Source organism: Lichenostomus cassidix, chromosome 20, assembly GCF_008360975.1.
Source record: "Lichenostomus cassidix isolate B80296 chromosome 20, HeHo_3.0, whole genome shotgun sequence".
Classification (NCBI taxonomy): Eukaryota; Metazoa; Chordata; class Aves; order Passeriformes; family Meliphagidae; genus Lichenostomus; species Lichenostomus cassidix.
Genome location: NC_139500.1, coordinates 11,655,153 through 11,795,508, shown reverse-complemented (window position 1 = coordinate 11,795,508; position 140,356 = coordinate 11,655,153). Strand labels below are relative to the sequence as shown.

The following is a 140,356-nucleotide window of genomic DNA, read 5'->3' as shown; positions in this document are numbered from 1 at the left end:
AAAAGAATAATGAGTTCATTAGATACCAATTGATTGATAAAGAGGGATTTATTGAAAGGTCTAATGTGTGTAGCCAAAATTAGTTTGCCGTGTAATTAACTAAAAATGACTTAAGCAATGCATTCTTAATTATTATCTTAGTACAGCCAACTTGTAAGAAATTTCAAGCATTTAATTGGCATTTGATAGAATAGCTATAGCAAGCTAATTAGGTACCAAATTATGGAATGCGCTAATTGATAGTTAATAAGTATGTCAATTGGTATCTAACTAACCAATATGTTATAGCTATCTTGGAATGTGTCAATTAAGTGCCTAAAGATCTCTTTCAAGTAGATTATAAATGTAATCTATTAAGGATGTAATTTGCAACATTTTTTGATTATGGATTGTAACTTATTTGCTTCCTGAATATGTTATTGCTATTCACAGGCTCATTCACACAATGTAATGTGCAGCATTTTGCCTACATGAGCAAGTTTGACAACTGATGTTTTCCTACGCTCTACTCCCCTCTTACTCTGGTGTAAAGAGATTTCCACTCCCTCCACAGGACCCGGAAGGGGACATTTGAGATACACACCAGCACAGCAGCCATGGGCAGACTTGTGAGAGCTTATCTTGGTTTAGTTGCAATTGCAGTCTACCCACAGTGTTTTGGTTATTTTGAGGGGTGGCACAGTCCAAGCTCTTTGATGTGTGGTCTGTTCAAAGAATCCCAGAGTGGGTTGGGTTGGAAGAGAGAGACCTTCAAGCTCATCCCATTCCACCCCCTGCCATGGCAGGGACACCTTCCGCTGTCCCAGGTTCCTCCAAGCCCTGTCCAGCCTGGCCTTGGACACTGCCAGGGGTCCAGGGGCAGCCACAGCTTCTCTGGGCACCCTGTGCCAGGGCCTGCCCACCCTCACAGGGAAAGATTTCATCTTAACATACGATCTTAATCTACTCTTTTTCAGTTCAAGAAAGGTCCTCACCAGAAAAACTCAGAGGGATTCTCTTACAGTCAAAGCCATTGCATAGATAAGAGCTTTTCTCTCCCAAGTTTGTTCATTCAAATATCATTAAAATTGCTGCTCTGAGGACAGGAACAAGAGGGGCTAGGGCATGAGAAGTAGCCTAATTTAAATGGTGAGATGTCCTCAGTGCCCTTTGAGGGGCTGGCATCACATTTTGGGACGTCAGGCTGGCTCGCTTAGCTCCTAACAGGATTTACCTGTTCCTTCAGTGCTCCAGCCAGCCTGAATCCCCAGGGAATTTCACTGAAGAGTTAATTTAAAGCACGGTGATGCCCGTGCTTATTTTCTTTTGATCCCTTTGATACCAGTTGCCATTTACGCCGTGCCTTCCCGAGGTTTGTTCCCCGAAGCAATGCGCGTTTCTTTGTATAGTGTAAGTGTAAGGTTGGTGTTGTGAGAGGTGCAGCACACAACATTAGTGCCGCAGCGATCTGAGCACTTTATCTCCAGGAGTAAAGTACCCAGCTGCTCTTGAATTCAACTGAAAAAAAAAATATGCTGCCACTCGTAAGAGCAATACATTTTCAGTTACTAATAACAACTGTTGTCATGGAAACAGCCGGTCCAGCATGAATGTAAGGATTTGCTTTCAGGTCAGTGCTGTATTAGTCAGCAGCCTTTCAAAACCACATCTCCCCAGCACACGAGTCTCCTGTCCAATTTACTCTCTGCAGCACTTTTTCTCCATTGTGAATTACTCCAAATTAATTACATTTTATGACAATTGTGTGCGGCTCCTTTTCAACTCTGCTCGCTGTATAATTACTTGGAAATGGTTTATGGAGGCCGAGAGAAAATTTCATAACTGTATCCAGGTTTGGGAGTTCTGGGGTGGTTTTTTTCAAAGGAACAGTAAGGGTAGAATAGGCTGAATTGTCATTATGATCATTAATGATAATTGAGCATTGGACACTTGGGGTGTATGTGGGTTCCTGATTATTTTTGAGGTCTGTGGATTAGTTGGAAGGGGCAGTGCAGGGGGGTGCAGGCAGCTGGGGAAAGGTGTGAGGGTGTCCAGGTTTCCCCTGCTCTGAGGCTCATTCTGAGCTCCTGGGGTGGATGAAGGTAAAAGGAATTTGCTCCATCCCAGCCCTGTGGCTCATTTCTGCAATTTCCGTCGATCCCATGGAGAACCAGCTGGAAGAAGCTAATGTCCTTCAGCTCCCAGCTGACCACATCACAGCCCCCAAAGGCTCCTTTGGCTCCTTCCCCACCAAATGAGACTGTCTGTGGGGCCAAACCTGGGCTTTTCACCTTGAGGCTGGAATTTGGCTCCCTGGAGGCACTTTGGGGCAAATTCTCCTGGCTTTCAGAAGTGTCCAACACCCAAAGCTCCCACTGGTGCCAGCAGGAGGAAGAAGGGTTTCACCCCTTTTTTCCAGCCTGATTTACCCCTTCATTAAATCTTTGCCTCTCCCACCAGGGAGAAGCAGCCCCATTCCAAGTGTGGGCACACCAAGCCTGGGAGACCCTGCTCCTCACGTACATCTTAAAGCTCCATCCCACACACACATAGCCCTGCTGTTTCCTGAGAGGAAGAAAAAAAATGTGCATTTCATTTCCACCGTTCTGGGACAAAACTTGTTGGAAAAATATCCCCAGACAAAGGGGTTGGTGCTGCTCCCAAACATCACCGCTGACTGTGGTCCAGATTTCTCCTGCAGTGAAGAGCAGGGTTTGATCCTTCTTCTTTCCCAATCCTGCTCCATCCATCCAGCTTCTTTCCTTGCAGAATTGCTGCTATTCCTATCCTTGTGCGTTTCTCTTCTTGCTGGTACTTTTATTTTTTTCAACATTTTTTCTATCACAACTCTTTTAAATATCATAACCTAAAAATCAAATGAAACCTTTGTATCCTTTATTCCAGGGATGGAATTGGAATTTCAAGTCCTTGCCTTGCTGTGGGGATAACTACAAAAAATAAGTGAGGGATGGTTCAGGAAGGTTTTCTGACAAAAGAGGCAGAATACCCTTTTGGGAGGAAGGGGGATTTCAGGGGAGATGCAGATTTCAGCATCTTGTGTTGCTTTGGGACATTTTGGGTGTTTGCCCTGGTGGGGTTTTTCATGATGGGGACACATCCCTTCCTTGGAGCCTCGCTGGAGAGCAGGGAAGGAATAAAGATGAAAGTCATCAAGAGCCTCAGTCAGAGCATTCCTGGCGTGGAGTCAAACTTCTCCAAAGCACAGCTGGAGTGGAGGGCAGGATTTTGAGTCAAAAGCTGCAGGGGAGGAGGAGGATGGGCTCTGACTTTGAGGGTCAAGATGCTGCCAAGAGTGTCTTGACAAGAAGGAGGGCTGAAGGGAGCTGGTCACAGAGTAGAGTTGTACACCTGTATTTCCACCTCATGGTGAGCCCCAAGCCTGCCTCCTTCCCACCCAACCCAGCCAGGCTGAACAGTGGGGACAGTTTGTTTAACCTTGAATGTTACATGCAAAACCAATCCTGATAATGGGAACGGAACAGGAAGGAGCCTGGCAGAGATTGCTGAAGAAATGTTTGATTTCTCCTTTCGCCCAAAGTCCTGCTCACCCAGCTGGAACACTCATTGTTTGCCTGTTAACCTGACCCTGACTGATTTATTTGTGGATGCTTTGAGGGGCTGAGGGTCTCTAGAAGTGCTGCTCCTGCATTCCAGGGCATGGGCAGTGCGTTGTCCCAAAATCAGGCTGAGCCCTTGGTGGCTTAGAGCAGCCGAGTCAGGTTTGGTTTGGTGCTGTTCAAATAGCTGAACCACAGAAAGTCATTCTGGTTTAAGGGGTTCTCTGTGCCCTCAGCAATTATCCCTCCACTCAGAATGAATCACCCATCCCAAGGAAATGTGGGTGCCTGGAGTTGCCCAGAGAAAACATTAGGGACATTTCAAGGTGGCAGACAAAGCTTTTGCCCACCATGCCAAACATACGTGAAGCAATCTGATATAAAGTGTTGGAAACTGAAGGTTCTAAAAGACCTCTCATAGAATTATGCAAGGTCCATTTCAGGATGCCCAAAATCTTTCCACAGACTAGTCAAAAGAAGGAGGAAAAGTTGGCCTAGAAAATTCAACCACCATGCCTCCCCCTCAGTCAGGAGAGCTGTATCGTGTAAGCTAAGCTTATTAAGAACCTAAAAATACAATAAGAGCATGACAATAATAATATTACAAATAAATAAATAAAACTAACACGAATAATAAATATAACAAATATAACATAAATATATAACATATTATATAAATAATTAATATAACAAAAAATAAAACAAATATAATAAGAGCATGATAGCCATCCCAAAAGGGTTGGGATGCCCAAATGCCCTGGTGGGCTCAGCCAGACCTGCCCTTATCACCTCTCAGCTGTGCCCTGCAACATCTGTGCCTTTCCTGCTGAGGTATCCCTTGTGTTGGGGAAGATACAGATTTTATTCATAGCCCACTACTTCCTGCCTTTTTATTATTCTGTTCTGCCCTCTGCAAAGTGTGTCCTGCTCAGGGTGCAGATGAATCTTTGCTCTTACCAATGTATGGTGCACTGAAAAACAAGATGACAACAAATTGAGAGCTGGAAGAGGTCTGGCTCTTATATAACATACAGAGTGTGCTGATATAAATGAGTCTTCAAAATGATAATGTCCTTCTCCCCCAGGCCTGCTCTGCCGTGAAGTTGGATTTCTGGAGCAAGAGTTCCATTTGCAGCTCATTGTGTATGCTGGAGTTTTTCCCTTTTCCCTATTTTTGAATTTGTTTGCAGACTGTAATGGGCCCCTTTCTGGTTCTTCCTCATATCCTCTGAATTGTTTTACAGGAGTGAAATGGAGGTTTTTGATATATTGAATATATTTAATATTTTAACGCTGAGAATTTGCAGGACAGAGCAGAGACTGCCTCTTGCGATAAGAGACATTATTATTGTTGTGAAGAATCCCTTTAAGATTCCATCTTAATCATTCTGCTATTGAAATGGAAGAATAAAGTAATAAATGGTTTGAATAGACTTGATTAAAAAGAATAATTATATTCCTTGTGTGGGTTAAATATATAAAGTCTTTGTGGTTTTGCATTCTTCCAGCATTTGCCTGGCAGAATGAGCTTTTCTTTTCAATAAGGAGAAGGGAAGGAGAGAAGCCTCTTGGGAAGGAGGTTTGGCTCCTCAGTGCCCCTCACCTGAAGCCAGGCACTGCCCATATTTTCCTGCCCTGCTTTGAGGCCAGATTTCCACCAGAAGTCTTCTCTGACCTCTGGGAGATGCTCCATGTCCTTTGGGATCTTCTGACAACATTCCAGAGACAAATACACAGCAGCCAAAAATCCCCATGCCACTGAATCCATACTTCCTGCTCTTCAGGAATTCAACTTCACCCCCCAAAAAAACAAAAAAAATAAATTAAAAAAAAAAATTAAAAAAAAAAAAAAAAAAAAAAAAATCTCCTTTTAACCCTTGCAGTGCTGGTTCTCACAGTTCTCTCCTCTCCTTTGCTGCTTGAAAACTTTTCTCAGGGAAGAAGACTTCTTCCAACCTACATTTTCCTTTCCCCTCACGTCAGAGAGTGGCTGCCTGCCTCCCCCTTCCCCTGCAGATGTGATCATAGATGCTATACTACTAAGGCTTCATTATTTTTACAAAAATCTACTCCAGTACAGTAAGAAGTGTTATAAATAATTAAAGAAACACTAGAGTTGTCAAAATAAATGAACAAAGTACACTTTGAGATGCATGCTCTCGGCTTATTTGGGGTTTGTTCAGTTGGCAGCTGAATTTCAGAATTCAGTCCCTGGAAATACCCAGCAGAAATGCAACCAGTGAGGTTCAGCCATCCACCAACAAGGAACCTTTGTCTTCCCCTCAGAGTCATCTAGGAACAGGGCTGGACATCAAAAATCATGTATAAAACACCAAGCTCCAGTCCCCTCTTGGCCTTTCCAGGGAAAGCCAGGACCCAAAACGCATCCAACCATGCACCCAGAAGTTAGCAAGACCACTTGTATGGCCTGCTTTGTGCAATGCTAATGTTCCAAGTGAATGCCTCATTGCTCTGCACAATAAACCTTCTTCTCTTCATTCAATGCTCTTTTCCAGAAGGTCTTCTTTGTCTCCATGACGACAAATAAATTGCTTCTTGTTCACTGAAATCTGCTAAAAAGCTCGTTATTAAGCTAATGTGCCCAGGGTGACAACACAGAAGAGGAAGACAGTCCTGCTCCAGCAAAGGATGCTTTTCTTCTTGGTCCCCCATGTGGACACCACTTCTCTGGGCTCTCAGATGGTGTTGCTCTCATTTGCTGTCAGAGATGCTTCAAAAAACCGAAGACATTTGAGAGAGAGGAGAAAAAACTCTTGAGTGTGAGCCAAAGACTTTGATAACTCTGCCTGCCCTTTCCATCTGCCTCTCTGCCTGCTGTTGTCCTCTTTCCAAGCACATTGAAACTTCCATCCCGAGGTTCTCGCTCATCTCCTGTGCTATGGGCTGGAGAATGGGCCTGAGAGCTGCTCTGTGATTCCACAGGGCACAGGAAAACCTCAGGAAAACCGCCCAGGAGCTGCTGGTGGCTTCTCACGGGTTGCCACCACCATTTAGCATTTCAGTGCCCGCCTGCTCCTTTCCCAACCACAGCGTTTTTTGCCTCTTTCTTGCTCTCCCCACAATCCAAAGTGCTAAAAGGTCCCGTGAGAGTAAACGGTGAGAGCTTTCATGTGGTTGCTGTCACTAGGGAAACCACTTCCTTGTGATTCAAATGTTCTCTGAGTCTCTCTTCGTTTCCCTCTGCATTCAGAAAGGTAATATTGTGCTGGTGCATTTGAGGGGGATGGGGCAGGGAGCAGGCAGAGGCAGCAGGAGAATGTATGAACATGCAAACAATTGCAGGGTTTTGGGAAAAAGAACCCCAGGATTGTGCCAGGGTAGGGTAGAGCTCATCGTTAGAAAAAGATAAGTATTCAGAACAGGCAAAAAAACCCCAAACTGATCCAATGTGACAGTCCCACCAAAATAAAAAGGAAAAAAAAATTTAAATTAAAGATCTTTTCTCCCCTTCCTTTGCTTTCCTTTTCCCTTTGACCTGATCACATTAAGACAGGTAGACTAATTACCACCTCTTCTCCTCTCCTCTCCTCTCCTCTCCTCTCCTCTCCTCTCCTCTCCTCTCCTCTCCTCTCCTCTCCTCTCCCTGGACATGTTTTGGGTTTGTTTTGGGGTGCTGTTCCTGTCCCCTACAGAGTGGGATTGTTGGGGTGCTCTGTTCAGGGTCTGTTGTTGGACCCAATGATCCTTGTGAGGCCCTTCCAGCTCAGGATATTCCATGATTCTGGGATTCCTGTTTCCCCAGTCAGGGTTTTCCACCTATCCTTTTCATTAAGAGAAAAATTTTCATGGAGATTACTTTTGATCTAAACCCAGTTTCCCATTTAAATTATTTTTTGCCTAATGGTGGAGGAAAACAGTGATTTAGGGGAGGTAGAAAAGTGAAACATTTGAAAACAGAGAGGCTGCAGTCAGCCCTTAACTCAGTCAAACTTTCATTCTCCAAACCTGAGGGAAGCCACCAGGTCTTTGGAAGGATTTCCATGCAGAGCTGGGATGGGAATGTGTGGCTAGCACAGGTCTTTCCCATGAGAACTTCTACTGTGTTTTGTAAACAAAGATAAAGTTTGGATGTTTATAGAACAGTGTCTCGAGATTTGGACAGTTCAGGCCTAGCCAATCAGGCCTAGGGGGAGGTTTCTGACTGACCAATCTGGGTGACCTCTGAAAAGTCTATATACGTTGAATTCAAAATAATAAAGGTCCTTTTTTCTATGCCACACTGAGAATTCTGGTTTCTTCTCTGCTAGCGGCTCAACAGCGACAGGAATGTCCATCCTGGAGCTTCATGCCACCCGTGTGTCTGCTCTGTCCCTCACCTCCCCTTGCACCACCTTGCTACAATCACATCTGGGCTGCCTCAATTTGCTGCCCCACAAATTGAGTTAACATTCCCATCCCTGTTATAGCCGTGGAAGGTGGGTGCTTAAATCAAATGAAGATGAATATATTTGCTGACATATAATTGTTTTCTTTAGTAATTGCACTCAGGTCTCTTTATATCTGATCGTTAATGCTGGGCGAGCATTGTTTGTGAAATGTCTCATTGTTTCTGATGAATCCTATGAAAAGTGACATTCCTGATTATTTTGCCACGCAGGAGATTACACCAGGCTCTCCTGCTAAGCAGTATTGATAGACCCTGTGCTGTCTTTTACTGTTTAGTTGCTCCTAATAAATCAGAACTTGGTTTCTTCTCCATGTGCTGAATCTTTCATTGCATGCAAATACGAGAAAAGAGCTCTGGATGTGGCAGCTTCCCAGGGGGGTTAGGAGGAGGAGGAGGGGAGATGTTGGTGCTGCTCCAGCATGGGGCTTGAGGAGGAGGAGGTCCTGAACACCTTGCTGGTGCTGGGAGCAAGGTGTGGATGGTGGCCATAGCATTCCCTTGTTTTCTCATGGAAAACTTTTTTTTCTCAAGTTTTTCTGCTGTGGTAGGAGGTGAAAGGCTTGCAGAGGCATGGCCTGATCCCAAAAAGGAGATCCCAACACCTGCCAAGGCTGGAATGACAGCAGCCTGACCTGTGAGGCTGCGAGGAGGAGGTGACAGAGAAGTAGCTGTGATGTTTTCCAGATTTGAGAGTAGCTGTGCTCTGAGATCCCAGTTTCCCGTGACAAACCCACAGCCAAAGGGAACACAGAGGCAGGGAAGTTTGAGGGGGTAGGAGAGCATGGTGTGCCACATCCCAGGGGACAGGGACACGATTTCTCCAGCCCTGGTGGTGTGGAGCCTCCCATGTGTGCCATTCTTGGTGCTGAGCTACCAGCGGCCGCACCCAGGGCCAGGATCCCATGGGCAGGTGGGAAATATCCCAGACGCCAAAAATCTCAGCCCCAGCCCAAAGCCAAGCTGGGAGAAGGAAGGTCATCAGTGCCAGGAATCTCAAAGCTCAGGCAGGAACATTCCCAGTGCTCCCAGAAACACTCAGGCTGGGGGAAGCCCGCTGGGGATGGCCTGAGGTTCCAGATCCCTTGGGGGATGTCCATAAACCCCAATAATCCCTTTGGGGATGCCCAAAACCCCCAATAATCCCTTTGGGGATGCCCATAGACCTCAGGGCCTGCAGGAAGAGGGAAGTGATCAAAGAGGGAAAGCAGGAGGAAGCACACACACGCCTCTCCATCCCCCCCAGCCTAATTGAGCTAATTAATTTAGTGAAGACACAGCGCTCTGTAATTTGCCTAATTCAGTGAGAAGAGAGGCAGCAGCAGCAGCAGCAAATGCTGCTCCAGAGGATCCTCTCCTGGTCCTGCCAGGGGCTCAGCACCCTGGGACAGCTGTGGAGCTTCCCAGCTCCCACCAGTCACACCAGTGCTGGCTGCAGGCTCAGCACCAGCAGCATCCACAGCTAAAAATCCCATAAACATTCCTCATGGCTGCAATTCCCACCCAGAATGGAGCAGCTCCAACCTGAGCCCCTGATTGTCAGGAGCAGTTAAACCTCCTCTGCTCCTGCTTGTTTATTCTCCCAGCATTAGGGTCCCTTTCCTGGTCTGATGAGAAACCTCCTGGAATGTGGGTTTTTTCACAGATTTCCCTCTTCCACAGGCTGCTTTCCTGCCTTTCCTGCTTTTTTCCCTCTGTCTCTTAATGAAGATGTTGTGTGCTCATGGCTGAAGTGGTTCTGGATACGGATGAAGATGTGGAAAATGCCATAATAGGAGACTGAAGTGAGCAGGCAACTGCAGGTTGATTAGGAACCATTAAAACCCCTCCTGCCACCAACCCAGTGCAGCAGAACAGGAGGGACTTCTACGCTGAAATGGAATGCAAAATAAAAATTGCATCGAGCTGAGGTCATTTCTTGCATGGTGTATCTTGGGAAAAGAGGGGTTTCTCTTCTTTCCCCGAGATATTCAGAAATTCAAAATAAAAGCTTTCCATTGAGGTGAGCAGCCAGGCAGAGCAGCACAGGCAGGAGCCAGGAGCTCTGTTAATTTTGCCTTGATATTTTTTTTTCCCTATCTGGTAATCTTTAGGAAGAAGAAAAAAAAATCTTGACATTTTTGTTTCCTTATTTGCTCGTCTTCTCAATACGTCAGGAAAGAGACAAGATTATAACACAATCTCTGCTCACAGCAGACATATATTTGCCATCCAAACAGGTTTTCCCCTTTTAATGTAAGCTATTAGCCCAAGTTATTACTCTAAATGTAGCAAACCCCATCTATTTTAATCAGCTTGTTTATGAGCATCCTTCCATTCCGAAATTGCACGGGAGCTCTCCTGTTAAATACCCCTTTCTTTTTCAGGTAAGATAATTTCTGGGACAAAATGTCAGGGAGCTCAACACATCCCTTCAATTACTGCTGTACAGATTTTCTCTGAGCTACTGGACAATAAGTAGCTTTCAGGGAAGCATTAAGTAGATTTGCCCTCAAGGGTTTGCATTTCAGTGGAGTGACAGTTATTTTTGTAAATACAAAATTAAAAAAATAATAAAAAAAGGGGGAAGAAAAGAAGGGAAAAACATACATACGCCTTCCCCCAGCTCCAAGAAAATAGACAGACATGGGCTAGACAACTGCTTATTATCTGAGAACCTTGAATCAGATAGGAAAACCAGAGTTTCTAATGTCTTCAAATGTCACAGCATTATGATTTATACCAGAACACAGTGTACCATGCTTCATTACAGAGAAAAAAATAAAGAAAAATTGAATTACCCAACTAATGTCTTCCCCCTTTTTTTTTTCAGACTACTCCGAGGATATAAAATCCATCATTAGTTGTTTTTAAGCTTGTCTCTAATGATGAAAAAAATAATGGGGCATGAAACTCAGACTTAACAAAACAAAAATACAAAACACAGCATTTTACAGACTTTACGTAAACATAATGTGACAATGCACTTCCTTTCATTCTCTGCTATGACAGTTAATTCCAGACCAGGAAAACTGTCAAAAATGTTTAGTTCTGCTTGGGTTGAGTTAATTACAGGCCCTGGGGCTGTGTTGACTTTCTCCTGCTAATGGCACTGTGCTACAGGTAAAAATCCATTTGCAAGAATGTTTTCAGAGCTACAGATCTAATTTACTGAATATCAAATATTTATGCCATTGCAATTAAAGTGACAACGTTCCACCCCTCTTCAGCATACAAGCTCGGGCTTTTTAATAGAATTTATTATACAGTAAACACTTGGTAAAAAGTTTTGCTGGAGCTTATAATGTGAAAGCTTTGAATATTTTATTGATTTTATTTCTTTCGCACTCCATCCCTATCAATGCTGGAACATTATGAACTTCTGCAGCACATAAAAGACCATTTTTTACTGTCAGAGGCAGAGAAGCTCCCAGAGAAAGGCTGGTGAGGGATGGAGCTGTGTTGTCACACGAGGAGGAAGAGGAGGGACAGCGGCAGGGAGGGACAAAATGCCAGGACAGATCTGCCAAGGCAGGAGCTGGAGCACAAAGGAAATGAATTTTCCTAGTTAGAGTGGATTAATCCTGGTTTATATCCACAACCAGATCCATCAGCACTACAGCCCACAGTGCCACAGCCACTGGCAGAGGGACCTGAGTGTCCAGAGGGAGCAGGGCAGGGTTTTGTGAGCTCCTTGGAAGCCTGGGAGGGTAATGAGGCTTTCCTGAGGAAGGTGAGGCTGGAGGGTATCCAGGAGAAGGGAAGGGTTTGCTTTTCCTTTGCTGGTTTGGCTTTTGAGAGCAGAGAGTTCTGCACTTTGTGCAATTCCCTGTCCCCATCCCCATCCTCACTAGGGCAATATTTGCCCATTCTGTGGCTCTGTTCATTACAAACCTTGCAGTTAACTATTATTTTGTTATATCTGAAGGATCTGACAAACCTGCTCAGGCTTATTTGCTTCTGCTGAAGGTGTTTTTATTTGCAGGGAGAAAAATCAACAACCAAAAAATACTGGTTCTGAGCACGTGTTTGAAAAAGCCACGTTTGGTTAGGATCCTAAACACTTTTTGCAAAGAAAAAAGCTGTGCGAAAGGGAAGGAAACAGGGTGAGAGACCAGCAAAACTGCCTGTTCTGCCTTAGGAGCAGCTGATGGAAGCAGCATCCAGGCTTGCTCTGGTGGGTGGCCCTCAGCTGCTGGCTTAGGGAACATAAAATCATGGAACTATGGAATCATAGAATGATTTGGGTTGGAAAGGGAAGTAAAGATCACCTAGTCCTACCCTCTGCCATGGGCAGGGACACCTTCCACCAGACTAGGTTGCTCCAAGCTCCATCCAGCCTGGCTCTGAACACTTCCAGGAGGTATCAGCCTGTCCTGTCCATCCTCTCAGTGATCTGCTGTCCCTGAATTTGTGCCACCCAGTCCTGCCCCTGCTGCCACCACCTCTTTGGGACAGCCAGCTCCAACTGCTGCTGGGAAAAGCAATGTTTGACTGTTTTTAGCCAATCCCTCACCAGCTTTAGTCAACTCCCCCTGAGCTGCCCTGCAGTTTCTTGCTCTCTGCACAGCTCTGGTGTCCTTTCCCCTCATTTTTAGGCAGTTCCCCTGTTGCAGACAAGCACACCTGTGACAGGGAGATTCTCCTTGCTGCCCTCACTGCCAACCTGACCAAGCACAGGGGATGTCCCACCAGCACCTTCAGCATTGAGACTAAACCACCATTGCCCCTCACAGGCCACAAGGCTGATCCCTCTGGGACACAGATTTTGTCACATCCAGAAGCACAGTCTCTGTAGAACAATCACTGCCCTGGCCTGTGTGTGGGCAGCTGACATTTCCCTCTCTACCTGGCCTAAATTTGCAGCTTTGCTCATCCCACTTAACATCTCCCCACCCTGCTCTCAGGGCAGAGCCATCCTGCAGCATAGTTTTGTTATTAGACCTCAGTTTTTCCGCCCACAGGGATTCCCTCGGGCTCCTCTTTCCACCTGGGGTTTTAATGATGCTCTTCTTTCTATTGTCACATGTCCTGCCACCCTCCCACCATCCTGCTGTGTCGTTCCCACTCTGCCAGTAAAGCAGCACTTCACGGATTATCCTCCCTCAGCAGGGCTCCTGGATGCCCACAGAGCTGGGATCAGTGGTGGTGCCAAGCAGGTGGCCTCACTCACCTCCCTCATTCCTGCTCATTGTTGTGTCCATGTCCAACTGGTCCTTTTGGAGTTGCACTCCACCCACCAAGCTGAACAGCTCACCTGAACCACACACTCTTCCTCCAGACACTCTTTAAAGTCCCTTCCAACCCAAACGATTTTGTTATACCAGGAAAAATTGCATTTCTCAATGCCACCACTCAGGTCTCCTTGTCTTAGAGGATTCCCTGCTGTGGGATCATTTTTGATGTAAGAAGACCCCAGAGGGGAGATCTCAGCGACCTGAAATCCTCTCCTGACATCAATTTTCTTCTTCTCCAGGTCTTGCATGTTTCCCCACCAGAGCCAGGCATGCTGTGTGCCATCCTTGAAGATCTCAGGCAGGAGCTGCTGCTCCCCTGGGCCACCCCATGAAGCTTCTCTCATGGCAGGAGAAAACAAGGGCAAGAGAGAGGGAGGTCAGCGGGTGTATTGCCCTCGGGAGTCCCTGCTCCTGGGGAACACCTACCTGCCTCCTGGGCTTGGATCAACTTCAAGTCTCTTGAAAGGAAGGGTTAAAATCACTCTTAGGCAGCTGTGCCCTCAGTAAACCAGTCAGGTGAGAAATACCCATCAGCAGAAGAGCAGCCTGCAGCCCCCTGCTCTGCAGCCCCTGGAGCTCAAGCTCTGCTGTGGTTCCACTGCTGCCTTTGTCCTGCCCTGGCTCCAGACGAGCTCTGCCCCTCAGCCCATGCCCAGGACCACCTTCAGGAGCAGAAACAGGACAAGAAAGTCAAGTGGGTGGGAAAACTCTCCCGAGCTGAGTGGAGAAAGAAGAAAGAAGGAAGGTGATACAGCAGTGTGGCATGGCTACAGCCAAGGGTGAGATGTCCTGTCTGCCAAATCCTGCAGCAGGAGCAGGATGATCCCTGCTGAGCTAACAGCTCCCTCCTGGAGCAGGGCAGTCAGTGAGGAAGCTCAGTGCCATCCTAATGCCAAGGCTGGCTCAGAGATGTTCACCCTGAAAAGTCAGAATTTAAGCCAGGTTTTCTAACTATGAGAGAAGGAGAGGAGAACAGTTAGGATGTATTAGGAATACCTGTATTAGGAAAAGGTTGCTCCCCTAGAGGGTGCTGGCACTGCCCAGGCTCCCCAGGCAATGGGCACAGCCTGAGGCTGCCAGAGTTCTAGGGGTGTTTGGACAGCACTGCCAGGGATGCACAGGGTGGGATTGTTGGGGTGTCTGTGCAGGGACAGGAGCTGGACTGGATGATCCTGTTGGTCCTTCCAGCTCAGGACACCCTCTGATTCCATCACTCTGTGCTCTCCAGCATGGAGGGACATTCAGACCTGCTTCCAGCTGTCCTGGCATGGAGGGGGCAGAGCACATGGGACCCACAGACACCTGCAGGGGGACAGCAAGGGGACAGCAGTGCCACAGACATCTGTACAGCCCAACCAAGTCCTTACAGAGTCACTGCCACCACACCAGCTCCACTCATACCCACAGCACCAGTGCCTGCTGGCCATGGGCAAGGTGGGCAAGGTCCCCCTGGGTGAAGACACTCAGTGAGTGCCCAGCTCTGTCCTGCCAGCCCAGGGCTCTGCAGTGCCACCACGGCTGTCTCTGTGCTCTGCCAGCCCTTGCAGCCACTTGACCTTCAGCCTCCTGCCTCTCTGCATGCCCAGCACAGGCACTAATCACTTCAAACCCTAACCACTGTCATGTCTTATTGCTTAACCACCAGCTCTGCCAGCTGCACATTTACATCCTCAGCATTGACTCAGCTAATGTTGCTGTCATTTAAGCACCAGTGAGCTGCCAGAAATAATCCTGGGCACAGCAGCTTTCGAGGGTTGGGGTTTGGCTTGCAGGGAGCAGTCCCTGGGTGTCCCAAGCAGGGCTGGAGGCAGCTTTCAGTGATGGATATTTGCAGGATGCAGGTGAGCAGCACATCCTCACACTGTCAGGGAGCTGCTCCATAGCCCCTGCAGCCCTCCTGGGGAAGGCTGCAAGTAAACCCAAAAAGATGTGGAATGAGTTCTTCTTGGAGGGGCTGTCAGGGGTCAGGGTGGATGTGAGTGTGGTAGGATTGGGATGGAATGTGAGCAGGGCTGGCATGAGCAGAGGCAGCAATCCTGATGGACAATTCCCAAATGTGGAAACTGTCTGTGATCTGAAGGTAACTGGCTGTTCAAGGCTGCTGTGGTAGCTGCTCCTAACTCAGGCTGCTCTGACACAGTGTGCACAGGAGTTTGTGCTCTGCATCCCACCTATCTCCCACCACTGTCTCCAGCTGGCAGCACAGCCTCTGGGGTGAAGCAGAGGAGAGAATGCCAGGCTTTGCAGGACCATCCCATCCTGGAAAATAGCCTCTGCATGGAGTCCAGCTCCCTTTGATTGCATCCCTAGCTGTGGAGGTCACATCTGCAGTGAAACTCTGCAGAGCTCAGAGCTATACCCAAACCTGCCCTGGAGCTCAGACTTCCTCTTTCCAAGCTTTCTCATCTTTGGCCATCTCAGGACGTCCTGGGGGTCAAACCCACACATCTGTGGTGTGGTTTAAGGGCACACACTATCTCCATGATGGTATGGTGAAGACACTTTATTGCAAAAATCCAGCGTTCTTAAACTGTTAGTTTGTGATGAGTTTACATACTTGTGAGGCACAACAAATGTGCTTAACCAGCGACCACAGACTACAATAGGAAAAGGCATGAGGTGTAACTAATTACCAGCCCCACAGTGTGAGCACTGATTGGTTCTAATAATTGTTTTACAATTCTGTAACTTGGTTTTCACCTCTAGTTTAGCTGAGTTATTCCCAGAATGCTTTTCCAGTTAGCCAAAGTAACAGAAGTGGGCAAGGATTTTACAAGGCTAACAAGGCCCTCACTTTGCAAAGCCTTTCTGCTCCGCAGCACACATCCATGGGACAAAGGAAGATTTCAGAAAGCACATTTAGAGGTGCCATGGCCACATGGACATTCCTGGGAGCACAGAGCAGACCTGCTCTGACAATCTGCCCTTGGTGGCATCACTGCCTGCTCCCTGTGCTGCAGGGCTGAGCCTGGAGAGTCCTCCTGAGCTGCTGCCAAGGGAGGAGCTCATGTTCTGCCTTTGTCGCTGACTTGTTCCCATGAAAGTTTAATGCACCTCCTCTCCCTGGCTGGAAGTGAGATGCCTCCTGTGTGCCTGCATGGCAAAAAAGCCAGGCTGGGAGGATGAACCCAGCCTTGCCTTCTGCAGCCCCTGGATCCCTGATCTCTGATCTCTCTGCACAGTGGAGATCAGAGCAAAGATCTTTGGCTAAATCCTCCCCACAGGTGAGGCGTGTGTGAAGCAGGGAGGTCCAGCACTGGTGCTGAAATAATCAGGGCCAGGGCTCAGGGGAGCTTGTCTGAGGTCTTACTGTGCTTGAGGAAGCAGGAGGACATAATGAAATCTTTCATTTGTCAGTAAATGTCACTGTATGAAGTGTAATTAATGGATTTACCAGGGCTGGATGTAGCCCAAACTGAAATATAAGCGCTCAGGGAGCAGAGTCCACTACACTGCTTAATTATAAGGTCACTGCCAGAGCAGTGGGAGCTCTGCTCACACTCCAGCTTGGGGGAAATCTTGCCAGCTTGGACATTTTCTCCAGCAAAAGGATGGCTTTTCATGGCAAGGGAGCAGAGTGTGAGTGGTGCTGGCAGGCCCTGAGCAGAGAGGTGGTGCAGGGCTGTAGGCAGAGCTGGGTGGGCTGGAGCTGCAGGGCTGTGGAATGGGAAGCATGTCCAGGATGTGGAACCACCCCAGTCTGGCACTGGGGAGCCCAGCATGCTCCCAGCTCTGGGCACAAGTGGGGATGTTTGCACTTGGCAGCACATTTTGCCCCAGTTGGAGAGGTTCTCCACAGTGCCTCCATGGATGTGCTGGTCTCAGGGATGCTCTGCCCTGCAGCTGGTGGAGGATGGAGGGGAATCATGGATAAGGATCTCTGAGCTGGCTCCTCAGACTTGGGATAGATGGCACCTCGTTGCCTCCATGCCTGCAGCACCCTGCCGTGCTCAGCAGGAGCCACATTCCCAGTGTATCCCCTGTCCCCTTCACTGAATTTTCCCAGGTGGAAAGTGGGAGTGTTCTCCTCCCCAGCACAAAAGTGTTTTCCTTCCCAGCAGAAGGAGCCTGGCTGCATGGCACTGCTCTCATGGACACTCCTGGCTCCCAAAAATCTCTCTTTGACCAAGTACACTTCCACTTCTGTCCCCAAGTGATTAAGCTCAACCCCTTGTAGCTGAAGGAGCTCCGTCTGTGAAAATGAATCTTGTGCACAGAGCCAGGCAGAGCTTCTCTTCCCAAGATCATCCTCTAGGATAAATGTCCTTGCATTCAGGATGTCCAGCAGAAGGTCTCACCCTGGGTTTTCAGGTGCCACCTTGCCACCAGAGCTGTTTAAAAGGCAGTGCTGGGGCACAGGGAGCTCTTCTGGGACAGGGATCCTCTTTGGGAAGCTTCATGTCTCCAGCTGGAGAACTTCTTCAGCCAGGACATATCTAACTCCCATTCAGCTCCAGCAGGAATGGATCCCCAGTTGTTCTGCCATGAAAATAATAAAAAATGGCCCCAAAAAAGCCTAGCAATGGGCAAGAGACAGACACAGGCACGAGTATCCTGCAACCTGTCCCACTCCTGGTGAGGATGTGAATTCTCTGCAGCATATTTCAAAAACCCCAAGCCCATTATGAGGAACAATCAGCAGCAGATTTTAATAGATGCATTTTGCACTCAGCTGTCACCATCTGTGTTTCCCCATTAGAAATGCAGAATGAATGAGCTCCACAATTACAGCTGGGAGGGTCTGGGAGGCCCAGCACAGCTCTGAGTGCTGCTGTCCCTCCCCTCCTCCTCCCGGGGAAATCCTGTCCCTGGATTTCTGCTGGGGCAGAGCCTGCTCCCACCCCATGGAGCAGCTGGGTGTTCCCAGGCTGGGGAACATCCTGCATCCTGCCTGTCCTGGGCAGAGATGTGCAGGCTGTGGGCACCCTGGCTGGGGGCAGAGGGGACCCCAGCTCCAGGTTGTCCCCCCAAAATGGTGTATGATGGCATGAGACACATCCAGAGGGGGTGCTGAGGTGCTGCCTGAGTGCCCCAGACCTCATGTGAAGCCACAGAGCAGGGATTGAGGCTGCCTGGGGAAGCTGTGCCTTTCCTTCTCTCCAGGAGGGTCTGGGGGGCACTGGGACACACCATGGGCTCAGTGCTCCTGGGTGTCACCTCCTGTGGATGTCACCTCCTGTGGGCACCCAGACCTGACCAGGGAGGATGGGATGTGTGGAGCTGCTTGGTCTCTCTGCCTGGGGTGGGAAACCCTGACTGGGGAGAGGGGAATCCCAGAATATGGAATATCCTGAGCTGGAAGGGCCTCACAAGGATCATTGGGTCCAACAACAGACCCTGAACAGAGCACCCCAACAATCCCACCCTGTGGGGGACAGGAACAGCACCCCAAAACAAACCCAAAACATGTCCAGGGAGAGGAGAGGAGAGGAGAGGAGAGGAGAGGAGAGGAGAGGAGAGGAGAGGAGAGGAGAGGAGAGGAGAGGAGAGAGGAGCAGCAGCTGTGCCTTGGAGGTGTCAGACACAAAGTTTTTCCATCCCCATGGGATTCTGTGGAGGGGCTGGGTGAGGAGAGGACCCGAGCTGGAGGAACCTGGCAGGACATGGGAACCCACGAGCTGGCAGGATAATTACTTTTTTAATCAAGTCTTTTCAAAACATCTAATTTTATTACTTTATTCTTCCATTTCAATAGCAGAACGATTAAGATGGAATCTTAAAGGAATTCTTCACAACACTAATAATGTCTCTTATCGCAAGAGGCAGTCTCTGTCTGCTCTGTCCTGCAAATTCACAGCATTTGAATATTAAATATATTCAATATATCAAAAAACTCCATTTCAGTCCAGAAAAATAATAAAGAACAGGAAAAAAAAAACCACATGTAACAGAACTTTTCCCCTCTTTCTGCCAAAAAAAAAGATTAAAATTAAATAGCTCCCAATTCTTTTCCCCTCCAAACTGCCTTCTCCAGGAGGGAGGCAGGAGAGACCTCCTGCTGCTGCCAGGCCAGACACTGCCTCAGCTGGGAAATGAACCTTTGATCCTACAGAACCCACCCAGGATGTGCTGCTTGCTTTGGAGGAGGAGTGGGCTGGGCTGGTGACTCTCAGTGGGGTGGCTTAGGAAAGAACCTCCATCAGATTCCGAGGCTGATGCAGGAAGCAGGATGCCAGCCTTGGTTCCCAGTAGTTTTGGGATGAAGGAAGGAAGATGCCAACCCTGGTTCCCAGCACAGTTTTAGGATTAAGGGAAGAGGATGCCAATGCTGGCTCCCAGTAGTTTTGGGATGCAGGGATGAGGATGCCAGTCCTGCTCCCCAGCACAGTTTTGGGACAAAGGAAGGAAGATGCCATCCCTGGTCCCAGCACAATTTTGGGATGCAGGCAGGAGGATGCCAGCCCTGGTCTCACCACAGTTTTGGGGTGCAGGGAAGAAGAGGCCAACACTGGTTCCCACCAGAGTTTTGGGATGCAGGGATGAGGATGCCAGCCCTGGTCTCCAGTACTCCTTTGGGACCCCAGGTGGGCTGCTGTTGCCATGTCAGTGCTTGATTTTGCCACAAGAAGAGCCAGTGTTATCTAAATTTGGGGTTCATCAGAGTGCTCCTGAGTAATGCAGGCTGTGTTTGCATCCTTGTTTTTCTCCACAAGAGTAAATGGTGAAAGAAAAGTGGACAGGGGAGGGGAGTGACAGTGTCAGGAATGTGTTTGCAGTGTGATTTTGCGTTGTTTGTGACAGGCCAGACCTAAACTTACCTGTCAGAGCTCAGGCTGAAAAAGGAAAAACCCCAAATCCTTGTTTTGAGAAAGTGCCCACGGAAATAAGATAAAATGTTGGAAATAAACACAGATGACCCTGAGCTACTGTCTCATTCCAAAAGCATGCATGTAATTTCCTAACTTGTTTTGCTTTGCTTTGCTTTCTAAAGGAAAGAGGTAAAAACAAATTCTACTGTGTCAAACATCCTTTGGATGATTTGCCTTCCTGCCCTGATTCTGTCTGGAGCTGCTATGTAACAATCCCAGGTTTTCCTGGGACAGAGCCCACATCTCCATCAGCTGGAGCCTGCGGTGAGAGGAGATGGGAAACAGCATCAGAGTGATCAGCAGTCCTTGATTTTTTATTGTCCATGTAATAAATACAATTTCCACACAATAGCCATAAATAGATAATCTTCTTTTGTTATAATTATTTCCTCACTTTTTCTCTCCATGTCTACCCCAGGTTCCTTGGGAAGTGCTTCAGAGGTGTGTCTCCTGATGTCTGATGGACATTTTCATCCCAAACCTCGGTGAAATATGATGGGAAAGAGCTGATCTGGGGGATCAGCAGTGATTTGGACACTTGTCCCTGTGATTTCACACCCCAGGTCACTCCTGGCCTGGGAATGTCCCTGCAGTCCCTGTCAGCCCCAGCAGGCACTGCCCATTGCAGGGCTGGCAAATAAACCCCACCCAGGGCCTTCTCCAGAGCACAGGAGCATCCAGCTGTTTCTAAATAATCTGGATTGAGGATCTAAGGCTCTGGAAGGGTGAAGGATGCAGCAGGTGTTGGAATGCAGGAGCAATCCTCATGACAACCAAGTTTATTCCTGTGGTGTCCCACAGACAGGTTAACCTTGAAGAATTTGCATGGCTTTGCCATGCCTCAGTTTCCCCATGGGCAGAATGGCATTTTCAGCCCTCCCTGGGGCACCCCTTCCCTGGATTGCCTGCAAATCCAGCTGTAGGGAGCCTGGGGGAGCACATCTGTTTGCCATCAGCCTCCAGAACCCTTCCCCACACACACCATGAACTCTGGGCTCATGATGCTCTGGTAAGAACCACTCCTCTCCCAGCAGGGAACACAACAAGCTGCCTACAGTAACATTTGGTTTTCCAGGTGAGCCCTGGGTTTGGATCAGTTACCTAACGACAATTCTCTAATGGTTTCCCCTCTGCATCAATACTCCTTCAGATAAGTAATTTTAAATTGATGTCTATCTCTAATAGACTTTCCTCACTCTCCCCTCACACGAGCTGCCTGAGCTGCTGGTTAGAGATTAAAATCTACTCCAGCCTGCCCAGCAGCAGTTCATCAATGACAGTTGTTTCATTAGTTGATGCAAACCCACTTAAAATAAATTCTAATTAAACCAGAAACTGAAATCATACATTTTTGGAACGCTCCTATGCTGGTGGCACGCTCTGCTCTGCTCTGCTCTGCTCTGCTCTGCCCTTGCAGACCTGTTGTTACTCAGTCCCTCGCCTTGTCACTGCTGATGTATCAGACAACAACAAATAAATAGTGTTTTCATTAAAGTCTTTGCCAATCCGCCAGCAGATTGAATTATTTGTCCCTCCAGGTGCACGTGAATGAGAGGGAAAAGATGGAAAAGGGAAGAGAGCAGTGTGATCCCATCTCAGCTGAGCTGGAGCCAGGGCTCATTCTCTCTTCTCCTGGTTGGGATGCCCGAAAAAGGGATTTCAAGGAATGGGGGCCTCTGGGAGCTGCCAGGAGGGTGTTTGGTGCTCCACTCCTGTGCTTGCTCCTTCCCCAGGGAGAGGCTGAGACCTCTCAAGTCCTTGTTGCCTGGGGCTAAGGAAGTCTTTGCAAATAAAAATCTCAGTTTCTATTACAAAATTGCAACCTTGGGGCAATACAGCAAGTAGAAACACAAAGAGTCAAACCTCCAGGAGGAAAATAAGGTTTTGTTGCTCAGCAGGGCAGGTGTCCCCAGCTCCAGGAGATGCTGCAGGGATTGCACTGGGAACCACTTCCATGCACCCAAGTATCTGCCATCGTCAGGAATTCCCTGGGACAGCTGTCCGGGGAAGTGTTGGAGTCACCACCCTGTAAGTGTTCAAAAATCAAGTAGATATGGGATTTAGTGACATGGGTTAGTGGTGGGCTTGGCAGTGCTGGGTCAGTGGTTGGACTAGATGATGTTGGAGGTCTTTTCCAACTTTAATTATCCTGTGATTCTGCATTCCCTCCTGTTGGTTGATCATTTGCACCACCCCAGGGAAAGGCAGCACTGCAGCCTGCAGTCCCTGGTGTGGGAGATCTCCAGAGGGGTCACAATGTCCTTGCTGCCTGTCCTGGATCCTTCCTGCCCTCCCTGTGCCCACATCCCCTTTAGGATGCCCCAGGTGCCCCTGGAGCAGCTACAGCAGTGCCTTGGTGACCACAGGGTGTCACACAGAGTCGAGCAGTCAGGTCTCAGGTTAAGAAATCAGCGCTGACAGAGCGGCGGCAGCAGTGCCTGGTGGCAGGGATGGCAGTGGGAGTCTCCACTCCTGTCTTCTTCCTCCCCACCATCCCCACTCCTGTCTCCTTCCTCCCCACCATCACCATCTCCCCTGCCCCTTCTCTCCCAGGCCAGCCCCAAGCTCCTCACTCCATCCCTGCTCCCTGCAGTGCTGCACCAGCGAGCTGGGACAGCATCTTGCCACCAATATATATGTATTTTTAGGCCCAGTTCCCACAGCACGTGATTTCAGAAATGCAAATGGGCCTGCCTGCAGATTTTCAGGCAGGTGCCAGTGAAGGAGAGGGAGAGAGACAGAGAGGGATGCTCTGATTTTATCAAAATCAGTTTTCCTGCCCAGGGGAGGATGGAAAGCAGCTACTCAGTCTCAGGAAGACGATTCTATTTAAACCACAGGATCATGTTGTAGCTACTTCTTATTTACCAGACTGGAAAGTTACATTAAGAAGTTATCACTTATCTTGCAGGGGAACAGATTAAGGGTGAAGGACCATTCCCTGGTTTGCATAGAGCTGCACTTCCCAGGTTACTAAAAAGACAATTGATGTAGCAGTTCAGGAAGAAATATGATTTTCATTACGATACGCTGGCATCAGGGATTGTATTCTAATGGTCCCCTGTCACCAGTGAAGAGCAAAATGGCCTGTGACCACTGTAATGGAAAAAAGCTTTCTGTGGTATTTTGCATAGCTTTGTGTTTGAGGTTGGGTTTTTATTTTTTTTTTTTTGGTTATAACATCCTGGTGGCAGCATTAAAGGGAACAGCACCTGCTTTTTCTAAATAAAGAATTCGGGGCCTCACCGTGAGAAATTTTCTCCCCATTCGCAGCAGAATGTTTATATGTGAAGTGAACTTTTAGGTTCTCCATGAGGTAAAAGAGCAGGCTGCATTTTCAGAGTCCTAGACTCTCCTCACACCTCTTTGGGCAGCTGAAATAGGATGATTGTATGGAGTTACCTGACGGCACAGCTCTTTTTTGGGGTCCATTCAAGGTTTTTTGATGCCAATGGGCTTGAGGCTGTAGGAAAGCATCGAAGAACAAAAAATGCTGTTGGGATTTAACCTGCAGAACATGTCTGATTCACAGGGATTGCATCCAAGCTATGTGAGCACCACAATCAGCCCCAGATCCTCCACTGCCCCTTTCCTCCTCCTTTCCCACAAAGTTCAGTCACTTAATGAGAGAAAAAGTGTGAGAGGACACCTCCCCAAAAGCAGAGCTGTGTTTTATCACAAAGTGGGATCTTCCATCCCAATCTTCTCACCTCACTGGCTGGGAAGCAGAACCAGCCAGGCAAGAGGCAGGAACACACAGATGGCTCACACCACCCATGTGAACCAATAGCAAGATTGGAACATCGGCTATTTCACACCAATTATTCAGGAATAATTCCCAGAGGAGGAAGGGGAAAAAAACCCAAGCCACATTTGTGAATTATAGAAATTCTTAATAATTGATAAATTAAAGGATTTCACTCTGAGCTTCAGCACAACACGGAAGACGTGGAGGATGTAGCAGCAAGTGATGTGCTGTGATTTTTCTCTCCTGTTTAATTACTTGAGTGCTGTAAAAACCAAACCAAGTTTCAAAGGTAACTCAAATTCCCCCATCACTGAACAGCACAGAGCCCTTCCCATCCTGTGAACTTCCAGACAGCTGGGCTGAGCAGCTTTCCTTTAAACCCACCTAAGTTAAAGACAAACAATTTAGGTCCATTGATCTGTAGCTGCGGAGCCTCCTGTTTAAACTCGGGGAGATGGAAGGAGCATAAAGAGAGTGCATAGGATTTTCTTTGCATTGCTTAGATTAAAGGACATCAGGATGAGTGGTTTGTGTGATGATCAAAAGATTCAACACACTCTGCACCTGTCACAGGTAGGAGCTCAATTCCTTATGGATAAAAACAGAGTGGAGCTGGCAGAGCATGAGAGACTTCCAGGAAGGGATGTGCAGGGAGGATATTTAAAGCAGGCTGCATGAATATAGGATTAAATGTTAGTAGTGGATGATAAAATGTTACTTTTGCTTAATTAGGCTGTTTCTAGCAGAGAGTTCCTGTTGATCAGAACACTCCCTACCAGATAAAGAGGGTGACAGGGAATTGTCTTCACAGAAATATGAGAAAGTTTCTAAATAGGGATTTGGGAAAAAATAAAACCAGTAAATGGCTGCATAGATTAACATTTGCAGCGAGGCCCCATTGCCTGGCTGGCATGGAGAAAATGGGAAACTCATCTAAATTTGTTGTTTTACTCTTTCTCAACTTGCCCATGGGAATGTGGAGTCCCTCCACTTTCACCAGTCCTATATTCAGACTGGAGATCTGGAGACTGCTGGGACATGAACAGTGCTCAGTTGGGCCCTCCCCAGGTGCATTTCCATGGTCAGACACTGTCATTCCATGAGAGCTGAACTCAGCTGGAGAGATTCCTTTAGACCTTTTTTACAGTTTTTACCAATTCAAGCCACACATGACCCATATCCACCTCCAGAGCCCAGGCAGCTGAGTTTTCCCACTGTTATATCCCCAAAAAGCCTCCAGCTGAAGAATGATCCACCCAGGGAAGAGAAGACCCTGAGCAAAGGATGCTGCTGCTGGAAGGGAAAATTAGTCTAGGTGATGCAGCACTGGATCCACCAGTCTTGCCACAGGGCTTTAGTTGCTATCTGCCAGGATTCAGCACAGCTGGAGCCTGAAATCTTCACATCCTGGGGAAAAAAGCCATGAGAAGTCAACCTCTCTGAAAAGGATTCCTGTGTTAAGTCATCTCCTAATGCTGAATTTCCATTTCTCCCTGCTCATGGCAAGTTAAAAATAAATAAATTAAGTACAACCATTAGGCAATTAAACAGTGCCTGGATCAGGATGGAAACCGGCAGGATGCCAAGGAACAGGCAGTTGGGTGATGCTGATTTGGTGATACATTGCATTTTATGCTAATTCCTTCTCATTACAAGTGCCACATCAGTGTCACTGGGCTGCCATATCCCTTGTCCCCCTGTGCATCAAAAAGCATGAGCAGAGAGGAAAAAAAAGGTTGGAAATGTACAGGTGCAGTGCTTTGCTCTCAGACCGTCCCTTTTCTACCCAAGGACATTAAAGTCACTTGCAATGTTTTTTTGTTTCTCCAAGAATGAACTCCTTAACTTTCAAATCATTTATTGGACTTGAACCATATCTTAAAGGACAGGGAGTTTCAAGGAGGAAGGTGCAGAAAGAGGCTGCAGGGGACACAGGCAGGAGCAATCAGTGAGCCTTTGTACCCCTGCTCTGCTCATTTCTGCTTCTATGGAGCCAGCCCTGTCCAGCCTGGCCTTGGACACTGCCAGGGATCCAGGGGCAGCCACAGCTTCTCTGGGCACCCTGTGCCAGGGTCTGCCCACCCTCACAGGGAAGAATTTATTGTCCATATCGAGTTCAATTTCCCCTCTTTCAGTTTGAAATGTTCTGATTTCAGTAAGTGCTTCACTGCAGAAACAAATTCCAAGCAGAAATTCTGCCTCTGGTTGGTCACTGATGCACGACTCTGACTTTTAGAGGATTTGACAATGTGACCAAACATCCCTCCATCCCAATACCCAGTGTCTAATGCCAGGTTGGACAGGGCTTGGAGCAGCCTGGGATAGTGGAAGGTGTCCCTGCCATGGCAGGGGGTGGAATGAGATGATTTTTAGGGTCCCTTCTCCCCCAAACCATTCTGTGACTCTGACACAGAAACAGCCCCTGCTCTGCCCACCAAGGGTGACACTGAGCTGGCAGCTGGGCAGGTGCCACAGGTACCTCTCACTCATCCCTGGGAGATAAAGCCATCCCTGTGCTGAGCTTGGAAAGGGTTATTCTTCACAGAGGAAAAAGAATATTTAAGACTGCAAAACTTCTTTTGACAGGGCTGTCTTTTAATTACCCTGTGGAATGATAAAATCCCAGCACTGAAAATGTGTCTTTACAAATCTCTAGCTGGAGTAATTAGTCCCGTGCCTGGCTCTCCTGAGAGATTATTGCTGCCTTCTTTTCAGATTACTTACCCAAATAGAAGTGGAATCATTGCTATGTTTGACAGTGAGATATAAAATATCAGATAAAGCTGTTAAAATACTGTTTCACACGCTGTGTTTCTGCAGAGTAAGGAAGCATCTGCTCTCTTGGTATCAGCAGCAGAGCTGAGCAGAAAATTCACAGCTGAGGGCTGAGAAGATGAATCTCACTTCTTTTCTTTTTTTTTTCCCGGTCATTCCTAGAAAGATCCAAGTAATCAAGAATGTAGTTGTTATTCAAATACTGAATAATGTTTGCACCTGTTTGTACCTTGAATGTTTGCACATTCAAGGCTTGAATGTGTTTGTGGGGTTTGGGTCTGAAGAGCCCCTGTGCTGATCTGAGGGATTCATCTGTGCCAAAGACACAGGGGTAGTATTGAACCCTGTAAAAAATCCAAGTCTTGTGACACCATGCAGAGATTTCAGGTGGACACCTCTGCAAATTCTCAATGCAGAGGTACTTTCAGGGGATGCAAACACAGGTAACACTCCTTCTGTTATATCTTTAAGGGATGAACTCAGAAGTTTCTCGGCAGATACGGCACAGATCTGCAGTGAAATTTCCCTCAAAGAAATTACAGTTGCTATTTATTACTTTCTAGGGAAAGGAAAATATCTTTCTTTGGGAATTAAAGTGCTTCCTACATTACATCAGGCTGCTAAGCTCACAGTGCTCAAAAATGCATTAGTGACAATCCTCATCTTTGGCTGAGCTGTTGTGCAGACCACACCCTGGTTATTTCCTTCTTTTCTTGCCCCCAGGACAGATTTCTGCCCATGGAAGGGTGTTTCCCAGGCCTGGAGGAGGTGATGTTCTGCCTGCAGGGGCAGGCTGTGCGCTGGCCAGGCAGCAGCTCTGTCACAGAAGGAGCATCCCAGCCTTGCCTCTGTTTCCTGCCATCTCAAATCAATGTTTTTGTGTCATTCTCACTCCTCCCAAGGCAGCTTTGGTGTCTCACTGACTTCTGATGCAGCTCAGCAGCACAATGGATACATTCTCTGGGTCACCAGAAAGGCAAGGAGAGCTCAGGCAGTTCAGCAGGATGAGGAACCACCAACTATCCTGTGCCCAGGGGAATTAAAACCATCCTAATGCCTTCCAAGAATGAACTTCATGGGTCAAAACTCTGCTCTGAAGGTCTCTGGTCCAGCCCACTGCAAGTCCAGCTGCTGCAAGTTCTTCAGGACCTTCCTCTCTGGAGTCCCCAGTATCTCCAGACCCCCTCGTTTCTCTGAGCCTCAGTTTCAATGTTTCACCACCATGAGGTGACAAAATTACTTTTATAATTAAGTAGAACTTCTCTGGCATCTCTCACGCTCCCACTGGAGCCTTTGGGAAGAGCCTGACCCCATTTTTTGTGCCCCTTCTCACCAGACAGCAATGACACCTCACCTCGCCTCGCCCTCTCTCTGGGCTGAGCAGACCCAGCTCTGCCCCTCAGCCTCACTCCATCTGTCCTGTGCTCCAGCCCTGGACACCTTGGCATCCCACACTGGACCCACTCCTGTCCAAGGACAGCTCCTGGGGAGCCCCAAACCAGGCACAATGTGAAATCCTGCTGTTTTCCCACCCTGGGAGTCAGGCTAGGGCTGCCTGGGTGAAAAGCAAGAATGCTGACCTCCAACACCTGCCTGACTCTGGACCTGCTCCTGGGCTCAGAGACTGACAACAGCCCCAGCATCACCCCATCCTTTCCTGGTGAGGGGGAACACACCCATGGGAAGAAGGAATGGTTTGAATTCCTGGATCCAGGCGGGCTCTGCTGGGATGCTCCTGCAGCTCCACTCGGAGCTCGCGTTGGGACAGGCACAGCCCACACCAACCAGAACCAGAGTTCTGCTGCATCAGGGATCACAGTCCCCAGTGTCTGCCCACCCCTCTGCCCTGGCAGCCGTGTCCCCATGCTGCTGCAGAGCCCCAGGCAAGGTCACCCCCAGAGCCATGCTGCATTATTGCTGATAATTGGCGGCAGGCGCTAATTCCGGCCGGTGCGAAGGCGAGAGCACAAGCTGCTTCCCTTTATTTCCTTTGATTACACTTTTTTGTTTTTGCATGATTCCCTGCAGTAAGTAGCTCCTAATTAACAGTGGATGAATAACATTTCTGCCACTCTGCGCAGTAAGTTTTCTCACAACAAATGAAAACATAATTGCCATTACACAGCGCCCTTATCGGAGCGAACACGTTGGGCTGAGGGAGATGTACTGATAGGCACAACTTGCACAGCTACTGAGGGAGGAGAACAAAACCTCGGTGGCTGAGGGGCTGGAGCTGCTGGGTGTGCTGAGCTGGCTGCCTGCAGCATCTCCTGGCAGTCCTTCCATGGGCTCACTGCCAGCACTTCAGAACAGCTCATGGGCTCTGCAGCAGAGCAAGCAGAGTATCCTAGAATGGGTTTGGGTTGGAAGGATCTTAAAGATCAACTCATTCCACTCCCTGCCAAGGCAGGGACACCTTCCACTATCCCAGGCTGCTCCAAGCCCTGTCCAAGCTGGCCTTGAACACTTCCAGGGACCCAGGGGCAGCCACAGCTTCTCTGGGCACCCTGTGCCAGGGCCTGCCCACCCTCACAGGGAAGGATTCCTTCTGAATATCCCATTCATCCCTGCCCCCTGGAAGTTTTAAGTGCTGCTCTGCCCAAATCTCAAGTCTTTCCATTTGTAAAGTGATAGCTTGCCCCCAGAGGGAACAACCTGGAGCCTCTCTCTGTGTTGTGCTGCCCTGTTTCACTCATGTTTTTACGTCTCAGCAATGCCAGTGTAGCATTGCAGACAAAATGTTTAGGAAGGACATAATTGCCAGTTGCTTCAACAGTTACCTCCCAGCATCTCACCTGGAACTTCTTTGAACATGAATTCTCATTACAGAATAGGAGAAATAATTACTTTCTGAGGACAGGCTGTGTCCTGGCTGTGATTCCCAAGCAAACAGGAGCCCAGAGTTCAGGCAAGGCAGAAAATGCTGAACTACACTGCTGTGTTTCAGGAAAGAGCTTCCTCACCCATGTGCTGGGTGTAATTAGCACTCATTAGAGCTGCTTATGATACAGACACTCCCAGAGGCCCTGCCAGGATTTCTGCAGGGCACTGAGCAAATCCATGGAGAGAAACTCCCTGCTCCCCAGCCTCAATATCTGAAAAGCAAATCTCCCAAGGGCAAGGAATTCAATTAGTTCTGAGGTGCAGACTGATCACCTCGCCCAAGTGATGCACAGTGGAGTTTCCTCACCTGTGGAGGGCAAGACTTGGTGTCACAGGGGCTCCTCTGCTCCAGTTCTCCTCCACAGAGAATTATGGAATCATTGAGGCTGGAAAAGACCTCCAAGATCATCAAGTCCAACCCATGATTGATCCCCACCTTGTCAACCAGACCAGAGCACTGAGTGTTTCTTGAATATCCAACAGATTGGTCACTTGACTGGGTATTTTCCTTCATCCAGGCTGAAATATCTTCCTTTTCACAAGGAATATACATCCAAAATACATCCAAAACTGGGCCCTGGTGTCTCTCCCTCAGAGCAGTGATGCTGGAGGTCCCACATTAATGGGGCAGCCATGTCCCACCACCCTCCAGGTGAGCCCCCATCACCACACTGCAGCCAGGGCTCTCTGATCCCAGACACCTGGACACTCAGAAAAATAACCATTTAACCTTTTGGAAGCTTTGTTGGAATCCTGTTGCCATCTCTCCTTCTCCCTCCAACAACCCCAGCTGCAGGCTCATCGACTCACAGGTTTTAAAAAAGCTGGGTTGGAAACAAACAGAAAGTTACAAAAACAAACCTCTTTCTCAGCACCTACTCCAGGGTGGTTGTACCTACTCAGGGATGTCCTGTGTAACTACACCATCCCTGTAGTTACAACCACTCTGCATTTGGATAGAGCCTGCCAGACCCTCCCAAAGCCTATTTCATTTTTATTTGTCAACCACAAGTGATGAGCTGGAATCTAAACACAACACGAGTGAAAACCACTCCTCCCAAAGGGATTTACAGCTTTTAAAAGATTCAAAGCAGGCTTTCCAAAGGTTCCCAGGGCTTGGAGCTGGATTGTTTGCTCCTCACACAAACTTGCAGCATTAACACACTGTTTGTAGAGCAGCCCCAGGCCGTGGAGCAGCAGCAAAGGATGTTGGTGATACTCTGTCAAATGATGTAGGGATACACACCCTGTCCCCTGCAATTTGCACGTGGATGTCATCAAAAGGCTGTCACCACACATCAGTGATGTAACAGGATATGTCACCAAAAAGTACTTTTTCTAATTAAAAAAATAGCCCTCTGTGTTTTTTGAATACTACAAGAGTACCTAAAAAGGCAGGAGTGAACAAGAAGACATCCAAGATCTTTTGAAAATGAAGAATTCTCTGGATAAATACATCTCTTAATGAAATACAAGCAATTAAACTAAAAGCCCTATCGAATACTGCTTGTCACTCCACACATCGACCTTTAATTGAATTTTTTTTTCCATCCCCTGATAAACAAATTCATTCACAACGGATCAGGTTTCACTAACCCAGAAACCAGATGATAGTCAATCAACTAATTGACACAACAAAGACTTTTATATGAAAAAAAAAATTGTCTAATTAAAGCTGAAATGAAATTTAACGATACACAGACGTCTTACAGTAATGAACAGTCTTCTTGTATTAATTACTTGGGGTTTAACCCTTTCCCTTCTGGTCACTGAAATAATGAGGATGATGGGAGCAGAGGCAGTGCTGGAGCTGCAGTGCTCATCCAAGAGTTTGCAGAATTCCAGATGGAGCAGGGGGTGCCTGGATGACCCAAATTCTCCTTGGCTGCTCTGGGTTAAATCAGTGCCATTGTCACCTCTTCTTCCCTACCTGCTGAAGTGTTTAAAGGAGCTGCACCCCTACCTGCCCCGTGGTGCTCAAACCTGTGAGAGTCCCAGACAGACAACAGACTGTCCCAGGATGGATGGGTGGGTGAATGGATGGATGGATGGATGGATGGATGGATGGAGGATGGATGGATCCATGGATGGATGATGGATGGATGCTCAGACTCTGTCTTCTCTCACTGCAAGGCATCAGAAGCCCTTGGGAACTTCATTCTGGCCCACCACCACAAAATTATGTACACAGAGAGACCTCAACATCAGTTCTGCCTTCAGTGAGAGCTCTGCTGAGCATTTTGGCAGGACAACAGGACATCCCCTCACTCAGAATCTACCAAGTCATTGAAAACACTTGGGATTTTATCTCATGCTTAAGACGTTTTCTGAATAAAGTTGAGCTTGAGTATGTGATTAAAGTTCAGCAGGTGACTGAATGTTTTATTGAATCAGGGCTTTGGTCCATCACAAACCTGAGCCAGCTCAGGAGAGAAACTGAAAACCTTTCCGTGTCTAAAGTAAAAAATGCAGAAGCTGAACATGTAAAGGGAAGCACAGCAGATGCTTCATCCCTAAAGCTCCTCAAACCTTAAATATATTTGTAAAACTATGGGATCATAGATTGTCCTGAGCCAGAAGGGATCATCCAGCCCAGCTCCTAGCCCTGCACAGACACCCCAACAATCCCACCCCGTGCATCCCTGGCAGTGCTGTCCAAACACTCCTGGAGCTCTGGCAGCCTCAGGCTGTGCCCATTGCCTGGGGAGCCTGGGCAGTGCCCAGCACCCTCTGGGGGAAGAGCCTTTCACTGATCTCCAGCCTGACCTGCCCTGACACAGCTCCATCTGTTCCCTGGCTCCTGTCCCTGTCACAGGAGCAGAGATCAGAGCTGTCCCTCGAGAGGAGCTGCAGCTCCAGTGAGGTCTGCCCTCAGTCTCCTCTTCTCCAGCTGAACAAACCAAGTGGAGAGGTCAGGGAGAGACTCCTGGAGCTGCTGCAGGGACTGAGCTGGGGCAGTGGCCTCTGTCCCTCAGCAGGAGGAGGCTTCACCCACACATCCTCAGTGGCTGCATCCTGGCTGCTCCCACTCTGCGCAGAATCCATCCTGATCAAAGCAGGAGAGAAAAACACTCTGGAAATAATGAGCAGCCATTTGTGAAAAAGCCAGGCAGAAGGAGGAGAGTACAGCTCAGCAGAAGGAATAAGAGTTAAGTTTAAAAACTGTCTAATTGCTCACGCAGGCTGAACCCACGAGAGGTGTCAAGTGGCTTTTCCCTTGCAGCTCCTCCTGCACGCGGCGCTCCGGCCCTTGCGGCTGCTCTTGGCTCTCTCATCAAGAAGTAGCTATTATTTTCACAATCATTTTCTAGTGCACTTTATACCATTAACAGAGCAAGCTGTTGTGAATGGTCATTTTGCTTCCAAGGCAAGTTTGGACACAAACAGCACCGAGCTCTTTCAGCAGCTGAAAACACCCTGGGCTTCGCTCCCTGCCCAGGGTTTGGAGCCTGTCAAGTGCCCAGGGCAATCCTGAGCCACACTTGGCCGTGCCACTGCTCTGGGAACTCGATGCTAAACAAAAGCTAAGAGGGCACAAGAGGGAAGAGGAAAGGGGAATTAGCAGCTCTGACAGACTCCTTCAGGTAATTATGGTTTTTCTATCTAAAAATTACAGCTGCTCTGGAAATGCCATGTTGCTGTGCTGGTGTGTTTGGCATAAGTGTGAGTGGAGAGCAGTTCGTTCTGCAGGGGAAAGCTTTGTTTTACAACAGGTTTGTCAAAGGTAAAATTGCTGCAGAATTGGTTGTGACCAGGAAGAAATCAACTTCTGGTTATTGCTGAATCCAGATAGAAGATAGAAGAGCACACAGGCAGCTGGAACAGCTGGATGAAATCCTTCCTCATCCTCCCAGAGCAGAGGTTCCCCATATCCACCAACCAAGGAGCTCAAAGCCAAGGAGGTAACTGGGAAAAGCCTGAGGCTGCTGGAGAGGAGAAAGAGACAATCCACAAGAACATCCCCAGGAAGTCTTTTTTCACAGAGTCCTCAGTGATGGAAACAGCTTATCCTGATCCCTGAGTGCTCCCAGCCCTGTTCTCAACACCTCAGCACACCAAAACTCCCTCCCCAGCAGAGGTTCCTGAGCCCAACCATCACCCCCTAAAGGCAGAGAGGCTGTGGTGGCACTGGGACACAACAGGAGGGCTGTGACAGAACCCCATGCCAGCAAGCAGCAGACATGACAACTGTCTGAGCACAATGGGGCCAAAGAACCCTCCAGAAATGTGCCAGGGGTGCCTGCAGCACCTGCAGAAACCCCTTCCAGACCCTCAGGCGTGGCTCGTGGCTCCTGTGGAAGAAAGAACACTGGGGAGAGAAGCTGCAGGGCTCGTCTGCAATGCAGCTGAATTTTCCTTGATATATTTAGACATATTTCTTGACATTCCCAGAGATGGCAGCCTGACAAATGCAAGTACTCTAAGGGTTAAGCGCTTTTAAATGTCTTGGGAGTTATTTGTAAAGCTATTACTTCTGAGTTTGTTAATAAATCAGGATTTAATACACCTGAGTTACATTATCTCCCTGTTCTAATGTATAAATCCTGTCACTAAACCTTCAGGCCCAAGTGCTGTGTGCTTTTAGTCTTAGCTTTAGCTACCTGGTTTCTAAAACGTTGGATTGTTTCACAAGTCAAGAGATGGATTTTTAAATCCTTCACATCTCGCAGCAAGTATACAAATCTGTGTCTGGAGTTACAAATCCGATCAGAAGGTTTGTAAATCCTACAAAAGATTTATTTGAGAAAGTTTTCATTTACAAATTCTTGCTTTGCCTCTGGGATGTGTAAGTGACTTATTTGCCAGGGAGGATTCGGCAGACCTGGTTAGATTGAGAAATCCTTCCCTTCGCTCGTCACACACAACTCTGGATAAATCCCCATCCAGCCAGGCTGCATCTGTCTCCCAAATGAAGTTTGGAGTTAGCAGGGAGCTCCAGAAAAGTCAGTGGAGAGGGATGGATGGTCTGGAGGGGTGTCAGCCTCCTGGTTCAGGCACAGCCTTGGGATTCCTGGGCTCTGGAGATGCCTCCTCTTCCCACTGATTGCACAGGGAGAGGAGCACACAGCTCAGAGGAAAGGCTTCATTGGGAGAGGTTTTGGCTGATGGACCTGAGGATCACCAACATCCTCAGCAATCTGGCTGGAGGAGGTTGGTGAGGGGTAGGAGCACTGAAGCTACTACTGAAGTTTTTCCTTCTGGAGGTGGATCTGGGGGTCAGAGCAGCCATGGGATCACCTGGCATTGCCCAGCAGAGGGTGACACCCACCAGTGATGGCTCTGACTGCTCCAGATTCCTGAGCAGGATCCCATCCCAGGCCCTCCCCACACCCAGCTGGGTCTGGGCAAAGCCAGAGCAAGGCTGGGCACTCACCCCACCTCACACTCAGGTCTTTCTTCAGGAGCACAGGCTTCCAGCATGGTTTGTTTCTTCTTTCTTCTTTCACCTCCATTGGTGCTTCCATAACCAGTGTGGAGCAGGGTGGCTAAAGAAATCAGGAAGATCAGTTTAGGTTACTTCAAATATTAGATGTTTTTTAATCTCATATTTTTTCCTTCACTGCTTCACTTTCTGGTTTCAGGCCCTTCCACTCACCTTAGAAAATGTTACTGAGACACGGAGCTCGGAGGGTATGGAGGCAAATACAAAATGAGAGGGAAAAAATGAGAGGGTTTTATCAAAAGTAGATCACATAAAACTAATTTAATATCATTTTAATAGGAAAATAGAAAGGAGCAGAGGAGCTAATCTGTCTAGGTTTAAACAAAATATTGCATACAGAGCCTGATGGGAAATCAATCTTTCAATAGAGATTCTTCCCAGAATCCCTATGGAAGGAGTTAGAGGAGTTACAAAGGGGATGTGGGTCCAGCTGGAAGGGAAGGCTGTGCAGAATGAGGTTATCAGCCAGGAGAGCAGAGCCCAAAGGAGCTGCTCAGGGACCAGCCTGGGGGTCTTCATGCAAAAATCAGGCATGTGTTTATGAAATGGGGGAGATTATAAAGTTAGGAGTTATTGGCAGTGCTGAAGGAGTCTGGATTGCCCAACTGGACATGTTGAGATGGATCCCAAAACAAAACAGGGTCTGGCCACAGCAACTTCTGCCTCACTTGCTCATCCTGGGCTACACCCATGAGTAGATTTGGGTTCAGAAATGCCATTTTACCAGGAAATGAAAGACCAGGGGGGTTTTGTCTGTACAATGGGAAGTGGTCTGGTGTCCAGATGATGTGGCTGTGATGGGAGAAGACACCAGCAATGCCAAGGGCAGCCAGTGCTCCTCTGTCCCTCTGTCCCACAGGGCTTTGGGCTGATCTGGGAGGTGGCTGGGGCTGCACAGACCAGGCTGAGCCTGTGGGGCTGCAGAGAGATCAGAGAATCAGAGAATCATGGAATGGTTTGGGTTGGAAAGACCTTAAAGCTCATCCCATTCCACACCTCTCACTATCCCAGGTTGCTCCAAGCCCTTGAGCCTGGCCTTGGACACTGCCAGGGATCCAGGGGCAGCCACAGCTTCTCTGGGCACTCTGTGCCAGGGCTTCCCCACCCTCCCAGGGAACAATTTTTTCCTAATCTCTAATCTAAATGTGCTCTCTGCCAGTTTGAAGCCATTGCCCCTTGTCCTGTCACTCAAGGCTCTCGTGAATACTTCCTCCATCTTTCCTGCAGGCTCCTTTAGGTGCTTGAGGTGGTTGGGAGCAGATGGTCACACGACCATCCAGTGCCCTCCAGTGCCCTCCAGGTCCCAGAGACACAGCTCTGAGCCACAGGAGAATGGATCCAGCATCCCAGGCATCCTGAGGTGCAGATTCCCTGCTCCTGGCTCCCCATGCCCCAGGCTGGGGGTGTTTTTGAGCACAGCAGCAAATAAACACCACCATCCCCTCCTCTGGTCCACAGCAATAAGGTTGGGCTAAGATGATATGGCACTTCCTAATTATTAGATCACCTGCATCAAATAAAAGACATATTAAACCTTCCAGGAACAGATGCAGCTTTAAACTGTGGCTTTAAATTAAAATTAAAAAGATCTCCAAAGCTGGTTCAGCGCTGCTTCTCGGCGCGCCTGAAAATCAGAAATGGCTTTGCCATCTCATACTGCTTCTGTTTGTCCATTCTTCCTGTCTCTGTTTTCATGTTTTCATTTTTCTATGGCTATGTGGAACACATTTCTCAGTTAAGTACTTGCTTTTGAGAGTTGTTGCCATAACAACCGTTTCATTCCACGATATGCACACTATCTCTGAAATACAGAATTTCTCCTTAAAGGAGCATGTGCCACACACATCAAAGAGGAATATGGACTCATTATTTTTACATTATTTTGTGGGCAAATAGATGTTTTCCAATACAGGTTTTTTTTTTCTTTTCTAACTGGATTTTCTTGTTCAGTGAAACTATGGGGTTTTTAAGCATTCCTATCTCATAGTATAATTTTTTGCCTGAAAACCAGAATATTAGGAGACAAGAATCTTTATTGTAGTTTCTTTTCTCCAAAGGTCTGAGAGAACTATGCTGCAGTTAATGCATTTAAAACCCATCTTATTAGACAGAAAAATTATGTAAATAAAATCCATTAAAAATGCATAGTTCTTGAAGTAAAACCTCAATTTCCCTGCGCAAATTTATGGTGGAAGGAAGGAAGGAAAGGGCCAAGAATAGGTTGCTTCATTTTTTAAATATCTTGTTTTTGGTGGTCTCTGCAAGGGGCATTATGTGTGCAACTGAACAGCAACTCTTTCCCAAAAAATGCCCTCCCAAACTTCTCTATTTCTGAGAGGTCAGAGAAGCAGAGTTTGGAATGAGATGATTTTTAAGATCCTTTCCATCCTAAATCATTCTGTGCTTCCCTGTGCAGCTCAGACACGAGTCCTTAGCGTGTGGTTTGCTCACCACAGGGGCGGGAAGCCATGAGCACCAGAGTGAATTTGGATTTATACATTAATTTCTGGGATCCGTCAAGCTTTGGGTTGCAAACTCAGGGAGATCACAGCCATAGGCTGGGCAGAGCTCAGAGCATCCTGCTCTGGTGGGAGGTGTCCCTGCCATGTCAGGGGGTGCAATCAGAGGGGCTTTAAGGTCCTTTTGAAACCATTTTGTCATTCTGGTATGGAGGGTGCTGCTCCTCACAGTCCCATAGCCCTGTGACCTCTGTTCCTTCACCCACCCTGGGGGACTTGGCACTGCAGTGCCATCGTGCTCCTCCTGCATCAGGGCCAGAGCTGTCGCAGCCCCCCTGTCCTTGCTCAGGAGCCACCCCAGCCCCTCTGTCCTTGCTCAGGAGCCACCCCAGCCCCTCTGTCCCTGCTCAGGGGCCATCCCAGCCCTCCTGACCCCACTCAGGAGCCATCCTAGCCCCTCTGTCCCCACTGCAGAGCCACCCCAGCCCTCCTGTCCCTGCTCAGGAGCCATCCCAGCCCCCCTGTCACTGCTCAGGAGCCATCCCAGCCCCTCTGTCCCTGCTCAGGAGCCACCCCAGCCCCTCTGTCCCTGCTCAGGAGCCATCCCAGCCCTCCTGACCCCACTCAGGAGCCATCCTAGCCCCTCTGTCCCCACTGCGGAGCCACCCCAGCCCCACCTCTGTCCCCACTCAGGAGCCACCCCAGCCCCCCTGTCCCCACTCAGGAGCCATTACAGCCCATTTCTGTCTCGCCACGGTGACCCCATGTCCCACGGCATCACTGTCACCGCCAGCAGTGACACCCCTGGCCCAGATCACACCAGATCACACCCACGGCACGGTTCCAGCCCAGGGCCACGTCAGGGCCAGCCGCTGTCACAGCCCCGTGCTGTGACAGAGCCATCAGCCCGCATTACCATCAGCAGGGGCAGAGCTTGAGGACCCAGCAGCACGGAGCAGCAATATTCCCCAGGATCCCAAAGCCATTTAGCTCGCTCTTGCACCAAAATCTGTGCCCAGCCTCAGAGCAGCCAGAAGAGGCAGGCTGGGAGCAGGAATCTAGGTCTGCAGTTCACACCAGTGAATATTTTAACTCACATTTAGAGGCTGAGAAGCCCAGGAGTGGAAGGATGTGGTACCTAAAAATGCTGCCAGGACAGGAGTTCCTCAGCAGCTCGGAGAGGTGCCTTGCTCAGCAAATGGTGGGTGCTGGGGAAGAGAGGGCAGTCAGAAAACATCTTTATTTCTGACTTTGGCTAGTCCTCCTTCCTGCTCAGGCAGGAAAAGATCCATGAATTGGTGCCCCATGCCCTGGGATGAAGTTGGACCAATCCCTCACTTGTGGCCTCTCCTTCCAAAACCAGCTCTGGATGGCGATGCTGGATTTTATACAAATCACTTAGTGAGAAAGAGACCGTGGGGGAAACAAGAACTCCAGGTCAGTTCTGAGAGCTGGGGGAGGGCAAAATTTAAGCTCCAGGGCCACAAAAATGCAGAGTAGCTGCAGCAGGAGCGCTTCCCATGCAAATATTTCACATGGGGTGTGTATCAGGGCAGGGGCTCTGCATCCCACACGTGACTGGGACAGATCCACCTTGTCAGCTCTGTCGTGAAGCATCCCGAGGGGTTTGCATGGTCCCAGAACAGGAGAGAGGAAGGGGGTTTGTCCTTCAGGAGTCAGAGAGCCCACTTGGTCCCCAGGATGTGCAGAAGGTCACACAGACAGAAATATCTGAGTCCATCAGGTAACCAGCAGTAGAAGTGTTGAGGGAGCAGGGGATGGAGGCAGAGAAAGTTCAGTCATTTATCAGAAAACTTGTTCTTTTTAAGGGCCACATCACAGCTCTCCCTGACCTGCAGCTTCTGCCAGAATCCTCCACATTTCTGGCTCGCGTGGCCCAGACTCTCTGTGGATTGGAGACCTCTGTAAGACCCACTGGCGATCTCTGCAGCGGACACAGGACGAGAGTGAGGGATGTGCTCTGTGAAACTAAACTTTCCTCACCCTGGTGGGGTGCAGGGCCTGACAGAACAGCAGTCCTGAGGCAGATCCCTCCCTGTGGCACCTTGTCCCTGACAGACCCGGGACTACCCTCCTCCATGACCACAGGTCCCTGGCAGTCACCAGCCCTTTGGGGACACAACCACCTCCTCCAGAGCCTGAGACAGAGCCACCTCCTCCAGCAGCTCCCCGAGAGCTGTTTGAACCCTCTGCCAGCAGGAACATTCCATTGGTTTATTAATGAAGGGTGCTCACAAACGCATGCTGGTGAGCTCCATGAAATAGCCTTTAGCTTGCGCTGATTACTCATGTTTTACATCAGCCTGATGTTTTCCAGATGCGTTTCAATCAATACAATGGCCTTTTTAGCACACCTTACCGCTCGCCTTTGGCTAACCAACCATCACATTTCTTCTCAAGTGCCCATTTGCATCAAACTAACCCCAAAGATGCATCAGCTCTCCCGTGAGTGCCACCTGAGCTGACGCAAATGTTCCCATTTAGGTTTCAAAATGCCTTGCACGCTCAAGCTTCCTTGCTGAGTGCTGCAGACAAGATGTTGGATGTGTTGTGTCATTCATGTCAGAGTTATTCTCCACATAACTTTCCTCACAACTGCAGCATGAATATTCAACTCACTCTTTTTTCCCCCAGATTCAACACTTGCCTACACTAAATCTGGGGTCAAGGCAGCTCAAAGAGGTAAATGCCAGCAGTCAGCTGAGAGCAGGGGAAATATTGTGGCTGAGCACGTGTGCAGTTGTGCACTGATGTGGTTTCATCCCTTCTGGTACCCACAGTGGCTGTTTCCAGGTCAGCTCAAATTTGGCCCCCAGAGCTGCTTTCATCTCCTTTGCTCAGCACAAGATAACCTCTGCTCATGGATGGCATCCAAGGTTTTCACTGGGAAGCAATGGTTATGGTATCTGAGTGACCTTTAGAAAAACAGTAGCAATGGAGAGCTTTTTGGGGTTTTTGTTGTTTTTTTTTTTTCTTTGTATTCACTTCTTTGAATATCCAGCAATCCTTAAGGTTTGCCTTTACAGTAATATGTGGCAAATGGCTCAGCTCCTAAAGCAGCATAATTGTCCTTTTGATCACCATTCCAGTGAGTCCAGCCAAAGCCAACCACCCTTGCCACCAACTCTCTTTTAATGCTCCAGCTGCACTTCTACTGTTTGGATCATCCTGGCCAAACCTGCAATTCCACATTTCCCTGGAAGGGCACGGAGCATTTTGCCTGTTTTAGAGGCCCATTCTTTGTTGGTAGTAAAACACACACCGTTAAATAACACAGCTGTTGTCTTCGTTTGTTCAGGAGCAAAGCAAAAGCAAATGCAGGGAAGGCAGGGGGAAGGGATCTCCTTGTGGTGACGTTGCTTCCACACACACACCACGGACAAGCTCTCCAAGTCCAGGGTTTCCTTATTTAGATGCTGACTTTGGTGAATTCCTCTGGGCGTACCCCAGCCGCTGCTTGGAGCTTGACGGCGTTTATTTAGACACTGACTGTGACAGAGTGACGATAGGCCAAGGACAGTGGCATTCCTCCCTCTCCCTCCCACCTCCCACACTTCCTTCCCCACCAGTCACACAGGCCATCCAAGCCCAGGGTGATTTTGCCACCTGGTGGGACACCTGGACCCTCCACATCCAGGTGCCTTTGAGCCTGGCTGAGCAGAATTATGAGAAACACCAGGAATGGATGGGAGGGTGCTTTGCCAGCAGGATCTCCAACAAGCCCAGGCAGATGTGTTTTCAGGTGCTTTCAGGTGCCCCCAGACCTTACAAAGAGGAGCAGGTTGAAAATGTGCAGTCTTGGGAACCAGTTAGGCACCAGCAAGTACCAAAGCACCACGGGCACCTACCAGCGAGTCCTTTCATCCCTAATTGTGGATCCCTAATTTCATCCCTAAATGTTGGACAGTGATGACTGCAGTTATCTCCCCTTCACAATGTTCTCTGGGACAGCAGGGGTTGTGTGATCCAGATCCAGCCACGCTCTGGTGATACTCCGCTGTGGAGGTATTTGCCTTTTTTCCCGGAGTGCTTTGCTCTTCCTCATGTTCAATGTTCGCCCTGGACTTGAAAACATGTTTCACACCAAGCAGCCCAGAAAACTCCTGGGTCCTGCCAGCCATCAGCTTTTCCAGGAATCAGCACTCCCATTGCTTAAATTCTCTGTAAAAACCCAGAGCCGCCCTATCTTTGAGGTCTAGACAAACACACACACACAACTCCTGTGGATCCCTGGAGTGCCAGAAAGCCAGGGACAGACTGGATATCTAAACACAGAAATGTTATATCCCAGCAACTACATGGGATACCTGAGAATTCCTCATGGATGCAGTGGAACCTATGGGAGACCCTCTTGACCTTCTGAAGCACCTTAGATTTCTGTCTTAAGGCACTTTATCCACACCCTCCTGTTTTCTCTTTAGCTTCCAGTGAGAATGTTTGAAAGGATGGTCCAGGATCTGCTCCTCCCACATGTGGTGGATGCTGTCTGTGAGAACCGTGGGGTAGAACTGTGGTGAAAAACTGGTCTAAGCTATGAGCAATTTGAAAGAATATCATGGAAAACTTTGGCAACAGAAATATTCCTGCAAGTAACCCGGAGGACAAGGTGAGGGTGTGTTAGGGGACTACTGGCTGACCCGTGAGGGATTCTGCTCCTCACCACGAGCCCAAGGGGATCTTTACTTCTGGCATGGCTGTTCCCCAGGTCTAGTATAACACTGGGCTAATGAGAAATTTCATGGCCTCGTGCACTGTAAAAGTTGAGAACTGCAACGAGAAAGGGAGAGGGGAAGGTGGTGGGAAAAGGCCACTATGAGCATCAGTGTGTGGAACCAGAGAGGAGATGGATTGCTGCATTGACCAGTTGTTATCAGCTCATCTAACATCTCTGAATCAAAACCAACTTCCTGGAGGAAGCAAAAGCAGATCTAGCTCACCATCTTGTCTCCAGTCTGTTGCTCCTCCCTGAGAAGGAGGAGACCCTCACCTTTGCATGGACAATAGAGAGGATGTGTTAATTTTACCTTTATTCTTTGAAGACAGTGAAAAGCAATCCAAGTCCAAATCCTAGGTAAGCTCTCAGCTTGGGGAAAATTCCCTCATTCTGCTGCCCCAGATAGGAGCAGAGCTGTAGCCTGTCAGTGCTGCCTTCCCTGTACCTCCTCTGGTTCCTGCAGTCAAGGGGTTGTTCCTGACTGGCCTCTGCTCCTGGACTTGCTCTGCTCTGCAGGGCTCCAGCTTCATTTCTATGGTCAGTTCTGGACGATGCTCTGTGACAGAAATAGCTGTGCATCAGCAGCTCCTCCCTGCTGCCCTCAGCTCTGTTCTCCTTGCCAGGCAGCCCAGGAGAGGGTCTGGGGGGCTCCAGAGGAGAGAAGAGAGGGTCAGAGACACTGCCTGAGCTGCAGAGCTCAGAATACAACGCATCTGTTCCTTCTAGAGGCAACATGTCAAGCTAAATTGAAGATACTAAATGTAATTGCAGTTTGCTTTAGCAAAACACACTCTCAGCCGTCTGCGAGAGACATTTAAGCACTGAGTGCTCCTGATCCAAATATTAGCACAACTGTGGGATTACAGCTTCCTCCCACCCCTGATGTGAGCTTTTGCTCTGGCTTCAGTGGGTACTCCAGGCTGGGAGCTGGATCAGGAACTTGGAGTTCCCAGGGACGGTTAACCCCTTCTGGAGACATCAGGTAAGCAGGACAGCAGCAGTGTCCCTCCAAGGGGAACAGGGTGGCCAGGAAGGCCACTCCAAGCCAGGAGCACTTGCCATCAGTCTGTTCACCACAGATACCATTGGTTTCAGCAGGAAGCACCTGGTCAGAAAGCCAGGAGCTCCTACAAATCCAACCACAGGCTTTGTCATAATGAGATGAAATGGGAATGAAAGGTGGGCAGCAGGAAGCATAATTTCCCAGAGTGAGATCTATCAGATTCTGGAACAATCCCGCCAGGGAAATGGTGGCAGATCCAACCCCTTAGAAATTTGACCTAAATAAAGCACGAGACAATGGAGATGAATATATTTACAGTGTCTTTTGCAGTGTGATGCAGAAAGGGAGTCTGCAGGAGGACAGTGAAGGAAACCTGTGGCCCAGAGTTGCACCAGAGGTCAAGAGGGAAGAGGGTGGGGATAGCTGATGGATGGCAGTGTTGGGATCCACCTCTGTCTCCTGAGGGCCAAGGCAGCTCAGTGGGACACAGCAGCTGTGGACAGTGACAGTGCTGAGCTGCTGGCCTGGAGGATATGGACCCACCAGGGAGACCTGTGGGCTCTGGAAAACTTAAAAATATGGCAGAGATCCACACCTGCATGATGGTGTGAGATCCATACCTGCATGATGGTGTGAAGTGGGATGAGGAGAGAGAAAGAGATGAGACTTTAGTATGAGTGAGGGAGCTGCTGAAGGAAAGGGGGAGATGGTGGGAAGAGCAGGATGAGGACCCTGAACATGACCCAGCCATGGGGATCTACAGACAGGCAATGAAGGCACCAGCAATGAGCCCAAAGGAGCTGCAAACTGCTTGGATTCTGCCCAGCACTGCCATCCTGGGAAAAGCAGGGTCCAGGACTCATTCCCTTCCAATTAAACTCTCTCCTTGCTCTGTTCTGGGGCTCTGTGCCCAGGAGAGGCAGAGCCAAGGGACCAGACATGGCTGATGCTGCTTCTTCATATTTTCCTCTTCTCTTCCCATTTTTCTTGGAGAGGGAGAGTGAAAAGCCGTCAAGATGAGAATTGCTGAACTTTCAAACTCTTAGGGGGCTTAGTGCAAGCTGTTTCACCTGCTGAACATGTAGCCTGAATCTATGTTTCCAACTATAGTGAAGAATTTACTTTGGCATTGGCTTTTTGTTGAAAATAAAACTGAACTGAGGGCAGGATGTTGTCCTTAACTAGTTTGAGATGACTAATTATTAAACTCATTTTCTAAAGGTTACCGTATACAGAAAAGCAATTATACAGAGATTAAAACAAGTTCAGAAACCTGATTCATTCTGAAACTATGGTAAACCCAAATCTTGTACTATTTCTGATTTTTAATGACCTCAGGAACATTTTATTTAACTTAGATGTCAAACGCAATTCTGAAATGAGAGATTAAATATATTTCGTGCTTTTCTTTCCCTTTTTTTTTTTTTTTTCCCTACATAGCACAGTGCACAAATTTCCAGTGCTAATTCTGTTAGTGGATTTCAGCAGGCTGGCAGGAAAGCTGTGCATGGAGAGAGGAGCCTGGTTAACCCCTGGGTGGCTGCACTCCTTTGAGACATCCAGCAGGGTGTCCAGCAGCCCCAGAATGCTCACCCAACATCAGACCCCTCTAAACCACAGTGCTTGGGATTTGGGGCTGAGAGCAAAGTGGGTCTGATAATGTTTCTCCTCAGGGCTGCTCCCCACTTGTTCTGGCCCTGACACTGTGACCCAGAGTCCTTCACTAGGAGGTTTTCATTCATGTAGATTTTCTGCAAAAAGCATTAGGTTTTTTTCTGGTTTTTGGCAGTTTCTCTAATCCCAGTCCCTCAGGGGATCCTGCCTGAGGGGTGCTGGCACTGAAATCCTACCAAATCCCACCAAATCTACCAAATCCTTGGTCTTCTCTGCTCTAGGGTGTGGGGCAAAGGAAAATGCTCATTTTCAAGTAAGCAGAACTCCCCTGATCTGAGGGCAGAAGGAAGGTCAACATGAGATATGATGTACACTTGTGCCATTTTTGCTTTTCTGGTGTCTGCCTCTGACCACTGAGATGGACCCTCCATCCCAATCATTGGGGTCATTCCTGGGACCTTAAGCTGGCTCAGGTCATGTTGAAGTAAATCTCAGATCATCCAGGTTGTGAATGGGAGTGCAAGTGCCCAAGAGGCAGAGAGAGCAGATTTTGGAAGCATTCTGGGAAAAATATCACCTTGCTTTTGTTTCTTGTCTTTATTTGTGCTCCATAAGGGAAAAAAAATAAAATAAAAAAGACTTAGGAGTGAGCATTTGGGTTTGGGCTTCTAACAGAACATAGTTCTGGACATCCCTGTTTAGCCCAGACTGGCCAAAGGCAGAAATTGCTACCCAGAGGAGCAACACTCTGGTCTCCTTTTCTGTCTCCTAAAGATAAAGGCAGCCAAGCAATAAAGAAAGTTTAAAAAAACATCAACTGTAGATGAAGAGTTCCCAAAATACAGCAGCACTATCGAGGAGCTCACACAGCCAAACACTCTCCCCTCACTGTCCTTCAGCCCCACTCACACCATGCTATCCTCCTTGGCTCATCCTCCCTCTGTCCTCACTCCCATCACTAAACAGGCACCCCAGAGGGATGTGGAGCTGCCACATTTGGGCTCAGTGGACCCATTTCTGGGCAGAGTGGAAAAGCTTCATGTTTCACTCTGACATGCACTAACCAAAGGCTCTGCTGTCATCACATCCAAACGATCTCATATGGAGAAAGGCATCTCAATTTGCTGCTGCTGCTGCCCACATGGAGGTGAAAACTCGTGTGAAACAACATGAAACACTCCATCTTCTGTTAAACCAAGTGTTGCAATGGCTCTCATTTTTCCTCAGGAGCTGATTTCACTTTTCAGGGCCATCCAAGCCTCACTGTTGGCAGCTCAGCCAGAGACATGTGTTTTTGCCCAGCTCCAACCCAGAGCTCTGTGGCTGCACCTGCCTGGTGTCCAGGTGGCAGTGGCACAGGGTGGGAAGCTGTAGGAGCTGCTCTGCCACCACGGTGTCCCAGTGGTCCCCAAGGACAGGGCTGGCTCCCAGTGGATGTGCCTGCCTGGCTGTGCAGGGCTGGAGAAGAGGATCTCAGCAGCTCCCGTGCTCAAGCCGTGACAGCACAGCAGGATTTTCCAAGCTTTTCCGGGATTACACAGCGCTCAGAGCTGGAAGAGCTTACCCATCCCTCCGGGGGCAACCACCTGCCCAGGCCTGGCCACCATGCCCTGTGCAACAGGACTTCAAGGCACACGAAACACTGGCCGGCTGATTAATTAGTGCACTGGCACCTTAATTCAAGGTGCACACTGGCCTCTAGTGGGCACAGGCAAATCCTGTGTGACGGCAGCTCTGGAGCTCTCACAGCAATGGGGGGCAGCACAAACGGTATCAGTTAGGTAAAAAACCAAAAAAAAAATTAAAAAATTTAGAAAAAAACCATATACACACTCATATATGTCTGTATTTTCATGCATCTATATCTACAAACATATACATCTCTTTCTTTCATTTATTTCTAAACACACAAATATCTATGTCTATTTGCTCATGTATTTATATATTCACACATACATATGACCTATTATTCTATATATGTCATAGTTAACCCCAGAGCTTCCTTGCCCTTGATTTCTCTCTCATCTCTTAAACTCCATGAGTTTCTATGTTGTCCCTTTCTGGCAGAACCAAACCAGCTCCCTGTGAAGCGAAATTGAGCCATGGAATTAAAATCCAGCAGAGCTCTGGGGCTTGGTGGTGCTTTGGGGAATCCACAGCCCCTACACACTGACTGATGGCTCCTACTGGGTGCAAATGGGCTGGAGTGTGGAAAGAAGACTGACAAAACTGGGGAAAAAATTGGCTTGAGACCTTGAGATGAAATACAGCTTCTCTGCGAAAATTCAGGAGGGAGAAAAGTAGTTCTGGGCACAGAGGGCAGGTGGGCCCATTTGGTCCATCGTGGTCCATCAGAGGTGTCTGACTGTGACCTGGCAGATCCCAAAAGTAAGAGGTCTGCCAAGCCTGAGGAGCAAGGACTCCCTGGACTAAGACTCCAAGTGAAAATCAAAGCCTGGGGTTGTTTCTCCTGAATGAAGGAGACCTTCCAACCAGCCCCAGTTACCTGCACTGGGAAGTGCCTGGCTGGGATGGGTGTTCTGGCTGCTGAGCTCTGAGAGTGTCAGGGCAAAACCATCAGACCTATCACCCTGGAGAGAGTGAGGAAATGGCCACAGACAGCCCCAAAATCCTGCTTACATCTCCAGGCTGCTCTGGGCATAAATGCATTTATGCCATGGGACCCATAGGCAGTTTTACACAGGGCAGCTCCCACAGGGAGGGAATGAGGCACTCATGAACTATGGAATCACAGCAGCTTTAGCAGCTAATCAAACAGCCATCTTACCTGCCAGGCAGTGGGGTAAGGGATAGTTACTGGTGCAGGGTGACAGAAAAAAGAGGAAAGGAGAGTGGAGAGAAAGAAGAGAAGAGAAGAGAAGAGAAGAGAAGAGAAGAGAAGAGAAGAGAAGAGAAGAGAAGAGAAGAGAAGAGAAGAGAAGAGAAGAAGAGGGAGAAGAGAGAAGAGAGAAGAGAGAAGAGAGAAGATTATAAATGATGCTTAGAGATATATTTACATGAACTTTTCTCACACTTATGGATCCTTTGGGTTTCAGCAGGGACTCAATGCCCCCAGTGCTGGGCAGAAGGAGATGGATGATGGCCTCAGGCTTGTATCCTACTGGTGAGGAGGAGAGGACAGGAAGACAAGGCCAGGGGTTAACATTCAACATATGTCATTAAAATCAACATTTAACGTACAATCTTAACTTAGAACAGCAAAAAACCCCAACTAAACAGATAGAAAAAGAAAAAAATTTCCCACACCAAATCTACAAGTACAGAACAAAAGAGCAAACTACACACAATCCAACCCCTAGAACTTTCACTACAATTACAGCACTAATACTTCACTGTCATTCTACACTAAAAACATAGCTTAATACTTGTTTTGCCAAAGTATTAAGGGCAGATCCATTGGGAAATGTACCTGCTTGCCCAGAGAAGCTGGGGATGCCCCATTCCTGGGAATATTCAGGTCAGGTTGGACAGGGCTCTGAGCAACCTGCTCCATTTGAAGATGTTCCTCCCCACTGCAGGATGAGCTTTCATGGTCCCTTCCAAGCCAGACCAGCCTGGGATTCTGTGAAATACAAAAGGCTCTGAAAAACACAGAGGAATTGCAGCCTCACTTGAGAAACAGCTTCAGGATCTCCGGGGCAGAGCAGGGGCTGGAGCAAACTTAGACATGGAGAAGAGAGATTTTCTCTGGACTTTTTGTCCTGCAGGCTGAGAAGCCAAAGTAGAGGGGCAGAGAGGAAAGATCACAATGGACAACCTGATCTCAGCATTATTTCCCTCTCTAACACAAGAAGCAGACCTGAGGTCTCTATCAAGTTGTTGTCATAAATATTTCTGCCTAACAGCCAATATAAAAATGAACATGGGTCCTTGATCCAGGCCCAGCAAGGACAGTGTTTTTTCCCCCCACCTAAGTGAAATCGGGCAAAAAATAAAATCAGAAAATGTTTTGACTCCCTTTGAAACATTTTGACTTCCACTGAAGAAACTCCCTTGTTTGCCTGGACATTGTTTACCACTGAAAATGGCTTTTGTGCCTTTGTAGTTTGAGTCCTCCCAGGCAGGTGTCATCTCAAAACAGAAGTGGGAAGGTTTTGTTTTGGAGATCTTGAACTGATTTTTTTCCTTCTTTTTTCTTTTTTGTCAACTACCAAGTGAAACATTTTGTTCAAAAAATGCCTAAACAAAATATTTTGACACTTTCAAAATGTTCTCCTGTTCCCTTTAGCCAAAACACGTTGCTATATTCAAAGCAAATTCACAGATCCCTTCAGCCTTTCCAAAATGCTCTGAGTTTGCTGAACTGCACGTTAATGGAGAGATAATCCTGCAGCCACAGAGGCTGAGCAAGGGGCAGGGAGCATGGGGGGAATTGAGATGCGCTTTGAGGAAGTCAGAGATGGAAAAATGAAGGAGGCAGCAGCAGCAGCAGCTTGTGAGGTGCCAGGAGGAGGTGGGAGAGGCTGGGAGAGGACAAGCAGCTCACAGCAGGGATGGAGAAGAGTCAGGGAGCTGAGCAGCTCCATGGATGTGGGCAATGGAGTTCATGAGGTGAATTATGGGCAGAGAAACCTGCCCAAAACAGGGCCAGACACAGCTTTTGTGCCCACCACCTGTGCTACTGCTGCTGGGTGGAAGAGGAAGATCCATCCCTGCTCCCTCCCAGGCTGTGCACTCAGAAGTGCCCCTGGGCTGAGAGTACTGCTTTCCTGACACACCAAAACTGCTGGGGGAGAGCTCTGCTGGCAGCCTTCCCCTGGAGAAATGGGAGGAAAACAAAATGGACACATCGGAGAGGCTCCAGTGATGCTGTTTACTGGCAGCCCTGCCCTGCTGCCACCCAGAAACTGTGTCAGCACCAGTGGGAAGAACCCAGGCTTGATGGGAAGCTGCTCCCACCTCTCCATCCTGGATGGGGCTCTGGAATGCCATGGGTGCCATGTGGGCACCGTGCACTCAGTGTCCTCCTCCTCTCCAGGCTGGCCAGGACTGGGGTGTCATTCTGGCTGGAAGGATTTTCCTGCAGAAGTCCTCTCCACCTCGCAGGGCTGGCAGAGGTGCACTGGGAGCTGTGGGGCAGCTCAGCTGCTGTGGGGCTCAGCTCTCCCTGCCAGCCAGGAGAGGAGGCAAAGCCAGTCTGGATTCGGGAGAGAGGCAGCTGCAGAGAATTTACCCTTCTGGGTGCCATCCAAGCCAGTTTCCATGGCAAAGGGAGATGTACAGAACACGCTATCGGTGTGATCAGCGATGGGCTGGCGCCTCATTGTGCCCATATTTCCTGTTATTTCACCAGAGTTACACACGGATTCGGGGTGAATCACGGGGTTCATGACCTTCACAGATGCTCTGGTGTTGGGGACACTGTGGGTGGCTGCTATAATTAGTGACTAATTTTGTGAATTCAGCAGCACAGGCCTCCTGTCACCCTGGCAAACCAGGTGCTGAGCAGGTCTCAGGGGCAGGTTGGCCACCATTCCCCACATGTGTCCCTGGTTTGCAGCACAGCTGGAAAGATAAGGATGGGAAGGTGCTGTAGGACCCAAGTCCAGACCCACAACAGCCATTCCAAGCTCTATCTCCCCATCCTGTGGAGCTGTGCTGCCCCAACACACAGCACACAGTGATGATCATCAGCAGCATTTCCCCCAAAAAGAGCCCCTGATGGAGAAACTCCTGTCTGCAGCAGCAGGAAGAGAGGATTCTGAGAGGAAGGCAAAAAACCAGGAGTTTGAGGGAGACTACAGAGGGGTGGGGTTTGTTTGATGTTTTCAGCATCACCAGTGGAAGATGATTTGGGAGCTCAGGATTTGGGCCTGACCTCATCCCAGAGTGGCTAATGAAGGTGACCCAAACTGAGAGCAGCAAAGCAGAGATTTGGAGAATTCTGGTGAAATGTCTCAGCATGAAGACAATTACTATGTCTTGGAGCATGGGGGAAAATCCAGGTCGGCCAAGCCTAGAGGAGGGCTCTGCTCTTACCCTTCCTGTGGTGCTGGTCAGGAGCCAAGACATGACCAGGTGGGACAGCCTCAGAAGCTTTAAAGGGACCCATATTAAAAAAAAAACAGAGCAGGCCTCCACCCTTACCCTCCACCACCTCTCTGGAGCTGCCTGGCACCACTGGTGCCCTCCAGGCTGCCCAGCAGGGTGTGGGGTCTTCTGGGCAGGACTCAGCATCTCCCTATCTTGCCCATGCCACTACAAGGCCAGTTTTCCCAGCAGAAGTTTTGGCCCAACAGTTTATCCTCCCATCAGCAGCACAAAGCTGCACAAATGGAGGATTTCAAGGGGAAATTATTTAGATAAGAGATTATCAGGTATACCTGGATGTCAGCTGAGCTTATGGGCTTAATGCAGAATGATGAATCACCCATCCAAACACATATTATTTTCCCTGGAGGCATTGTCCTGTGAAATTTATTTCCCACTGAAGGGCCTTGTAAATCATTTGTAGCAAATAAACCACAGTATTGCCAACTCCACATGTTCTAAAATCTGGACTCATGTCTGCAGACTGGCCTAAAAGCCACGAGATCTTTCCCTTCCAGCACTTTCAGCAGGTAAACCTTTCTCTGCTTCCTGACCTTTTTTTGTTCACTCACCCATTTTCCAGACTTCCCTCCCCACTCCTGGCTTCACTTCCCCTGTTCTCATGGTGCTGGAGGACACAATTTGCCCAAAAGCACTTGCAAAATCAGACATTGAATCACTCCTGCCACCGGTGCCTGGTGAAAATCTGCTTGTGGGATTTGGAATTTAGGGATTTTCCCTGATGAGGAACCATGCACAGAAGCACCTGCTCTATGGCAGCTCTCTGCCACTGGCTTTTTCCAACCTGCAGTGGATTTGTTGGGGGTTATCCAGGACAGGCTATGCTACATCTTTGGCTTTAGACATTTCCTGAGGCTCTGTGGGGTGATTTTGGCAATGATTCCATTCTCCACTCTAGGGAATGGATGCAGAGAGACTCCTGTGCCAGGCATGGCTGAAGGACAGCAGAAAGTTTCCTTGCTGGGGCTCTTGTCCATCCTCTGTCTGGGGACACTCCTGACTCCCTGTTCCTTTCCCACTGCTCCCTCTTACCCCAGCTTGGTGCTCTCCTCTCTTTCTGCCTCTTGGAGCTTCATTTGGAGTTGGACATTCATCAAGTTGGGCTTGATGATCCTTGTGGTTCCCTTCCAACTCAGGATATTCTGATTCCATGATTTCTGGGCAGCCTTTCTTGGTGTCCTTTTCAGCCAGCCTTTACATCAGAGGCATCTTCACTCCCAGCTGGGAGACAACCACAAACCTGATGCTCAGAGATGGACAGAGCCTCCCCCAGTGCCCTCCAGTGCAGCAGATCCCTTGGCCACCTCCATGGCCAGCCCATGCTTTTGGGGTATCAACACCCACCTCTCCCTGAAACAAGGCTGGTGGAGGAGACCCTCTTCAGCATCTCTCTCTGGAACAATAGTTGTGACAGGAGATGTAGTGGGAAATAGTTGTGACAGGAACTATGTAGTGGGAAATGGCTCACAGCAGGACCAGGGCTCCTTGCAACCAGCCTTAGGGCCTGAGGAGTGTTCTGAAATACTGAAGATCATGGGTGCTGCAACAGCAAATTTTCACCTTTCAGTGGACATTGTGAGGGGAATAATTTGTGCCAAGCAGAGTCTGCAGCAGTTGCTGCCCCATATCTGATCATCTCCCGTGATAGGAGCTCGGCCCTATCTGATCCAGCAGTTATTGAAAACTCAGCTGAGTGTGACTGGGATCATTTGTCAGGGTTTTCATGTTGCTCTTTAACCGTGGTGAAAATTAAAGAGCCAACTGTGGAGCGGGAGAAAGCGCTGTACTTTCACTATGACACTTTCTGGTAATGAGATATTTATTAATGTTCATTTCTTCTGAAAGGAAACAAACCAAACCCAATCCCTTATCTCTCACTCAGTGTTTAAGTTATGAGTAACACGGGAAGATTTTAGGCCATGAGACAGCAAATACACCCTGCTTGGGAGCCTGTGGGTGTAGGAGATGCAGTGATAAAGCCAAGATAGATCAAATCACTCCCATTTACCTAGAGCTTTCTGCAACTCTTGAAATGATGGAGGGATTGAAAGATGCTTTGTCTTTTTTATGAGAAAAGCAGCTGTGATTTAGCAGTTTAATCACTTTTGTCACAAAGAAATGCAAAACAAAGCTCATCACCTGGATAGGTTTTTTTCAAAGCTCAGTGTTTTGTTTCCTACCAGTGAGGAATTATTTTAAATGCTAATGGTGGGCTGAGATAGACATGTAGGAAGCAAAGTCATTGCTTATGCAGCAGCCAGGCACAGATCAGCTTTCTGGAACTGCTGTCCCACTAAGGGCTTGGCAATAGTGTTCATGGCCAAAATCTGCTGATTTTGGGTGCTCAGCAGGTTGTCACAGGCGGCTGAGGGTGATTTGGGATTAGTCACATAACAAGAGCTGCCTGAGCACCTCGCAGGGTTTGGCACAGAGGTTTTTGCCCTCTGGTGACTTCTGCACGACCTTGTTGAACCTGCAGCACTGCAGGGCTGGCTGCTGCAGCTCTCCTGCACTCACAGCTGGCACACACCACCTGAGTTCCTCCAGGCTCAGCTCCCTCCCACACTCCGGACTTGCAGACTCCTCGCTGCTCCGCTGACGGGCCCTGAGGTGCGAGGAGATGAGTTTCTTAAGAAGAAGTAATTATTTCCTCTGTCATTATGATCGTGCCCATGTGATTTATTAGCAGGGATGGAAACTTTGCACAGCTCTGCCGAGGAAGCTGTGGGTCTCACCAAACCCTGCTCCCACCCCAGGCACAACTCCCTTCGCCATGTGATTTCCCAGCTGCCCAGCCCCAGCTCCTCACAAGAATTACAGAATGGTTTGGGTTGGAAGGAACTTACCAGACCATCTTGTTCCAACCAACCTTCCACTAGACCAGGTTGCTCCCATACAACTTAGCCTTGGACACTTTCCAGCAATGGGAAGTGCTTTGGGATCTTTGTCTTATATCTTCCTACTCCTTTTTCCTCATTGCTCTCCCAGCACTTGGAAAAGAGCCACGGAGCACCCAGGAGAATCTACCTCCCAGCCTTGGCTGGTGCAGATCAGAGATGTAAAACAATCCCTGACACCCACATGGGGTGATTGCTAGAGGAGGTTTCTCTAAAAGTTTGTGGTACAGTCAGATTTGGGGTACATTATCCCCATTGCAAAATGGCCATCTCTTCCCAGGCTCCAATCCCTTGCTAAGCCTTCCCAAAGAATGGGCCACAAGTTCACGATGATTTTGTAATGTATCTTATTTTTTACACCTTAAAAACAGTGGTCAAAGGATCCAAAGCTCACATGCTGCTGCCAACCTGGACAAGAGAGGATATACAAGATCTGGAAGCTGTGTTTCCTTGGGAGCCTTTTTTAAAAACCATTTTAATTTCATGTTTGCTGGCTTTGATGTATGACTGCATTTTCCAGCATCAGGCTGTGGCAGCAGGAAAAGGTCTTGTTGTGCTGGAGAACACAAGAGGTGATGGCTTCAAACTGACAGGGGGAAGGATTGACTTGGATATTGGGAAGAAATTCTCCCCTGTGAGGGTGGTGAGGCCCTGGCACAGGGTGTCCAGAGAAGCTGTGGCTGCCCCTGGGTCCCTGGCAGTGTCCAAGGCCAGGTTGGACAGGGCTTGGAGCAACCTGGGATAGTGGAAGGTGTCCCTGCCATGGCAGGGGTGGAACTGGGTGAGCTTTAAGGCCTGTTCCAATCCAAACCACTCTGTGATTCTAAGACTCAAGACAAAGACTGGAAGGGAAAAAGTCTTCCTGGGGCTGTGGAGAAACCCTTCTGAGTGAGCAGTGGGGGTTTCCCACCTGGACACTGGCTGGGTAGGTCAACAGCCTCCAAATCACTCAGGCAGAGGCACTGCATGGTCCTTCTTATGGAGAAAGGTCTTTCCACAGGACCTGCACCAGTGTTCCAACCAGGAGACACATGGGAACAGTGTTTTCATGTCCTACATTGGCTGCACATCCATCCCTGCCCCTGAGGTGGGGAAAACACAGGCAGGAGCCAGTAAATGAACATTTACCCTCCCTAGATATTCAGTGAGAGGAAAGACTGGGAGATTCTTACTAAAGTGTGGGCTGGATAGGAGTGAGTCTGCCTGGAGAAGGACCATGTATCACACAAGGAGCATCAACTCCCAAGAGGGCCTGGAAGGAGGCAGGAGACAGCACGGGTGAGAAGGCAAGAGCCAGCCTGGCTGGGAAGGACAAGTCCTGTTTCTCATGGGAAACATCAGAAAGGCACATTTCCGCTGCAGCCCGGAGCAGGAAGGTGTTAGTTCCCACAGTGAGCCCTGCAGAGTGGGGTGAGTGCTCCTCACCTGCCTCTCCCTGGGGCTCAGGGCTCATCTCTCCCCACCTCTGATCTCAGTGGCAGTGCTGACATTTCCCAGCACCCCAGCAGTGATAGCAGTTGTGAGATGAGCTGGCCATTCACCTCCAGCACCCACTGCACCTCTGCTGCCAGCACGGCTGGAGGCCACGGCTGCTCCCAGGGCAAACTGGGTGGTTCAGTGACACCAGCAGACCCTAAAAAGCCACAGCTCCAGCCCCTGGGAGGTGATCAATCCCATGGGACGTGGCAAACCTCGGGCTGGGCTGCTGGACCACATCCACCCCACAGACCCACAGCAGGCAGTGCAGGGAGCACAGGCACTCATACCAGTGATGCTCTGGTGCCACCCCAACCACAACCAAATGTGGCAACAATCTCAAGACATGTGGCAGTGCCTGGAGAGGCACTGATGTACCGTGAAGTTCTATTGCTTTGGCCAAGCACCAGTGGCTCCCAGAAGTTTTGTTTTGTTTCCTAAACCCAGTGACAGCACTCGAGGGAAAGGCATGAAGCTGTGTTTAGGGTGGATGTGAGGAAAAGGCTGTTCCCCCAGAAGGTGCTGGCACTGCCCAGGCTCCCCAGGCAATGGGCACAGCCTGAGGCTGCCAGAGCTCCAGGGGTGTTTGGACAGCACTGCCAGGGATGCACAGGGTGGGATTGTTGAGGTGTCTGTGCAGGGACAGGAGCTGGGCTGGATGATCCTGTGGGTCCCTTCCTGCTCAGGATATTCCATGATTCTGTGATTCTATCTGCCCAGGCCACCCTCTTCTGTTAAAGATCCCATCTGTCAGTAAGAAAAACGTTATGTTTCTAACCCAACTGTAGCAAGGGGAAGTTTGAAAAGATCTCAGACTCTTTAAGTCTTGAAACAAAGAGGAAAACAGGCAGAGATGAGTTTTGAAACTTTATAATGCTGCAGCCCATACCCTGATCACTGTTTGCTGGGCCCTCAAACCCAACACATTTATCATCTGCTGCACGGACTACTGAGGAGCCTTGCAGAGGACAATTTGAGCTTCCCTTGACTGCAGGTTGAAAGATCCCTCCCTAATCTGCAAAAGAAATCTCTCAGCGTTTTTCATTGGATTTTTTTTTCTATTTTCAGAGAGCGGGGGGAAGTTCCACAATTTCTAAAAGGTCATATTTTCCCCTTTCAGCTATAAAAGCAGCTCTTTCACCTGTATACGTGTGCAAAAATTTAGAAAGTATATGTTGGTACAAGCTACTAACCACAAAGACTTGATAGATTAAAACCTAGATAAGTGTCATCATCTGAATTTTAACTCTATTTCACTTGATTCACTACATTTTTTGAGTGAATGATACATGAAGATGTTCTCCAAAACAACTTTAAAGCACTTTACTGAAGCACGGTTCAGTAAAGTCCTAACCCATTTCTATTGTTAACTTTCATTGAGTTTTGTTACACCACTAAAAAAAAGCAAACCAAGACAGGAAATGAGCCCAAACAACCAGATCTCAAAATGAGCAAAATTCAACTTATACTTGTTGGCAAAAATCCTATCAAATTTGGTCCCAAAACTGCAGTGCATTGTTGTGGTAGGGTGGTACCTTGTTATTGTTATTTGCCTGTTGGTGCTCATCCAATTTATGAGAAATCACAACTGAAAACTTGAGATGCCCAAGCCACAGCCCTGAGCTGTTTGACACGGAAAAGCAGATGTGACATGGGCTGAAATGGGGACTTGTGAGGCAACAGTCGATCAGTTATAAATGAAATACAAATTATAAATGCATTTTATCCCCAAAACACTGTAGGAAAGGTCCAAGAGAAGGTCCTGTGGCTCCTCTACCCACTGTGAGCTGCACACAATGGTGCCACAACTGGTGGCTGGGTGTCCCTTTGTATCACTGCTGGTTTCTCCTTGTCACACTAGTAAAAAAAACAGGATTGGGTTCAGGAGGTGGCTTTGTCCTGTGCTCAGTCATCCCAGAGTGGACATCAACCTTCAGAGGTCAGGAGCTCTCCTGCCACACTGAGGTTATCAGGAACCTGTTTCTGTTTTAGCAGAGCTGGGAGGTCATTGCTGGCAGTTTTGCACTGCCAGCCTGTCATTTTCCCATTTGGGAGTCTGTCCTTTTGGAATCCACTGCCACCCTGTCACCTCACTGCCTCAGAAGAGCTCCACAGCTGGAGTGGTGATGAATGCTTCAATACATGCATTTTTTCTGGGATGAAAACAGAGCCAGCACTCACCTTCAAGGCTCTCTAGAAGGCTCTGAATAACATTAACAGAGGAGAAATAATTGTCATCTTCAAATAAGAGAGGAAGGAGCCCTCCAGCCCACTGACATGTGAGGATTCCAGACAGCAGCAGCAGAACTGCCATGAAAACTGTCATCTTGTGAAATGGATACTATTGGACAACTAACAGCAATTGTCAATGAAGACACACAGATTTCCCTTAAAATTATTTCCATGTTGGCAGCTTTGTCAGCTGCAGCACTGTGATCGTTCTTCTGCCTGCAGCCAGCAGCAGAATGGGCTTTTCCCTGGGAGGAGAGGAGAGCAGAGCATCACAGAATCCCAGAATCCCAGGATGGGTCAGGATGGAAGGGATCACAGTGTGTCACTGGTGCCACTCCCTGCTCCAGCAGGGCCATTCCAGAGCACAAGGCACAGCAGTGTGTCCAGATGGGTCTGGAATATCCCCAGGGAGGAGACTCCAGCCCTCTCTGGTCTCTGTTCAGGGCTGGGCACTGCCCAGGGAAGAAGTTGTGCCTCCTGTGCAGAGGGAACTCCCTGGGCTCAGTCCCTGCCGTTCCTCTGGTGCCATTGCTGCCCCTGGAGCAGAGCCTGGCCCTGTCTGAGCTGCCTGCAGCCAGGGACAGTCAGGGCTGAGGGCTCCTCTCAGCTGGGCTCCTCTGCAGGCTGAGGAGCCCCAGCTCCCTAAGCCTTTGCTGGGCACCGAGATGCTCCAGGCCTTGCTGAGCTGCACAGCCTGCACTGGCTCCTGTGCTGATGGGCTGAGGATCCAGAGCTGCACTCCAGATGTGCCTCCCAGGGCTGGACACAGGGGCAGGAAGGCCCCAGAAGGACCCAGGGAGTGCTGACCACAGAGAGACATAGGCAGCAGCAGAGAGATGTGACATGTCTCCTGTGCTGGACATGGATGGACATCTGTGAAGCAGTCACAGCAGTGGGGTTGTGTCTCACAGCCCTGTCGAGAGGGACAGGAGCTCTGGGCACACAGAGCAGGGACTCAGGGAAGCAAAACTGCCTTCGAAACAGTTCGGGTTGACCGCGGGTGGAGCAGGTGGTTAGCCACCAAATCCTGCTCTGAAGAGCCACTGCCAGTGAAAACATGCTTGATTTTTATCAATAATCCCAAACCAACAACTGAAAACTGAAAGTTTTGCTTTTAAAGTGAAGTTGTCACTGTTTCGGTTCTTGACAAACCGCCAAAAATTTGCCAGAGAGGTTTCAACACAAAAACCTTGGCCAGCACCTCGTTTCTGGCTGGAATCTCTGTCCAGGCTGCCCCAGAAGTGGCCACTGTGGGCTTGGTTCTCCCCACTGAAAGCTGTCCTTGTCCACAGCTTTAGCCAGGAAGCAAAAGGGAACACCCAAATGTCCCTGCAGTCCTGCTGGGAGCTGCACAGCTGAGGGCTTAGAGGAGTCCTTCAGGTGACAGCCTGTGCCCAGGTGCCACAGGGTGCTGGGATGTGACACACCAAGCTGGGAGAGCAGACAGCCTCAGCCCTCCCTCACTGCAGACCTCTGAGCAAGTTTTGGGCATTGGCTTTCTTTTCTCCAGTGAGACCTGTTCCCTGAGCCTGTGGCTCTGCCAGGATCTCAGCTTGTTCACCAGCACTGCAATTCCTGAGCTTCTGGGCTGCACAGGAAAGCCAAGAGATGCAACGTGAGCAGCACCAGGAGCACTGAGGACACCCATGCTGTCCGTGTCTCTCTCCTTGGGCAGGGACAGTGGAATGGGATGGCTTGATGGGTGAATCCCTGGATGGAGGATGGAGGCTGAAGCTTGGCAAGAAGCTGATCTGCTCCAAGAGTCCTGCTGCAGCCATGAGGAGTCAGGGGAGACCCCAGTCTGCTGCACTCTCCAGCTGGGGTCAAGGTGGACGTTCTTCTGCAAGCCTTATAATCATGTGGATATCACAGCCCCTGGAGAGAAGGATGTGGAGAGGAGAGGAAGGAGGTCCCCTCTGTCTCCTTCACACTGCAGGAGGGGAAAAACAGCTCTGTGGGAATGAGTGTCAGGCAGGACAGGGTCAGGAGCCACCTCCTCACCTGCACAGTGACGCTTTTAAGGAAGTCAGCTGGCTGCTGGAATCTTTCTCATCCAACATGGATGAGACACTGAAAATGTCATGAAGTAGATCCCCAGGAAAGGAGGCCAGGACCTCACCAGGAGGAGGTTATTCAGTGTGGGAGTGCAGAAGGAGGGATGGAAAGTTTTGAAGGCACTGAGTGTCAACAGCATGGACAAAACCACAGGTGTTTATTCCAGAAAATCCAGCTGGGAATTCTCTCACAGCCAGCTGATGAAGGACAGAGAGGTCACAGAGCCCGAGCTGCATTTGGGCTGTATTTCACCACCCAGATCATCACACCTCTTGCAGGGAGGAGTGAGGTGTGGCCAGCACATTTATCTCACCCAAATCCTGCCAGGACCAGGCACAGGTGCTCCTCAGGTGCCTCTGGCTCCTGTGCAGAGCTCCTGGAGCAGACATCTCCATGGGAAATATCACTGAAACCTCATGGGCTGGGTTTTCCCTCTGCTCTGCCTTCCCACTCCAAACCATTCCCTTCCCAGGCAACTGTAGGTCACTTCCACTAATGACCATTTTCAGAGATAATTGTATTGTTTTCATGGAAATTTCCACATCACAAAATTGGCAATTGTCAAATATCAATGTAATTTTCACAATGTCTTTCAGGGTTTTCCAGATTATTATCCCAAGCAGGTTGAAACACACTATCAAGGAGGAGTGTACTCTTCACCCCTGTCACAAAATCAGTCTGGGGACAGAGGCAGCCGTCAGGGTTGTCACCCAAATGCCTTCATATGTGACATACACTGTGTAGCTGCAATAATCATGGAATCCTAGGATGGTTTGGGCTGGAAGTGACCAGAAAGTTCATCTTGTTCCAAACGTCTGCCATGGGCAGGGACACCTTCCACTAGTCCAGGCTGCTCCAACCTGGCCTTGGACACTTCCAAGGATGAGGCAGCCACAGCTTCTCTGGGCAGCCTGTTCCAGTGCTCCAAGTGGTTTTAGGATATTTTAAAAGGCAAAACCAAGGTGAATGCTGGAGAAATGACTCCTCCAGATGTGCTCTGGTGCATCTCTGTGCTGTTCACACCTCACCACAGAACAAAGTCAGCTTCTGCCACTCAGGCTCTTGTGTAACCCCAGCCGGAGCCCAGACTGCCCCAGAGTGGCTGCTGGTGGTGCTCCACTTCCTCCCCTGGCCCTCCTCAAAACCTAAGGACAAAATTCCCTTTTCCCAAATTCCAAGGAAAACTCCCAGCAGCTCCAAACTGCCTCCCCCAGTCCTGCAGCCCAGTGTGGAGTCAGACACTCCTGAACACAGTCCTTGTTCACAGTAGAGAAACAAACTCACCCATCCTGACCCTTACCTAAAGCAGGACATCCTTGTTCACTGACAAGCTGCAGTGAATTTGTTTTACATGATCATAAACTAGGCAATAAAATTCCTCTACCACCTGTGTTTCCAGAGAGCCATGGGAAGTTTTTCCCATTGCTTTTCTCCAGCTGTAAATTCAGCCTTTCTTACCAAACTCAGCCCTTCTGACCCCATTCAGAGTGCTCATGTGAATGGTAAGGGATTCTCCCAATTCACAAAAATTTTGAACTTCAAAGTCCAAATCCTGGCTGAGCTGGAGGCACTAATCAAATGTCCCACCTCTTTCCCACTATGAGTAAGGCTGAACAACCCTTCTTGACCATTTTTTTTCCTTTGCAAGCCCACCAAGAAACCCAAATGATACAGAAGAACCCTCTGCAGACACCCCTGACTCATTGTGCAAGAGAGACCCTCACCTCTCCCCTGAGCACCTCCTCCTTCGCTGTGGGGACATGCTGGATTTATGTCACAGAGAAATGCTGGGAAAATCCTATCTTTGATAAAGAAAATGAAGCCTTATCCACCCAAGTGGGACAGTTTTGGACTTCGTCAAAGTCAGGTAATGTGGGTGCCACAAGAGTCCACACAAAAAACCAAGACACATTGATGCTAACTCAGTTTTGTTTTTGCTTTTTCACTTGTCACGTTCCCAACAGCAAGCCAGACTTGTATAAAACATTCAAAATCTACACAGAGCCACAGTTCTTTGTGAATATGCTGCAAAAACTTCCACATGGCCCAGTTTGGAAGAGACCTGGAGCAGCAGGAGCATGGCTTAAAATCAAATCACCTAAAGAAAGGTCAGAAACCAGGCAGCCCATCAGTTTTCTGTGTTTTCTGTCCGACTATATTTTTCCCTTTTATTATGTTAGTCAGGTGCCAAACAAATAAAATCAATTCCGAACTTATAAAAAGCAATTGGAAATGTCTAGTCTTTTATAGAGAAATCTCGACTGAAGCAGCCCACAGCACTTGGAGAAAAATCAATCATCATTTCCATCCTGCTACGTGTGCTACTAAAATTAAGAATTGATGTTCAGCTGCAAAGGAAAATTATTTCAAGAGAACCACCTTAGCAACAGTTTTCAGTCTTCATAAACCTCCTGTTTACGGTTCTTCTCATAGCAGATGAACTCCTACATATTAATTATAAATATTAACGAGGCATCCTGATTTACATACAGTTTCCATCTTAATGGGCATCAAAATTGCAAGCAGGGCAACAGCACCACTTATGGTAATACAAGTAGTAAATATGTCTTCAGCCTAAAGAGGTCATAAACCACAGTGTTAAACACCCCTGTAATTGCAGCCTCTCCCATATCCAAACCAAAGTTCAGATGGTTTTGCCAGTAGCCTTTTCACAAAGACAGAAAGCCTGACAAGCTGGAGTGGGGCATCTGAAGAAGCACTTAACCCTGATGCAGCCTAAATGTTTTAGCAACGTGCTCTGTCCATTTGGAAGCACCACTCCCTGCACTTTCTCAGATCTCCTGCAGCCCAGCCCATGTAACCTGTGTGACATAATATGCACACCACGTTAATATCCTCCAGTACATGCCACAGTAAAAGCCATCCCTTCCTCCAGATAATCTCCATCCCACCAGCTCTGTTTATTCAAGAGCATACAGGTGATTTCCATGCCACCAGCTGGAAGCTGCTGCTTCTCCAAGACTCAGGGAGAGTCTCTTCCCTCCAGCAAGGAGCTGCTCCCACCTGGCTTCCCATGGACTTTTCTCAGTGCCTCTGTGATGGGGCTTGTGGTGGCCACAAGAGCCACCTTGCTCCAGTGGGGTTTGTAAGCAACCTGTGGCACTCAGGAGATGCTGGGGAGGAGAGAACCCCATCTGTCCCCCACATCCACCCACAGGGTGCTTGGCTACCCTAAGCAGGGGTAAGGAGGGTGATGAGCACTGCACCAACCCCAGTCTAAGTTTTTCCCAATCAGTTTTGATCCAGCTGGCTCTCCCAGCCACTGGTTTCTTGCCTGCCAATCTCTGCATTCAGTCCCCTCTGTTCATCCCTTCTTGTGGTCTTTGATTAGTGCAATTAGCACCTGTGCTGCTGCCTCCCTGTGGCCTCAGTGGCAGAGCATTCCCACCTTCCCAGCCCTCCCTCTGATGCCAGAGGGGGAACACTGCACGGCTCTGCCTCTGTCTTGTCCTGCTTTTCTTGCATGTGTCCAAAAAAATGTCAGCTTTTAGAATTGAATGACTGACTTTGATAGGAAAATTACTGTTCCAGTATACAGTAAATGGCAGTGCTCTAGAACACTGTTAAATTAAGGTCTGGAAAATGAACTTTAATAAAAAGCATTCCAGTAATGTAGTGTGACAGCTTCTAGTGAAATCAGCTCCAACAGTTTGCTTCTCCCAGGAACACAATGAGATACTCCAGCAGCCTTGAGCCATGGGATCAGCAAGCAGACAGTTTTATGATGAATGGCCCCAGAAACCCAAATTACAGCTGCAGCAAATGAACAGTATGTTGAAATTACTGAGAGGCTTTTTGTCTGGGCCACCATGCTGGTACCTGAGTGTGCACTGACACCTAGTGGGATGGCCCCAAGCTGGGAGCTGAGGGGTAAACTGGGGTTATTTTAATAAAAAACTTTAACAGGCAGCCCTCCCTGATGCTAAACCTCATTGTCCATGGTGGGGTGGTTGGAGCTCTATGACCTTTGGGGTCTTTCCCAATGCAAATCATTCTATGAGTCTATAGCTGCTATGAGATGATGAAGTGTTGGGTTATTTGTGCCCCTTCCTCTCCTGCAAGCAAAGTTTTGATTTCTAAATGCTGCACCTTTGCCACCCAAAGGCTTAATTCATCACTTCTCATTTCTGCTCTCCCTGCCTGGCTCAACCCCCTCCTCACCCATGGGCACAGGTGGGAAGAACAGGAGGGATTTAGTGTGGATTAATCCAAGTCTAAAGATGCAGGTGTAGGGAGAGCTCAGCCCATTGCTCTGATGTTAAAATTCACCATGCTGGTTAAACTGCAGGGTGCTAAATCAGTGTAATCATGCTGAGAGCACAGGCTCAGAAACCTTTCCTGGTGTGAGCCACAGCACTGATCACTGAACCTTATAGACAGAATATTTTTATTCCTCCTTTTATTCCACCCCCTGCCATGGGCAGGGACACTTTCCACTATCCCAGGTTGCTCCAAGCCCTGTCCAACCTGGCCTTGGACACTGCCAGGGATCCAGGGGCAGCCACAGCTTCTCTGGGAATTTGTGGATAGCCCCAGGGGACTCAGTCCTCTAGCAAGGAATCAGGTTGCTGTAAGCCAGCCCTGCTCTGACACAGGAAAATACACCAGATTTGAAGCCCAGTTCCAGTGCAGGAGGGTGGCACCACCCGAGGACTCCATCCACGGATTCTGTTTCCAAAACAGGTCCTGCTGCATCACTCAAACCTCATCCAAAGCTGGGCTTAAATTAGAGGGAGAAACGGCATGAGGGCTTGTCAGTAGGAATGCTAACAGGTCAGCAATCTCCCAGCTGGTTCACCAATATTCTGTCCCATTTCCAGCCCCAGTTCCCGACAGGAACCACACAGGAGCAATGCCAGGCACCATCTCCTTGTGCCGCTGGGGACAAGCACCTTCCCGGGTACTGGCCCTTCCGCTGGCAAGACTCCTTAGCTTTATTTTGGGGCCTGAAAGCTCCACCACTGCCCTGCCCGCTCCTCCGGCGCCCTCCCACCCGTCCGGGAGGCTCTTTCCTGCCCCAGAGACGGCGAGTTACAGCCTCTGGAGAAGTTCCGCAGGAAGCACTCGCTTCTCTGCGGGCAGTCCCGGCGATAACTCCCACAGGCAGAGCCCCACAGCCCCGCCGCGGAGACAGCAACACTCCACACGCACCAGAGCATCCCCGCTCCCTGCGCGCACCGCACCGCCCCGGATCCGGCAGCGCCGCGCCCAGCGCTTCCGCCAGCGCGTGCGCCCAGCGCTCGCCGCGCCCATTGGCTGGCGGGCGCGGCGGGGCGGGGCCGAGTGGTGGAAGCCTCTCCCATTGGCTGGCGGGCGCGGCGGGGCGGGGCCAGAGGTCCCGGTGGGCGCTCGGGGCAGTGGGACTGGGGGGAGCGGGGAGCGCGTCCCGGTGAGGGGAGCGGCTGAGGGAACCCGGCCATGCGGGGCCCCGGCGCGGCCATGCTGCGCTTCCTCGGCCCGCTGCTGTGCCTCTGGGCGCTGCTGCTCCCGGCGGGCACCGGCGGGGCCGGCCGCGGGCTGGACGTGGCTTCCTACCGGTGAGTACGGAGCGGGCGGTGCGGGGCCCGTCCGGGCCGGGGCTGAGCGCGCCGTGTTGTGCCGCAGGGAGCGGGTGCGCGCCATGTTCTACCACGCCTACGAGCACTACCTGGAGAGCGCCTTCCCCTACGACGAGCTGCGGCCGCTGACGTGCGACGGGCAGGACACCTGGGGCAGGTAAGAGCTGTCTCCGGTATGGGCATGGGCATGGAGACGGAGGCCCCCTCCGCCCGGTGTCACCTCGCTTCTCTCCCCCGCAGCTTCTCGCTGACCCTGATCGACGCCCTGGACACCCTGCTGGTGAGTAGGAGCTAACCCTTGGTGCGCAGAGCCTTGCTCAAGGGCCCCGTGAGCCACCTGCACACCTGCATTTGCCGTGCTGCTGCCAGCAGTCAGTTATCCATTGACTCGGCAGCTTTGCATTTCCCTTTGCATCACCCCGGCAGGCTGGCGACAGAGCTGCCCTCGCCTGACACCCTCTGGAATAAAGGCTTAAAGTGGGTGAAGAAAGCATTTTCAAACAAGATGAAACTGTCACTCACTTTTTTAGTACTGTCTGTGGTTAATGATTTCACAAAATAGTAAAACCAAACTCAAATCACCCCCAAATATGGAGCTGCTCTTTGTATTCCCATGACTCTAAACCTGATTATCTGTTTCCTTGCAGATCCTGGGAAATGTTTCTGAGTTCCAGCGAGTTGTCAACGTGCTGCAGGAAGGCGTGGACTTCGATATTGATGTCAATGCATCCGTCTTTGAAACAAACATTCGAGGTGAGGTGGGTTTTCTGTGTTGTTTGTTTTGGGTTTCTTTCCTGCATGGGTTTCAGAACTGTACAACTGTGAGGTGCTGGTCCGAGGGAATTTGGGATGTAGAGGAACAGGACATGCAAACAGAGGAAAATCCCAAACAAACGTCACTTCCTTTCAATTTTTGCACATCCTTTTTTGCTTCCTGCCTCAACACAAGCAGAAGAAGACGTGGCACTTTCAGTATGCTGGTGTGAGGCTTTCAGCTTTGAAATAAATATATATCCCACTGCAATGGTAGAGATTGTATCCTGTTTTCTTTTGCATACTGTTTTGAAATAGAGATTATTAATTTCTAGGATTATTCCTTTTCTTTTCTTGAAAATCACAAAGGCTTTTGGAGTCTTGTGCGTGGTTGAATGCCTGATTGCTTCACTGCCATCCAACTCAAAGACACTGTCAGGGCACAAAACTGTTAATTATGCTTTTGGTTTTTATCCTATCAAATATTGCTGAGCCAATTTTTGCAGGAGTGTAATTTTTCTGTTGCTGTTATGTGACCATAGACAAGCCTGTGAAATATCTAATATATTAAATATATTTATGTTAGCTAAGTAAGTGATAGCTAACAGCTAGATATAGGTAGTAACTCACAGCCTGTTAGTTACAAGGAAAGTCTCAACTCCTCCTAGACAAAAGAAATATATCATAGAATCTGAGAGTAGTTTGGGTGGGAAAGGACCATTCCACCCTCTGCCATGGGCAGGGACACCTTCCACTATCCCAGGTTGCTCCAAGCCCTGTCCAGCCTGGCCTTGGACACTGCCAGGGATCCAGGAGCAGCCACAGCTTCTCTGGGCACCCTGTGCCAGGGCCTCCCCACCCTTCCAGGGAAGAATTTCTTCCCAATATCCAATTTAACCCTGCCCTCTGACAGTTTAAAGCCATCACCCCTTGTCCTGTCACTCCACACATTTCTGCTGCTCTTTTCAAGCAAGCAGAAAGAAGCAAATCTCTCTTCTTTTGTGACATTTGAATTAGGCTGGTGAGGATGAGCCATCTCACTTTTCTTTGCCCTAAACTGCCTTTGATGAGCAGGAGTATAACTGGTGTGGGATTTCATTGCCCCCCACATGGTTTAATGGATTCTGATGTGTCCCTGCAGTGGTGGGAGGGCTTCTCTCTGCTCACCTGCTCTCCAGGAAGGCTGGGGTTGAAGTTGAAGCAGGCTGGCCGTGCTCGGGGCCTCTCCTGAGGATGGCTGAGGAAGCAGCTCGGAAGCTGCTGCCAGGTGAGCCCCTGTCTGCTTTGTGTCACTGTGCTGGGGGTCTTGAGGTGACTGCTGGCTGTGATGGGAGATGCACTGCTTGATATCCCAGCTCATAAACCAACCCTGTGTTCCCTGAGCTCCAGGCATGTTTAGTTTGCAGAGAAAATGTGGTTGTATGTGTGCATGCCAAGTGCTGTGTGGGCTTAACAGATCAGTGTGTTTGTTGCTTGTTGAGGGGAAACAGATTTAATATAAATAATAAAAAAAAGCTGTGAGACAGCAGCTTGTAAAGACAAGAAGATGTTGCCTTATCTGCTCTTTGTGGGCTGTGTGCCCTCATGGCATGGCACTGTTCCCTTGTGTGCACCAGAGGAGTGATCACAGCCTCAGTGGTTGCATTTTGCTGTCCAATGTGTTTAGTAACTGCCCTGCCTGTGCTGTAAAAGAAACTGGGGATGCAGCCTGCTGCTCTGGCAAGGTGGAACAGATCCCCAGGACCTTCCCAGGACTGTGTGCACCTTGGGATGCCCTCTCTGTCCCTCCCAGGATCACACTCTACTTCTCATTTTGTTCTTTGCAGTGACTGCAAATACTCCAGACCCACTTCCTGCCTGTGTGCAATGGGATGTGAGGCACGTGTTTGCTTGAGAGTCTGATAAACATAACACTGAGCACTTCTGTGACCCAAAAATTCTGTGTTTCAGCTTTCCAGACCCCAACTGGGATGCCCTATGGCACAGTGAATCTGCTGCATGGAGTAAACCCTGGGGAGACCCCAGTCACCTGTACTGCTGGAATTGGCACATTTATAGTGGAGTTTGCCACTCTAAGCCACCTTACTGGTGACCCAGTGTTTGAGGATGTTGCCAGGAAGGCTTTGAAGGCACTGTGGAAAAATCGCTCGGATATTGGGCTGGTGAGTGAGGAATGGACTTGGAAAGTGCTGGGCTGCTTTTTGTCTAGTTCCATGGATGCAACTCTAGGCATAAAAAAGCATCAACAGAGAGGAGACAGAATTAGATAAATAACCCCAGTGCTCATAACTGGGCTGAAGCCTCGTGTTTGACATTGTTCCTGAACACCTGCAGCATCCACATTCTCTGCTTTACTGCAGCAGCCCAACATTATCCCATTGTTCTGGGCCACACCAGATGTGGCTGGGAGACAAATGCCTCCTGCTGGGTGCTGCAGCTTTTGTTACAGCAGCTGTAGCAGATTAAATGAAAGGTCTGTCTGATGCCTGGTGGGACAAAGGCCTAGGGAAGAGAATAAGAGCATGGCAAGTGCACCGAGATATTGCCAGCCTGTACAGCTCTGGGGTTTCAGGAATATCCAGAGCTGGGAGAGTTATCTCTGTGTTCACTGTCTCTTGCTCTTTTCTGCTGTTGATTTTTTAACCTCTGTGAACTCTTGGTGTTGTGTATGTGAAGTGAAACAGATTTGTTCATACCCTGTGTTTATTGCAACAAATTATTCACAGGCTGTATGAATAAATGTTTCCCTTTGTTTGCTTTGGGACTGGTTTATTTTTGGTTTATCCCTTGCAATCCCTAATCTTCATTCAAGAAACAAACTGAATTCCTGGGTTTTTTTAATGTTTACTTAGAAAGACATGATTGTGTATTTTATTCTCCATCAGCTGGTTTTGATCACAGGCTGAAGAGTGCCAGCATCTATTTAAATATTAGCATGGCAGCTCTTGTGCCTTTGACATTCTTGGCCTCCATCTCCATATCTGCACCTCTCCATCCTTCTGTACTCTTTTGTAAGATCAGAATTAGGACCAGACAATTCATGTTGCAATTGTACATTTTTGCAGTAGCATAATAGTGTGTGATTTTGGCCAGAGAAGCATTGATAGTGGAAGCACAAAATTTTTACATATGTATGTTACATCATAAGCATCAAAGTTGTGTTTTCTACAGTGTGTATTTCTCTGATGCTGATAAATGTGTCCTGTAGTGAAGAAAATACTGTTTGGAATGGGCATTGTGAATCTGTGAAACTGATGGTCTGAAGAAAGGGCCAGGATTTCTTGTGTCACTTTAATTCCCTCTCTTCTTCTCCTTCACTCCTTCCAGGTGGGGAACCACATTGATGTGGTAACTGCCAAGTGGGTGGCCCAGGATGCTGGGATTGGGGCAGGAGTGGACTCCTACTTTGAATACCTGGTTAAAGGAGCCATCCTCCTGCAGGACAAGGAGCTGATGTCCATGTTTCTAGGTGAGTGGTTTGTGTTCTCCATGAAAGGGCCAGCAATGCCTCCTTGGCTGCACCTGTAAAAAGCTCTGTGGCAGGAGGAGACAAAGGATCTAATGGGGCACATCCAAGACTGTTCCTTTGCTGTAAGACTTTTGAACAATTAGTGATAACAGAGTTACCAAAGGGAGTGCCCTGAGAAGTCATTTAATATGGCTCAAGTGAAAAACGAGCTTCTCTCATTCTTAAAAATAAGTTGGTTTTTTTTTGTTGGCTTATCTACCCATCTGTTTCTTTACAGAATATAACAAAGCCATCAAAAATTACACCAAGTTTGATGACTGGTACCTGTGGGTTCAGATGTACAAAGGAACAGTGTCCATGCCTGTGTTCCAGTCCCTGGAGGCCTACTGGCCAGGCCTGCAGGTAAGAGCTGTCATACCAGCAGCATCTGGTGGTTCTGTTCATCTGTCAGGGGTTGGTTTTCAATAAAAAAGTTACAGATATAACCCTCATCTGTGCAGGTTTAAAAGTTTGGGTTGATCTCTGTTGAAATCTACAGTAGCCAGAGCCTATAGAAGATGATGTTGAAGAAAATGTTGATTTTATCTAAAGTCTATAAAAAAGTCTTCCATGATGGGAGGGCAGTTTTGTTGTAGCAGACTCCACAGACAATGGTCTCATAATCCAGATGGGAATATAAGGAAAAAGACTGGCTTTCTCACCAGTCTTTATGTTTGGACTGAGACTTTATTTTCCTCGCTAAGAGACTGGATGCTCTGATGGACTAAACATTTGAGTGAAGAAACACAACCTTCTTTTGAAAAAATCAAAGACTTCATATTATTTCAGCTGTGGGAATGTGATCCAACAGAAAAGCACCATTTTCAGTCTTACCTGTTCTTAAGGCATCATGCCCCAATATAAGTAACACCATTCAGACGTGCTGAAATGCCCATTTCTGTCACTGGGTATTTCTTTGCCTTTAGAAGTGTTATTGCATTAATTCCTGTGCTGTTTTTTCTTCACTCACACACTTCTTTGCTAATTGTTTCCTGTCTCTCAGAGCCTCATTGGGGATGTAGATAATGCCATGAGGACCTTCCTCAACTATTACACAGTCTGGAAGCAGTTTGGGGGCCTGCCTGAGTTCTACAACATTCCCCAGGGATACACAGTGGACAAAAGAGAAGGATATCCACTCAGGCCTGGTAAACAGAACTGAAATTAAAAGGGTCATGGGCTCCTGCTTTAGCTCTGGTAGGGAGATCAAATTAGAGCAACATCTGCCCTCCACAGTTTCCTCCCCAGTTTTGCTCTGACTCAGTTCCTGCATGGATTTTGGCAGGGATTTTCCAGAGTCAAAGCTGCATATTTCATTTTCCTCCACTTACAAAGACAGGAAGGAAACAAGAAGCAAACCATAGTGTTGCTATAGAAAGATGGCCTGTTAATGAATTTTTTTCACAGTATGGGATTTGACAAGTTTAAGTGTTAGCTTGTCTGGCATGGGGTGTTTCAGTCACGTGAAATGTTAAAGGGACTGCTTGTGTCCTTTAAATTTAGGAAGTGAAAGTGAGTATGGCTAGACTACTCCAGTTCTGCTGAGTTCCAGAAATAAACTCATTCTAGTAAAGCTCAACATCTCAGAGGGTTTCTCTTTATCTGTGATACTGCTATGAAATTATCTCTCATTTTTTCTGATTTTTTTACAACCCTGACCAAGAAAAAATCTGATTATAGGGTCCATAAAACTTTGTAAATGAGAATAATTAATTTCCTTCTGGTCTCAGTGCTCAGGTGACATCCACACTGGACAAATCAACCAAAAATACTCATCAGCATTAACTATCAAAGATACTACAGTATAAAGACCTGTTTCTTTAGTAAGTAAACACAGCATAGTACTTATGCTGTCTCTATAGAGTATTTCCACAGTGTTCTTTAAAAACTGTATTTTGAGGGTTGAATTTCTCGCAACTTTGACAACTGAATATTAATCTTTTTGTCTCTTGCTCCCCTCCCACTGGCTGAATGTGGGAGGCAGCATTAGTCACTCTTACCTGAGCTGCTGCAGGCTGGTTAGAGGGAATTTCTTTGTATCACATCCTTAGGAAAAACAAAACTGTGCTTGGAGCCCCAGGAAATACAAGGCAAGCCAGGCTGTTCACCTGATCCTCCTGAAGTATTTTTAAATGAATTCAAGGAATATCTGATCTTCCCTGTGTGTATGGTGTGGTAATCTTTGTGCTGGCACATCTGGGTGTTTTGCAGAGCTGATTGAGAGTGCGATGTATCTGTACCGTGCCACGAGAGACCCCACACTCCTGGAGCTGGGCAGAGATGCAGTGGAATCCATCGAGAAAATCAGCAAGGTGGACTGTGGATTTGCAACTGTAAGTGCTAAATCATCTGCCATGTCAGCTGCCAAAAATCAGCTCTCAGAAGGTGTTCTCCTGAGTGATGTTTTGCTATTGAGTCAGGTGACTTTTTTCCAACAAGCCCCTTGTATTTCTCTGTAAAGCTGCTCTAAACCTGCTCTGGTAACTGCTGGTCGTGTTTCTGGTCATAGCTTCCCTCACAGTGGGCCAAATTCTGCCATGGGCTATTGCACCAGAGCCCAAAACATGGGAAAGCACCAGCAGATTCTCCTGCATCTCTAGTAGGTGTTGCAGCTGAGCAGGAAGGCTCCTCCTGCCTGTGTGGTTCTGTTTTCCCACTATGCCTTGAAAATCTGATCAAACACACAAGAGGTGCAGTGAGTGATTACTGTAAAATCATTTAATAGAGGATTCCAAATGTACTATTAAGCTCTATTTTATAAAAAAACTCTTTATAAATATGGGAATAAGTAGGTAAAAGCCTTATGATTTTTTTCTGTAGTGGGGGAAATGATGGGAAGCTCTTCTCCTTGCTCAGACTGAACTGATGACAGGTTTAGCTATTAGGAAGAAATTCTTCCCTGTGAGGGTGGGCAGGCCCTGGCACAGGGTGCCCAGAGAAGCTGTGGCTGCCCCTGGATCCCTAGAAGTGTCCAAGGCCAGGCTGGACAGGGCTTGGAGCAGCCTGGGATAGTGGAATGTGCCCCTGCAGGGGGTGGGATGAGATGGGTTTTAAGATCCCTTCCAACCCAAACCATTCTGGGATAAGATACAGGGTGAGTTGACGTCCATACTGTGCTGTTTAACTGAAATGAATTCCAAGTTGGTTTTATTTTCCCCCCTAAATTCATAATTTACTAAATGATACAACAGTAGCCCAGTGTCTTTCTTCTCTTGTAGATCAAAGACTTGAGGGACCACAGGCTGGATAATCGCATGGAATCTTTCTTTTTGGCTGAAACAGTCAAATACTTGTACCTGCTGTTTGACCCAGACAACTTCATCCACAATGATGGCTCAGACTTTGATGTGGTGGTCACACCTTATGGGGAATGTGTCTTGAATGCTGGAGGGTACATCTTCAACACTGAGGCTCATCCCATTGACCCTGCTGCCCTGCACTGCTGTAGGAAACGCAAGGAAGAGCAGTGGGAGGTGGAAGACTTGATGAGGGAATTCTACTCAAGGAAGAAACCCAAGAAATTCACATTAAAAAGAGCTCCTGATCATGGCGAAGGGGAAGATGCAAAAGACCCCGAAGATGCTTCTTCAGAGAAAGCTGGAGAGAAGAGAAACTCTAAGAAAAGCTCACACTCCCTCCTGAGCTGCCCCAGTCAATCCTTTAACTCCAAGCTTGCAGTACTGGGACAGGTCTTCCTAGATAACACCTGATCCTGTTTGCATCATCCGTTTAAATTATTGAACTTGTTTCAGATTCTGGGAATGTATTTTTCTAATTTCATAATGGAAACTGTGGTACCTCACAATGTGAATTGTATTACGAAGTGGAACAACTTCCCATTAAATTCTGTTCCTTCATAAGCCATGACTCACACATGAGCTGTTAATGCTGCTGATCTCAAACCACTTGGTTGCCTGAGTATCAAACAGGTGTCCAGAAAAAAAAAGGTCTACGTGTTAAATGTTCCCTTTTTATTGCATTTTGTGAGTTTTACAGGCTTACAGAGAGTTCCCCAACTTACTTTGTTCCGTAAAAATGAGCCTCAGTGGTTCCCTGTCATAAGGGGACAAGCAGGGATTACTGTAGCTTCACTATAACTCTCTGTGTACTCCATCTTTCATCTTTGGCCTCTTTATAAATACGTGTTTTGCCTGAAAGATTGCTGGCCAGTCGAGAAAACCTGTTTATTTTGAGGCAAAGGCTCAGATTTGTAGCTCTGGCAGGTGTGTTGGGCATGAAGGATGGCAAGGGGGGAGCAGAGCACTTAGAACATGGAAAAATGCTCAGTCCCACTATTTCACATCAGTGTGGGTCAGTACCTCCTGTCCGAAAACCACTTCAGTAAACGTCCAGGTAATGTCTGGACAAAAAACTGAGCTGGAGGGTGGACTAGGAAATGTTCCATTCACTCTGCAGTGTAGCTTGTTTGCTTTTTAAAGAATCTAACATGCTTGTCTTTTGAAATTTCCCCATTTCCTTCTTTTTAACTTCTCTTTGAGCCCCACTTATTTCATGGCACTTCAATCAGTGCAGCCACCCCTGGGGTGCTCCAGCTGAGCTGAACACCAGCCATGCACAAGGCTTGGGTGGAAGGGGACTCTATCCAGGCTGAAATTGCACCTCTGCCTTAGTGCAGGAGGCAGCTGAACAGATGTTATGAACCTCTCGGAGTTCAGCTGACTTGCCAAATCCAAACCATTAAATACAGTATTAGTGTCTTTGCAACTGGTGTGTGCAGTGACCAGAAAGGGAGGACCAAGGTATTTTCTTTTTAAAGGAAAGACAAAATGATGGGGGCCTGCTGGAAAGTGAGGAGTCTGGAGCAAGCTGCACACAGTACCTCTAAGTGGGCTTAGAGGTACAGGATGAATTAATCCCTGTGGACAGGGAAATATTTAAATACAGCTAGACCAGTGCCCAGTCTGTGCTGATCTGTGGGTGCCTTGAAAAAGTAATTTTTTTGTTGTTTTGGCCTGTACTAATGCTATAAAGTTAAATAAAATCTGCAATTTACCCTTCAGGGTGGAAATCCTGTTGCAGTTGTGAATGAACTATGGTAAGAGACATTCACAGTGTTGGACAGGTGTATTGGAAGGATGGCAACCTACAGAGGTTCTAGTTCTGTCCTTTCCCATGGCAGGGGGGATTGCTGCTGACCAGGAATTCTGCACTGACACAGCTCTTGCAGCCGTACTGAGAGAGGAGCACCCTAAAACACATTGCTGGATGATGGAGCTCTTGTCAGTGGCTTCTTCTTGTCCCCATAGGTTATCTTTTAATTTTCCATCTGTTGATCTCACATGCTATTCATTGTTTAATCTGCAGAAAACAAACCCCAGGCCTTCCCCAACAGCTTTGCTCAGTGCTGGGTCAGGTCCTGAATCTCTCTCAGCACTGAGAGAGCATTTCCTTTACCTGTGAGGTAAAGGAAAATAAAGGACATAACGGGGCAGGGGGCAGATCTCTCACTCAGTAGATCCATCCTGAGCAGGACATTTTGGTATCCTCATCCAAGAGCCTCCAGCAGCAGAACCAAGGGGCCAAAGCCCTGGGAGATGAGATTGTTCCTCAGCTGGGAGAACTCATGGCTACTGTGAGTAATTAGATGGATCTTGATTATAGATTCACAAATTCTTCTGAGAATGATCCACAAAGATGATCGAGTCCAAGTCAGCGGCCCAGAGAGGGACTGAATCCACAACTTTGGTGTTAAGAGCTATTCTCAGATCAGTGCAGCGGGGTGGGTGACAGAATAACAGCCTTAACTCTGCCTTGTTCCCGCGCTGTCCCATCTTACAGCCTTTATTTTAACAAAACCAAACTGTTAGGGGAATTCTCGGTGAGCCACTCTTTAAAGGGTGAGCTGTGTGCTGGCCCTTGCTGAGGGCAAAGGAGGCATCCCGGTGGGAATGAAGCGGGCAGCAGCAGCAGCGCTGAGGGCGATGGACCCTCCTCCCCGCCCCGCCTCCCTCCCACACGGCGCTGGCCCTTCCGGCCGCCATGTTGGCCGGGCCCGCTTTCCCGCGGCTGCGCACAGGGCGGAGCGGGCCGCGGGGAGGTTCGCTGTTTGTGTCCCCAGCGCGGAGGCCATGGCGGCCGTGGCGGGGGGCGGCACCGGCACCGGGCCCGGCAGCGGTACCGGCGGGGCCCGCGCCGCGACCACCAACATCCTGGCGCAGCTGCGGCACGGGCAGCTCAGCGGCCGCGGGCTGACCCGCGGGGCGCAGGTAAGGCGCTGCGGGCCGCCCGCCCAACCGGGCCGGGGCTGGGGGGAGGATCCGGGGAGGGCCGCGGGGCCTGGGGCGCCCGTGGGGTTTGGCGCCGGGGCTATCGCCTCCTGCCCGGGGCTCTCGCCGAGCTGCGCGGCCGGGGAGAGCCCCGCTGGCCTAGCGGGGCCTGCTCGGGGAGAAGGGCCTCTCCTGGGCCGGGCTCGGCGCTGCGGAGCTCCCCGGAGGTGCTCGGGCTTGGCCCGGCATGGCGCGGCGCGGCACAAGGGCGTCCCGGTGCCTTCGTGCTCCATGTCTCGCCTCCCCGGCCGCAGCCTGGCCGTAGGAGCCCCGCGGAGCAGCACAGGCGTTTGCCGAGCCCTCCTCCGCCTCTTCGGTCCGTGTGGCCTTCCCTGCAAAGAAAGGAAGCTCTGCCTGGGACTGTAACAATGCAGCATCGAAATTTAAACGTATTTCCTGGACAAAGGCAGCCTCGTGGTATTAGGGCTTAGGAGACATTTTAGCTCTGTAACGCAGGTGGTTTTATGAGGAACTGCTCCAGGTTTGGTTCATATTTGTCATCTTTCCCAGTTGATGATGCTGGGAAATACCAGGGAACGAAAGCAGCTCCCTACCCTGGGCCTGTGCCTGATATTGGCTTTTTTTTTCTTGAGAAGCCGCTCACGGATAATGGACTACTAATTTCTTTTTTTATGGAGAATAATTGGCATTTATCGTGCAGATTGAAATGCAAAATGGTGTAAAGACCTGGCAAATGAAACATGGAATTAAGAACTTGCATTCATGTGGTGATTTATTGAGCTGAAGTATCTTAAGAGAGGTCAGATGGAATAAAAAAATGGCATTTCTTTAATTTACTAGTGCAGACAACAGCGTTTTCCTTGATTAACAAGGATTCTGAGCAATTACTAAGAGAAGATTGGTTCACGATGAATGCCTGTGCCTCGTTGTGTAGCAGAGAGAGGTAAAAGAGCAGGTGATGTTTTACAGCTCTTTTGTCCTCGTTTTGCTGCTTCCTCAGCTGCTAGTTTGGTCAATCCTTAAGAAGAGCCAGTAATTTGCTAGAATAAACCTGTATTGACTCTTTCAAAGGAAAGTATTTATGTGGGATTGATACAGGAGTGGATTTCCTATGGCACGTGGACAAACTTTGTCTCACTGCTTACCTGTCCATCTCTGCATGATTTCTTTCATGCACCTCCTCAGCCACTGCAACTTCAGTCAGGGAAACCTGTGCCGACCTTATGTACCTGTGCTGTCTGTAGGATGGTGCTTCCACCTCTGGGCTTTGGTTTGCTTGAAAAGTTCAGTGGTACTGTTTTCATTTTGGACTTTTAAGCTTTTACAGCAGTCAAGGAAACTTCTGCTGGTTGCATCCTCTTTATAATGCCCAAGATTGAGGTGGGGTTTTTGTTGCTTAGATTTTGTTGGAAAAATTTTGGCATCCCTGTGCTGCCCTGAGAGTTAAAGCTTGGATACATAGAGCTCCCAGCAATTCAAAAATGCTGTATGAGGATATTTTGAGTCATTTTGTGTAAGAGCATGGAGTGACAGGACTAGGGGGAATGACTTCCCACTGCCAGAGCGCAGGGATAGATGGGATATTGGGAAGGAATTCCTCCCTGTGAGGGTGGGCAGGCCCTGGCACAGGGTGCCCAGAGAAGCTGTGGCTTTCCCTGGATCCCTGGCAGTGTCCAAGGCCAGGGTGGACAGGGCTTGGAGCAGCCTGGGCTAGTGGAAGGTGTCCCTGCCATGGCAGGGGGTGGAATGAGATGAGCTTGAAGGTCCTTTCTCCCCAGTCCAAACCATTCTTGGATTCACTTGGACTAAGGCAGGGGGAATAACAACTCCCTGCATGATTTTGAACTTTATAAATTACATGTCTCTGTACTTTTACCTTGAAGCAGTATTTGGTTTGTAGACGATCTAAATATAAAACTCTTTGATGTAACTTTTAAAGGAGCATGCTGCTTTGGAGTTTTGGCTGCTTTTTTTTTTTTTTTTAAGTTCTGTTCTTTTATCAAAACATTCCCAGTTTTCCTGCCATTGACTCCTCAGTGGCAGCGTGGGAGCCCTTGCTTACATTTCTGAGCTGATCTGCTCCTGAAAAGCCTGGGAACAGATCAAGCTGCTGTGTTGTGGTCTAGAGCAAGTCATGAGAGTGTCCTTGAAGCTTTTCTACCTATCTTTTGGAAGGAGGTTTTGGGTCATGTGCTGTCTGGACTGCACTGCTAGTGTCCTGTGAGGAGGGGAAACCCTGCTCAAGATGTTGATCCGGGGAGATTGGATTCCCTGGACAGGGGAATCAGAGAGTTCTTTGCTAGGGTGCCTGCCATGGGCAGCAGCGGCATTTATCCCTAAACAAAGCTTTGTGTACTATTCTTAGGTGATCTCAAGATCCATTTTTGTATGAGGAAGGTAGGGGCTTATCTGTGAGCTGGGAAGGATCACTGCTGACAGGCCTACATCTGAAAGTTCATCTCTCTGGTCTTACAGGGACATAAAAGCATTTCTGACAGCAAGAACCCCCTGAATATCTGGCAGTTTTGAGGTCAGCTGAGGCTCTGAAATCTGGATCCTTGTGTGTTCCTGCTGTGCTCACCTACCCAGAGCCACAGCTTCCTTGCCAGTTGGTGTCTTGCTTCATTATTACTAATAAATTATTCAGAGAAGAGCAACAGAGCTGGAGAGTTAGTCATGAGGAGTGGCTGAGGGAGCTCTAGGGGCTCAGCTTGGAGAAAAGGAGACTTCAGGGGAAACTTCTTGCTCTCCACAGCTCCCTGCCAGGAGGGAGGTTGGGCTCTGCTCCCTGGAAACAGGGACAGGATGGGAGGAAATGGCCTCGAGCTGCTCATGAGGAGGTTCAGGTTGGGCATCCAGAAGAATTTATTTGTGGAAAGGGTTGTCAGACAGTGGAAAGAGCTGCCCAGGGAGGTGGTGGTGTCCCCATTCCTTGAGGTGTCCAAGGAAGGCCTGGACGTGGCACTCAGTGCTCTGGGCTGGGTGACAAGGTGGGGATCAGGCACAGCTTGGACTCGATGGTCTTGGAGGGCTTTTCCAATCTAAATGATTCTGTGCTAAGATGTTGATTAGCTAAAGCAGATTTCAGTAGATACTGCCATTATTTGTTCCTGTATCCAGTTTATCCATATTGCTGGCATCAGCTGCTGCCCTGGACACAAGCCTCAGTGTTGGTATCAGATTGCATAACCTTGCACCAGGGTTTGCCCTGCCCTGAGCACAGAGCCCGTGGAAGGGGCTTTGCAGGTGCTGGTGAGCCAGCAGCAGAACAACTTTCCAGAAGTGACACATTTTCCAGTAAGGAAGAATATTGATTGTGAGGGGCCTGGCGTGTTGTCCCTCTCTATGTGTCACAGGCTCTTGACAAGGGTTTGTGCTGCTGGTCCTTGAAGGCCAAGAACACTCTGGCTCAGCTGATCAAGCTCAAATCCCCTTAGCAAGAGGGTACACACTTCATCTGCTGCAAGTCAGCTGTGAACAACATGGATATGGCATGAAACCAGAAGATATTTAGGTGCAGCCCTGGGAATCCCTGTAGACAGAGCAATGTAATAATGGACTCACTGGGGATTTGTTGCCAAACATGCTCCTGGTGCAATCCCAAGAGCTGAGCGTCAGCACTGCTCTCACCCTCACAGCATTGCCAAGGTTTAGTGAAACTATCAGAATGGAAAAAAGAGTCCATTTTTCCAGTTGTGTTTCATGCTTTGCTATCCCTAGGAATAGACACTTCTTTAGCAGGATTGTCACTATCCACTCTAAAAAAAGCTTTATGGAAGAAAAACATTTTCTTTCTCAGACATCCAGATTTCCACCTCCTAGCATCGCAGGTTATCAGCAGGAGTAGCTTCCTAGCTCTGGGAAAAGATTTTGTTTTCGAGTCAGTTTTTTGTTTCCTCCTTACAGCAGCACCAACAAAACAACATTCACGTGAATGTAATCCACTTGAGTAGCTCTAATTGTGTGGGTGTTAGCAGGCTTAGGCCTCTTCAGGGGAGGACAGTGAATGAGTGTTGGAAAGCTTGGACATGCTTTTATTATGTAACAGGGCCAGAGCTCTGCCATGCACTAGAAATGATCCAAAAGTGATTGTATTGGGCTTAAATAGTATTTTTTTGTAGGGCTGAAGATGAGTGAGAAGAAGCAAGTAGATGCAATACTCCTTACCCCTCTGCTTTTTCTTAGATAGCCCTACAGATTTTGTTTTCTTTCAAAATGAATTAAAGAAGAAATTAGGCAGTTCCAAGGAAAACTGCAGGCCCTGAGAAGTTAATGTAATATTACATACCAGTTGATTTGCTTTTCTCTGAGAGTACGATCAGCTCTGTTCTGATTTGGTAGATCCTGCAATGGGTTTGGAGAGCTGCTGGTATCAAAGATCTGTGTTGGAATTGTCCTGCTCTGGGAAGTGCTGTGAGGATTTGAGATTCAGGAGACCTATTTCTTGTCTTAGTAGATCAGCTCTTCTTCCAGTTCCAGCGGGTAGAGCTGTAGTCTGGAGTTGTGGGAATGGTTAGGCCTGGCTGGAAGCTATGGAATGTTTTATCCCAGGACAGTGTGTCCCTGGGTTCATGCCTTGGGCTGGCAGGAGAAGAGATGAGAGGCCTCATCCAGGGCTGGGGAGGATGGGGAACTGTGGTTAAGGGAGTCTTGATCTGTGCTTGAGGAATGAAGGAGCTGGAAAGAGGCTGGACATAGGTGCTCTTACACAGACTTCTCCCAGCAGAGTTTCCTTTTATGAATTAAGTGTGTGGGGCTGTGCCCTGTGTTTGATCAGAGCTCAGCTGGTGACTGACCACAGTGTTATTCCTTAGAGCTGCAGGGCCACAGTTCTCAGCTTCTCCCTTGGAATGCTTTCCACAGTCTCTCCATGGGCCAGCAGTTGTGTTCCTGCAGAAGCTGTTGTGTTAAAACCAAGACTTGCTGGGTCGTTTGCCTTGGTTACAGGCTTTTGTGAGAAAACTTCTGTGAGAATTGAGACAGCTTAGCCAGGCTGATGGATGGCTGTTAGTGACTGGAAAGGAAAATGCAGCAAAGAGCTGGGATGGTGGGGCACTCCCCAAAATCCTGAATAATCATTCTCCTGGCAGTCTGTCAGAGATGACTTCCGAAGTTATTACTGTTCAGAGGAAAATTAAATATTTAATTGCACAAATATTAGTTTCTTGTTTTGTTTTTTTTTTTTTTAAGGTGCAGCCTAAAAGGCTTGAAGGAAAGGATATGGAAAGGCTTCAATTTTATTAAAAATACATAGAGACCATGTGCTTGTATCTCTTTGTCGAGATCCATAGTCTTGTGCCTGTTTCCTTTTAAACTTTGAGGACATTTGAATATATACTTCAGAAGTGGTCATGGAAAATACCAAGAATGGAAATTCTGCTTTTCTTAAAAGCACTTCCAGCCTTAATGTATGGTTGCAATGAGAAATTAAATTAAAAAACCTTCTAAGTGGTGTGTCATAGCTGTGAAGTCTGTCACAGCAGGAATCCTTCAGCGCTGTGAAGGATGCCTGGACACCTGAGTCACTGCTTTTGCTTTCTGAAAGATGACAGCAAACGCCCTCCTGTAGCGAGTGCTCAGCAAGACAGTGAAATGTTTGAAGGGTAAAATGTGAAACAGAGACACAATTTTATCAGGAAACTGTTTGCCCTGCTCTGGAGAGCAAAGGGGAGGATTAGCTCCTGGTATTTCTGCTGCTGTCATGCACTCCTGGGCCTTCGGTTTGTTGGCAGTTTTGGGAAGACACAGAGAAGTGTCACTGGCCACAGCTCAGCAGAGGGGTGGAGGCAAGGATTGGAAAAACAGAGCTTTGCTTTGTAGGGCAAGGAAAATTGCAAGGTGGGAAGGAAAGCCCTCAATAAAAGTGGAAGGGATTTGAGAGCAATTTTAGCTCCAAGAGATCTCAGGGCAGTAAGAAATGTTTTGGCAATGCTGGTAACACAGTGCTGAGCACATGCCAGGGCATGGACACAGAGCAGGGGGCAAGAGCTCCTCCTGTGTTACTGGAGAGGCTGTGCCTGGAGCATGAGCAAAGAAGAGGGAGAGAAGTGAAAGGGAAGTTAAACCGGTCAAGAGATGGATTTAGGCAAATATTGACATATAATTTCATGAAGATTTAGCTATTACTTATAATTATTTATTAACCATCATGCAGATGGGTGCTTCAGGGGAGGTTTAGGCTTGGTATTAGGAAAAGGTTCTTCCCCCAGAGGGTGCTGGCACTGCCCAGGCTCCCCAGGCAATGGGCACAGCCTGAGGCTGCCAGAGCTCCAGGAGTGTTTGGACAGCACTGCCAGGGATGCACAGGGTGGGATTGTTGAGGTGTCTGGGCAGGGCTAGGAGCTGGACTGGATGATCCTTGTAGGTCCTTCCAACTCAGGACATTCTGTGCTTTTTCTGTCATTTTTGAAAGGATTTAAAAGCCAGGAGGATTAGAAGGAAATTTAAAAGAAATATTTAGAGTTGTGTGCAGTGTCTTTGTTCAGCCCTTTGCATACTTTCAAGGAAAATCATGCAGAAAAGTTATTTAAACTATGTAGTAGGAAAATGTTCTTGTGGTATTTAACAGTCCTTGGAGTAATCTCCTGGGAAATCCTGGGCTCCAGTTCCTTGGGAGCCCCTAAGGAGAAAACCACTCCTGTTTCCTGTTCTACCTTACAGTCATGGGTGGGCTGGTGACCCATTTTTATCTCTGCATTTAAATCCTCTCTAAGTTCTTTCCAGCAAATCTACTCTGCCCCAGCTTCATGGCTCAGCTGGAGCAGGGGGACATGGATGGTTTCAATGAGGTGAGGTGGTGATCCCTGGCTAGGGAGCAGCATCAGGAAACCACAGGTGTAAATGCTGTAAAAACACAGCATTGTACAGACAGATTTGGACTGGGACACAGCTTGGGAGCTCTGCAGGAGCGGGTGTGTGCTGCTGTGTTTTCAGGGATCTGCCTGGAATGGAGCCATTCTGGAGAGCCCCAGTGTGCTATCCCTGTGTTTCCAAATCTGGGAAGTGACCACGTGGAGTCTGGTGTTTGTACCAGTTTGATTTGCTGTACCTGGATCTTAGGGAGGCTTTCATGCTGCTGCTTTTGTTTTCCGAGTAATTGATCTTTGTTCTGTCCTGTCCTAACACTGGCATGACAATTCCAAACCCAGCTGCCAGCACTTGGGGACATCCTGGCTTTTAATGGATGCCTCTCCCAGCTGGGCTGCTACAGCCTCTCCTTGTTAGATAATACCTAATTTCTCAAGCTTTGTGAGCAAGATTTCAGGTGTTTTATCCAGAGCTTTCCAGTGAATGGAGAAAATCAGTGTTGGATTGCACTTTTCCTGCTTAAATGAGACCAAAACATTCCAAAGAGGAAAGGAGCCCCAAATCAGCCCCCAGTACTGATTTTGATGACTATTCAGTAAAATTTGCTCAAGAAGAAAACCAATTTTGCATAAATGAAAAACATCGACTAGCTGCTGTTACAGAAAACAAGAGATGCAGTTTTTAACCAAAATGGCTGCGAGGAAAGACAGCTCCTTAATGTCTGATTGAATTTTAATCCCTTCACAGAATCCAAAATCTTTGCATTGGCAAGTACCACCCAGCCACAATGGAAATATCCAGAGCCAGGGTAGCCTCAAATACAGAGCAGGGACCACAAGCCATAGCTTGCAGTGAAACCAAAGATGTGTTAAATCAAGAGAAAGAAAACCTCTTTATTCGTTTTTGCTTTTTTTTCCTTTGAAAGCAGTTGAAAGATGATGAGAATGAGGAAATACTTTGCTTCACTCTTTCAGAATTTCAGTTCTTCAAGTTTCCTGTGGCTGCCTCTCAGAGCCTGAGGCATGGAGAGGAAGCCCTCTTAGTATAGAAATGTGAGTGGAGATGGATTAGATGGCTCCTGCCCCAAACCAAGAAGCATATGTGTGATTAACAATGTCATGTTAAACCCAGCACAAGGTTTTAATGTCAGTTAAAGGGTTTTGGCCTTCCCTGAGAGCATTTAAGTGCTGAATTCTGCTCTGTGCTACTGGAACCTGAGATTGCAGCCTGTGCACGTCATCTCTGCCTGCGGTATCTTCCACATCAGCTGGAGCTGGAGAGTTGGACTCTTTCCCTGGCATTTTGCTGTGTGTTCTTTGCACTTTACCCAGCAATCAATCCCATTCCTTCCAGTGCCTGTGGGGTTTGTACTCCTCCTCCCCACCTGGGATGGGGCAGTGGCAGAGCTCCTTTGGCTCACTGGGCTTGGTATCCCAAGGAGAAATGGAAATCTGTGACTTCCAGGAGCTGATCAGAGTCCAGGTGATGAGAAGACATTTTGGATTTTGGTTTTGTCCTTTGCTATTTCTCCCTCTTGGAAGGAAACTGCTGTCATTCTCCCGCAGTGCTGATTGATTCCTCTGATTCAGAAATCAGAAAGCAGGGAATAGTTAAAAACTGGAGAGAATTTTATATCCCAGGTGTGCTCATGCTGCTTCAATCACTGCTTGTAGTAAGAAAACCTGGTACTTCAAGAGCCCTGAAGTTCTTATTTACCTAAAAATTTAGGTATTTCATCAGGAAAAGAATCCTAAGTATCTGGGAATCACAAAGAAGACGAGGACCCACAGTAGCTACATTGCCAGCCTGAGTTCTCAGCTTGCATCAGTTTTCTGGTCTTCCCATATAACAAGCAGAGAAAAGGGTTAAATTCTCAGTCAGAAATTGGAGTATATTTTCATATAATTGTCCAATCAGGAATTGAATGGCCCTTTGGAATTGTGCACTGAGCTGTGTCTGAGAATGATGTCTTGGCTGAAACAGTAAGAAGCAAGATGTAAGCAGGTGGGAGGGAAATGTCACTTAACCACAGAAAGGTGCAGAATGAGAGCAGCCTAGGGGTTTAGGCCTAGGAGTAGGAGCAAACCCATAAATGTGTCAGGGGAGGGTTAGGTTGGGTATCAGGAAAGGTTCTTCCCCCAGAGGGTGCTGGCACTGCCCAGGCTCCCCAGGCAATGGGCACAGCCTGAGGCTGCCAGAGCTCCAGGAGTGTTTGGACAGCACTGCCAGGGATGCACAGGGTGGCATTGTTGGGGTGTCTGGGCAGGGACAGGGGTTGGACTAGATGATCCCTGTGGGTCTCTCCCAGCTCACAATATTCTGTTTTCTAAGGTTTACCTTGAGGTGTTGACCAGAGGATTGGGGTTTTCTTTATTTTGTTGTTTTTAATTGGAGGGCATGTAAAACATTTGTAAAGCCAGCCAAAATCCTGCTGGAATTGTCTGCTTTACCTTCTCCTGTGTACAAGGGTAAGTCCCTGTGTTGGGGTTGGTGTAGGCACCTCTGAAGTATCAGAGAGGGAGTTAAGTTTTGGTCAGCATTGACTGGATGGTGAATTTTAATTAAAGGTCCTAAACTTCTTCTTGACAGCTTCTGCTGGCATTAACCTCTAAGTATTCAGGCTTCAAATCTTCTTATGGATTCTAAGCAGAATATTTTAGAATATCTTGTGTTGCTACTTCATTCTTTTTCAGGTGTAAAATGCAGTAATGAATATTGAGAATTTTTTTTTTTTTAATCTTTGGGGAGACAGAGAAAAATGGAAGTTTGGACAACTATAGTAGTTCCTTTCTGTGGTTGCTGCCTGTTTCTCAGGATAATGCCAGTGTTGTTCTATGGATTTAGCTGGTGATCTCCAAGACTACAAAGAGAATTGTCTCTGTATCATTGATAGGTTCTTGCTTGTAAATCTTCATGTTTTGGGTCATTGCTGTGACCAATAATGACTTCAGGGACTTGGCTGAGGAAATACTACTTTCTAGCTGAATGCATCAAATAATGAAGCCTTTCCATCCTCAGTGTTCTTCACCTTAGACCAGTGTAATTTGAGATAGTGGCAGAGCAACCATTTCCTCCTTCACTGACCTGTCAGTTGGGGTTCTGCTAATGGAATTGTTTAGAGACTAATGTGTTCCCAATTTAAAATACACAATCAATATAAAAATACAGAATGAGATTATGTACTTTAAATGACATCTGCTCTAAGCCTTGTCCTGCTTGAGATACTTCCCATCTGTAAAATTCTGCAGCTACCTGCCGTGGATAAATTGCATGGAAAGAAGTACTGGATTTTGTAGGCTGTTCTTCCAGGAAGGTGATAAAGTTATTTTCCTGGTTATGAAGCATTTGACACATGGGAATTACATTTTTCCTTCGTTGCAGATCACAGAGGCCTTGTTGAAGGAAAGAGATAAGCAAGCAAAATGGAATGGGATCCCCTTACTGTTGCAGAAGCTGTATGAGCACAGCCACCCAAACAGCGACTTCTCTCAGTGCCAAAGCATCCTGAAGGTACTGGCTGCACCCTTCTTCCTAAAGCTTGGCATCATTTTGTTGTGGCTTTCTTTAAAGTCTGCTGTGGTCATATTCTGTTCATTTTTGAAGCTGTCTGCATGATGGTATCTGTCAAAAATTGTCTGGGAAGTAAGAGTTGGGGATTCAGGTAGTGGTTAGTCAGTGGATCCCAGAGATAGTGGAAGGTAATTGTGTTTATACTGATGAACAGTTTTCTTTTTCAACCATCTCTTTATTTTTTTTTCCTGCTTGCAGGAAATTTCTCCACTCCTTTCGATGGAAGCCATGGTTTATGTCACTGAAGACAGAAAAGCTGCTCAAGAGTCCAGTTTCCCAAACACATACACATTTGACTTGTTTGGAGGAGTCGATGTAAGTGTGTTTTTTCAGCAATATCAAAAGATCTGTGTGATGATCATCCACTGAGAAATCTCTTCAGTGAGGTCTTTGAAGCTTCTAAATTCAAGCTACAGAATGACTTTACTAATTTGATGTTAAGCATTAGAATTTTGCCTCTTTGTGTTAATCAAAAAAGGAAAAAGGTGTATTTTTCAAGGTGTTACATCCAAAGTAAGGTGTTTCTTCTTATATGATATAGAATACTTGGTTATTTTCTTAGTCAATCTGTTTTTACCTTAAAAAAAGAGTAGACCTTTAGTTCTGAATGGAAGCAGTTTCAAAGGATTCCTAGTTGTGAAATAAAATAACACAATAGGCATTGGAACAGTGAGAATTTCACTTAACCCTGGGGGATCTGTGGCAGTTTAAGCACACCAGAGCTCTGTCTTAGCCAGGTTGTCTGTGTTTATTGCCTCATTTATGGCAAAGTTTTTTAAGCAGAACTGGAAGGTTTCTGTGAACATTCTGGCAATTTGTAATTTTGTTTATTTCTTTTAATTCTATACTGCACAAATACCTATTTGCTCAGTTTTATGAGTCCCCAACTGTGGCTTGGCTTTCATTAGAAATGCATGATTTGTATTTTCTAGTGAACTAATTGACACACTCTTTTTATTTAGTTTGACTAAATAGATTTTGCTGTTTATTTCTTGTTATACTTAGCATGCTTTTACAGCAGTAAAACTGCTGCTTTTGTTGTTTTGAAATGAACACTGATTTAGTTGCTGGTGTGTTGTCAGTTGAGGGCAAAAGCCTTCAGCTACCCAAGCAATTTAGAACACTATGAAAATGTTCTAAATTTCCCTTGTTTTTAAAGGGAAATAGTGGTACTTCCTGTAGGAATGATTTTAACATAATGCACAGCATCTGTGTGGTTTTGGGACAGCTTGTTTTGTTGGGTTTGGTTGGTTGGGGCTTGGTTAGTTTTTTCCCCTTGGGCTGGAGATGGTGAATATCAGATCCACTGTAATTACCTAGTGCTGTGGTCAGAGATTTGGCTGATAGAGGTGGGTTTAATGTGATTAAAGCCAGTGCTCTATGTTTTCAAAAATCCTGCTCTAGGATGTGAAAGGGAGGAAGTTTGATCTGCTGGTGCTGTGTGTGCCATGTGCTGATTTTATTTTGCAATATTTTGAACTGTGGAATGGGTGTAACTTTGAAGGACACTAAGTTTGCAGTGTACTCTCTAGGCTACAATGTGTGATAGTTAAAATATGTTTGGATTCTGACAGCCTTTGTATCAAGGAAGAACAAAACCACCTTGGTGTCTCTTCCCCTTACATGAATCCATGGAAAATAAGACCTGAGAGTGCCAACACTTGAAGTGATACACAAACCTCTTACATTTTATACCTGAATATAACTCCATTCCAAGAAATCTCAAAATTCCCTTTCTACTCCTTCTGCCTCTGGTGAGAGACAGAAAGCTCAAGCATTAAAGCATAAATCCATAAACCCCAAACTTTGAGGTGTGCATTCTCCTCCTCAAACACAAGCCATTAATATGAGATCTGCATTACTGCAGTCGTTTTTCTCTACCCTATTGATGCTACAGCTGCTATTACAAATACTGCAGGAAAATGTATATTCCTCTTTAAAGTTGCCTATTTATTTATTTATTTATTTATCGGTGTTTAAAATGTGACACTGATGTGACACTGATGTCAAATGATTTCCTCTGTGTCTGGGTCAGTAGTTCATTAAAAGAAGGGTAAATTTAAGATGGGACAAATAAAACAAGTTGTAAACTCTGAGTATCTGGTGAGTTGGCATTGACTGGGTGATGCCTGCATTGCTTTTAACAATTTTAAACTGAAATTTAAAACCAGGGGCATTTGCAGTACTTCTTGCAGAAGTCATCAGTTCCTTCTGTTTGCCAACTTTCATTTTAAATAAAGTGCTGTTTCTTTAAATGTTTCAAGCTAAACCAGTGGTACAGACTAGAGCAGCTAAAGATCAGTTCTGCATCAATCATAACCACAGTCCTAACCTTGGAAAGCTGATTGTTACATTCCTTAAGTAGATACAGAAATGTAAATATGCATACAAGGTCCTGTCCACAAGCAGAGGCTTTTTGGTGCTGAGATTAAAATCTGGAGCTGCTAAATTCTGTTATGTCTGGACCTGAAATGTATTTGAAGCCCACAAGGATCCAGAGAAAGCATTTGCAAAATTTGCATCTCTTTGCAGATTATTGCTGAAAATTCCTTATTGTAGGAGATGTGTGATTGCCATCCTTGATGTTATCTGTAGGCATGTGAAATTACATTCTTTGCAGGCTGAAATTCTTTGAAGCTTGCCAGTGGGAGATTATTTTGTACAGCTCTTACTGTTTCTTCAGGGCAAATGCACCTGTAATTTGTCAATGTGATTTTGACACCGGTGGGGGTTTGATTGTAGAGCCTTCATTATTCACCTCTGTGACTTCAGCAGAGACAGGTTTGGGTTTATCACTGACAAATTAATCAGTTATTTGTATCTCAATGATCATTCTCTTAATTCTTCATCTTATTTTTACAGCTTTTAGTAGAAATTCTCATGAGACCAACTCTTATTACACAGAAAAAGAAGCAGAAAAGTAAGTAAATAAGTGGTTTATCTCCTTTTCTTGTCCCTCAAATTTTGCCTTGTGTTTCTATTTCAGACAGAAATACTTCAATTTTTCTGTTATTCTCTTGCCATCCCAGCAATTTCCTGTTGATTCATTTAGGAATGAATCATTGGTTTCTTTGTTCTCTGTGGTACTGATTCATGCTGGGATTTGGGAGAGTCACCTGTGTCTGGGCACAGTTCTGGAGATTCATGGACTCAGCACAACGTACTTGACTCAAAGCACTAAATCTGCAATCACTGGAAACTCTTATTGTTCCTGTGGCTACAGCTACAGTGAAAAATTATTAATAATAAGCCACAAAACTTTGGTTTTGTAATGGGAGCTACAGAGGTTGTGAGATGACTAGGTCAGGAAGACAGCACACATTTTGTTGTGTGACTGCTCATTTCCGCTTTGCTGTAAGGAGAACTTGCCAAGGGGCTGCAGTGGCTTCAGCTCAGCTTTCCTGCTGGAGCAGCTTTGCTGCTGTGTTTTCATTTCCCCTGTTTGGGATTCTGCTGGTTCTCTGAGCCCTTCTGAGAGAAGGGAATGCCGTGGTGTACTCAGGGAACCTCAAAGGTGCAGTGGCTTGAACTTGAGCTATAGGTGATTGTAGTTCTCTACTGAAAATATATTTTAAATATTCAAATGCTGCAGTAAAACAGATTGAAAGGTTTGCTATGAAGCTGAGGTGCTGAGAAAACAGCAGGAGTTTCCAGCAGAGAAAACTGCATGAACTGTCATTTTTTTCCTCCATCCAAAATTAATTTAGCATGGGAACAGGTCAGGTTACTTGTGATTTCCATCCTATAAGGCATTTGCATGTATGGTCTGAGCTAGCAGCCTGAAATTGTCACCTATTCCATAGCTCTCCATGTCCCTCCCATGGACATGGGTGTTCCTTGGCAGGGGATGGCTGGTGACTGTCTGCTCTCTCCTTTGCAGTAAGTGATGACCTCATCAAGGACTGTTTAAGCATACTGTACAACACCTGTATATGTGTAAGTACAACTCTTCTGCTGGTCACTTTTTACATGTGCTGCTTGAGAAAACAACAAACAGACTCTTTTAAATGTAATTTAAATTTACTCTGAAGCTTTACATTGAAATTCCTTCAGTTAAATACAGAACTGCCATGTATTTTGATGTGTTACTCAAATAGTTTGTTTTCTTAGCCACATTGTCAAGCTTAAGTTCTCTTGTTTGGATCTTTGTGTCTCTGTGTTTCCACAGGAAAGCTGTGCCAGCCTTTGTTACGTTCCAGCTTAAAATTTGGGGCTGGGAATGGATGCCTGTTAAGCCCAGCTACAGCTGGCCTTGTTCAGAACTGGGGCTGGCAAAGGGTTTTAAATTCAATCCTGCAACTCTGTGTGCTGGATTTTAGTTCAGTTCAGTTGTGGCAGATCAGTGCAAAGGAAGGTGCTGCGTTAAAGGCCTCTGGAAATACCTTGTCATTAAAATCCTGAAGCTAAAAGCAAAGGCCTCAGATTATGCATGCAGGGAACATCCTCAGGATTGTTTACTTCATCACACACCTCATTATGCCATAACCTAGGGAACATTGTTTAACAAAAATTAAAAAAAGAGCCAGTTAGTGGCTTGGAGCTCTTCCAAAAACACCAGTCTAATCTCCAGAGTTTGGGTATTAATAGATCACGTCTCACTGATAAGGATCTGTGTACACATGAGAGAGGGAAGAGAGGGAATGCTTCTTTTTCTTGGCTTGGATGATTTATTTTTTTTAGCTGCAGGTAATGCAACTTTTGCAAACTGTGAATTGCATGATACACTAAAAACAAGTTTGCAATTTCTAAACTAGCTGCTGTTTTAATTCACTTTGGTATTACTTCTGGAATTGGATTAGAAGTGTCCAGGATCACAGAGATGATGGGGGCCTGTGGGCAATATTAACTGTTCTCACACATACCTGTAAATATTGAGGGATTATGTGAGCCAGTCTGGTTCTGTGAGCACTGGGAATACGTCAGTCAGGTATAAACCACAGCTTTGCAAACAGTGAGGATGTAGCTTTGAGTTCCAAGAAGGCCTGGCTGTGCCCTCAGCAGAGCTCAGAGCATGAAAGGCAGCCTTAAATTTGGGTTTTCATGCCTCAGCCTGACTTTGGGGTTCATCACCCAGTTCATTTAGGGTGGCTGTGATCCAGGTTGATCAGCCAGGGCAGTGCTGAGGGTTTAGGAGCTGCTGTGTTTGCATACCATGGCATGGAGCTGGTCACAATCTGTATGGCAAAGCAGAGCCAAGCCCCTCTGGTGAGTGCCCAGGCAGGCAGGCTTTGCTTTAGATTCAGACAGGAAAACAACTGCCTTGAGGTGAAGCCTCTCATCCTGGCATTATTGCAGGCGCCACGTTGGCTTCAGGCAAGGACTGGGGATGGTTTTGGTTGCCATAAACACAACATTTCCTGATTTCAGGAGTAGCTGACTCAGTCCCACATCATCTGAGGGCTGTCCTGCATGTGCCATGTGGCTGCAGGGTGGGCTCTCACTGGCTCTGTGTGTTCATTTCCAGACTGAAGGTGTCACAAGGCGACTGGCAGAGAGAAATGACTTTGTGTTGTTCCTGTTTACACTGATGACAAACAAAAAGACATTCCTGCAAACTGCAACGCTCATTGAAGATATCCTGGGAGTGAAAAAGGTTAGTTACTGGTTTCTTAATTTTATTTCTATGGCCTTTCAGCCCAGAAGAGGAAAGAGAGCTGTTTCTTTGAAGAGTTACTGAGGATAGTCCTCTAAGTGGCCATTCTTATTTCTTGTAGTTTATTTGAAACCTGATTGTTCACAGTGGTAATTAACTTCAATCACTTCTCATAAATAAGCCAAACTATTTGTGTGGTGTCAGACTTGTAGTGCTTTTGCCCAGCTCAGAGAATGATGGGAGCTGAGTCGCCATGATCTGAGTACCAAACTGTCATTAAAGTACAGCCAATATTTCAAATAAAGAAAATGAACCTCATATAAATTCAGTATTCATCCTTGCCTGCTGATTACATTTCACATACTTCACGTCTCTTCCTGACATCTGGGACGCTTCCTGTGTATTCCTATCATCTCTTTTAGAAGCTGTAGGCTGGGCAAACAGGGCATTTAAATCTTCTGCACAAACCTGGTTATTGAGCTTATTTGCCAGCATCATTGCAGCTCAGTGCCCTGATGTGATGCAAGTAAAATATTAGAGATGTAACCTTGGGAAAACCTTGACTGGAAAATGTCTGTGTACTTTTTGTAGAGAAGGTCAGGAGTCTGTAACTTGATACTTTATTATTTAGAGTAAGGCTGAGGTTGATGTACTTCCTGAAATAGGAAACAAGCTTTGCTTATCTGAACAAAAATGGGGTTTTCTTTTGAAAACTGTTTTCAACATCTTTTTGTTAAAAAGAACTTCTGATGAAAAACAAATAATTTAGAAGTTGATTCTTACCTGTGAGTTTCAAAGAAAAGACAGGACTGAAAAGCAAAATTGAAACTTTCAATATCTACACATAATTAATGCACTAAATTAGGTTATTGTTTTATGGGTTTTTAGTTTAAAAAGGCCCCCAAACTTTATGTAAATATAAAAATGGTATTTAAAACATGGATATCTGTACTTTTTGAATTGCTGAGCCTGACAGCAGTTGTAAATCCCAGCTACTTTCAGACTCTTCACTTGCTTCTCCTTTGCTAACTCTGGGATAACCCAGAGAGCCTCCCCAGGGAGCTTCTTATTGACCATCACATGTGACTTAGCTGCTGTTGCCTCTCCAGGAAATGATCCAGCTGGATGATATTCCCAACCTGGCAAGCCTGGTGTCCAGCTTTGACCAGCAGCAGCTGGCCAACTTCTGCAGGATCCTGGCTGTCACCATCTCAGAGCTTGACACGGGCAGTGATGACAAGCACACGCTTCTGGCCAAAAATGCCCAGCAGAAAAAGAACTTGGGCCCTTCCCGAGCTGAAATAAATCAAGGTAATTGTTATGCTGTGTACAAATCAGAATAATCTCAGCAATGTATAAAGTTTTCCTCTCTCAATGTCACACAGTGTTATGTTTCTGCAGGATGTTGAAAGTGTTGTGTCTTACAAAGCATTTTTCTTTATTCACTCTCCTCAGATTGTTTCCAGGAAACAATCTTTCCTGTTAATGAAACTTTGTAGCTTTTGCTTTCATATGGTGTTACTAATTAGGTGGGTTAATTTCTGTCATTTCAGCATGTTCTGAGTGGCTTAAAATAATTGGATTTGTTTTCTATGCCTCAGCCAAATCCGTGAACTTCCCATTAGCAGCTCTCAGTAATTCCGTCCTCCCTAAAATATTAATTCCTGAACTAAAACTGCATGCAGTGCGGTTGCTGTTGGAGCAGTTCCTTCTCTGATTTTATCTGATGTTGTCCTGAACAGGATGTCTGTCTTCAGCAAAAAGAAAAGTGTGTTTAATATTAATTGTGCTACCAAACCAGCCTTGGAAATCTGTGGGTCTAATCTCAGCCTTAACTTTGGGCACAGTGCAGGTTTCCTTATTTTGCTGAGTAGTTCTCAGGTGCAGAAGTCTTGCCTAGAAGGATGAATAGGAATTGAAAAAAGTTAAGTTAAAGTACCACCAAATGTAGAATCTGCTGTTTTCAGCTCTTACTGTGCTGAAAAGATTTTGGGCTTCTGAAGCACATATTTGCATAGGCCCATGCCAAGCAAATGTTTAGCTAATCATTTTTTATGGGCACAATCAGAGACTGATTCTGAGGCTGTACAGTGTATTCTATTTTAAAACATTTATCAGGGAGCTTATTCTCTCAGAGAAGAAACTCTTTCATGTAATGTTCATGGCCAAATTCTTTGTCCTTTTCTACTTGCCCCTGCAAGTGTGAAGTGAAGCCTTAGCCATATATCTTAAATAAACATCCTGTAATTATGTTATTCTTGAGGGCAAAATGCACCTCCTCAAACGTTCTGCAGAGCAGTGACTTCTGTCCTTGTGCTGCTCTTTCTGAAGGTGCAGTTCCACTATTAAAACCCTCACACCTGGGGCTGCTGTGTTGTGTTCTCCATCTGTTTTGCTCCATGAGGAACTAATTCAGGGAACTACTGCTTAAAAAGCTGACAGGTTTCCTCCCAGCTGCTACAGTTCAGTTGCTACAGACCAACACCACAGGAGGGAAAAAGAGAAAAGGGGAGGTGGAGCTGCACCTTCCAAGGGCTGCTGCTTTACCTCTGCCAGCCTAATTTTCAGCCAGATGAATTCCTTGATATGGCTGGAAAACAGCACTGAATTGTTCCTGGGGTATGGTTCTCTCTTCCTTAATAGGAGAGTGCACTGAATTCTTGTGTCTTTGGATCTTTTTAACCGGATCTTTTTAGCCATACACTTCTGTATTCCTAAAGTAGATGTTTTGGTATCTTGTGGTGATACTAAATTGTAATAAAACTACTTCTTTTCTTTTTTTTTTTTTCAGCTACACTTCTGAATATTCCAGGCTTCATCGAGCGACTGTGCAAACTGGCCACAAGGAAGGTGTCTGAAACAACAGGGACTTCCAGCTTCCTGCAGGAACTGGAGGAGTGGTACACCTGGCTGGACAATGCCCTGGTGCTGGATGCACTGATGAGAGTGGCAAATGAGGAGGCAGAGCAGAGCAGTACAGGTGCCTGGTCTGCATTCCTTCAACTAGCAGCAGATGATGCATGTCTTAAATCTTCTTCAGGGTTTGCCACATGTTGCTCTTCCTTTTGACTGGTCCTGATCCCCCTTTTCTTGTAGGGAAGATCCACATATCAGCATTTAGGTCTGACTCCTGTTTTGTTCTCATGTAGCACTGATTTTTGAAATGCATTAAAGTTAGCAAAAGGAGGTCTGTGCAGAGCAAAGCAATCTGTGCCCTTTGCATGCCTAGCTAACACTGCAGTGCTGTGCATCCTCAGCACTAACCTCGCCTGGAGTGACAAAAATAACCCTTTTGAGGTAAGAGGTTTCACCAGCATTTTGCTCTAAAACTTTGGCTCATGACTTCGGGTTCAAATGCTTCACACCAAGCAAGTGGGCCCTTCTTTAAAAAGGAAAGGTAGTTCCAGCTAAATTAAGTAAGTTAATTGGAAAGAAATAATTGTTCCAAGGGAAGTGTTAATATAACGTTAGGAAAATGCTTTGAAGCACGTGTGGTTTGTTTCTTCACCCTTTGGTATGACAAGAATGCATTGTATGTCTGGTAGAACTCAAAAGTACTCAGTACTCATGTTTCTGCACTTGGCAGAGTAATTCTCCATAGGATTATGAAATTTATTTAACTGTAGCTTAAGAATACTGCAACTGAGGTATGAAATGAAAGTAGATATAATAGTAAGTGCTTCTGATAATCTCCCATCTACTTTTATTACCTTTTCTGCTGTGCCCTGGCGCCATAGTCTATTAATTCATTCAGGTGAGCCTACTTACTTTAGGGAAATGCTGCCATTTAGTTCGTTATGGGAAAATAATTTCTAAAAATCTGATTTTATCTCCTCTGAAACTTTCAGCTATATTTTTTTCTCTAGCATGTAATTCAAATTGGTTGTTTGCTGCACATCACTATTTTTAGTTAAGAAGAAGATTCCAGCGGATGTGCTGCTCCTACATCTGCAGTGTTCAGTGTAAAAGCAACAGCTATAACAAATCATTGCCTGTTAAAGCTGCCTCAGTCTCACATCTTTGCCATCTTTTTCAGAGTCTTCAGATGAGAGTGGACTGGCCAACACCTCCACACGGACACAGCTGCCCCAGTCCATGAAGATCATGCATGAGATCATGTACAAGCTGGAGGTGCTGTATGTTCTCTGTGTGCTGCTCATGGGCAGGCAGAGGAATCAGGTGAGCCCCAGTGGATGGTCACATTCACAGCTGGTGTGTCTTTAGAGCTGAGTGCTCGTGGATGAGGTCATGGACGTGGAAACTCCAGGGCAAAGCTCAAGGCACAAAGCTGGCAAATCCCATCCTGGCTGCCCTGCCCAGACAAACAGGCTGCAAACCTCACTGGGAACCAGGAGGAGCTCTAGGGCAGGGCTGGTCACACTGTGGGGTCACCACTGTGGGGTCCTGTCCCTGCAGAGCTGCTGCTCTGCTGCAGCAGTGATGCAGGAAGATGCTTCCTGTGTCAGGCAGTGTGTGGATGTACCTGGATGCTGCAGGCAGGTGTTCTTCCCCTCCTGGTGCACTGGTGACCAGTTTGGGTGAAGCCCCTTCAGACCTTACCCTTCTTTGTCTCTTTCACTTCTGGAAACCCTCTGGATTATTTTTGTAGCAAATTTCCATCTGTTGGCAAAGTGTGAGCATGCTGTTAAAACTCAGCTGGGAGGATCCATTTCAGTGCTGTCTGCTCTGAAAATCACTCATCTATTCCTTTTGCCTTTCTTCCTTTTGAAATGAAAAAAAAAATTATTCCCTGCCTCACATAGGCTTGTGGAGAAGCAGTCACTGCAGCTTGGCTGTGGTTTGATTTAAATGGGTCAAAAGTAGGTTGTGAAGGGAAAAGCAAAGCAATCCTTGGTGCAGTTTGACAGGTTTCCAGCTTTGGCAGTCTGCTCAGCTCAGCAGAGCAGCTTGGGATAGCAGGGGCATTCAGATTTCCTGGACACTGGCAGGGCCAAATTGGTGTGAGTTGTTTGAGGGCTGTTGTATGAGGCAGGAGAGGCTGTGTTGTGGGGCTGGGGCTTGAGGACATTTATCATGAGTATTTTGTTCTTTGCCAGTAACCTCCTAGTGTATCAGAGTCACAGTGTCCTCAGGGCAATCTCCCAGATCTCTTAATCTGAATAGAAGGGCAGTTGTAGTTCAGTCCCAAACATATCTGACCTGTTCACTCTGAACCTGCAGCAGAGGCTCTGCACTCCCCACCCCTGGCAGTGTTCAAGGTGTCCCTGCCCACAGCAGGGGGTTGGAATGAGGTGGGCTTTAAGGTCCTTTCCAACCCAAACCATTCTGGGATTCTGTGATTCTAAATGGACACTTGGCATTAAAAAGAAACAGATTCTGCATAAGAGTAAGCAGAGGGAACCAGCAATTCTTGCAGAAACCACAGTCTTACCATAAACAGCTCCTAATCATGTTGTCATTCCTTTTAGACATACTGATTCTGTTGGGCATAAAATAAAATGTAAACAAAGCCCAAGACATAACTGAAGCTACCAGAACATGGATCTAATAGGAGGACTTGTTTTTTCCATTGTGTCAAGGCAGATAATTCCTCCCTGCCTGAGTTCCCCACAAGAATGCAGTTTTATAGATAACTGCAGAAACTGCTTTCAGCCTGCACTCATCCTGCTGCTGCTGGTTCAGGGAGCTGGAGGTGCTGGATTCCTTCCCTCCCTGGGTCACTTCTGGTGTGTTCCTGTCAAATGTGACAAGGCAAAAAACTTGCTGCTGAAACAGCTAGCTTTGAAGCTGCATTTGCTTTCTAATTTCCTGGGAAAACAACTTCTTATCCTTCATCTGCTATTTCTGCCCCTGTGCAGATGGGGAAACTAAGGATAAAGCTGACATGCAGTTCACTTCTTCCCCAGGACTGATTCAGGACTGGAATTGAATTCTTGAAGAATTTAATTTACTTCATTCCCAAACACTTCTTGTCCAGAGCCAGCTCTATTTTTTCTTTCTTCTTTGTGAAATCCACTGCCTTTGAAACACATGATACATCCTTCATTCCTTAATCTGCATAAGACTTGTGTGGCAGATGTGAATCCATTGCCCTTCCTGAGAGCCAGGCAGAGGAAGGACTGGAGCTGAGCTGTTCTCCATGGGAAGCTCTGGAATGCAGGCACAGCAGTGTCTGCAGTAGCACACTTAGAAAAGCATTTCAGCTGCTTGCTGGTCTCTTTTTTTCTCTGAAGGAATAAAAGCACAGGATCTGTGGTATCAGTCTGAGCAGCCAGAGGACTTTCTGCTTTTAGATTGGATTAATTTTGCATAGACTTTCTAAAGGGCATCACAAACCTGCTTCAGTCCACTGTAATAATTGACATAATGGTCTGGCATTTGCTTGAAGCAAGGTGCAGCCTCCCAAACTCAACCTGTCTCTGGCTGTTGACTCTGAATCCTTGGTTTAAAGTTGATTGCTGGCTAATTTGCATGAATTGATGACTGTGATAGCAGTGACTTGGCTCCTCCTGCTGCCACACTGGGGATGATCTCACCCTTGGGGATAAGTGGTGTCTCTCTGCAGATCTGGGCCTTTGCTGCCTTCTCATTATGGTCACACCCTAAATTACTCTCCTTACATATTTTTCTAGGCTGTCCTGTATGTCTGTGTTGTGGTGAGAAGGCACCAGCTGATTTCCTTGCTCCTGCTGTAGGGAGCCACACTGCACACAGCAGAAACTCAGTTTAGCAGGGAAAGTTTGAGTGTTGAGAAAATTCCTGTGAAGCTGGATGGCAGCAGGAAGAAACTGAAGTAATTTGAAGGATGAATATAGAGCAGGGATTGTCTTGGCATCCTCAGGCTGAGTAACTGTAATGAGTTTGGGCTCTGGGAGAGAGAGTGATGAAAGGCAGTGATGTGACTGAGGAGCTCTGTCAGATGGGAGCATCAGAGCTGAGCAAACTAAAACTCAGCTGAACTCTGTTGAAATTGGAGTCATTTGGAAAGGAACAGCTTCAGGAGTTAAAACTCTGGGTGTAGAGGGCTCTTTCTTCAGTGAGGGCTGAGGCTCTTGCAGGCAGCTCACATGCTTGGCTTCCTCCTGTTGTGCCTGTGCCATGGAGGGACAGGGCCACTACAGGGAGCACTTTGTTCAGAGAGATTCCTCAGAGCTTGTGACTAAATCAAAGTGTCCAAGAGAGTTTTAAAATAATGGGGCATCAGAGAATTCCAAGCTCAGCAACCTGTCAGGGCAGTATGGGTGAAGTGGGAAGGAGCTGGATGCTTCCTCAGGTGTGTATTTGTGTGTCCAGCAACAGTGATGTGATTGCCATAAAGATGGGACAGCTGGTGGCTACAGCCAAGAAGAGTGCAAAAAGCCATCAGCTGTGCTGCAAACAAGAATTAAGAATTAAAACCTGTAAAAGAGCATCAGCTTCAGATGTTTTTGATTCATTCAGATATTTGAGTAAATAGAACAAAGTAGACTGAGCTGCTTGAAATACTGCTGGTGGTAGTTCTGCATTTTGAGACAATGTGGGGTATTTTAAGTGTATTTGTTTATTGATTTTAAGAATGTATCCCTTACTGCACTGGGCACTTAGTTCTTGCAGTGTGTTGGACGTTCCAGTCATGTAGTTTTTATTTGCAATCATATCTCAAGGAATACTGCTTGTCCTAGGCCTTGTCCTAGCTGATAAGAGTCTCACTTTGTGTTTCCCATATTCCCCATCTTCCAAATTCCTTGCATCAAAAATATGTCAGCTTGGACTGAAGATTTTTAACAGCTGTTCAAAATTATTCCCTTTTTTACATGAGTAAAAAAGATATACCAGGCAGACTGATAAATAAACCTGAGTAATTTGACATTTTCTTTTCTAAAGAAGTTCAACTTCCCTTTAACCTGAAGGGACACTGCAGTCTGGTGTGGTTGTGTTACTGCTGGACTCTGCTTTGCTCAGAACTTCAGCGTAGGTCACCTGAACAAAACGAATATTGATGGGTTTTGTTGTCATCAGAGACCTACCTGAGCTCCAGCTGTGTGTCTGGAAAGGGGAAGGGAAAGGACACTCAGGATGAGTGGCAGAATCTAAGATGCTGGAAGTGATGTCCAAAGCTGCTTCTAGAGGCACAGTGGTTAATTGAAGCACTGGTGAAAAGCTTTATCCCAAAATGCCTGTTTTCTGTCCATGACCACCAAATAGAAACTGCTGCACCATGATGAGTGTTAACACAGACACTTGCTGTTTGAGACAAGAATTCACATCCTTTTATCAGAGAATAACATCCTTGTGCCCATCAGTTTCCAGGCTACATTAAATCCTTGTTTGGGGCTGCAGCAAACGTGTTTATACCTCTCTTGTTTCCCAGGTTCATAAAATGATAGCAGAGTTCAGACTCATTCCTGGCCTCAATAACCTGTTTGACAAACTCATCTGGAGGAAGCACTCAGCCTCAGCCCTGGTTCTGCATGGACACAACCAGAACTGTGACTGCAGCCCGGTGAGGAACTTCTGGAATTCTGTAGTGGATTTTCATCCTGTCACACAGTTCTGAGGAGTCATGCTGAGTAACTGGGTGTTTGTGTAATCAGTGAATTGAGATGTGGTGGCATTCAGGTTTTGGGGATTATTGTTTTCACTGAAGTCTTTATCTTTGGCTCATGCTGACAGTATAGCAGGGGCAATTTCACTTCTCCCTCCCTTCTAGTTTGGGAACTGGGAAAGGGGTGAATTTCTGGACCCTGAAGGCCAGAGGTAGAAGACAACCAAAATTAAAAGAAATTATACCTATGCGAGGCACAGAATACAAATTGTGCCACAGTCAGGTTTTGGGGGGGGTGGGTTTTTTGTTGAACTCTTTATTTTTTTTTCCTTCCAAACTTAGATATTCTGAATTGATTTGGTACAATTATAAGCTTTTTTGCCATTGCAGTGAGAAGAAGTTATTACCTGTTATGTGCATAGGCTTGGAGGCAATCTCCACTTCTATTTTGGGAAGCCTGCAAAGTACAGCCTTCTCCATTTATGCAAGTCACTCACTCTGCTGTCCAAAGGGGTTTGATTTGAAAAGGTTTTCCATTCAGCTGTTCCATGTCAGCTTGGTAATGAATGATAGCCAAAAATACTAAAGCAATGGATTTTTTTTTCCTTTCTTGTCTCCTTTTAGGACATCACTTTAAAGATACAATTCTTGAGGCTTCTTCAGAGCTTCAGTGATCACCATGAGTGAGTATGAGAAGCTGTGGTGGGTTGTGGCTTGGTGCTGTTTGCCTGCTTGCAGTTCCAGATATCCTGAGCATGGGACAGGCTCCATGTGAAGGGAATGTTGTACTGGCCCTAAACTTCATGTGCCTTTCAGCTCTTGCTGAAACAGCCTAAGAATTTGCTCTGCAATGGGCATGTCTGAATATGTCGGGTGGTTAAACCCAACCCATTTGGCCTCATGTTGAAATGAGCTGAAACATGTTCAGGTTGAGTTAACACTTTCTGGCTGAAGGAATAAGGAGGCAGCTTTCCTTTTTTTTTCTTTTTTTTTTTTTTTTTTTTTGCCTTCTCCCTGAGAGCTGGCAGTGAGCAAGGGAGGTAGGAAGAAATCTTCTGTCTGCCTTCAAAAGGCATCCCTAGGAAAACTTGAGTCTGCTGGAGTAGTCTAAGGGGTGATGGTTTGCTTGGGGATTTTCTTAGTGCTGTGCTGCTGGTACAGAGGTGTTACTTCTGCCTTGTGGAATTGCACCCTGCATTCCTTCAGCATCCTGTTGCTCTGATTCAGTCTTGGCAGATGGTGTCCTTACAAGCTCCTGTGTTGGAGGCACTTCAGGTGCTGGTCATTCCTAGAGCCAGGCTGATGTTTTTTGTGCAGGTTTTTAGTCCTGTTGGATAGATTGCAAATACCAGCCTTTTTGATTGTGGAATATTAGCTTTGAGAATGGGGAGCTGATGGACATAGACATGGGGGGAATGCTGACTAATTGTAAATCCTTGATGAAAGACATTGTTTGCCTGGGAATCACTCCAGGTTTTCCAATAAAATCTCTTCAGATGATGTTACTACTCAAGTGGTTGCTCCAAAGATCTCAGGCTTGTTTGAACAGACAACAGCTCCCAGCTGTAACATTTGAGCAAGTGGAATGTGTGGAATCTGATTGGGGAGTTTAAATCATTACATGAACTTCCTATGAAATCACAGATAAGCTGAGTTAACTGAGGACAAGATGAAAGCAAAGTACTTGTATACTGGTGTTTATTCAGTGAGCTCTTGTCCAGAGTGAACTTGCAGAACTGTTGATTGCAGGGAGAGAAAGGCTCTGTTCTCATTGCAGAAACCTGTTTAATCCAAATTAGAGGAAGCTTTGCCTGAGAGCCTCAGTGGGCACTAATCTGGATGGCAGTGTTGGAAACAAGAAGGAACCTCACACTCATCACTGCATCCTCTGCTCCCTGAGCCTTCCTGAAAAGAAATCTTTACTGTCTGATTTTGAGCACTTGGAAGCAGAAAGACTCTAAGGGAGCACACTGGCATTGGGCAGGGAGTCTGGCAAAGGAGTCCCTGGGCTACATTTCTGCTCTGTCAGACTTGTTCTGCATTTAGTTCATTTACAGACAAAATAATTTATTTTAATTATGAAAAGTTCAGTAATTGATAAAGAATTTCATGCTTATTCCCAGGGTTTATATCCATAATTCCATCATGTTTTAAAATATTTCCAGAATAAAGTTTACTCAGAGTAATAAAATACCAGGATGACTGAGTCCTTTTTTGTAGTTTCTGCTTTTTAATTGAGATTTATTACTTAAAAAGAGCCCAGTCCTGCAGCCCTTGTAGGTCTGTGGCTCTGCTTTTCATGGAATTACATGTTTGCCTCTTGAATTCATCCTGGTTTTCTCCCCTACTCCCCCACTGTCTTGCTTTAGGAACAAGTATCTCCTTTTGAACAGCCAGGAACTGAATGAGCTGAGTGCAATCTCCCATAAAGCCAACATCCCTGAAGTGGATGCAGTTGTCAACACTGACAGGTGAGAGGGGATTCAGGGTGCAGGTTTGGCAACTTAAGAGTTTTGGAAACATGTAGATGGGAAGTATTGTTTCTGTTGGAGCTCTGTCTGTCTACCACACCTTAATTTCAGTTAGTCTTTTCAGTGGCAAGTGTCCTGGTTTGTGGGATGTTGATGGTCCTTAGCAAATCTAAAGTGGGCTAATGCTCAGAGTAAGTTGCTTTAAAACCAAAAGCAATTAAAAACCCCAAAATGTGGAGGTTTGAGTTCATGGCTCAGACTTCATTATGATGTGCTGGGTCTGCCTGTCTGGCCTTCCTCGTGTCAGGCATTGCAGACAGACCTGGAAAGTGAACTCTGATCCCTCTAATCATGAATGGCTCCTGCTCATAAATCCTAGTTTTGGCATTCAGGAGCAGTCTGTGCACACATAATGACCATTTCCAGGCTGCATGAACACATCCAAGTGTCTGCTCAGAGTATTTTAAGAGCAGCTAATAACCAGAATAAGCTAAATTAGATTAGCATGTTAAACCACTTAGAGAATCTCTAGTGTTACATTTGAGTATCTGTTGGATGCACTATTTTGATCTAATAAGCTCTTTAATAAACAATTCTGGTGGATAAAGCTCAGCAGATGGAACATTGTTTGCAGAATTCAGTGTGTCAGAATTACTCCCAGGGTATCAGCAAGGACTTGGTCTGCACAGAGCAGATTTACCTCACTGCAAAAGGGAATTCTCTAAGAGGATTTCTAGATTATAATTATTATTATAATAACTGTGTCTAATTGGGAAGAACTTAGGGGTGTTTTTCACACTTAGGATTTAGTGTTTATGTTGCTTTTCTTGATATGTAAGATCAAGGCATTACTTCTGCATGAGTTTAATGCAGGTAGACACTCCACTGAAGGTGCTATTTAGTACAAGTAGTATTGCAGTTGTACAACCTCTATGCTTTTACTAAAACCTCAGGTAACATCCAGCTTTCCATCCTCTGCTCTGTCTCCTAAATGGAATTTAGACTTTCCTTTACATTTATTGAGGAAAAAAACGGTTTTTTCATTCATAGGCTCATATGTGATTTTTTTTCCTTGTCTCTTAATTCCAACAAGGTATGAATTGGTATTTCTGAAATTATTAAAATTGTGAGAGAAAATGAGTAATTTTTCTTTAGGACTTACTTGGAAGTCGTATTGCAGATATTTAGGGCAGTGAGGAGAACTCTTCTGCTGGTAGAGCTAGCACAGTATTTGTATTGTATATTGAAATAGTGAGATTTTGATCATCAAAAGCTCTGGAGCAGAGACTGAATTCAGTGTTCAGTGCTTTCCCAGCCCTTCCACTCATGCTGTTATTTCTCCACCTGCTGCAGGAGTCTTGTCTGTGATGGAAAGAGAGGTTTGTTGACCAGATTGCTTCAGGTCATGAAGAAGGAACCAGCAGAATCCTCCTTCAGGTGGGTTCATTTGCCTCTTTGAGATCCCTGGGATGTAGCTGTGATTTTGATCAGCTTAGAACAGCTGAGAATGTTTGAGAATCAAATGGAAAGTTCTGGCTTTGCTGTGCTGTGGTGGCAATGGAGGTGAGAAGAAATCACAGCCAGTGATTTTCTGCAGGATCAACAGGTCTGACTCCAGCTTCAGATTGGAATGAAAGAGATTAGGAAACTGGATTTAAATTATGGTTGTGATCAAGTACTTCCCTTGCTCCAAAACGAACCCCTCCTTTCTTCTGTTTCTCAGGTTTTGGCAAGCAAGGGCAGTTGAAAGTTTTCTGCGAGGCACCACCTCCTATGCAGACCAGATGTTCCTGCTCAAGAGAGGACTCCTGGAGGTAAATAAGTTTATGTCAGGCGTCCTCTGTAGCAATCAAGAAGTATTTATCTGTAATGAATCCAAAAGTGGGTAAAAATGTAGTGTTAAATACTATGCTGGGTTTAAAACTCAGTGGGGAAATTAAGGATGCTTAAGCTGCCTCCTTTTGATAGTGGGGGAATAAATACTAAGGGACATTAAGTGAGGATCACAATTTACTGGAGAAATCACAATAGATGCAGCAATAATAATAATAAAGGAAAAACTGCTCTGGTTCCTGTTGCAACTATAAAAAATAGTGGGAACACTTTTAAAAAATACATGTGAATTCTGCTTGTGGCAGCCAGATGTGGCCAGTTATATAACCTGCATCACTGGGGAGTTATTTTAACAGGAGACTCATCTGAAGTGTTGTCTTTAGTTCTGTGTTGTGACATTCAGTCATGCAAGAACCTGCAGATAAATGCTTTAAATATTGATAAAATGAGTGTCTATAGTGCTGCTGGCTTGGACTAAGCTGTGGCAATAACATGTTTTCCTCCCCTGCCAGCATATTCTCTACTGCATTGTTGATAGTGAGTGCAAGTCACGGGATGTGCTTCAGAGTTACTTTGACCTTCTGGGGGAGCTGATGAAATTCAATATTGATGCATTCAAGAGGTTCAACAAGTACATCAACACCGATGAGAAGGTAAATATTTGTGAAAGCTGCCCCCTGTGGCTCAAAATACACCCTTTCATAACCAGATGTAGCACTGAAACTCAGATTCATTTGGTTTTGGTGTGGTTTTAGAGCTTGGGGCTCAGTAAATACTAAGGGCTGAGCTGCAGAGTCCCTCAGTGTTCTCAGCAGTGCTCCAGCTGTCCTGAGTCAGTGATTGCTGAGTTGCTCTGCAAATACTGCCTTCTTACATGATCAGGAAGGTCTAAAATCAGGCTCAAGGGTGGCAGAACATTTCCTCTGAAGTCACCAGGTTTTGGGTTAAGTGATAGTTGTGGACACTTAGTCCAAAAAGTTTTACTGGAGCTTCCAGTGGGAAGTCCTTCATTAATATGGCTTAAAATACTTGATACTGCAAACAGAAATCTCTATTTGGTGTAATTTGAACTTACAAACGCTTTAGGATGTCATGGCTTGTGTAATTACCTATAAAATTGAGTTGCACATGTAAATCAGAAATAGGCATCGAAGTGGTTTCATGCTTTTGTGCACTTGTACATATAACATCAGCTGTTGGATAGGGTTTGAATGGCCTCATACTCTTACTTTTGTTACTGTAATGTTTCTCTCATTGCTCTTCCGTCTGGTAGACCTTGGAGAAGGGATGTATAAATGTATTTGAAAGAAAATTGTATTTAATTTTGGGGTTTTTTCTCCAGTAAATGAACTCACACATTCTAGAGAATGTATTACACTTCGTATGTGCTTCCTATTTGCAGATCTGTAACTGGGTTTAGTTCTCATTCTCTGTGACTCCCTCACTGTGTTCCTCCCTAGCACTGTCAGCTTGTACAAAATCAATGTAGGAAAACATGGAGGGGCAGGAATTCGCTCTCTTTCAAAACAAATAGTGTATGAAATCTTACTTTCATTGGAGTGACACAGCTTCAAAAGATATTTTAGGGATGCCAGGACAGCATTTTTCCATTCCATAGTGTTTTTAAGGGATCCTTTGGTCAGCCTTCAGTGCCAGTTTTGGCTTGGGCTGGATGAGGCAGGGCTGGGAGTGATGTCTCCTCCTATTCTTGTTAGCGATAACAAAAAAGTAATGACCCTGAATATTAATACATGCAGTCTTTTAAAATTGAGTACTAAAGAGTGTTTCTGTTCAGTTCCAGATATTTTTAAATCAGATCAACAGCTCTTTGGTGGACTCCAACATGCTGGTTCGCTGCATTACGCTGTCTCTGGACCGGTTTGAGAATCAGTCAGATGCTAAAGGTGAACAGGAAGAAATGGGGTGGGACTGGGGGGTGATTGGTGCTGCTAATGGTTCATTTAAATCTGGGCTTTGACAGTTTGGGTGTTAGACGAGGAAATGCCACCCTGAAGGTTTGAGCACCAGTTGTCAGTGCCCTGGTGCTTGGATCAGCATGTCTGACCCTTCAGCACGTGGTGATTGTGTTTCTCCTCTTGCTGCAGTTGCAGAAGTCCTGTCCGAGTGCCGCCTGTTGTCCTACATGTCTCAGATGTCCATGAGAATGTCCTTCCTCTTCCGTCTCATTAATATTATCCATGTACAGACACTCACACAGGTAAAGAGCTGGCGGTGACTTTGCAGTTGCCTGACTGGGACTGGAATGGGGAGCAGGGCTGGGAGCAGGGACGAGCCTGATTTCCCTGGAGGGCACTCATGTCCCTTTTTCCTTGCTGTGTGCAGAACACCTCCACTGTGTGCTTTCCACAAGTTTGTTTTATAAGGACACGTGTCCAACCAGTATCTTGATATTTATATTTTTTTGCTGTGTCACTTTTACTTCTAGGAAAATGTCAGTTGTTTGAACACAAGTTTAGTTATCCTCATGCTGGCTCGGAGGAAAGAAAAGCTCCCTTTTTATCTGCGCACCTTGCAACAGATGGAATACACAGAAAAATACCCTGGCTTCATCCTGAACAACTTCCACAGTCTCCTGCGATTCTGGCAGCAGCATTACCTCAACAAGGATAAAGACAGCACCTGCTTAGAAAATGTATGTGACTCTCTTCCCTTGGCAGGAGTTGATCACAGCAACTCCTGTCTGCCAGTCCCCTGGCAAAAATGGGGAGTGGGAGGTTGGGAAGGGAAAGAGGGGAGGAAGTTCTGCCCCCAATGGAACTCCTGTAGTGCTCTCACATTTTCTCAGTCAGGCTAGCACAAGGCAGGTGCTGGGTTTCCCTGCAGACAGAGCCTGAGGTCTTGGCTCTGGGGAGGCAGGACAGAATCCTTTGCTGAATTTTGGGGTTGCAGTGTGTTTGCACAGCACGTTATGTCTTGGGCCACTGGTGGGTGGAAATAACCAATTACCCAGTTAATGTGTGGGTGACACAGGGTATGGTGCTGGGCTGCTGGAGTGGCCTTAAGGCTTTAAGGGAATAATGCAGAGGGTTGTTACCCCTGTGTCATCTCAGGAGTGGGAGCTACTTCCAGCACTGGCTTATCTGCAGCACACCAGGGTTCCAGTTTGTGTTTGGAGTGGACAGCAAAGGAGAAGTTTGGGACTGTTGGGGGTACTGGCCCAGGCAGGTGTGCTGTGCTGCTCTTAGCAGGGCTGCAGCTGCCACAGGTGCTGAAAATCCTTCTGTGGAGCTGGGCAGTGGGAGGCTGCTTGTAGAGGGTGCAGTTGTTCAACACCCAGGGAGGTGCTGTGGGCCCCAGGGAGGGAGGGCAGAGTGGGAAATGCAAAGTGTGTCTCGCACTGTGGGGCTGGGCAGCTCAGGCTGAACAAGAAGTGATTTTCAGCGCTGGGAGGTGTCTCCTGCTCATGCTGCTGCTGTGCCCCCTCTGACCACCCTGTCCTCTGTGCCCACAGAGCTCCTGTATTAGTTTTACCTACTGGAAAGAGACTGTTTCGATACTGCTCAGTCCGGACCGGACGTCCCCCTGTGCCATAGTCAGCTACATCGATGAGGCTTACATGGACATTGACAGAGACTTTTCCGAGGAGTGATTCCCACCTCCAGCTTCTGACGGACAGCTCGGAGGGTCCCTCCAGCCCGGGGATTTTCAGGGATACGCTGAGTAGTGTGTGTGTGCAGCTCGGAGCTGTGGAGCATCGTCCCACCCCAGCCCCTCCCGGCCCCCAGCTCTGACCTCTGACACTCGGACAGCTCTCTGGGCAACACATTCAGGGATGTATCTTCCAGTTGTTCTGGGATAAAAATAATCACCTGCAAAAACCAGCCTGTATTATTTTTTTCCTCTCTGCCAGTCCGGCAGGGCTGGGCAGAGGGGGTTTTGCTGACATGAGGGTTCTCTGTATGTGCCGATTGAGGTGTGGCTCTCTCAGGGCTGCCGGGACAAGCAAGTCAAAAAGCACAGCAATTGCCCTCCAAATGTGAGGTCCAAGGAGCCAATCTGAGCAGGACCCACCACCAGCCACGTGCAAAGCCACCACGAGGACTCCCTGCAGGTGTAACTCTTCCGCTGGGCTTTGGAATTGGGGGTTTAGGGTTGGTTAGAGCATGAGTGTGTGTGCGTGTGTGTGCTTTTAATTCCTGAGAGCCCCAGCTCCAGTCACCTCTTTACCATCTCCTTTTGGACCATTTGGTACTAAATCTATCTGAGCATTAGGAGAGAACCTCTGCTCCTGCTGTCCTTCCTGCAGATCCTTCCCATCCGGAGGCATTTCGCAGTGCTGGAGAACAGACATTTCAGCAGTGGTGGAATTGCAACAGGGGTTGGCTTTTTCACAGAGCATTAGCATTAAAATGTACTAATTTTTTAAACTTGCGGCTTGTCCCTTCTTGGATAACTAATCTGGTTTTAAAATCCTTTTCAGGACCATTGCTCTTGATGTTAACCTGCTATGCCTGGAAGTCTTATGTCAGTCTCTGCTTTCAGTCCTTAATATCAACACACACATTAATCTTGAAGTGCAATATTTACTGGAGATGTCCGTTTTTTCCTGGATCTGTTTTAATCAGAATGTGTTAAATGCTGGGAATAAACACTCCTGGTTGAAAGTAACTTTGTAGGATATGTTGGGAAAGGGGGAATTGGGTTTTGGCAGTCCTGATTGCCAAACCTGCACCTGCCATGCCTGCTCACCAACACCATGTTGCTCCAACACATTCGGATACCCAGGAATGAGATACACTAAAGCCACAACATTTAAGTCAAAAACAAGTCTTGCAGCTACAGCTAAAAGAAACATTTTTGAAACAAACATCTGAATTTTTTTAACATTTTCTAATTTATTTGATGGGATGACTTCAGCTCTGTCCAGGCTCCGAAGGGGTGAGGATATCCCAGAGCTGCAGCCTTTTATCTCTGGCTGTTGCCAGCAGCATGAAACCTACCCTGAGGCTCCCTGTGCTGGGGCTGGAGGAGTGAAGGAGGCTCCAGCCCCAGGGGCAGGACTTGTCTCTGAACATCTCCCTTCTCCTCTCTCTTCTCCCTTCCCTTGGTGTCCCACGGTGGGCTTACAGGGAGCTCAGAGCTGCTGAGCTTGTGCATAAAGCTCCTGGGGAGCCTGGTGTCTGTCCCTGGCGAGCTTGGTGTCCCTCCCTGGGGCTGCACCCTGCCTTGGTGAAGGGACCCTGGGGAGCTCCTCACTGCAGCAGCTTCACCTCTTCCTCACCGGGTCACCCTGACCCTGCCCCTCACTCCCTTCCTCCCTTCAGCCCATTTCTTTCTCATCTGTACTTTTTTTGTTCTTGGGTATTTGTGTTTTCGGTGTATCTTTGCTTCTTCTTAACTGTAATAGATGTACACTTAAAATAAATGCTTCAAATTAAAAGGCTTTTAAGTTAAGGGATGCCTTTTCCGTAGTGTAGTTAATTGGTGCATCCACTGATTGCTGCTATCCCCCTGCATAGGCTCACTCCCCTCTCTCTATTTTAAAGACAGTTTGGGGCCCAGTTGCTTCTGGCCTTGCCTATGGGCCTAGGGGAAGCTCAGTTGAGCCCACACCATCCTGAGGCACCTCCCAGGCCTGGGAGCACAGGCTGGGCATTGCTTTTGGGCTGATTTGGCAGAGAAAGGCACAGAAAAGAAACCCCTGGCAGCTCTTGCAGGGTGGAGTGTGCTGGGCTCCCAGGAAGATGCTCTGCCCAGTGCCCAGAGGGTCACAGGAAATCCTAACTGGGACCACATTCTTTTAGGATGTCTGTCCAGGCCAGATGCCTCATGGATCTCATGGTGAGAGGGACTAGCCCCATGGAGGTGGCAGCAGGTGCTGGGATGGGAGGGAGGTGGGACCCCTGGCACTAACAAATTCCTTGGGAAGTCTGCACTGTCCCCGGGGATTGCTGAGGTTCATGCTGCCCTGATTAATGCCAATTTGCTAACTGCAAATATATTAAATGGAAACTATTAAAAAATCTATTTTAAAGAAATGAGTGGAGATGTCTTTCTTTGCAGTGCCTTTGCCAAAGCTGTACTGTCCTGCAGGGCTGTAGTGTAGGGTTTTATGTCCTCAGGAGTAGTGGGTGAGCTCTGTTCTGCCTCCTGCCTCAGCTCTCGTCCCCTGCTGCTGAGAGATGTGTTTGGGTGGGGAGGGATGAGAAAAGGGGCTCTTGTCCCAAAACCCAGCCCGAGCCAGAGCTGGCAGAGGGAGGACTGGACATTCCCAAAGACCCCAGGAGGAGAGGCCAAGGCCCTGATGACCCTGTGACAGACACAGCAGAGCAAGTCCTGGCAGGTCTATGTTTATTCACGCAGTGCAAAGCTGATAGTGGCTGTTGCAGCCACTTGCCTCCAACCTAGAGCAGCAGCTGGGACAGGGCAGGGTGGGTAGCCAGGCTCCTAATGCTGGAAAAAATCCCAAAAGGGCTTTGGTGAGAGCTGGGATCTGGAGCGAGTGCTCAGCCCCCTTCAGCTCCAGGGCTGTGGCTGTGCGGTCACTCCCCTGCCTCCAGGGCTGGCAGGAGCTCCTGCCCATGTCCCCATGGCCACAGCCAGCTGTGCCCACCTTGGAGATGACGACGTCCCTGGTGCGGGCGCGCAGTTTGTTGACCTGGCTCTCGGCGATGTCAGCGCGTTCCTCGGCGTCATCCAGCTCGTGCTGCACCTTGCGGTACTTCACCAGGTTGGAGTTGGCCTGCTGCTCCTGGGCAGGGGCAAGGGAGGGGTGGGTGCATGGGGCACAGGGGACAGCAGGCTCTGAGCTCCCCACATCTGTGCAGCCATGCCAGACAGTCCCAGGGAGGGACAGCCCTGTCCCCTGACCCAGTGATGGGCACTTACTGCCTCCTCAAACTGGCGCTTGTAGCTCTTGACCTTGCTCTGCAGCTTGTCAATCAGGTCCTGCATCCGAGCCAGGTTCTTCCGGTCCTCCTCAGCCTGCAAGTGCCCCGGCTCCCTTAGCCAAACCCCAGCAGCCCCTTCCCCTCAGGGCCCACCTGTCCCCCACCTTTATCAGAGCATCCCAGTGGTGCCAAGTGACAAACCCAGCCCTGTGTCAGAGCATCCACCCCCTGGTTCCCCCCTGGGGTCCCACACCCAGCTCAGAAGGTGCTGGAAAGGAGCAGAAGGACTCAGAGCAGAGAGTGGATTTTGTCACAGGGAGAAGCTTGTGCAGCTGTTGTCATTCTCCCCACAGAGCCCAGAACATGCCCAGGCTGGGCTGAGCTGGGCAGGTGGGCTGTTGGGTACCACAAGAGGCCAAGCAAGGAGAACTGTGCCAGGTGCTGCTGTCCCGGGGCTGGAGCTGTGTCTGGAGCTCTGTACCTGGTAGCTCAGCTCCTTGATCCTGCGCTCGTACTTGCGCATGCCCTTCTGGGCCTCAGCCATCTTCTTCTGCTCTACATCCAGCTCTCCCTCCAGCTCCCGCACCTGCAGGGGCACAGCCAGGCTCAGCACTTGGCTCCCAGCGCCAGCCCAGCTCAGGCCAAGCCGTTTTCCCAGCTCAGAGAAGCCACAGCAGAGGCTAAAACCATGCTCAGCTGGGCCCAGGCTGGTAGGTCCCTGGGGACTGTCTCCTGGTCCCCACAGGCACCACCTGGCCCCAGAGGGATGGAGCAGCCCCAGGAGTGAGCCACAGCCAGGGATCTGCCCCTGCCTGCTCACCCTGGCCTCCAGCTTCTGGATCTGCTTCTTGCCCCCCTTGAGAGCAATCTGCTCTGCCTCGTCCAGGCGCATCTGCAGGTCCTTGATGGTCTGCTCCATGTTCTTCTTCATCCTCTCGAGGTGTGCGCTCGTGTCCTGCTCCTTCTTCAGCTCCTCTGCCATCATGGCAGCCTGCAAGGCCAACAGCAGGGGAACATCACTGCAAGGCCAGGCCAGACCATGGGCTTTCTGGAGAAGTGAGAGCCTCCCTTCTCCTCCCACCCACCCAAACCCCACAGCACAATCCCCACCACTCTCTTACATCCGTGATGGCCTTCTTTGCCTTCTCCTCGGCGTTGCGGCACTCCTGCACGGCATCCTCCACCTCATTGCTCAGCTGGGAGATGTCTGCCTCCAGCTTCTTCTTCTGGTTGATCAGGCCCGTGTTCTGCACACAGAGCAGGTTCAGTGTGACCACAGATGGTCACTCACTACGGCCAGTCGCCACACTGCTGGACAGGCTCCTGGCTCTCCCACCAGTGGGGACACAGGTCTTGGCTGTGCCTCACCTGGGAGTGGAGCAAGGTGACCCTCTCGGAGGCTTCCAGCAGCTCCTGCTCCGCCAGCTTCCTGCTCCTCTCCGCCTGCTCCAGTGCTGCCCGCAGCTCCTCCACCTCGGCCAGCAGCAGGTTGTTGCGGCGCTCCAGGGCACCTGCCTGCTCCTTCAGGTCGTCGTTGTGGCGCTGGGTGTCATCCAGCTCGATCTGCAGGTCCTGTGGGGCAGCGTGGGGTCAGTGGGGACAGCAGTGAGCCAGGCTGGTGGCAGGGACAGCATCGAGTCTGTCCCAACCTTGATCTGGGCCTGGAGCTGGCGGCCCAGCTTCTGGAACTCGGCGGCCTGGCGGTTGGCATGGTTCAGCTGGATCTCCATCTCGTTCAGGTCTCCCTCCATCTTTTTCCTCAGCCGGACAGCCTCGTTCTTGGCCCGAGCCTCTGCGTCCAGCGAGGCCTGCAGGGAGTCCATGGCGCGCTGGTGGTTGCGCCTGCAGGAGAGGCCATGAACAGTCACATCCCCTGGGGACAGCCAGCAGGGCCACGGTGCCAGCTCTGCCCCTGTAGCAACATCCCAGCCTGTCCCCTCATCCCACACACCTCAGGGTCTCAAACTCCTCGTCCTTCTCCGCCAGCTTCCTGTCCATCTCAGCCTTGATCTGGCTCAGCTCCAGCTGGATGCGCAGAGTCTTGCTCTCCTCGTGCTCCAGGGCTCCCTAAAGACAGCTCAGCCATGGTGGTTCCTGGGAAGGGAAGGTCCCAGCCACCCACCCCAGTCTGGCCTTGTCCCCCAGCCCCTTGCTGTGGGATGCAGGGCAGGCAGAGCCACCCCAGTGCCTGCAATGGTTGCAGGAGCCCCATGAATGGGACTCCCAGGGGTTACAGCCTGGCTCAGGACTGTCACCCTCCAGCAGCATCCAACCAGAGATGCAGGGCCAGTGGCTGCTGGGGGCAGCAGGAACATGTAGGGAACAAGGATTCACCTCAGCCTCCTCCAGAGCTGCCTGGATATCGTTCTTCTCACTCTCCAGCATTTTCTTCACCTTCTCCAGCTCATGGATGGTTTTGCCACCCAGACTGATCTGGTCAGTCAGATCAGCGATTTCCTCTGATGGGGACAGAAGGAGTTTGGTCAGGAGGGAGGTGGTGGGGCCAGCCCCGCACAAGTGACATCCCCATCCCCCTGTCCAGGCTCAGCTGCTGTCCCCCAGCCCCTTGGAGACCAGCTGAGGCTGTGCTTGGGGTCATTTTTGCAGTCTGGGAGAGAGCATTGAAGGACTGTGGGAGACCTTTTGGCCAAGAGTAACACTCCTAAGGCAAGGTCATGCCACAGCCATGGCAACCAGCAGCAAATCATGCACCATTTGGGAACAGCAGCCATGTGGGGACAGCAGCCAAGTGGCTCTGCCTGTCCTCCCAGAGTGTCCCCAGCAGGAGGGCAGGACACACACACTGGCAACCCAGATCAGCTGCTGCATCCCTCCAAGGGATGGGCTGAGCAGCAAGCTCCACTCTGGCCAACAAGGCACCCAATTCCCCATGTTTGAGCACAGGGCAGGAGCAGGAGCCTGGGCAGAGCCCAAGAGGAGTGCCTGAGCTCATTTCCTACCCTGCAGGTTCTTGTTCTCTCTCTTGAGGGTCTCCAGGTTGTCCAGGGACTCCTCGTAGGTGTTCTTGAGCTTGAAGAGCTCCGTGCTCAGGCTGCGCGACTCCTTCTGCGACGCCTCCAGCTCCACCTGGGTCTCCTCATACTTCTGCTTCCACTCGGCCAGGATCCTGTCGAAGTTGCGCTGCTTCTTGTCCAGGGCGGCACAGGCCGAGTTGGCTCGTTCCAGATCCACCGAGAGGTCCTCGATCTCAGTCTGCAGCCGGTGCTTGGTCTTCTCCAGCGAGGCACACTTGGCGTGGGCAGCCTCCACTGCCTCCTCGGCCTCCTGCAGCCGGGTGGCCAACTTCTTCCTGCCGATGGCACCGGGGTGAGCGCTCCCTGCCCCAGTGCCATCCGGCCCCACAGCCTCAGATCCAGGCAGGACTGTGCAGTGCCACCCTGGGGTCCGGGAGAGCCCCACTGTTGAACAGAAAGTTGCAACCACAAGGAACTGACTTGTGCCATGGGACTTACTTGGCTTCCTCCAGCTCCTCAGTCCTCTGGATGGCATCAGTCTCGTACTTGGTTCTCCACTGGGCCACCTCAGCATTGGCTTTGGACAAGTTCCTCTGGAGCTCGCTCTTGGCCTCCACCTCCTCCTCGTACTGCTCCCGCAGCAGGTCACAGTCGTGCCGGGAGGCTTGCAGGGCATGGGCCAGGGCGTTCTTGCTCTGAAGAAGGGAGAGCAGCAGCTGACCCCGGGCTCCAGGACACAAGCCATGGCACCAGGACTGGGAGCAGCAGCAGGGAACTTCTGCTCTTCCCAGGTTAGGAGCTGCCCTGTGTGCAGGGTGTGTCCCACCTCCTCAGTTCAAGAGTCTGGGCCACTGCCACAGTGCCTCTCAGAGATCAGCCATGCCCTGGAAACCTCACCTTGGTCTCTTCCTCCAGCTGCCTCTTGAGTTCCTCAATGTTCTGTGTGAATGAGACCTTGCCACGGCTCAGCTGGTTGATGAAGGACTCCTTCTCCTCCAGCAGCCGACTAAGCTCCCCTGGGTTCAAACAGAGCCAAAACAGCTACTTTGGGGCTGCAGGGCTGCAATCTGCACTAGCCCACACTCTCCCAGAGCCTGTGGCCTCCAGCTTTCCCAGCTGTATTCCCACCCAGGCAGAGGTGCAACCAGTTAAAGGCAAAGGATGCCAGTGAGGAATCCCTCCTGACGCACAACTAGTTTTTCCTCCCATGGGAGGAGGAGGACAGACTACCTGGCTGAACCCCACACTGACACCCCAGAGAAGCCCTGTGGCCCTGGCTCATGTCCCCACACACCATTCTCAGTCTGCAGCCGGCCCCGCTGGGCGTTCACATCTGTCAGCTGTCGCTGCAGCTCGTCCACTTTGGCCTTGGCCTCGTTCAGCTGGTCCTCGTAGGTGCGGCACAGCTTCTCAGCGTTGGCCTGCAGGCAGCAAGCACAGCCTGGATGAGCCCAGCTCTGCCCACAGAGCACTGCTCTCCCACCCTGGGCCTCCCTGCCCTGCTCTGCAGATCCTACAGGCACACAGGGCAGACAGCAGGAGCCTGCCAGAGTTTTCCACTAAGCTAATTGTGGCTCTCTGCAGTCAGGCTCACAGGAAATGTCTTCCCAGAGCCTCCAGACTCGACTAGGACAAGTAAAGCATCCTGTGGCAACACAGGGACAAGTTATGGGTCAAACAGGGACTTGGCCATGGCAAAGAGCTATTTGAGACACCATCACCTAGCTGAACTGATGCTCACAGGAGACACCAACCACCCCCATGGAGAGCCAGCACCCACCTTGTTCTTGGTGATGTACTCAACATTGGAGGACAGGTCATCAATCTCCATCTTCATCTCGCTCTTCTCCTTCTCCAGCTTCTGCTTGACGCGCTGCAGGTTGTCAATCTGCTCGCTCAGCTCAGCCACGCTGTCCGCGTGCTTCTTGCGCAGCGCGGCTGCCGTGGCCTCGTGCTGCAGGGTGGCCTCCTCCAGGTCCCTCCTCAGCTTCAGGAACTCTGCCTCGCGCTTCTTGTTGAGCTCCAGCTGTGTGGCAGTGCTGCCGCCAGCCTCCTCCAGCCGCTCGCTCAGCTCCTCCAGCTCCCGCGACACCTCCGCCCGCTGCTTCTCCACCTTGGCCCGGGCGGCTCGCTCGGCCTCCAGCTCCTCCTCCAGCTCCTCCACGCGTGCCTGGACACACAGAGAAGGCAAGATGCTCCAAGCTCTGGGTGAAGCTCCAGCATCTCCAACATCTCCAGTGTCTCTGCTGGGGATGGGCAGCAAGAAGCCACCAATCTCAGGCTGTTTAGGGAGGCAGGTGGGCTTAGTGCTCCTTAGTAGCATGTTTAGAGCTCCTGCTCTGCTCTGTGCCCTGCCATCAGGATCCAGCTGGCATGAGCTTCTTTCATGGGAACTTCCATGAGTGTGGGGACCTATCTGTGACAGCCCAGCATCCTAGATTTGTTTTTTCAGATTTTGGGCACTGGATTAAAGGTTTTATTTTGGACAGAGAACTATGTCCTGGGAGCTGTTCCTCAAGCTGGTTCTAGTGGTCACCTCAATAGCTCATTCCTTAATTTTCAACCCACCATGTTTTGGCAGAGGGCTTGGCTCCTGCTACCCATGTCAGCTTTTTTCCATCATTCTTTTTCTTTTCTGGCCATGCAGATTCCCCAGCACATCACATCTAACGGGAATTTTGGACTCCCAGGCTGTGGAAATAGTTCTTCCCCACCATACCTGGACCTCCTTGATCTTCTTCTGCAGCTGGGCCTCCAACACTTGCCCATCTTCAATCCTTGAGTTCAGCTGACTCATTTCAAAGTCTTTCCTGTACAGACAGAAGGCAGAGCCTCTGGTCAGACAAACACTGTCCTGACAGGTCCTCCTTGCTCCTAAATTTCCCTGCACTGTTACAACCAAGGCCAGAGGACAATCAAACCCACACAGGAAAGGACTGCAGGAGTAAGAAGAAGCTCATGGAAAGCTCACAAGGAGGGCTGGAATGGCCAAATTGGCAGACAACTGGCTCTGAGGGCTTCCATCTGAACTCCCAAGGTGTTCTCCAGCTCCCCAATGAGAATGGGACATGACTGAAGTCTGCACTTGCAGCTGAGGTCCCACAGTGTGCTGGATCCTGCCAGGCAGGTCCCTCCTCTCCAACCCCACATACAGAGGAGGACCTGTCCTGGTCTGTGCCCTAGCCTGTGAGTCTGTCACAAGCTCCTCAGCCTCTCTGCAAAGTGCCCAGGGAAACCACGCCCTTGTGCCTGGACTGGTCACAGAGCAGTGGCCAGAGCCACAGCCCAGCAGCCCCTGCAGAGGCCACACATCTGCTGGGTTTAGAGGTGCAGAGCCAGCCCAGAGCCCAGGAACATGTCGCACACTCACTTCTTGAGTTTCTCATCCAGCTGCTGTTTGTCATTCTCCAGATCCATCACAGACTCTTGTGACAGCTTCAGGTCTCCTTCAAGCTTCCTCTTTGCCCTTTCCAGGTCCATGCGGACCTTCTTTTCTTGCTCAAGAGAGCTTTCCAGCTGGAGAATGAAGGGAGATGGGATAGGGAGGGACAGGACCCTCTGCAGCCCCACCCTTACCCATGCCCACTGCTGTGGGAACTTCACCCAGCCCTGGGAGCCAGAGGTGTTTCCCAGTTCCCCAGCTGGTCTCCAGTCCATTCCCTCAGCCCAGGACTGCTCTCCATGAGGTGCTCTAGACACCCTCTTGTTTCAGGGGCAGCATGTCAATGGCCCATGTTAAAGAGGGATCTGGGAACAACTGGCCATGTTAAAGAGGGATCTGGGAACTATCCCACACTCCAAATCCCATCCAGGGACAGCCTTTGGGTTCTCCTGGAGATGTGACTCAAACCCCTCTTGCTTCATTGTCACTGGCCTATGACTCACATCATCCACTTGCTGCTCCAGTTTGACCTTGGCTTTGGTCAGTGTGTTGACCTTGTCCTCCTCAGCCTGCAGGTCATCCAGGGCCTGCTGATGGGCCTCTTGCAGGGCTTTCTTCTCCTTTGTCAGCTTGGCAATGATCTCATCCAGACCAGCCATCTCCTCAATCAGGTTTTTAACCTAGATCAGCAAGGACAAAAATAGAGCACCTTCTCAGAGGGAGGAGGTGCAAAGCTATTCCAGCAGCCAGAACCCTCCTTGCAAGCCGGAATCCATCCATGGGCAACAGCAGCTCAGCAACCCACCAGCAGCCAGCCCCTGTCCCCTTGACCAGGCTGGTCCCACCTGCTGAGTTTTCCATGCCCCAAATCAGTTGCCATAGCACAGAACCATTTGCTCACACCCCTCTGGGCAATGAGGCAGGACAAGGAAGGTTTTGCCCTCTGCTCTGCCTCAGCTCCCTCACCCCATAAGCCTTGTCCCAGCCATTTCTCTGGTGTCCCCACAAGCACTGAGGCCCCAGGGCAGTGAGGCTGGGGCCTGCAGGGAGGTCAGTTACCTTGTTCTCTGTGGCATGTTTCTCCTTCTCCACCTTGGCCAGTGTGAGCTCCAGGTCATCGATGTCTTTCTTCAGCTCTGCACACTCATCCTCCAGCTTGCGTTTCTTGGCGGTGAGCTCCGAGTTCATCTCCTCCTCATCCTCCACACGCTCCATCAGCTCCTTCACCTTGGCCTCCAGCTGGATCTTGGACTTGATGAGCAGGTCACAGCGCTCCTCTGCATCTGCCAGGTTGTCTTGCTCCTGGAGAGGCACAGGAGAGCCAGGGCTCAGCCCCTGCCCCAGGACTCTGCTCTCAGCCCTGCTGTCCTGGCCCAGAGCTGAAGCTCTCTTTGTGGAAGGGGCAGAGCAAACCCGAGGTGCTCAGGGGTAAAAAAAATACAGCTCCAGTTCACTGCCTGTTATCCAGGTTCACAGGACAGCCACCAACACTAACCAGGGCCAAAGAGCAACTCAGTCTTTCCATGGCAAGGAAACACTAGCACAAAAAATGGCACAAAATTTGGCAAGCCAACATTATGGTCCCTCTCACCCCCCCTGTGAGGTAAACACCCTTTCCAGTGCCAGGGGATCACAAATCCCTGTGACAGCCCCAGGATGTGGTGGTACTTCAGGGCTGCACAGCCTTTGGTTGTGTTTCAGACAGACTGTGGCAATGAGGGAGCCTCAAAACTGCATGAGGCTGAAGGAGGGATCTAGGAGACTCTGCTCCTTCTTCCACCCATGGACCCTGCACTGTTTTACACTTCCAGAGAGAGGGTGAGGCACTCACTGCCTGCAGCTGGAGAGCCAGGTCATTCTTCTCCTGGATCATGGAGACCTGTTTTTCTTCCAGCTCTTTCCTCTTAGCCTCGGACTTCTCCAGAGCCTCCTTCATCTTCTGGAATTCCTCCTTCAGGTTGGACATTTCCTTTTCAGTCTGAGCAGACTTGAGTAGAGGCTTGATCTTGAAGAACAGCTTCATCCAGGACCAGTTCTTGACAGCGTTGAAGGCCCGGATGTTCCACTGGATGGTATAAAGGGCTTCCCTGGGGGAATACAAGCACAGCACCATCAGGGGTGTGTATTCCCCATGTCCCACTCTGGCTTCTGCAGGCCCAGACACAGCTCCATTCTCCACCAGCTGGACAAACAGCAGGATGGTGAATGAATGGCACATTGCCTGCATGCTGTACTGGCCCTACTGGGATGGGTAAGGTGGCCTGGATTTCAGGTCTCTTCACTCTGCCTCCCTCTGAATCCTCCAGTGGGAACCAGAGGCTCCCCACACCTAGATCCTCCCTACTAGAGCCATGCCAGACCTCCTCCAGGTCTGCCTCCACCCCTCAGGACCAACCACTGCCAGACACAGGCAAGGCCCACAGGTCAAACCCACTGACATGTGCAGAAGAGACAAGGAGACACAAAGTTCTGCCTGTTGCCCCCACGACTCTACCTCCTGCTGATGATCTTCTGATACTCCAGACGCATGAGGTACCCACGGATCCTGGCCTGCAGCATAGTCAGGACCTTGGCCAAGCGCTCATCTCTCATCTCCTCCAGCAAGCCCAGCAAACCAGCCTTGAAAAACACCTGTGGGCGAGAGTGGAGTCAGCAGCAGAAGGACACAGGGCTCAGGGGTGACACAGCCTGCCAGGGAGACCTGGAGGTGCACCCACACATGGCACAGGGAACCAGATCTCCTGCCCTGAGCACATCATGCTCCCCACAGGGATGAGCTGCTGAGGTGGGTGGGATGAGGTCAGGCAGCTGTTTTTTGAGAGCTGTTTTTTCTCTTCCCAGCCAGCATTTTTCTCTGCCCTCCTGAGTCCCTTCAAGGGCCACACACACCCTGCAGAGTGCAGGGCAGCAGCAGGACTGTGGCCAGGCAGAGACAGGCATGGAGAGCAACAGGAGGGACAATTCCTCCCTCCCAAGGGCCAGCTGCCTGATCTCACCTTGGTGTGACCAAATTTGTACTGTGCATGGTCCAGCTCCAGGGAGCTCAGCAGCTTCTCTGTGGCCTTCCTGCTGTCCACAAACTTGTCTTCTGGAATGGCTGCTGGGTTGAGGATACGGTATCTGCAGGGACAAAGCAGAGGGAGGCCATGCAGGAGATCTGCAGCACCATCATCACCCCAGAACCTCAGTCACACCACTTCCCACTGGAGCCTTGAGGCTGCACCACAGGCTAGAGATGTGTGTGAGCCAGCTGCTCCAGGGCACAGGATTGCAGGCACAAGGGAACTCTGCCACGTTTTAGTCCCTGAACATCAGGGAGACTCTGCAAAGACACCACTGGCCTCACCATGCCTAGTCAGGCCTGAGCTAAGCAGCATGGATGGGACCTGCTGGAGAATACTAAGGATCCATCCCAAGGGCAGAGAGAAATCTGAGCCTGGATCAGAGGGCCTGAGCCTTGTCACCATCTCCCTGCACCAGCCCTGCACTCAGCACCTCAGACATCCCGATCTCATCCCAAACTCCCCATGTCTGGCACCCCAGAGCCAGCAGCAGAGCTATCCCAAACTGGACAGGCACTGGGGGTGTGTGGGGCTCCCAGCCCTGCACAAGCTGGGGAGCAGGCTGGAGCCAGGACAAGGCTGTCTGCCCTGGAAACACAGCTGGGCAAGGAAGAGGAGGCAGTTACCGCTGCTTGAAGTCGGCGTAGAGGATCCTGTTGGGGAATCCCTTGCGGCAGATGCGGATCCCTTCCAGGACACCGTTACACCGCAGCTGGTGCAGCACCAGGAAGGAATCCATGGCTCCTGGGGGGAGGACAGACATGGAGCAGATGCTCAGCCCAAGAAGACAGAGGAAATGGAGCTGCAGCCCAGCCCAGAACCCTGGGAACATCCCGTGGCTTGAACACGAGGGTTAACCTATCCTGCAGGTCTGTGCTGAGCAGCAGTGCTGCAGCCTGGGCCTTGGATGGTGGAATTCAGCCTGAAAGTCTCATCCATGCCTGCTGTTATACAAGTGCCAGGCTGCACAGCCAAAACGAGCCTGGCAAAGCTCATTCTCCCCAGCACAGGAGACTGACCCGGGTCACAGGAGTTTCAGCACTGAGATGGGGTCAGGGCTCAGTGGCAGCATGAACAGGGCTGGGCAGAAGGTGGGTGCAAGAATCCCTGCCAGCTGCCACGTGTGGCTGTCCCCAAGGGCACTGCCAGGCTGCTGCCTCAGCCCCCTTACCTGGGGTCTTGGTCTCGTTGGGGATGATGCAGCGGACAAAGTGGGGCTGGGTAGAGCGCAGGTTGGTCATCAGCTTGTTGAGATTCTCCTGCAGGGCACACAGTGAGTGAGGGGACAGCTCTGCTTCCAAACAACACTTCTCTTTCTCTCCAGACCCTTCTCCCCACAGGCAGGGAGGGAGCAGACCCTGGGGGCCCCTTCTGGCATGAGAAAGGGAGAATTTCCTCCTGCTGTGCTGCCAAGGGACATTCCCAGCCCCGGGGCAGTGCAGCAGGGTGGGAGCCACGGCACAGGGGACTGGGTGGCATGCAGGACAAATGACACCTGCAGGCTTTGCTGGGCCAGAGAGGAGCCAGATGCTTCCCAACTATTTGCAGGTGAAGTTTTGCTGCAGGGGAGAGCCAGGGACAGGGGCCTGAGCATATTCCTGGCACAGAGCTCTGTGTTTAGTACCTGTGGCAGGACAGACCCCCCCCCCCTTTCTCTCTCTCCCTGATTGCTAGCCGAGATTGATGGCCCAGATTAAGTCAATGGCTTAATCCTGACTATCAGTGCTGGCGTCTGGAACTCAGAGCAAGACACTGAGAGAATGTGAATAATTTTCAGGTGACCGCAAATACACACTCTTTTCCCTATAAAACACCACGAAAAACTCAGTAAAATCAGAAGCTTTTCTACATGGATATCGGAGCGTGGAGAAAAGTCTCTCCCCTAAGCTTGGACGCAGGCTCTGCGGTTACTTCCCGAGGGATTGAGTCAGGACGCTGATGTATCCCCAGCTCCAAAACTGGATTTGGTGAGATCATTGAGTTTCCTAAATTGTATTATTCCGGCTAACTTATAGGTACCTTTCTTAACTTGCATTTCAGCTAGCTCAAGCAAGCATTTCTTAACTTGCATTATCGTTCAAGTAAGCATTTCTTGCGTTTTTAACTATTTTTATAGTTCAAGCAAGGTTTTACCCCATAATTGCATTTTTAGCTACCATAGTGTTGCAATTATGTATTCATTGTGTGTCTATGTGTGTCAATCTGTTCTATGTTTGTATGTTTGTTATGTTCTGTGTCAAATAAATGGTATTTTTAGACAAATCGGCCAGATATCAAAGAATCTTGCGAACGGGACTAAGTCTTGGGGAACTAGCTGTCTTAAAGCCTGTCAAACTGCAAAAGCACATAAATCTCCTCTCTCCCATGTAAGACAGTACCCTGCAATTCCAGGGCTGGTGTCCACACTGGCTGCAGGCAGAGAATGGTAGGAAATGCAGGATTTCCCTGCACCTCCACAGTGCTTCACCCATTTTGACCATGACAGAGGGCCCTGCTGATCCAGACTGCACCTCCTTTTCTCTCCAAGGCACAGCCCTGCCTTTGCTTGTGGGAGAGGCATCTCCACCCTTGATCTTAGCAGCTGCCTTCCTCTGCTCGTACAGGCTCAGCCTGCCCAGGACCAGCTCGGGGAAGGGAACACCTTCCCACAGCTCCACATCACCATGGGGCAGTACCTCACCACAGACACCTTTCCCCAAGGTCTGTGACTTGTCCAGAAGGAAGAAAGTCACAATTTTCTCTCAACAGGAAGGAGTCACAGAATATTCTGTGTTGGAAAGGACCCACAGGATCATCCAGTCCAGCCCCTGTCCCTGCACAGACACCCCAACAATCCCACCCTGTGCATCCCTGGCAGTGCTGTCCAAACCCTCCTGGAGCTGTAGCAGCCTCAGGCTGTGCCCATTCCCCCTCACAAGGCTGTCATGGCAGGACACATCCCTCTGTGCTGCTTTCCAGTTAGCTGAGCTCTGGACTGGACAAATGACTCCTGTGGTGAGCATGGGATAGAGGTGTGTGACACCCTGAGCTGTAAAATGGGTCAGGTCACCCCCCAGGACAGGGAGCTGCCTGCAGATCCTCCTCCATTCTCTTCTGCCCAAAGGCTCTCCTTCCCGCTGACAAGAATGAGGAGAGAAGTAGCACAGACTTAAAGTGATGTTCATGTAATTAATTATCTAAACATCACTACAAGTCTTAACTGCCGCTCTCCCAAAGGTGGAGGAGCATCACATGGGCAGGAGCAGCATGAGCCCAGCTCCAAGGGAGCTCTCCCAGCCTGGAGCTTCTTGTCCTACCCTTGGAGCACAAGGACAGGGCTGGGGTTCTGCCAGGCACAGGGATGAGAGGGAGTTGGGGGCTTTTGCCTAGAGGTGGTCCTTCAGGGGTTCTGGTGGTTCTTCCCAGGAAGTGCAAGAGACCAAGAGTGTTGGCAGGGAAGTGGGACTGCCAGTGGGACCCTCAGAGCATTTTTCCCCCATGGCCCAGGATGAGGGGCTGCCTCTTACCTTGTGCAGCTGCGACACCGTTTGGAAAGAAGCTGCCTTTTTACGTTTCTCCTTGGTGCCTGGCTTGTGAGGTTCCTCTGTTGGGGTGAAATATTGATTACTTACATCAGCAAAACATCTGCCAGGCTTGGAGGGCTCAGGAGCACCCTCAAGCACCCCTAGAATTCCCACAGCTCCTGCTGTTTGTAAAGCTGAGGTGGTTGCGCCCTGCTGCAGAGCAAAGTCACAGACAACCAAAACCATCTCCCACAGCACCTAGCTCTGGGTGTTCCTCCGCAGCTCCTGACAAAAACACCCTTCACACACCCCAAAGTCACAAGGCCACCGTGACACCCCTACAGCCCCACACAAACCATTAAACCAGCACCCACCCACACAGGATTTCAGGGATCAATGCGGGTTTCCCCTTTGCCCGGAGTGCCAGGGACAGGGATGCTGCACCAACAGCTGGGCACAGAGGAGAGGAGGGGAGAGACTGAGGTAAAAAAAAGGGGTGAGGTTGTTCCTCACCCGAAGCAGAGCCCACGTAGTTCTCATAGAGGGAGGCCAGCAGCTTGTTCTGGGATTTCTGGAAGATGGCCACCACGGTCTCGTTCAGAGGGTCCTTGTTCTTGTCCAGCCACCCCACGATGTTGTATGGCACCTGTCCCCAGGGAGGAAAGGTCAGGACAGCCCTGTCCCCACGAGGGGAAGGTGTAGGTGCTGGGAGGAGCTGCCAGGGACGTACCACACCAGCATAGTGCACCACTTCAAAGTGGGCCTCGTACTTCCGCTTCTTGTCCGGCCGCGGCTTCTGGAAGTTGGGCGACTTGCCGATGTGGTTGTCGTAGAGCTTGGCCTTGAAGGTCATGTCAGAGGCCTTGGGGAACATGCACTCCTCTTCCAGGATGGACAGGATTCCCATGGGCTGCAGGGAGAGGGGGGATAAAGAGGGCTGAGCTCAGTGTGGCCATGTCCCATCCCAAACACAGGGAATTCTCTGTGCCACTGAGCACAGGCACTGGGAGATCCCATCCTAACCCAGGTGCAAGATTAGCCCCCCTAATCCATGGGGCCAAGCTGTCTTTGGCTGTATCTGACCTCCAGCCAGTCCATGTGGGACTGGCCAGGCCTGCAAGACATGGGAGCTTGTCCAGGTCCAACAGATGATTGAGAAGGAGAAATCCTCTTTAGGATTGGTCCTTTCAAAAAAAAATCCCCAAAAAGATGAGTTTCCATCATGCAATGGTGGAAATATTTTCTACAAACTGCTCTGAATCAGCAAGTGCCCAAGTAAGAGGCACTGAGAGGCTACAAATGGGTGAGAAAAAAGGGGCAGAGGTTATTGTTCTGTGGAGGAAAAGGCTGCACCAGGTTTTGTGGCTCACCAGTGGGTAGGAACAGAATTACCATGTTTTCATGAAGTCAAAATTTGTGTCAAAAGGTCTCAGTGGGCTGGAGGGTCTGAGCTGTAAGTGTGGGGAAAATAATTTGGGGCGCTTGCCACTGACTGGGGAGGGAATAAATTAATTTTGGTAGCAGAGCACCTCTCGCTGATGCAGCCTTTGCAAACAAACCACCCCCCAGCAGCACCATTCTGTGCCCTGCCTCATGCTTCACCTTCTCAATCAGGTCGATGCAGGCCTGCAGGTCCAGGCCAAAGTCAATGAAGGTCCATTCAATGCCTTCCTTCTTGTATTCCTCCTGCTCCAGCACAAACATGTGGTGATTGAAGAACTGTTGCAGTTTCTCGTTGGTGAAGTTGATGCACAGCTGCTCGAAGCTGTTGAACTGCAAGAACAAACCAGATCTGAGTCAGAAGGAGCTCCTGAAGTGAAGAGATTCACTCTTGTGCTTTGTCTGGCTGGGCAGGGTGATCCCTGCCAGGCTCAGCTGTGCTGCTACCAGAGCAGGTAGCCAGGAATCACTGGAGATGTGCCCACAGCAATGTTAAATCATTCCTTGGGAATGATTTGCTCCAGATACATTAATTCAGACAAGAGCTCATTTTCTCACCAAGTACAGCAGTTTCTTTGAGGAGATAGAGCTCTCAAACACCTGGGGACTGAGCTGTCCCTCCAAATCCCCTCCAAAGCTGCAGAACTCACATCAAAGATCTCGAAGCCTGCAATGTCCAGCACTCCAATGAAGAACTGCCTGGCCAGCTTGGTGTCCAGGGTCTTGTTGATGCGTGTCACCAGCCACTTGAACATGCGGTCGTAGGTGGCTTTGGCCAGAGCTCCCACAGCGTACAGCACCTGCCAAGGCAAACCCCAGAGCACACCCTGAGCTTCTCCCTGCCCCTGCAGGAGCCAGGGGCTGAGAGAGAGCTCCTCCTGGCACACCAAGGATGCACAGGCAGAGCCAAGGAGTTTGTGGTTACAGTGTAAGCTCCAAAATTAGCTTTCACATTCCTCACAAGTGTGTTCCTGCCCACCTGGCCTATCTTGCCTCCAAGGTCTTAGGTTATAAATTCAGTTTAAAGTGGTATTTTCAGAAGCCTTGTGCCTGGCAGGAGCCCACAGCCCACTTTGGATAAGACACTGGCTCCTGAGGTCCTCTAGGATTGTACTCAAGGACTGCCTTGCACTATTCAGGCCAGGTCTGGGCTCCTACCTGGGCTGTGGCTGGAATCTGACCAGACACATTTCTGGTGCATTGGAGTCTCCCACAAGACCAGTTCAGGTGAGAGTTTAGATGAGTTTTCTACTTTTCAGGGCTGAACTCTCCACAGGAGTGTGACTGTCTCTGGAGCAGATCCACAGAACCTGGACCTCCTCTGGCTGGGATCCAACCCACATTTCAAAGACATGCATTGACTCTCCACCCTTGATTGGTATCAAAGCTATCAGCCAGCTCTGCCACCCACTTTCCCTGCTGCTAAAAGAACTCTGGATACATCTTTACCTACTGCTCTGGAGTCTCCTCCTACACCCAAGAGTGAACTGAAGCACCAGTGGGGCCATGCAGAGCACATTGGGCAATGGCCTGAGCAGTCAGAGCCCAGCGTGTGCAGGGGACATGTCCTGGTGTCCTGTCACACTCACCTGCTCCACGTTCTGACCTTTGGTCACGAACTCATTGCCCACTTTCACCCGAGGATGGAGCAGCCCCTTGATGAGGTCAGCTGAGCTGATTCCCATGAGATAGGCAGCTTTGTCAGCACCTGGAAAGCAGCACAAAGGCATGAGGAGCCAGCAAGGAGGGGCTGGGAAGGGAAAAAGGAAGCAAAATAAAAAATTACTAGCTCATATGGTGATCAATCCTACATTAGTTTTCCCACCTGCTCCAGTGTCTAATGTGATTTTCCAACTTGGATAGTGTATGATGCTTTAAAGTCTGAACCTCCTGCCTGAGAAGTTACTGTTTGGAGACCTGCTGCACCTTATCAAGTTCTTATCATTTTAGTCTTCTTCATTTGGGACTCTCTGTGCATTTTCCAGCAGAAGTTTGAATTCACATGCAGTGAGTTTGAACTGACTAGAAGGGAGGTGATTGTCTTTCATAAACTCCTAATAGCAGATTGTAGCTAGAAAATCACCTCTGTAGGGAACTCACTGCCACATCAAACCTTCATCAATTATCAGGTGGCAGCTAAAGAGTGTGTTGCCACTCCTGAGGCAAAGAGAACTTTTCCTTCACGAATGTTAACATGACAAGGTCTGAACCAGGCAGTTGTTTCTGGTGGATCCCTGCTGAAAACTTCCAAGTAATTGCTAGAGCTCCCCCTTTTCACCCTTCCACATGCTGGAAAGTCACCCTCTCCCTTCAGGTTTGCTCTGCAGCCCGACTGTTCTTAGATTTGTAATTTGCATTGGATTTTCCTGAGCAAGAGGCCAGCAAAAGTGTTAGGCAGTGACTGTCCTACTCCAGGAGGCTGTAAGCTGAGCAGGTCCTTGCAGTCCTGCCCACAGCCTGGCTCACCCTTTGTGGATGAGCTGCCTGGAATGCTGTCCTGTGAAGTGCAAGAGATGAAGAGCAGGAGGAGATGGAGCCCAGCTGGGCTGTGACACCCTGTGATGCTGCTAAGTCTGATGCAGAAGAGACCACCTTGCAGAGAGACTGTCCTAAATACTCCTGCTCAAGGACAAGTCCTTTGTGCACCTCCAGCAGGGCCCAAGGCAGTGTGGGTGCTTGGGATCACTGACCTCCCCAGACCAGACACTGGCAGTTATCTGATGCCAGAGTGATTTTTGCTTTTTTCCTTTTCTATATTTGTAACCTTCCCAATACTTTTTCCTATCCTTTTCCCCAGGTAGAAAGACCAAACACATTCCAAAGCTCCACATCCTGGGGGGCACAAGGCTCCCCTCCTACCTTGGTTCTTCCTGGGAACAAAGGTGGAGAACAAAATCTTCAAGAGACACTGTCATCAACAAGACCAACTAGTAACAGGGCTGGGGGGCTCCAGAGCAGAACTGCATCACCACTTGTGCTCTGAATTGGTGCTTTTGATCAACTATGCTAATTTCCTAAAACCTATCAAACTGTATTCAGCCCTATGGGGGTGAGTTTTTGTAGACATTCTTCCATAACTGCTCCTGCAGTTCCAATAAAGATCCACTTTTCCATTACCTCCTGGACTGAAATGATCTCTAGTTTCATTTCTAGGCTGAAAAAGGCAACAATCCCAGCCTGCCTTTGCAGGAATTGTGTCCCCAGCCCAGGCTGGGCAGGTCTGGAGCACAGAGCACAACTCACTTTCAGTGCCATCAGCCTCTGCCTGCTCTTCCCGCTGCTTCTGCTTGAACTTCATGTTCCCAAAGTGCATGATGGCTCCCACTATTTTATAGGAGCCATATTTCTCATCGTTGCTGAAGCCCAGGATGTCCATGGCGTGCTGAGGAGAGACAAAGCAGTAGAGATAGAACAAATTCACCACTCAGGGAAGGTTTGGTTCCTCCTCCCACTGTTTCCTGGGGCTGGGCAGGGTGCTCTGTCTGGTGGGCACCTAAGCAGGGAATCTGCTCCATGGGGTTTGAATGTGATTGCAGCTCCCACAAGACCTATTTGACAGAAAATGGACTCTTAGAAACCACAAGGAGGAGGTTTTCCTAGCTGAGGTCTCCAGAGGAGACCTGACTGATCTCCACAACTCCCTGACAGGAGGGGACAGCTGTGGGGGGTCAGGCTGTGCTCCCAGGGAACAGGGACAGGAGGAGAGGGAACAGCCTCAAGCTGTGCCAGGGGAGGTTCAGTTGGACATCAGGAAGAATTTCTGCACTGAAAGCATTGTCAGGCAGTGGAAGGGGCTGTTCAGGGAGGTTTGGAGTCCCCATCTCTGGAGGTGTCCAAAGAAGGCCTGGACATGGCACTCAGTGCTCTGGGCTGGTGACAAGGTGGGGATCAGGCACAGGTTGGACTCAATGACCTTGGGCATCTTCTCCAAATTTAATGATTCTGTGATCTTTCTCATGGGCACTATGAGAAGTGCTCATGTGCTCCAAGCCCTTCCAGATGCAGGGGATTACTCTCCCTTCCCTGCCTGGATGAGGCTGCTGGTGGAGATCAGAGTCACTCTGCCCTTTCCTGTAGGCTCCCAACAACCACCAATAAACCAGAGGGAATTCAATTTAAAGAGGGACACACAGAAAGCCAGGACACATCCCCAGAGCTGCCCAGAGGAAGGCTGTGCCCTCCCCAGGCCTCTGGGCTGTGCACATACATCTGTGGCCATGAGCTCCTCGCCGTCATCCAGGTTGTCCACAGTTGTCACCCCCTGGGAGCAGAAGTGGTAGTCGTAGGGGTTGAGGGACAGCAGCAGCATATCTGTAGGGGGATGACATGCAGAGGGTGAGGCCAGCCTGGTGGGGACCTCCCTGGGCAGAGGGACAGCCCTGGACACACGGATGCAGCAGGAAGGCTTCGCCAGCCTCAACTAGAGGGCACCAGCTGGGGGAGGAACAGCCTCTTCCAGCACAGGCAGGTCCACCCATGGCTCCCACCTCTTCTGTGCTTGCCTCCTGCTTGCTATCTTGGGAGATGGCCTGGCTGCAGACTGATTTAGAAGTGGCCACCATGCCCTTGTGACTCCAGATAAGATTACTGCTCTCTCAGACCTGCCTAATAAGGTGCTGTTCAGCACCAAGCTCAGGAGCCCTCAGCCAAGAGCTGCCCACCCCAGGGGCTGTGCCAGCCATCCTTGTGCATGGGGAAAGGCTTCCTGAGTGGGATGTGGCCCCAGGAGGCTGCTCAGAGCACAGAGCTAGCCCAGCACAAACTCAGATCAGCTGGGATCACATCTACACCAGGGCCCTGAGAGAGCTGGGCAGCTGTTCCCAAACTCACCTGGAACAGGTCATCTCACCAGGGAGGCTGAAGGATATTGCAGGAGGCTACAGAACACCTCCCTCTGCCCCAAAATGAGTAAATCTCCAGCCTGCAGATGCTGAGGTCAGTGCTGTACCCAAAACAGCACGAGGATTCCAGGCAAGGCAGCTTTACAAAGCGCATTCCCACCTTGCAGATGAGTGACCTCAGTCCTACACAGTGGCAGAAAGGGCTTTAGTCTGGCTTGTCAGCCTGTGAGGATCATGGAGGCTGGGCTAGATGACCTCTTGAAATCCCTTCCTCCTTGAATTATCCACCAATCCCATGCTCCTGTGCAGCTAGCAAAGCATTCAGGAGCAGAACCTGCATGGTGAGCTGGATTTGCTCATTCCTGTGCACCCCAAAGCTGACAACAGAGCTCTCTGGGGTTCTATCCAGGCCATCCTGCTCTAAGGGCTGTCTGCATCTTTGGCTGCCTCACCTTGCAGCTCTGGTTTCTTCCCAGAGAGGATCTGGTAGAAGATGTGGTAGCTTCGCTCTTTGGGTTGCTGGAAAATCACTCTGGATTTTTCCAGAAGATCTGGAATGAAATAGGGCAGAGGGCTCAGAGGAGGGCTTGTTCCTTCCCTGAGCTGAGCCCAAACAGTGGGATTAATTCCTCCCCAGTGCAGCTACTCACAGATGTCAATGTCTGCAGAGGCCAACTTCCCAGAGGGACCAAAGTGGATCCGGATGAACTTGCCCTGAAAACACACACAGTGCTGGGCTCGGCTACACAGGTACAGTTCTGAACAACCTCTAGAAATTGAATTAATTTCCCACTTCCTGGGCTTCTGCTGATGCCAGGCAAGTTACTGGGCTCTGTAAAGTGGTGAAGTTCTCTAGTTTGTAATGTGCAGAGGCTCAGACAGCATTGCCCACGGGTTTAAACACCAGGCAGGCAGGAATTTCACTGAGAGCAGATAAACCCCTGTCCTCAGGCCTGTTCTTAGCACCAAGCACTTCTGCAGGCCCTGTGACACTGAGGCTGCCCACAGCCCCTGCTCTGTGCTAGGCTCAGGGTCTCCCCAGCAGTGCCTCCCTCCCCTCCAAGGCACAGGAGCTCTGCAGCCACAGCAGAGCCAGGCTGGGCTTTGTAAAAATACTGCTGCACCCTGGAAGGAACACTCTCGTGTGTCCCAGTGCCAGGCTGTGCTCAATGTCCCTCTAACTCTGGTCCTGCCAGGGATGTGTCTCCAGCCACAGGCTGTGACACCAGGGCCACTCGTGCTGGCCACCCTTACTGCACTGATGTAGCCACAAAACCCTGGCCCTGGCAGCCCAATCCCACCAGGAAGCAGATCCAGCTCCCTGCTGCGTGCCTTTGGCCCCCACTGCACAAACCCACAGTGCCACCAGCTGTGCACACAGCCCACACAGACATCCACAGCTCCCTGTGCTGCTGAGGCACTTACAAAACGGGAGGAGTTGTCGTTTCTTATGGTTTTGGCATTGCCAAAAGCTTCCATGGCTGGGTTGGCCTCGATGATTTGATCTTCGAGGGTGCCCTGGAAAACAAACCCAAAGGATGTGTGAGCTCCCACCCAGCCAGAGGGGATCTGTGAGCAAGAACACAGCAGTGCTGGGGCTCCTTGCTGCACTCCTGAGCTGTCCTTGAGACCTGCTGTTCCTGAGGCATCTCCTTGTCTCCCCAGGCAATGCAGCTCACTTTAGGGATCAACAGTGCTCTCTGGGGGCTTCTCCTTGCCTAAACTGGTCCCTCTGGAGTCCCATGCTGTGTCCCCTCTGCACACAGCTCTCCTTACCCCCACTCTTAGGAGCTACAATATGCAAACCAAGAGCATGCTCATGTTGTCACCAAACAACAGTCTGAATAATTTCGGGCTCTGACTCTACCAGGCATCTCCTCTTCCACCAAAATAAAGTCTTGGACAGTTCACATCAACAGCATATTGCCAAACAAGAGGTCCAGAAACCAACAAAATGCATGGCAGGGTCTCAGTGTGATGGCAATACAGCACAGGTCCCAGCTGGCACGATCTGCTGGGCACCTGGGGCTCTCCTGAGCAAGCCCTGAGATTAATCCTCTCCTAACCTTGTTTTTCCACATGTTTCTCTGCTCAAAGATAAAGAGACACCCTCCACCTAGTGCAGGTAAAGCAGGATGAGGATTTGAGGAGGGGAGCAAGAGACTGGTGCCAAACCACACGGGGACAGTGGGGTTTGACACCAGCAGGAGAATTTGGCAGCACAGGCACCTGCAGGATTTTTCATGAGAGCTTTTGCCCATGCTCTAACACATTACAATCCACAGGGCTTTCCTTAGGTGGGAAACACCAGCTCTGGGCTCTGCCCAGCCACAGCCACCCTCTCTTTCCAATGCTGGAACCACATCTGCTCCCCACCTCTGCAGCTCCAGGCATGTGAAGGGCAAAAGAGACAGGGAGCAGCTGTGAATCACAGTTACCAACAAACCCTATCAATCACCTGAGCATGCTTTGATCTCTTATCTCTAAATTCAGCCTAACCTAAAATGACCTGGTCTGTGAGACCCAGTGGGGGCAGCCCCAAACCCCAGAGGTTCATTCCCTGAGCTGTCTCACTCTAAGTTTGTCCAAGAGGTCACTCATGTGATGACAAACATCCCCCAACCAAGGGTGTGCACCAGGTGAAGGCTCAGAGAAACCAAGGGCCAAGGCTGTGTGACTGAGCCCTTGGGGAGCCTCAGGGGCTGAACATCTGCTGGGTTTGCTTGGAGCTCAGCAAAGCCTTCAGAAATGATGTCCAGAGAAGGACATCAGCTGCCTGCAGTGATGGGCACAGCCAGCCCAGGGCTTTCAGGAGGTGACAAGTGCAGACACCAGCAGGGCACTGCTCTGCAGCTCCAGCATGGCTGCTTGTGGCAAAGAGGGTCTTCCTCTGCCCCTCAGCTGGGCTTGGAGTCTGAGGAGCATCTGCAGAGGGTGAAGGCTTCACCTCACCTTTGGAGGAGCCCACACCACCCCCAGACACACACTGGTGAGAAATGAGTGTTTGCAGAGTAATGATGCTTTGAAGGAGAGGCTGGAGGCAGAAAGGCAGAAAGGCACCACGAGATGAAAGAGCAAAGCTTCCAGCTATGGGAAGGTGGGAGATACAAAGCCAAGTGGAGAATGGGACTCCTAGACCTAAACTAGATGCCCCACACATCACCCCATCGCTGATCTGTGGGGCAGCAGAGCTCTGTCCTCAGCATTAAGGAGTCCACAACACTTACCCCAGTTTTAGTGGCAAGAGCTGCCTAGAGAAAGGAGAGAAAATTGTCTTTAGAAATCCAGAAGAGCCAGGCAAGAACCACAAGAAGCATGGTCAGAAAAGCAGGCCATGACCATTTAGTGCAAAAAAAAAAAAAAAAAATCCAAGAAAAAAACTTGGGAGGATTAAACTTTACAGGAGAGGCCAAAAAGTTGTTAAATAGATTAGCTCAAGAAAATAAAGAAATGCATCAAAAAGCAAGAACAGTTAAATTCAAACTCAAAGAAGAGGAGAGAAAATAATGCTGAAGTATTGCTTGTCTGATACCTAAAGCAGCCAGTTTGCTTCCTCGAGGGAAAAGCAGGCTGGAGCCTCAAAGTATCCAGAAGAAATAAGCAATTGCAGGGGCAGCTCAAAAATAACCAGCACCAAAGAAAAGCAAGAATCAAAACAAGAGCAAGAAAAGCACAAGGTAGAAAAGGGTCAAAATTAACAAAAGGAGAGGGAAAAAAGGAGAAAAGGCTGAAAAGCAAGGCTTAAAAGAGGCAAGGTGGGAAATGGAAGGTTTACTTCATCCTTTTAATGCTCCTTAAGAAGACCACTGGGGTGTTGAAGGAGGAAAAGAGAAAGAGAACAACTAAAGCACATCTTCCAGGCTGCACGGGTTGAGCAGCCGCGTGAAAAAAAAATCCATTTCCCCTTGAGCAGAATAATTTCAAGCCTTGCTTGTTCAAAAGTCAGGGAAAAGCCAAGCCCTGGGTGGGTCAGACCAAAACACGTTTCCAAACGCAAAAAGTTGGGGAAGAAAAAGTAAGAAGAAGAAAGGGAAAGGAGGGGAAAAAGAATTTTTAAAAAAGTTAAAAAGAAAAAAAAAACGGAAAGAAAGGAAGAAAACAACAAGAACTTGTTTCAAAAGAAGGTCTTACTAATTTCTTGCCCGGTGTGTCGCCCAAGGCTGCGACAATGGCAAAGTACTGAATGACCCGCTTGGTGTTTACAGTCTTACCAGCACCAGATTCTCCGCTTAGAGTAACAGAAATACACAGATCAAGGGCATGAGGCAAAGAACAGGCACAGCTCATCACACACACCCTGCCGGGCTGCGAGGGACAAGTCTCAGAGGGATGGAGAGCTCTCAGTCCCCAGCCTGGTGGGACGTGCTTGTCTTTGGGGTTTGCCTGAGGAGCGCCACCCGGCTCTCCGTGTCCCCCCGGGTGGCCGAGGTGCCGCGGGGGCTCAGCTGCCCACTGCAGCACGGCCACCGAGCTGGCCGGCCGTGGCCGCGGGGCTGCAGCTGTCCGGGATCAGCCGCCCCGCCTCGCCCGCTGCCCAGCGCGTGGTTTCGGCACGCCCGGCTTTGCAGGGGCATCTCGGGGATGGCAGGGCGCCGTGCCGGGGCGGACGGTGCCCGCTGCGGGCTGCGGGCGGCTGGCTGAGCTCATGGCTATAGTTAGCCAGCCGCTCTGCCATTGTAATCCCAGATGACAAAGAGCCGGGGGGAGCGCGCAGCGCGGCCGCCACCGGACCCGCGCCAAGCATCCTCCGCAGCCCCTGCCTTTCCTAATTAGGCCATGGCCCAGGCTAAAAATGTCCGCGGCTCCTGGCAGCGGCCGAGGGTCCTTTAGAGTCCTTTATATAGCCCTTATCTAGATGTCACTTGAAATCAACCTGGCCTCCACCCTCCCACGTCACCCTCCTCCCCCGCCGCCGCCCCTCCGGCCAGCATCTCCCTCCGGCCTTGGCCTCCATCTCTGCTTTCCTTCCCCTCGCTCCAGGGAGGCTGCCGGTGCTCGGGGCGCCCCGCGGCAGCTCCCGCAGCTGTCGGGGTGCGGGGGAGCCCGGCTTTGTCACCTGGCACGGTGGCGGCGGCAGCAGCCTGGGCGGCAAGGGTGACAGCTGCCGGGATGGGGGGGACAGTGCCGGGGGGCTCCTTGGGCACAGGGTGCCCATCCAGGGGGCACAGCACTGAGGAGACACTGCCGGGGGTTCCTTGGGCACAGGGTGCCCATCCAGGGAGCACAGCACGGGGGATCTCGACTGCTCACAGCAGGGCAGGGGATGCAGGGGCACTTACGTGATGAGCATGGACTGGTTTTCACGGTCTGGAAGAGAAGGAGCGGGCATTAGGGCAGCTGCCCACCTCACCCCTGCCCCAGGAGGAGCCCGGAGAGCCCCGGTCGGGTGCCCCAGGGCAGCGCTTACTGCGCAGCATGTCGTTGTAGGCGTTGTCGGCGATGGAGTAGATGTGCGGCGGTGCCTCGGTGCGCCGCTTGCCCTTGTACGCTGCCACCACGGGCGCCGTGTACACCGGCAGCCACTTGTAGGGGTTGATGGTGACGCAGAAGAGCCCCGAGTAGGTCTGCAGGGGGAAGAAGGGTGGGTGAGGATGGGGGTGTCCCGATGTCCCCGCACCTCCCCACCCCGAGGGCTTACGTAGATCATCCAGTGCGAGTAGCGGCGCTTGAGGTTGTAGAGCACCGAGGCCTCGTTGAGGTGTGTCAGCATGGCCATGTCCTCAATCATGTCGAACTTCGGGGGGTTCATGGGCTGCACCTCGTCCTCCTTCACCACCCGTGTCTGTCAGGGGACAGGGGACACGTCAGAGGGACCAGAGTCCCCACTGAGCACTCTCTGCCCCAAAACTGGCCGGGTGGAGGGACATCCTGACAGTCCCACACTGGGGACAGCCCTGACCCCAGTGCCTGCTGTCAGGCTGACAGGGCTGCCCTGTTTTGGGGTGACTGGCCCAGGGCAGCCCCACCAGCACCCTGCCACAAAGCCCTGCTGGGACGAGCAAGCCCAGCTTGTTCCCTCCTCAGGGAGATGGGCTGTGGCTGAGGGGGCCAAGCTGGGGGACACCAAGTTGTTCTCCACAATGTGCTTGACACCCCCATCCTGTTTTTCACAGCCTAAAGCCCCGTGGCAGTGCAGCCTTTTGCTCCAAGAGATCCCTGGTTATTTGGGCAAACAGCTGAAGCCTGTACCCCATCACTTAAAACTGGATTTATTTAATCCCACGAGACCAAGCACGGGGAAACTATCACATTACCTATCTGGCCTGGATGGGAGGAGCTGGATTTAGCAAATGGTCTTGTTAATAAAGATTAAATGAAATCTTTCAGAGGTTTATCTTTTTTTATGGGTGAAGATGAAGTGCGTGGTGTTAAAGGCGTCAGGTGTTAAAAGCAGGAGGGTACACAGAAGGATAAGGGTGGGTTCATGTCTCTTGAAATGTTTCTGCTGGAAATGCTGACCCAGGGAAAGCTGATATCTCTTCTGATTCGGTAAATCCATCATAAATTGTACAAAGAGTTTCAAGAGGGCACAGCAAAAAGGGGTTTGCAAACTGCTTTTTTCTCAGAAGCTGAAGAGGTTCTAAATAACAGAATAAACTTTTAAAAATTATAACTCCTCTATGATAAATTTTACTTTTGAGAGGGCAGATCTCTTTACTTGCTTTCCCAAATTCAGGCAAAAATATTTTCAAAGCCTTGACATTTTTCAAAGACAATTACAGGTATTTCTTTTACATTTGGCAGACACAAACACTTCTTAGTGCCATTCTAACTAGCAGAGAAATAGATATTATAAAGTCTATCATCTACTGCCTGGTTAGATCCTTGTTCTTTTTCCCAGTTTTACACCAATGTGAATCTCTGCTCTGCAGTGAGGTTGTAGGGCCATAAGACTCCCATAGCCAAGAAAGGAATATTAATTAAGCTCATTTGCAGCTAATTGCACTGGATATTATCTTGACAAATACCAGCTGGTCCTTGCTTGCTTTGCCTCCCTCCCGCTGCTGGAAAACTGGAGCCTCACCACCAGACACAGCCTCTCCTCCCATCAGCTCACCCCACTGCAAATCTGGGCTAAAACGAGCAGGGATTGGCCAACTGGCCCCTTACCTGTTGTTTCAGCCTCCGGGATGAGCCGGGCACTGGTTCAGCATCACAAAGGGCTGTGCTGGGAGGTGTTTCCCCATCCAGGAGCTGTGCCCTCCGTGTGTCCCGCAGGACACCCCGCGTGTGACAGCAGCCCCTCGATGGGAGATGCTGAACTGGTGCCTCTCTTGGCAAGGAGCTGGCCTACGTGTGCTGACAGTGCCGTGTGTGTCCCCCCAGGGCAGGGTTATCAGCAAGAGCTCATGGCTTCAGACGTGATCTGGTCACACGTATCCCCCCTCACACACACTTGCTCTCCCTTGGAAAAGGAAAGGTATTTGCTTACTTCCTTATCTTTGGTTTCCACTGTGACTTTGCCACCAGAGCTTTCTTTTATTTCCACTTCGATATAGGCTTCTTTCTCATCTGGGATCCAAGCTCGCTTCTTTCCTGGAGGAGAAATGGAGGAAAGGAAAGGAAAGGAAAGGAAAGGAAAGGAAAGGAAAGGAAAGGAAAGGAAAGGAAAGGAAAGGAAAGGAAAGGAAAGGAAAGGAAAGGAAAGGAAAGGAAAGGAAAGGAAAGGAAAGGAAAGGAAAGGAAAGGAAAGGAAAGGAAAGGAAAGGAAAGGAAAGGAAAGGAAAGGAAAGGAAAGGAAAGGAAAGGAAAGGAAAGGAAAGGAAATACAGGTTGAAATGTAGGACACCATTTGAATTATCAACTGAAAGCTGACATGAATGCAGTTCGATAATGTGGAAGGACAGTGATTATTCCTTCCTATGTTCTTGGTCATAGGAGCTGGGATTTCTTTGCCTTCTTCGTGTTTGGAAGCTGTTTACTTTGCTGGGGTCAACTTCTAGCCTGACAGAAATCTGCTGCCTCACGAGTGCCTGCACTCAGACTGTCCTGGACAAAGGACAGTGTGAGGAAGCAAAGTTCTCCTCGTTTGCCCAACTGAGAGGAGCAAGTTGAGCTCTGGAGCCCAAACATGGCAAGCCATGGAAAAGTGGGGTGGCTGGGATGGAGAGGACACCCCTGAAACAAAACAGAGCTGGAGAAGGCTTTGATGCCTTCCCAGTCCCTCAGCCCTCTTGCCCCTCAGGGTCGGGGGAGATGAAAGATCACCTCCACCCACACCTCAGCAAACAAGGGGAAAGTTGAAAACCTGCTTTTCCCACCTGTAAGACCTTGCTGCCCTGCAGGCTGCTGGGGGGAATTCTGCAGTGCCTTGAGGAGCAGCACAGGGAAATGGGGAGGGATAGAGTCCTCAGAGAGCTGTGGCAGAGGGGCTCAGGGACTCCCAGGGCTGTGCTGAGCTCTTACCATCGAACGGGATCGTCTGGAGCTTCAGCTGCTCCGTGTAGCTTTTCCGCAGGTATGGAGCAGCCTCCCCAAACTCGCTCATGTCCAGCAGAGACATCTTGTCTGGCTGGAGGGAGGCTTGGCAGCAGCAAAGGAAGAGTGAAAGACTCCTGAGTGCTGAAAGGAGGGAAGGGATAAGGAGTCAGGGCATGGGGAAAGCGCCTGCTGTTGGATTGAGAACCAAGAGCGACACAGTCACCACACATGCTTTCAATTTTAGGGAGTGAAAGAAGACAGCGACAACAATGTTAGTTGATAAAAATTATATTAATGAGACAATTACTGAACACTTTCCCTTCTGCTGCTATCAACTCTGCACTGGAAGCCCCAGCATCGCTTTGGTGTCAAAATCCCCATTCCCACTTTAGGTGAGATTGTCAATAACACCCCTTTTCTTGATAAGCTCAGCTAAAAGCTATCCCAGCTCTACAGAGCTGCTGGAGCCCTGGTGCCCTGCACAAGCCCTCTGCAAAGACTCAGGGCTGTTCCTCTGAGTGATATTGCAGGAAGATAAAAGCAAGGCTCAATGTATTATCCCTGGGAAGACCCTTCTAGAAGGCTGTGTGGCAGCTGCTTGGAAAAGCACTTTTATGATTGTGCTTCCTAATATCCATCTAATGCAGTGCCACCCTGCAACGCTGCAGCCATCCCGAATGGAGCCACAGCTTGGCAAAACACACACTCCTCAGCAGAAATGCTCCCAATCCGGGTCTGTCCCACCCTCCCCTGTGCCACCAGAGTCAGCCCTGGGCTGTGGGATCAGCCACCCTGCAGGGGTGAAGTGGGTTAGTACAGGGGACACGCGTGCACACAGCCATGCTCTGTATTACTGACCTTGGTGCTAGCACTGAGTGGCTCTGTGTGTGCTGCAAAGCCCCTTTTTATTGTGTCTGTCAAGGTCAGAGTGGGAAAAGATATGTCAGAAATTCCCATGTGTCATGTCCACACAGCTCCATTGGTGCTGCTGTCCCACTGCCCGGACAGACACAAAAGGCAAACTTCACTTTTATCTCTCTGCAAATGCAGCCTGGTTATTTTTATTCCTGTATTGTCAGGCGAGCACAAAGGCAGAGTGAGAGAAAGGAAGGGAAGGCAGCACAGCTCTCCCAGCCTGCACTGCCTGCTCCAGTGGGGAGCTGAGGAACGAGAGCTCTGCCAGCTCCTCCTGCACCTGAGCACTCGATCCTGCTGCTCCTTCCCTGCACCGTGCCAGGAGAGCTGCTGCTCGGTGGGATGTGTGTGGCTCCTGGCTTTCCCAGCTGGAACATCCCAGCCTCTGGCTCAGATCTGATTTAGCCTCTCTCAGACAGACTGTCCACAAGGGGAAGGAGCTTGGGGCTTGGTCCTCCAGGTTCTGCTCCCAGAACTGCTCGCCTTGGCATGGGAGCTTGTTTTGTGCCTAGGCAGGTTTGTAATCTCTCAACAGAGAGGTTGCTGGGTTTCCTGCCCCCATTTTACCCAGACTGCACCCAAAGGTGCTGTGTACAACACGGTGATGGCAGCCTGGAGCTCACCTCCATCCTGGCAGCAGCACCATGGGCTGCCTGAGATGGGAACAGGACAACCTGGGCAAGGAAAAGCCATTTATCTGCTGGCATCCAAAGTGCAGTGAGGTTTCCACCCTGGAGAAC

At 48.8% G+C, this 140,356-nt stretch overlaps 3 protein-coding genes across 4 annotated transcripts; 2 read left to right on the top strand and 1 right to left on the bottom strand.

Moving 5' to 3' along the window:
* Window positions 1–64,747: 64,747 nt before the first annotated feature.
* Window positions 64,748–74,248, top strand: EDEM2 (ER degradation enhancing alpha-mannosidase like protein 2). The gene is made up of 11 exons (XM_085078938.1): window positions 64,748–64,937; window positions 65,005–65,115; window positions 65,199–65,238; window positions 65,606–65,711; window positions 66,853–66,978; window positions 67,662–67,873; window positions 69,039–69,180; window positions 69,458–69,582; window positions 70,223–70,367; window positions 71,431–71,552; window positions 72,438–74,248. The coding sequence occupies exons 1-11, from the start codon at window positions 64,819–64,821 to the stop codon at window positions 72,927–72,929; spliced, it is 1,740 nt and encodes a 579-aa protein (XP_084935064.1). The 5' UTR covers window positions 64,748–64,818; the 3' UTR covers window positions 72,930–74,248.
* Window positions 74,249–75,180: 932 nt separating this feature from the next.
* Window positions 75,181–108,855, top strand: TRPC4AP (transient receptor potential cation channel subfamily C member 4 associated protein). The gene is made up of 19 exons (XM_085078937.1): window positions 75,181–75,446; window positions 85,656–85,784; window positions 86,043–86,159; window positions 88,707–88,764; window positions 89,725–89,780; window positions 91,309–91,437; window positions 92,547–92,748; window positions 94,229–94,417; window positions 95,474–95,616; window positions 99,749–99,880; window positions 100,547–100,605; window positions 102,292–102,393; window positions 103,747–103,830; window positions 104,117–104,207; window positions 104,739–104,879; window positions 106,022–106,130; window positions 106,332–106,444; window positions 106,673–106,879; window positions 107,699–108,855. The coding sequence occupies exons 1-19, from the start codon at window positions 75,309–75,311 to the stop codon at window positions 107,834–107,836; spliced, it is 2,337 nt and encodes a 778-aa protein (XP_084935063.1). The 5' UTR covers window positions 75,181–75,308; the 3' UTR covers window positions 107,837–108,855.
* A 1,666-nt stretch (window positions 108,856–110,521) lies between these two features.
* On the bottom strand, window positions 110,522–139,580 carry MYH7B (myosin heavy chain 7B). Of its 2 annotated transcripts, XM_085078936.1 has the most exons (43): window positions 139,560–139,580; window positions 138,687–138,842; window positions 137,713–137,816; window positions 135,919–136,062; window positions 135,688–135,844; window positions 135,560–135,587; window positions 134,412–134,508; window positions 133,508–133,531; window positions 131,706–131,798; window positions 130,931–130,994; window positions 130,733–130,831; window positions 129,647–129,750; window positions 128,683–128,821; window positions 127,029–127,147; window positions 126,090–126,239; window positions 125,602–125,772; window positions 124,730–124,909; window positions 124,513–124,645; window positions 124,003–124,079; window positions 121,668–121,755; window positions 121,123–121,240; window positions 120,431–120,554; window positions 119,929–120,065; window positions 119,266–119,521; window positions 118,494–118,736; window positions 117,938–118,114; window positions 117,423–117,568; window positions 116,772–116,862; window positions 115,833–116,222; window positions 115,347–115,473; window positions 114,950–115,068; window positions 114,551–114,747; window positions 114,038–114,387; window positions 113,412–113,536; window positions 113,029–113,144; window positions 112,727–112,919; window positions 112,446–112,649; window positions 112,199–112,324; window positions 111,898–112,068; window positions 111,559–111,663; window positions 111,076–111,171; window positions 110,801–110,938; window positions 110,522–110,640 (listed from the first exon to the last, which is right to left on the bottom strand). In XM_085078936.1, the coding sequence occupies exons 2-43, from the start codon at window positions 138,781–138,783 to the stop codon at window positions 110,635–110,637; spliced, it is 5,823 nt and encodes a 1,940-aa protein (XP_084935062.1). In that variant the 5' UTR covers window positions 138,784–138,842; window positions 139,560–139,580; the 3' UTR covers window positions 110,522–110,634. The 2 variants fall into 2 exon arrangements, with proteins under 2 accessions (XP_084935062.1, XP_084935061.1); XM_085078935.1 differs by lacking the exons at window positions 133,508–133,531; window positions 134,412–134,508; window positions 135,919–136,062; ... (1 more) ...; window positions 138,687–138,842; window positions 139,560–139,580 and having other exon boundaries at window positions 135,688–135,797.
* Between the last annotated feature and the right edge of the window lie 776 nt (window positions 139,581–140,356).

Excerpts from the sequence above, each read along its gene's own strand:
- MYH7B (XM_085078936.1), bottom strand. The coding sequence starts at position 138,783 with ATGTCTCTGCTGGACATGAGCGAGTTTGGGGAGGCTGCTCCATACCTG. Across the intron at positions 135,845-135,918 it reads ACTCGCACTGGATGATCTAC|ACCTACTCGGGGCTCTTCTG; the intron begins GTAAGCCCTCGG and ends TTCCCCCTGCAG. Across the intron at positions 133,532-134,411 it reads ACACACCGGGCAAGAAATTA|GCAGCTCTTGCCACTAAAAC; the intron begins GTAAGACCTTCT and ends TCCTTTCTCTAG.
- EDEM2 (XM_085078938.1), top strand. The coding sequence starts at position 64,819 with ATGCGGGGCCCCGGCGCGGCCATGCTGCGCTTCCTCGGCCCGCTGCTG. Across the intron at positions 69,583-70,222 it reads CCTACTGGCCAGGCCTGCAG|AGCCTCATTGGGGATGTAGA; the intron begins GTAAGAGCTGTC and ends CCTGTCTCTCAG. Across the intron at positions 71,553-72,437 it reads TGGACTGTGGATTTGCAACT|ATCAAAGACTTGAGGGACCA; the intron begins GTAAGTGCTAAA and ends CTTCTCTTGTAG.
- TRPC4AP (XM_085078937.1), top strand. The coding sequence starts at position 75,309 with ATGGCGGCCGTGGCGGGGGGCGGCACCGGCACCGGGCCCGGCAGCGGT. Across the intron at positions 100,606-102,291 it reads AGCTTCAGTGATCACCATGA|GAACAAGTATCTCCTTTTGA; the intron begins GTGAGTATGAGA and ends GTCTTGCTTTAG. Across the intron at positions 104,208-104,738 it reads TCAAGAGAGGACTCCTGGAG|CATATTCTCTACTGCATTGT; the intron begins GTAAATAAGTTT and ends CTCCCCTGCCAG.